Below are 125122 nucleotides of genomic sequence, written 5' to 3'. Positions count from 1 at the left end.
GCTGGGATTACAGGCATGAGCTAGTGCACCCAGCAAGGGATTTCTTGATGACTAACATCTTTCTGAATCAGGAGTCAAGAAGAGTTGGAAAAGGCAGACATTGGAGGAGAACCAAGACTATTTGAAAGCACAGCAGCAGATAATGGAAGGAAAGATGAAAGAGGAAACGGGAGATGCACCCGGAGAATCACAGCAGGAATTCAGATGATTTGTAGCCAATGAAATATTTATGGCCAACACCCATCCACCTCATTGTGTAATTCATCTGCATAAAACTTCCACAGAGTAGCTGTGGGGGGAAAGGGACACTAGACTTGAGGCATTTCCAGGTCAGTGTCATAGAACAACAAGAGGGAACTGTACATGCTGTAAAGACTTGAAGGACTGACAAAAATTATAATAAAGAGAATGGTTCATATAAACTTGCATGTCAGAAAAGTAGGAATGTATATAAATGGTCTAAAATCCTATGAGAATAGAAAACCACGCAGGAAAAAAGCTACAGAGGTCTGAACAGGACTCTCCACTGAATGCCAAGTTGTGAATACCCAGGATGAAACTTCACAGGACTGAGCACAGGAGGAAAAAAAACCCATGAAATTATGAACTTTTAACAGTTCTCAGAGCTTTTTTAAAAATGTTCAAGAGATGACCAGCTAGAAAAGAGCCACTTTGAGCATTCAATAGAGGCACCAAAGGGGCAATGCCTTAGTGATTGAACTAAATCTCTCTATTTTAAAAGACTATTCTGTCTGGGTGCAGTGACACACATCTGAATTCCAGTAACTCAGGAGGCTGAGGGGGGAGGATTAAAGGCCAGCCTAGGAAATTTACGAGACCTTGTTACAATATATATAAAAAGGACCGAGAATATAACTCAGTGGTAAAGCACCCCTGGGTTTAATACGCACTATGACACATGCGCGCGCGCACACACACACACGAAATAAAAGACTATTCTAAGCTTGCCCTATCAAAGTTTAAATACAAGCCTTGAATGAATCAAGCTGAACCACAAATAAATCAGCTGAACATCAGAACAAAGCCTAACATGTTTTAAAAAGAAAAACCAAAGCCAGATGCGATTGCACACACCTGTAATCCCAGCAACTGGGGAGGCTGAAGCAGAAGGATTGCAGTTCCAGGCCAGCCTCCTCAACTTAGAGATCCTGTCTCAAAATAAAAAGTTCAATCCCTAGTATGCAAAGGAAAAAAAAAGAAAACCAAAATCCAAGCATTCAAGCACTCAAAGTAAAATCGACAATGCCCACGATACAATGCCATGAAACAATCATTGCATATGCCAAGAGACCAGAAAAAGTTGACCCACAAGAGAATAATTAGTCAATAAAAGCAGACTCCCTAGCACGTGTGGTGTTGCACACCTATAATCCAGCAACAGAGGAGGCCGAGACAGGAGGACTGCAAATTTGAGGCTGGTCTCAGCAACTTAGTGGGGCCCAAGGAGCATAGAGTCTGTCTCAAAAATAAAATAAAAAGGCTGGGGATTCATCTCAGTGGTAAAGTGCCCCTGGTTCAATCCCCAGTACCAATGCAGCCATTATGGAAAATAGTATGAAGTTCCCTCCAAAAAAATATAAACAGGGCTACCTTATGATCAGGCAAATCTACTTCTGTATATATATTCAAAGGAAATGAAATCAGCATCTCAAAGATGTATCGTTGTCACATTATTTGTAATAGTTAAGATATGGCCATCAGTAAGGGGTTGGGATAGCCCCAACCCTTCTCTCAGGGCCTTCTCAGAGCTCGTCCCAAGACGGGGTGAAAGCAAACTTCTAACTGATCAGCAATAAAAATGGAAGGAGGCTTAGCCCTCAGTGCTTGAATCTCTTTCACTATCTTTTCTTCCCATCCCAAGACTAAGTTTGGTGGGCTAGCTTGGAAAGAGCTTGAAAACTTCTGAGAGCAAGTGCTCAGCCTCTGACCAGCCTCCTCTGACTGTTTAACAAATTATGCATCCCCACAAAAACATATGCTCTGAATGGCCTCCCACCCCTGCTTAGTCCCTTCTAGGTGGGCCTCACCTGGTCTCTGAGCCGAGTGGGAAGCTTCCTGGAAACCACTGCCCTATTGCACCTCTCCCTCACTGCAGCTGCCCCAGAGCCTGGGCCTGGACCACAGAGGTTAGGAGAAAAGAAGGCATTAGAGGAAAAGAGAAGGAAAAAACCAGATTCAGCTTAGAGATGTCCAACCACAAAAGAAATTAGACACATATATACCTTCTGCAGTGTGTGGTAGAGACTTTTCATTTTATTTTTCCAAAGAAAAATGGAGAAACTGTCCCTCTTCCCCCCATTTTTGGGATCCAGGGCCTCATTTACTAGGCAAGTGTTCTACCACTGAGCTACAATCCCCTCAAGAAGTTCACTGAATGGAAAAAAAAATTAGCAGGTAAGATGTGGAAACAACCCAAGGGTCCATTGACAGATGAGAGGGTAAAGAATTATATATTTATATATATATTATTTATTACATAATTATACATATATTATAATGAAAGCCTTTAAAAAAGGAAAGTATCATGCCATTTACAAAACATGAATGAACCTAGAAGACGTTATGCTGCATAAAATAGATTGTGCATTATTTTTATGCACAATCTCACTTATATATGGAATTTTAGTCATTTACAAAAGCAGGGAGTAGAATGGCGGCTACCAGGGTGGAGGGGAAGGGAAGATGTACATCAAGGACCCAGAGTTCCAGTTATGCAGGATGAATTGGTTCTAAGACCTTAACATAGTTTAGGGACACCAATATTACTGATTTTATGCTTGGAATTTACTCAGACTTCAAAGTGTCCCCACCACAAAAATAAAAATGGTAACCCTGTACAGAGATGGATGTTAATTTGTTGATTGTAGTAATCAGTTCACTATGTGTGAATTAAAACATTAAATTACATATAAAGTGTAGAGCTTACATTTTTAAGTGGTACAAAAGAAAATTTTAAAGAATCAGATCTTTTTTACCTGTGAAATACTACTAAGTGGGCAATTACATCTCAATCATGATGAAAAAGGACTTATCATTTTCCAAATGAAAAGTATAAACTCACAGATCTTAGAACCATATTGAGACTCAAACATTGAGTTTTTGAAAACTAGCAAACAAAAAATTTTTAGAGCAAAGAATAAATACATGTTAGATGAAAATGAAATGATGAGCAAGGTGTCATGGCACATGCCTGTAATACCAGTGGCTCAGGAGGCTAAGACAGGAGGATCGTGAGTTTAAAGCCAGCTTCAGCAAAAGCAACTGAGTGCTAAGCAACTCAGTGAGACCCAGAATCTAAATAAAACACAAAATAGGGCTGGGGATGTGGCTCAGTGGTTGAGTGTCCCCAAGTTCAATCCCCTGTACCCAATAATAATAATAATACTGAAGACTTTTTATAAGAAATTATGCAGACCAGAAGACAATGGAATTATAGAGGGGGTAATTACAGATCCTTACAGATCTAAGGACGATGACTCAACATAGAATTTTATGCCCCAAAAAATCTTTGTCAAGTAAATTTAAAATTAAAAAAACACTATCATCTGGTGAGCAGATCAGAATTTATCACCATTTATTATAAGAAAAGCTAAAGTTCTTCACAGAGAAGAAAAACAATGCCAGAGAGAAACTTACAAATATTGAGCACTGGAAATAGGAAATATGTAGGTAAATGTGAACATTTTTTCATCTTTAATTTCTTTAGAGACCATTTCTAAAACAAAAATTATGACCTGATGTGGTGAAGTTTATAACAAAGGTAGAAGATATAACAGCTGCATTAAGGGCAAGAGGATGAGGGAAGATGTTGTAGGGTTATTATATGTGATGTGGTCCAATATTCTTTAATGGTTGTTTGTGGAAGGTTGAAGGGATCTATCGTAAACCCCAGAACAACAACAGGGGAAAAAAAAGTCTGTATCTAATAAGTCAACAGTGGATATAATAGGAAGTCCTAAAAAATCCAGGAAAAAAGTAGAGGAGAAATAAAAAACATCAAGGAGGGTTTAACACAATGACATAAATAATGGTATTAAAAATAAGTCTTGTAAAAACTTCTATTAAAGGGCAGAGGTTGCTATGCTGGAGTTAAAAGGGAACTGTGAACTATTAGTTGTATATAAGAAATTCATTTAATATAAATATATCAAGAACAAGTTAACATTCATGCAAAAAATGAAATTTGGTACCTCAAAAACCAAGGATTTGGGCAATCCTATGATGTAGTGACAAAATTTGGTACTTGAATGACTCACATTTGGTCTCCTCAGCAAGAAATATGTCAAATTGTCATGCTACATGGAGTCACAGGCTAAGGACTTAGGTTGAAAAGCTCTTATGAAAATTCCCCATATTTAGGCAATAAAGAGGCAAAGTACTATAAGTCTTTTTTGTAGACTCCGTAACTATCCATGTCTAGGCACATGAGCAAACTGGAGAAAGAGCAACCTCTATAAATTCCACAAACAAGCTCTGACCAAGTTTGGTAGTATCCCAAAGATGATCAATTTGCACACCCATCTGCCTGACCAGAAAAGTGAAATCATAAAGCAATCAAGTTTAATATAATTTAAAATTTATAATGTATCAAAGATTCAATAAATATGACTTATAATTCATTTAACAGTAAACATCTATAGATTTACTTCAGTTTTCTATCTCCATTGTGTGGACCAAGAGTGAGATACAGATCTTCCAAGAATTTGGGGCCCTGTCAGATTGTTGGTCTAGTAGTGCCCTGAGAGACTGGCAGAGACATTTGCATTGGTTTTGGTTTGTTCTATCCAAGCAGCTTCTCCAGCAGAACACCAGAAAATCTGAGAGGGACAGAACTCTCCTTTTTTTCTGAATCTAGACATTCAAATAATTCTTACGACAGAGAAAACTGAAGATAAGTTTCAATGATCACACACAAAAGGAATAAAATAGAACTATTTGAAAAATTCACACATGGAAGACTCTAACCAGCAATCCCTGAGGAGTAGGGCCATCAGATTTCTAGAATCACAGTTCTATAATACTCTGAATGTCCAGTTCTAAAAAAGAAACAAAGAAACAAATGTATAATCTAATAAAAACAAAGAACTTGATAGAAACATCACTTCTACATTTAAAAAAAGCACTCCTAAGGATGCTCTGACATTGCAATTAATAGTAAAAGATATTAACTCAACTATGCTGAATGAGTAAAGAAAACTGTAGAACAAAACAAGAATCTCAGTAAACAAAGTACAGAAAGGAAACAATCCTGGAGCTGAAAAGTACAAAAACTGAAGTGGAAAGTTTACTAGAGATATTCAAAAGCAAGGCCATTGAAATTACCCCATCTGAAAGAAGAAAACGAACAGGTTGAGGAGCCTGTGGAACACCATCATGCATATCAACTAATGCACCACAGACATTCCAAAAGGGAGAGAAAGACGGAAGAATAGAGCAAGGCTGCAAGTTCACTTACTCCATGACTCAGGATTCAAGTAGTGGGAGCACTGCTTTCTCAGTGAGGTAAGTGAAAGAGGGAATTCACCGAAATTCAATATCGGACCATCAGAAGCTCTTAGAGACTCAGAAATTTGGGTGCAGTGAACAATCAAGAAAGTACACTGGAGCCGAGCCAGTTGTCACAGTGGCACTTGTTCACTGCAGTGAGGAAGGATAACAAAGGACAGATTTGTTGTGGAAAACCTGTAGAACAGAGAAGCAACCTGAAGTCCCCTGATTCAGAGGCTGCACTGTGAACTGGTATTTAAAGACTGTTCTTTGTTTCTCAACTGGCAAGGGGACAGCTGAGGTCCATCATCTAGAGAAGACTATACTGACGCTTGGTGCTGTGGGATCCCAGCAGACCACAAAACATTGCCATACTGTCCCAGCAAGCAACTACTGTGCAGCCTAGTGTGTACCTAGGAGAACATGATTGAAACAGAGAAGACTGTACCGAGGAGGGTTAAATCAGAGTCAAGAAGAAGAGTGCAACTTACTTTCCCTTCGTGTGTCACATGACCAGCTGCAGAAGTTTCAGGAACCAGGTGGGTATGAACAACTCATGGACTAAACCTGTCAAGGCTGTATTCATCGCCAGCAGAGAGAGACCTGTGGAGGACTGGCCCCCCCTGCTCTGAGTACAATTCTTAGGAGGATACTGAGATCCAGACTCCCAATGGAGATGGGCATCCACCTGGCCCTGGGGCATGTTGATCTAATCTCTCTAAAGCAGATACCACACAATGAAGTCCCAAAGGCCCAATTAGAGTCAAGCTCCAGCTACCAAACTCCCCATGTAGCACTCTGCATCAGCCTCACCCAGGAATGCACTGATCAGGTCTAAACAGAACTGCAGGCAACAGTACTTCTCATCTGTCCTCACTTCACTGAGGAGAGGGGAAGTTGAAAGTTATTTTGACCAGCTTCAGTTTTAGGCCACTCCAGCTAGTGGCTCAGCGAGAAGGAGGGGGATGGAGAAGAGGACCTAGGAGGCAGAGGAGGAGCAGGAGGACACCGAGGAATGTAACAGCCCCAGTCCTGCTCTAAGGAATACACAGTCCAAGAAGAAATGAAAAGGCAGTCAACGATAGGTAGGGATCATCTGTCCTCATCCTCAGTTTTTCTTCCCCAATGTGCCTTTAATTAGTTTATTTATATGCGGTGCTGAGAATTGAACCCAGTGGAGATAGACACGTGCTAGGGGAGTGGTGTACCACTGAGCCACAGCCCCAGTGCTCAACAGTGTTGGCCACCTCAGTGGAGACAAGTTTTTCGTTTTTCATTAAGAGCATGTTCTTGCTGTGCTGATTGGTCTGTGGCTGTATATATACATATTTCTTTTCCCCCTCATTTTTAGCATTTTTTAATGGAAATTTTTGTTTTGTCTTTTAAGGGTTAGAGTTTTCATGTTCATTTATTTTTGCTCATTTTTCTTGTTTTCTTCCTCTAATAGCCAAATTCACCTGTTCTCTTTTCCTTCCTTTTCTTCTTTATAGCCATCACTTGCTACATCTCTTCTGCCTCCACTGTTCACATCTTTGCAGACTCCAAGCTTTCTTTTACCATCCCATCACATTTTCTTTTCTTTTAGTGAACCCTTTGGTTTATATAACTACTTGCCCCACCATTCATGTTGTTGCAGCTGTTGTACCATGGTGGCACAATTGACTCTTGCTGTTTACTTTAATGCAAGATCTAGTTCACAGCTAGTTATTGTTTGTGCTGCTGGCATTGCTGACCCCCCCCATTTCTGTCTTTGTGGTAATTAGTGTTGTAGATGTCCTACTAGGCACCAGGTATTTAATGCTGTAGATCATTTGCTTCTGATATTGCTATTCTTTGTTTCCCCCTTTTTCTGTAAGGTGTCAGGAACCTACTGGGACAATACAAGTTAAGAGAGTAGAGAATGCTGCCAAGCTAAACCCCGCCAAAAGACGGCATATCTTGCTCCACAAACTAACCATGCTCAAACAGCAATGATATTTCAATACAAAGAACAGAAAAAACAAAACCCCCAAAATAATGACCAGGCCCTGAGTAGGAATGTCTAGCAGGGACCCTCAGGTCCCACTCATGGACATCCACAATTACACAAAAAAACAAAGTTTGTGGATACCACACTTACAATGGGTCTCAGTCTAGATCATTCACATATCACTTTAGAATATACAGCTGTTAAGTGAAGAGCAATCAGAGGGTGTATACCCCACACCCTGATGTATACAACACCATAGCCAGACCTACAGAAGGACTGCACTCTTGAGACCTACAAGGAAAGCGGAATCCTCAACCTCTGACACAATACACTATCAAAATACACTAATCTTCACCAAAAAAACAAGCTGGGAAATTATACTATAAAACCTACTTGGAAATATATTGAGGGCTGAGGTTGTGGCTCAGGAGTAGAGCACTTGCCTAGCACGAGTGAGGCACTGGGCTCAGTCCCCAGCACCACATAAAAATTAACAAAGGTATTGTGACCATCTACAACTAAAAATATTTTTTTAAAAAATAAGTATATAGAAAAATTCACCACAACTTCATATCCCAGAATACTTTGACAAGAAAATGTTGTGCCCTAAAAAGACCTGCACATAAAAATAGAAAAGAATCCACCTCAACAGATTTATAAAACCTGACACAGGGGTCCACTTCTCTATCTACCAGGAAGGACGTTGGTGTGGAGGACACTAACTGCTACGGCTTCCAGGGCTTTGGCGAAACCTCAGAGGCGGGGTCTTCTGGCCAAGTGGCTGTGGTTTCATATTGTTGGAGCAGTCACTTTTGCCTGGAGGTTGCAGCTCTCTAATTTTGGTGTGGCCGAGTCAAGAAAGAAGGCATATGCAGATTTCTACAGAAATTATGATTCCATGAAAGATTTTGAGGAGATGAGGAGGGCTGGAATCTTTCAGAGTGCAAAGTGATTTTGGAATAAAAAGAATTTCTTTGGATTGAGGTCCTTAGAAGTTTGTACTGACTTGTGCTCCTGAACTATAAAACATGAAAGGCTAACAAATAATCTTTCTTGGAAAATAAACAATTAACAAATACTCTAAAAAGCAAAACAAAACCTGACCCAGGTTTACAAGAACTGTAAAAAAAAAAAAAAAAAAAGGTAACATGACACCTCCAAAAGCTTATAATTCACTGGAAACTGACTCCAAAGATATAGAAGTCAATGAAATATTAGATAGAGAATTTTAAATTATTGTAAAATGGTCAAGAAACTAGAGAATTTGAACAACTGGATGAATTAAGGAAATCAGTATAGGATATGAGTGAGAGATTCAATAGGAGATAGAGATATTGAAAAAGAACCAAAACTCTTGAAAATGAAATACAATAAATCAAAATGTTCTGTTGAACGCCTCTTTAGTAGAGTAGACCATGCTGAGGACAGAATCTTGAGCTGGAAGACCAAGTAGCCAGCTGTGAACATCCAGACAGCATTAAAGGAAATGATTAACCATGACCAGAATATACAAGAACTGTGGGACAACATTAAGAGTTCAAATTTAAGAATCCCTCGAATCAAAGAACATTGTGAGATGCAGACTAATGGCATCGATAAATTCTTCAGTGAAATAAGACAATTTTCCAAACCTTGAAAATGGGTTGGACATAAAACATGGGATTCATTCAGAACCCCAAATAGACAAGATAAAAAAGAAGTCTCTGTGAATGTTATAATTACAATGTCTAATGCACAGAACAAAGATAGAATTTTTTTAAAACTTCAAGAGAAGATTTGGGCTGGGGAGGTGGCTCAAGTGGTAGTGCGCTCACCTGGCATGCGTGCAGCCCGGGTTGGATCCTCAGCACCACATACAAAGATGTTGTGTCTGCCAAAAACTAAAAGTAAATATTAAAATTCTCTTTCTCTCTTTAAAAAAAAAAAAGAGAAGATTTCATTGTGACCTTTATGAAGGTCACTTTTAGAAATAAGCCAATCAATAACTCCTGCCTTCTTAGCACAATCCAGGAGGGCTTGGAATACTATGTTCCAAGCCCCATAAGAAAATCAACCAAGATTACTATATCCAGCAAAGCTACCCTTCAGAATCAAAGGGGAAATAATATCCTTATAAGATAAACAGAAACTAAAAGAATTAATGATTTCTAAGCTGGAACTAGAGAAAAATATTTAAATACAACAAAAATTTTTAAAAAAGAACTCCAGAGACAACAAATGTACAAATATCATTTTGAAGAGCAGATAATCAAATGAGAAACCGAACCACATTAAACATTAGAAATTAATCAAGTCTGGCATGGTGGTGCACACCTGTAATCCCAGTGGCCCAGGAGACTGAGGCAGGAGAATCTCGAGTTCAAAGCCAGCCTCAGCAAAAGTGAAGCATTAAGCAACTCAGTAAGACCCTGTCTCTAAATAAAATGCAGAGTACAGCTGGGGATGTGACTCGGTAGTCAAGTGCCCCCGAGTTCAATTCCTAGTAATAAAAAAAAGAATATAATAAAAAATGGTAGGAATTAAACATCTCTTTATAACAACATTGAATGTAAATGGTCTCAAATCTCCAATTAAAAGACATAGGCTGTCAAAATGGATTAAATATAACACCCAACTAAATGTTGTTTGCAAGAAACTCACCTTATAGGCAAAGACAGTCACAGGCAAAAAGTGAAAGAATGGAAATTGTTGTATCATGTAAATGGAACCTGAAAACAAGCCAGAGTAGCTACTCTAATATTCAACAAAGCAGACTTCAAGCCAAAAATCAGGCAAAGGATGTCAGTTCATGCTGATAAAGACATCAATCCAACAAGAAGTTCTGATAGTAAATACTTATGCCCCAAACATCAGTGCACCTAATTACATAAAACAGACACTACTCAACTTGCAGACTCAGACAGACCCCAGTACAATAATACTGGGTGATTTCAACATACCTTTCTCAACGAGAGGTCATCCAGACAAATTCAGTGAAGACCCTCTATAACTTATAAATCAAATGAGTGTAGACATCTATACACTATTTCATCCAACAGCCAAATTTTTTTTCCTCAGCCCTTCATAAAACCTTCTCCAAAGCAGACCATGTTTTAGGCCACAAAGCAACTCTTAGCAAATACAAATTTTTAAAGTGATATAATTTCTTGCATCTTATCTGACTGTAATGAAATGAAATTAGAAATCAACACCCCTCCCCCCCAAAAAACCTATAGAAACTCTAAAGACATGGAGATTGAACAGTATACTTTTGAATAATGAAAGGGTGATAGAGGAAATTGGGGGAAATTTAAAAATTCTTAAAATTAAATGAGAATTGATACACAAAATTCCAGAACCTCAGAGAGTGAGTGAGAGTGTGTGGGGGGGCATTTGGCTTGTTGTTGTCGGTGACTTCCCTCTCCCCTCCACCCCTCCCCCTCCCTGTCGCGCCCCTGGGCTGTAGGAAAGGAGCGATAAGGATGATATCCAGGTGGAGAGCAACGCTGACAAACGGGCTCATCATAATGCACTGGAACAAAAACGCAAGGACCCCATCAAAGACAGCTTTCACAGTTCGCAGGACTCAGTCCCATCACTCCAAGGACAGAAGGCATCCCGGGCCCAGATCCTAGACAAAGCCACAGAGTATATCCAGTATATGCGAAGGAAAAACCACACACACCAGCAAGATACTGATGACCTCGAGCGGCAGAATGCTCTTCTGGAGCAGCAAGTCCGTGCACTGCAGAAGGCGAGGTCGAGTGCCCAACTGCAGACCAACTACCCCTGCTCAGACAACAGCCTCTACACCAACCCCAAGGGCAGCACCATCTCTGCCTTCGATGGGGGCTCTGACTCCGGCTCAGAGTGAGAGCCTGAAGAGCCCCCAAACAGGAAGAAACTCCGGATGGAGGCCCCCTAAGCCACACAGGGCAGGCCAGCAATAAAAACTGTCCATCTCCTGTGTCCTCTCATCCTCCTCTCAGTTCATCATTAGAACGCTCAGAACCATTTAAAAGACTCTTTATTTTTTTTTTAATTTTTATTTGTACGTAGAAGCTCTTGGACAACAACTCTCCTTCTTCTTCCCTGTTTCCACTATTTTTTAAAAATGTATTCCCTTCAGGGATTCCCTGTCCCCACCAGACGTTTTTAAACCAAAACACCCCAACTTGGCAGCTTTTTCTGTGGAGGACAAATGGCTGGCCGGACCTCTGAGCACATGGCGTCCTGCCCACTCCACCAGCTCCTCCAGCCCCGTGGGGCACGTGCCTGGAGTTCGCCTGTCCTGCCGGGCCTCTCCTCCCAGTCCCCTCGCCTTTGTTTGATAGACTTTGTTAATCTGAACTGCTCTACTTTGAGAAGATGACCAGTTTGGAGTAATCAGAATCACCCCCTCTCCTTCATAAGTTTTTTTTTTTCCCTATAAAGCTATTTAACCCTCGTTGAAAGACCAGACCTTGAATTTTGTGGTATAAAAGGAAAATGGGGACAGATTTGCAGAGTTCTTGGCACGTTTTGCTCCCGCTTCTCTCAGCCAGCTGTGTAAGCCTGCAGTGCCAGCCGCACGGAGGGTCGAGTGACACTTGTGGTATGTACTGGAGATGGCAGCAGAGAAGCCGCAGCCACCAGGGAGGGGTAAGGGGTGGTTGGGGGTGGGACAGGGAGGGATCATTGGGTGGGGTACAGGTTTTGTATTGAGGGCCAGTGATGATGTTTTGATATTTCCTGCTACTGAAATTTGAATCTGAATGAATTGTCCCTATTTCTGATGATGTCAGTTATTGCAAAGCCACAGATTCATAAAGTAATGATCAGGGATGGGGATGTGGCTCAAGCGGTAGCGCGCTTGCCTGGCATGCGTGCGGCCCGGGTTGGATCCTCAGCACCACATACCAACAAAGATGTTGTGTCCGCCGAGAACTAAAAAATAAATATTAAAAAAATTTTTTTAAAAAAAGTAATGATCAATTCTTCCTTTCTTTTCGTGTGTATTTCTAAGAAATAGAGCCAACTGATTTTGTAATATAAATTCCAAGAGCGATTTACCTGGTACTAAACCCTCACCCCAGTGTGGCCCCTTTCCCCACCCTCACCCCACTTCCTCCTGTTCCAGAACCTCTCTCCATTATGTGATCCAGCCCTGGTTCTGGCTGTGGTCAACAGATCCCAGTGAAGGGTTGTGTGTGTTTGGGCCTCATTTCTTTGTCTTTTTCCCCATTCTGTTCCTGGCATTTGCTGATCTCTGGTGTATACTCTGTAGTCTTGGTCTGTGTTTGATTCCATTCCATGGAAATAAAAAGTATGTTGTACATACTGCGGAAGAATTGTCTTGCAAGTTAAGGCTTCCCTCTTTACTATAAGACTATAAATAAAAACTAATTTTATCCTTAAAAAAAAAATACCAGAACCTCTGGGACACTATGAAGATGGTTCTGAGAGGAACATGTATAGCTATGAAAGCCTACATAGGAAAATCCCAGCCAAACTAATGATGCATCCCAAGGCCCTTAAAAAACAAGGAACAAATAAATTTCAAAACCAGTAGAAGGAAGGAAATAATTCAGAGCAGAGAAAAAAATTACAAAGGGTCAGTGAAGAGATGGTTCTTTAAAAAGAAACAAGATTGGTATTTTCTTAGCAAAACTAACCAGAAGAAAGAGGAAAACCCAAATAAACATTAGAGATGAAGAAGGAAATTTTGCCACAGCCATCTCAGAAATCCAGAGGATCATTAGGGACTATTTCGAAAACTTCTACTCAAGTAAATTTGAAAACCTAGAAGAAAGTGACATTTCTAGATACATATGTCCTGCCAAAATTGAATCAAAAGGACACAGGAAAACAGACAAATAACTAGCAATGAGATAGAAGCCATAATGAAAAGTCTTCCAGCAAAGTAAAAAACCCACAACCAAATGGATTCTCAGCTGGATTCTACCAAACTTTTAAATAACTAATGCCAGTGCTCCTCAAATTATTTCATGAAACAGAAAGGGGGAAACAATTCCAAATTCATTCTATAAAGCCAGTATCATCCTGATATTAAACCAAAGAAGGACACTTTAAGAAAACTACAGACCAATATTCCTAATGAATGTAGATGCAAAAATCCTTTATAAAATGTTAGCAAATCATATTTGACAACATATTAGAAAGATTGTACATAATGACAACCAAGCTGTTTTTACACCAGGGGTTATGAGGATGGTTTAACATATGCAAATCAAATAGATATAAAGGACCAAAATATCATAGTCATCTCAGTATAGAGAGGGGCTTTGACAAAATTCAGCCCCCATTCGTGATTTAACAACAACAACAAAAAAAAAACACTGAAGAAACTGGGGTTAGAAGGAACTTACCTCATCATCATGAGGGAGATATACAACAAACCCAAAGCCAACTTCACAACAAATGGGGAAAATCTGAAAGCATTTCTGAAAAATCCAGAGGAAGACAAGATGTCTTCTTATCTTTCCTATTCAATACATACTAAAACTTCTAACAGAGCAATTAAGCAAGAGAAGGAAATAGAAGGGATTAAAATTAGGAAAGGAAGAAATCAAACCACTACTCTTTGCAGATGATTTAATCCTATACTCAGGAGATCCAAAAGGCCTGTAACCCCAGTAACTCAGGAGGCTGAGACAGGAGGATCACAGATTCAAGGCCCCTGGGTTCAATTCCCAGTACGACGACGACGACAACAACAACAACAACAAAAAAAACAATAGGTTTCCTATACACCAATAATGCATCCACTGCAATCAGAAAAACAATCCCGTTCATGATAGCCTTAAACCACACAGTAAATCTAACCAAGGAGGCGAGAGACCTGTAAAATGAAAACTACAAAACAATGAAGAAAAAATATTGAAGACATAAGAATGGAAAGGCCTCCTATGTTCATGAATAGGAAGGATTAATATTGTTAAAATGATCATACTATCAATAGCAACATATAGATTCAATGTAATCCCCATCAAAACACCAGTGACATTCCCCACAGAACTAGGGGGGAAAGTGTCCTAATATTCATTTGGAAGAAGACCTAGAATAGCCAAAGCAATTCTGAGCCACAAAAAAAGCAATGCTGGAGACATCCTAATACCCAGCTTCAAATCACTACAGAGCTTCAGTGACAAAAACTGAATGGTACTGCCACAAACACAGACACAGAAATCAATGGTGCAGCCAAGGAACTGAGCGAGACGAGAAACAGGACGCAGAGGACCCGAAGCTATGGAAAGCTAAGGATGTTTATGTTTATATGTCTCTTGTGTTAATCTTTACAGTTCAGCAAGCCTTTTGAGGTTAGCATAAGATACCAAGAATAACATTAAAATAATGCAGTGTTCATAAGCCATTTCCTTAGTCTCTTAGATCTAAGCCCAATGAGTAAGCACAATTCAAGGGGAACAAATTAACAAGAATATCCCCCAAATAATGTTAATCACGGGAAACGCATGAAGCTAGTCTCAGTCTCAAGAGGAACTTATGGCAAGTCTGACATGTCAGCAGAGTGTGTCCTGAGAACAGTGTGCTGTTCTTACTCGCTCCGGTGTGCCAAGAGCTCGGAGGACATTAACCCCGAGACAGCTGCAGGGCTTCCACAGGCCTCAAGACTTAAACCACTCCATCAGCGCAGAACAGAAGCACATACAGCTATAGTCACCTGATCTTCAGAAGGTGCCCAAAACAGACACTGGAGAAAATACAGCCTTTAAAACTGGTGTTGGGGAAACTGGCTATCCATATGTAGAAGAAACAAACCAGACCCCTTTTCCTTGTTTTTTTGTGCATGCATGTGTGTGCGTGTGTGCACACACACACGCACACACACCCGCACACACACCCGAAACTATGCAACTCCCAGAAGAAAATTTTAGGGTCAACACTCCAATATATAGGTACCGGCAACAGCTTTCTCAATGGAACCCCTAAAGCTCAAGAAATAATGCCAAGAGTTAATAAAGGGAATAGATCAAATTAAAAAGCTTCTGCCCAACAAAGGAAACACTTAGGAATGTGAAGAGAGAACCTATGGAATGGGAGAAAATTTTGCTAGCTACTCTTCTGACAGAGGTAGATATCTAGAATATATAAAGAACTCAAACTTAACACCCAAAAAAGAACCCAATTAATAAATTGTCAAATGAACTAAACAGACACTTCTCAAAAGAATACAATTGTGTGCATGTACAAATATGTAACAAATCCCATCAGTAATGTACAACTATAATGCACCAATAAAAACTGTGAAGGGCTGCAGTTGTGCCTCAGTGGCAGAGCACTTGCCTAGCACATGTGAGGCACTGGGTTTGATCCCCAGCACCACATAAAATAAATAAAATGTTGTGTCCATCTACAACTAAATAAAATTTTAAATTGTGGGGGGAAAATGCAAATGGCTAAAAAATATATGAAAAAATGTTCAGCATAATTATCAATTAGGGAAATGCAAATCAAAACTACACTCAGATTTCCTCTGACTCTAGTTAGAATGGTAGCCATCAAGAACAGACAATAAATGCTAGAAAAGATATGGAGAAAAAGCAACACTTTTAGAATATCCATAGGACTGTAAATTAGTACAATCACTATGGAACTCAGTATGGAGTTTCCTCAAAAGACTAGGAATGGGGGCTGGGGATGTGGCTCAAGCGGTAACGCACTCACCTGGCATGCGTGCGGCTCTGGGTTCGATCCTCAGCACCACATACAAATAAAATAAAGATGTTGTGCCCACCGAAAACTGAAAAGTAAATATTAAAAACTCTCTCTCTTCTCTTTCTCTCTTAAAAAGAAAAAAAGGACTAGGAATGGAACCACCATATGGCCCAGCCATACTACTCCCAGGTATTTATCTAAAGAAGTCAAGTCCACATACCATAGCAACACAAGCATACCCATATTATAGCAGCATGGTTCACAATAGCCAATCTACAGAACCAGCCTAGGCATCCGTCAGTGGACGAATGGATAAAGAAAATTGTGGTATATATACCCATGGAGTTTTATTCAACCATAACGAGAAATTCTGTCATTGGCAGGAAAATGGATGGAACTTGAGAACACTATGTTAAGCAAAATAAGCCAAACTCAAAAATCAAGTTCCATACACTTTCTCTCATGTGGAGGCTAGAGAGCAAAAAGGTAAGGAATGGTGTGTGAGAGAGGAATCTCATGAAAATCCCAGGGAGATCAGTAGAGAAGAGGAAAGGACTAGGGTGAGGTGGAGGGGAGGGAAAGGAGGAATATTTGCCAAATTATATTGCTATATTGTATAACATAACCATTATGTATGTTACAATGTTATATTACAATACGCCAATTAAAATATGGTTAAAAAATAAAATGCCTTCATTTGCACAGACATGAAAGCTGGGGGTGTTCATTACCAGGGAACCTGCCTTCTAAGAAATGCTAAAACAAGTCCTTCGGGTGGACATGAAAGGTTACTAGACAAACTTGAAGCTGATTGAAGAAATAAAGAACAATAGCAAAGTTTATCGTAAATACAAAGTCCAGTATCACTGTACTTTTGTAATTCCTTTTTTCTTATGCAATTTAGGACAAATGTGAAAATCAATTGTAACTCTTCGTGAATGAGTGTTTAGTGTAAGATGTAACCTGTGAGAACAGCAATATATAACAAGAATGGAGATGCAGAAGGGCATAGATCTGTGCACTATTACAAAGTCAGTGTTTGAACTCTAATAACCAATGGGTCAAAGAAATCAAAGAAATTAGAAAAGAACTTGAGATGAATCAAAATAAAAAACATACCAAAATGTACGTGTTGCCGAGAAAGCATTACGAGAGGAAAATGTATAGCTACCAATGCTCACATTAACAAGAACAAAGATCAGGCCAATAACCTAAATTTACACCTTAAGTATTGGAAAAGGAGCAGAAAACTCAATCAAAAGTTCCCATACAGAAGGAAATAATGGTTAGAGATGAAAGAGAAAACACAATAGAGAACTTCTTGGAAAAGACCAGCAAAACTGCCAAATCTGGCCAGGCGTGGTGGCATACACCTGTAACCCTAGTCAGTTGGAAGGCTGAGGCAGGAAGATCCCAAGATCAAGTCCAGCCTCAGTAACTTGGAGAGACCCCGTCTCCAAATGAACAGGGCTGGGGATTTGGCTCATTGTTTAACCAGGGATTAAACCTGGTGGGGCGGGGGGGGGGCCGCTTAAACACACACAATATTTGACTCCCTAGTTGACAAAGAAGTGTTAAATGTCCAATACTCTGTCTGGAGGGACTTTTTTCCTTGAATAGTTGAATGACTCCTAAATACATTCATATGCCAATAGCATAATTAAAGCAGTGACAAGGTAATTGAGTAGGAGGAGCTATAGAATATCTTTTCTAGCACCGTTTCAAGATGCGTCCTGGGTGCTTACTACACACTAGACACTATTCTAGCCCTGGGGATTCCACGAGAACAAGAAGGGTAAAATTCTGTGCCTTTGTGCATCTTACACATTTTACTGGGAAACAGGTGACAGAACAAGTCAATTTTAGATGGTGGTGACAGCAATGGAGAGAAAAAAAGTCAACCAAAAGGGATCAGGAGTATTGAGGTGGGGCACAAGTTCAAATGGTGGTCAGGGACACCTTCACCGAGAAGGTGACAGCTGAGCAGAGGCCTGAGGGAGCCAGGATATCCCAGGGGAAGAGAGAGCCAAACAGAGTAGAAGCCACTGAGCAAGGAAGAGAAGCGAAGGTGGTGTCACATTGGGACTCTAGTCCACTCAAGAGAATGTGGATTTTATTCATAGTGACAGGAAACCACTGGTGCTACAGCAGAAAGGGACAGCCTGCAATTCGCATTTCAAGAAGAGAATGATTTAGCTGGGCAGGTGGAGGGCAGAGCCGGGTTAGCACCACTGCAATAGCCCCGGGAAGAGGCGCATGTGTTCCGGATCAGGGTGTTTGCATTTGTGATGAAGCCACAAGGATCTGCTGACAGATCAGATGTGACACATGGAAGACATAGAAGTCCATCAAAGATGACTGTAAAATTTTTGCACTGAGTGACAGGAAAAATACAGATACCGTTAACCAAGGATGAGGAAGCCTACAGGATAAGGTTTGGCAAGGAATATCAGCAGCTCAGTTTTGGATGCTAGAAGTTTGAGAGTCCAGTAGATGTCGGAGTGTAGAATCCAGGGGAGAGGTTTGCCCTGGACATAGAAGTTTGGAACTCACGGTGCACACAGGCATCTGTGCCCAGATTCCCCTCCAGTGTGAGATTGGCTGTCCAGCTACTCCAAGGTCTGTCTGCAGACAGCTTCCTCCTCACCCCACCTCAGCTGCAGAGAGCCACCCTGCCCAAATGTGAGTCCTTCTGGGGACCCCTCACAAAATATTAATGGAGCTAGGAAGATAAGCCCCAGCAGGAGAGGGCAAAGATGACAATGGCAATCAGCTATTGTCACGCTCCATTTGTGCTTCTGTAACAGAATACCTGAGACAGTAATTTTTATTTTTAAATAACATAATTATTCATATTTATGGGGCATGCTGAGAAGTTGATACATGACTATATTGTGTCAGTTAAGTATCAGAATGCTTAACTTATTCATCATCTCATATAATTTTGTTGTCGTGAGAACATTCAAAAATCTTTTCTATTTTGAAATATAAAATATTGTTAATGCTGGAGATGGGGTTGTGGCTCAGTGGTAGAGCACTCGCCTAGTGAAGGTGAGGCACTGGGTTTGATCCTCAGCACCACATAGAAATAAATAAATAAAAATAAAGGCATTGGGCTGGGGATGTGGCTCAAGCGGTAGTGCGCTCGCCTGGCATGCGTGCGGCCTGGGGTTCGATCCTCAGCACCACATACAAAAATGTTGTGTCCACCGATAACTAAAAAATAAATATTAAAAAATTCTCTAAAAAAATAAAGGCATTGTATCCACCCACAATTTAAAAATAAACATTAAAAAAAAGAAATCATGAAGTATTTGTGAGAGTGGGTAATTTTGAAAGAACAGACATTTATTCCCCCAGAGCTCTGGAGGCTGATAACCCAAGATCAAGGCACTGGTGGGTTCAGTGTCTAGAAAAGATCTAGGATCTGTTTCCAAAATGGCACGCCAGTGGAGGAGGAAAGCTGTGCCTCACAGAGCAGGGGTGGAGGCCCCATGCCCTGAACACCTCTCGAAAATTTACCAACACTATTGTATTTGGGAGATGAACTTTCCAACTAATGAATTCAGGGGCACACGTAGACTATAGCAGCTACCTGTGTTCCAGAGCTCTTGTGGGATTGAGCAAGGCCACTGTTAATGGCCCAAATGTTCCTTCCATCCAAACTGGGTTCCTCCCTTGCCCTTCCATGGATGTCAAATCCTATTATTTTGTATGTCAAACCACATCTCAGAGTCCGCTTCCCCAGAACTCAAATTCTAACAAGACCCATCAGCATATAGATGGTTATATAAAGTCTTGAAGTTGTATTTAACACATATACAATCCCTAAAGTATTTCAGGAGTATTTCTTGGGAACAGATCAATCTGTATCCTAAGCCAATATCCTGACCTGGGGAGTCCAGAGGAAGAGAGAAAATAGCTGCCATAAGTATTTCCTAGTGGCCACAATAGGAAAGGCCAAAGATACCTGATCTCATTTGTACCTAGGAAATTCTAATTAACCTTCAGCTGTATATCATTTTGCACCCAGCCATGAAAAACCTGAAAGTCTTCATTTAATCCATGTAATGAAACAAGAATCTACTCTTCCATACTGATCCAAATGAATTGAAGAGAAAGGAAAGCTCTTCCTTTTATAGATTTTTAAATGTACAAGAAAAAAAAGGAATTAGAAAATTTACCATTAGGCAAATGCACAGTAATAACGGTGGCAGAAAACTCCACTAATGGATGCCAAGATTAGTGTGCCAAAGTTTGAGGAGAAACAATATTTCAAGGGATATCTCCCAAGATATGCATTCATTACAAAGGGGAAAGAAGTATCTTTTCAGTGGAGAGGTGCAGAAGACAGCCCCTTAACCAAGTGATCAAGGTCATTGGGAGGAACCAAAAGTATTGACAAGTCCAAACTGAAGAACATTCTATAAGACACCTGATCAATACCACTCCAGTGCCACGGTCATTGAATAAAATATAAAGGAACTGTTCTAGTCTATAGGAGACTTGAGAACTAAAAGTCATGTGGGATCCTGCAATAATAAAAGTTTGTATCAGAAGTGCCAAGTTTAAAATAAGGTTGGTAGTTTTGAAGTGGCACCCCCTTTCTCCACAGAAAAGCCCTTTTAGCCTTGGCTGATTTTAGGACCGTCAGCAAAAGAGTCTCTGTGAAAGGTTCCAATATAGATAAACTTCAGATTTTCGTGTCGCCCTGTTTTACTTGGCCACTGGCCGGGAAGATGCCAGCACTCCAGGTGCTGGACACCCCCTGACTGGTTTTTCACAAACATATCCAGTAGAGTACTTTGTAGAAAAGTGCAAACAAGGCCTCTGACCTTGGGCTGGGCTTCACAGAGATGTCTACGTTTTTAAGATAAGTTACAAATGGGCTCCATGGTAACCGCTGGCAAGGGAGGAAAGAAAGGGGAGAAGCAGCTCTCCCCTTCTCAGGTGCTGTCCTTGAAGAGTTAACTTGCCCAGAACAGTGAAAGAAAAAGCTGCTTTTATGTGAACTTCTGCAGATGTGAACTTCTGAGCCCCTCCCCTGACATGCTGGGTATAAAATTCTGAAACTCCCTGAACTCAGGGTTCAGGGGGATTAATTGATTACAGCAAAGTCTGTGCCCTCTGAACCTGGCTGCAGCCAAATAAAACTGTGTCCTGCTATCTTTGGTGCCTTGCCTCCTTTGTCCCTACAACAGTTTATTAACCACATGGTACCAGTGTTCATTTCCAGGTTCTGATCAGTAGGCTGAAGTTAGGAGAAGCAGAATGAGGGATATTCAGGACCTCTCCACATTCTATCTGCAACTTCTGTAAGTCTAAAGTTATCTAGTTGAGGCTTCCACCTCTTGCTGTTTTGGTTCACTTGCCTCGGGGTCGGGTGTGGGGAGCCCTACAACCACGTGGAGAGGGCTGTGGAGAGGGCTGTGTGGCCTCCTGCCAACAACCACATGGGGGACCCTCCAGGTCCATTCAAGGCCTCTGATGACTGGAGCCCTGGCCAAAGTCTTCAATTCAGAACAATCCACATAAGCCACTTGTGTATACCCAGTAGACAAAATGTGAATATGATAATAACTGCTTTGAGTCGCTAGATTTTCTATTTTAAATCGAGAAAATTGCTGTTTTGCTCAATGGCCGCCAGATGGCGTCTGGATTCCTAGGCTACAGGCAAAAGAGGCTGCCAACATTGGCGGGGCGGGGCCGGGCGGGGCAGGGCGGGGTGTGTGTGCAGTGGGCAGGTACTGGGGACTGAATCCAGGGTTGCTCTACCCCTGAGCTACACTGCCAGCCCTTTTCATTTGGGCAGACTGGGTCTAATTGCCGAGGCTGGTCTGGAACTTCTGATCCTCCTGCCTCAGCCGCCCAAGTCGCTGGGATTCCAGATGCGTGCCACTGCACCCAGGGAGGCCATCAACGTCTTAAAAGAAGTTAATTGCTGAGATAGTTTACAAAATTTATTGCCAGGCCAATAAAAATATAAGTTTTTTTCCCCTAGAACTAAACAACTTGATTATAAGGTTCATTTGAAATAATAGGCAAATATAGAGGGAACCAAACCAGTGCCCCCACCGTGGCCAAGAAAATGGGTAGCCCTACCCCATAAGTAAAAACACAAATTGTCAGTGAATGACTAAGAAGATCACGGAAGGATGAGAAAACCCAGGAGCACACACAACTGCTTATGGAAATTTAACATGATCATATGATAGTTTTTAATTTAGGAAAGGATTTTAGGGAAATTGTTTTGTTGTTGTTCAGGGGTGTTTGGGGTTTTGCCTGGTGATGGGGATGGAACCCAGAGCCTGGCACATGCTAGGCAAGTGCTGTACCCCTGAGCTACATCCCCAGCCCCTGAGGAAATTTTTTTATTTAATAATGTTGGAGCAGCTAGCTAACCATGGCCAGTAGGGTGCTGATCCACTCCTGATGCAGCATGCCAGATTAAATCTTAAACGTGCTTGAGATCTACAAGAAAAAAATACAACCCTCAAGTAAGACACTGGTGAATTCCCTTATGAATCAGGGGCTGATACATTTTCTAGTAAGAGACCCTTGTTAAATGACGAAAAGTGAAAAACTTTTGCACATCCAGAAAATAAACACACCACACACAATCAAAAACTACGAGACAAAATGAGAAAAATATTTACAGATTATAACACAACGTAAATGTTCCCCCAACATAAAGAGCTTCTAAAAGGAGAAAAAGACCAAGAACCTTTTGAAAGTGGGCAAGATATATGTGAACAGAAAGATCACATCAAGAAATGCAAATGATAGCCGAACACAGTGTCCACACACCCGTGATCCCAGGTGGAGGCAGAAGAATTCCAAGTTCAAAGTCAGCCTCAGCAACTTAGTGAGGCCCTGCTTCAAACTTTAAAATAAAAAGGGCTGGGAAGGCCGGGGTTAGCACTTGCCGAGCATGTGTGTGGGCCTGGGTTCAATCCAGCACGCATATAAACAAACAAAATAAAGGTATTGTGTCCATATACAACTAAAAAAATTTAAAGAAAAGGGGGCGCTGGGATGTAGCTCAGTGGTAAAGCACGCCTGGGTTCAGTCCCTGGTACCAAAAAGGAAAAAAAAAAATGCAAATGTCTTCTGAACATATGAAAATATACTTGACCTTGCTTACAATAAAAAAAAAAATTGAGACTACACTCGGATCACATTTCTCACCTATTTCATTAGCAAAAAAAAAAAAAATCCTCATATTTGCCAAAACTGCTGGCAATGCTGTGGGGAAACAGGCTCTTTCACACTGCTGGTGGAATATAGGGTACAGTTTCCTTGGAGGCAGATGACATGGGTCCGAGGTGCCCACTATGCTGGTTATCCCGATCTGCTCCTAACATTATGCACAGGTGTTGAAATGCCAGGATGAGGCTGGGGCTGAGCCCAGTGGCTGAGCATTTGCTGAGCCTGTGGGGGGCCCTGGACTCCATCCCCAGCACCACAAAAGTAAATGCTACACTGTACCCCATAAATATGTACAGTTACTGTGTGTCAGTTGAAATATACATACGGAGAATCTGGCAATATCAAGGTAAATTTGGCTTTTAACCCAGCAATCCTGCTTCTACAATGTTATCCCAATGACACATAGAAATAGAACTATGTGGATGTGCCTTTTCACCGAGGTCCTATGTGACATAGCAAAAAAACTAGAAGCTCTTGACATGGCTGTAGCAAGGGTTTGGGTTAAAAAAAAAAAAATCCAGGGCTGGGGATGTGGCTCAAGCGGTAGCGTGCTTGCCTGGCATGCGTGCGGCCTGGGTTCGATCCTCAGCACCACATACCAACAAAGATGTTGTGTCCGCCGAGAACTAGAAAATAAATATTAAAAATTCTCTCTCTCTCTCTCTCTCTCCTCTCTTAAAAAAAAAAAATCCCACCACATCCACATAAATAGAGCACCATGCAGAGTACATGCACTGTGGAGTGTGTGTGTTGTGTAGTGACCTCCAAGACCCAATGAAGTGAATAAACCTGTGCTAGGCCACCACCTTTTGTGCAATAAGGAGGAAAATGATTACACATGTTCATTTGCTCATATTTTCAAAAAAAGTGAAATTTTAAAAAATTCCAGCCATAAAATATGAATTAAAAGGGGCATATCAAGAACTTCTGTGGACTAGCAGCTTTGGAGGCTGAGGCAAGAGGATCACAAGTTCAAGGCCAGCCTCAAGCAATTTTTTAAGGCCCTGGGCAACTCGATGAGACACTGTCTCAAAAAAAATAAAACGATTAGGAATGTGACTAAGTGGCTAAGCACCGCTAGATTCAATTCCTGGTACAAAAAAAAAGAAAGAAAGAAAAGAAAAGAAAAAAAAAAAGAAGATTTCCACAGAGGGTTTCTATCCTATTTGGTACTTGGGATTGAACCCAGGGCACTTTATCACTGAGCTATAGCCCCAAACTTTGTTTTTATTTTGAGACGGGGTCTGACCTAGTTGCTTAGAGTAGCTTTGAACTTGAAATCTTCCTGCCTCAGCCTTCCCAGTCACTGGGATTTGAGGCATGTTCTACCATGCCTAGCAAAAAAAAATTAAGTTTTTGCAGTGCTGGGGCTTGAACACTGGGGCTTGAACACTCAGTGCTTCATCACTGAGCTACATCCTCAGTCTTTTTTATTTTTATTTTGAGAACAGAGTCTAAGTTGACCAGGCTGGCCTCAAATTTGTGATTCCCTGCATCAGCCTCCTGAGTCTCTGGGATTACGGATGTGCACCACCATGCCCAGCAATGTTTTTAAATTTTTCAAAATAAACCCAGACACTGAGAAGTGAGCTTCCTGCACAAAGCCTCCTCCTCAGGTAGAAAGGAAGGAAAGAAAAGCCCCCATGCTCAAGGCTCCCAGTTGAGATCAGGAAATTCAAAGGCGGAGATGTCCTCATACCATGATTAGTGTGGCCAGAACTGAACACTTACCCTCCACAGAGCTGAGACAGTCAGGGACCACCACAGAGACAAAGGGCAAATGCCCTCTTGGGCCTTGGCTCATAGCTTAACAGCCATGGAAAGATCCCACCTTCACTCAGTTTGTCGGATTCCAAATTTGCCTCCTTTATCCACCCAGGTGCATCCATCTAACTCATCCTCATCACTGGGCAAGGGTGATGGAGTGCAAGTCCCTGCCTGTGGTGCACGCCTCTAATCCCAGTGGTGGGGGAGGCCGAGGCAAGAGGATGGGAAGTTAAAGATCAGCCTCAACAACTTTGCAAGACCTTGTCTCTATCTAAAAATAGAAAAATAAAAGAGGTGGTGGTAGCTCAGTGGTTCAGTCACCAGTACCCCTGCCCTCTCTCCAAATGGAAAGAAATTCAATTTGTGCTTATTTTTAAAACTCCAGAGGAAGGTAATCTAGGAACTTTTAGTGGCCCAGGTGAGTCTGAACATCAGGCCCGCCCTGCCCAGGCAGCAAAACCCAGACTGTGGGCAACACTTCATGGTCTCTCAACAGCTAAATGAAAGTAAAAAAAGAAATGAAGGCGCTGCCCATAGATAAACTACACTTAAGAACTGAAGAAAAGGGCTGGGGTTGTGCCTCAGTGGTAGGGCGCTCATCTAGCACATGCGAGGCCCTGGGTTCGATCCTCAGCGCACCGTAAATAAAATAAAGGTATTGTTTCCAACTACTTCCAAAAAATAAAAAATGCTTAAAAGAAAAAAAAAAAGAACTGAAGAAAGTTTTTGTAATGATTGCCTAAGGCTTCATGGGCGTTTCCTTAAGTTGAGTGAGAGATAGGAAAACAACTTTATAGTCTTCAACACCCCACCCAGCAACAAGATTGAAACTCTTTTATCTAAATCACAAAACCTGGACAGTCCTGCTTCTAAACTAACTCCAGGCCAAAGACGACATTCCAGCCTTGGACAAAGAATACTAACTGGAGCCCCCAGCATCTAGAGAGGCTGAGGCAGGAGGATCTCGAGTTCAAGCTCAGCCTGGGAAACTTAGTGAGACCTTGTCTCAAAATAAAAAAGGCTAGGGATGGAGCTCAGTGGTAGAGAGCCCTGGGTTCAATCCCCAGTGAAACAAGACAACCTAACTGTAGCCAAAAGAAATAAAGATTGCATTAATCAAGACAAAAAGGCTCTCCTGGGCAGCAGGTGTGGTTCCAGAGCAGGGCAAACAAATAATCCTAAGAATAGAAATGGTAGTAAATTGGAGTCTTTCTGGAATTAATTCTGAGGACTTCATCAACTAAAAAAATTATACTTGTCACACAGAAACCCAGTTAGTTATTTGTTAATTCTTTATATCCTGACAGCTTAATATTGAAACAGTTCTTCAACTTCCTGACAGTGAGAATAAAATCTTCCTCAAACTGAAGACAGATGCCAAGGAAATTAAGACTGGCATATTCCCGGGCTAGGCACAGCCTAGCTGAAGCTCCGTGTGTCTACCACCTGGCTTTCTGTTCTGTACATTGTAACCACTCTGTAGCCTGGGGGAGGCCGTCTACTGCTTCTCCCCAGTTTGACCAAAGTGCATAAAATTCCTTTTTCCTTTTTCCATCAGTTGCCGGTTTCTTATGCTGGCGGGTGGACCACCAAATTCCACCACCCAGGACCCCTGGGCTAGGCGCAGGTAATAAGAAGAAATAGAAAGCCAGCGGAAGTTGTTTTTAATTTCAAAGGGACCATTTCAATCTCCTGGAGTCCCAGGTCCGGTTCTCCTGAATTCCCTGGGTGCCATTGTGTCCTCAACACGGCACCTAACACTTCTAGGGCACATCCCTTGAGCAACCTTCTACAGGGATTCCTTTAACACGGCATAATGGACCTGGTGACCTGAGATGCAGGTCCACCCTCAAATTCTGCCCAGTTCACCCTCCTGGACTACAGAAGCTGGAAAGTGATGTTTAAAACAATAACTTCCCACTGTCACCAAAATCACTAATGTTTAACTGCTAAATGACTTTCAATTCCTGCCTTAAAACATATTAACAAAAAATTTGATGGAGAGTAAAGCCGATAGATCAGCAGATACCCACCGTCCAAAAGACAGTTTGTTACTCACAGTTCCCAAGAGGAGGGAGTGTGTCGTGCAGCTGGGGCGCTCGGGAAACTCGGGCGCAGAGGGATCAGCGGGCCAGAACCTTTATTGAAAGGTCCACGGGAAGGAACAGGTGCCTTAAGTTTAGGATTGGCGAGTTTGAACAATTTCATCCAGCTCAGGGTGTGGGGGCTGCAGCTAATTGTCTGGGACCTCGCCCTGGGGTGATTAGGAGGAGGAGGTTTGGGGCTTAGCCTCAGGAAACTTTGAAAAGCAAAGTTGCAGGCTAATTGTTTACTATCTCTATGAATTGACTCACCTTAAGAGGGGCTGGTATGAGAGTCCAGGGCCAGCAAACCCCCAGCTGTCAAAGCATCAGAATGCAGAAAATAAACCAAGCAATTAATCCATCAACTTGGCTTTTCTGCTGCATTTGATCTCCGTTGTAGCTCACTTGCTGCAAATTTTTAACACCTGTGGGTCTTCTCCCAGCTCCCTGCCCATCTCTTCTTGGTCTTTCCTAGTCTCTAAGCCTGTGCCATCTGGTTAGGGAGCCTTCTCATGCTGCTTGGTCACCTGACTATGAGGACCCACAGTTATAGCTGGTCATTCCCAAATCTCTCCGCACCTCTCTCCTGACCTCAAGATCCTATAGCCAAATTCCCCTGGGTGTCTGTACCTGGGTATCTCTTTTGGAACCTTATCAAATCCTAAAGCACATTGAACATCTCTGTCGCCAGATGCCCCCCCCCCCACCTTCTCTTCCTCCTCCTCCTCCTCCTCACTGGTATTTTGTGAGCCAGTACCACCATCCATCTGGGACCCAGGCCAGGAACCTGGGAGTCATCCAGTCTGTTTTCAAAAAGTAATAAAGACTTTTAAAATATTTTCCATCTGTCACCTCTTTACCATCCCCACTCCCTTAAAGAATTGATTAAATAAATAATGAATGGATTATCCATTACTGGTCTTCCTCTCTAACTTGTATTTTGTAATTTTTTTAGTTGTTGATGGACCCTCATTTTATTCATTTATTTATATGTAGTGCTGATATTCGAACCTAGAGCCTTACACATATGAGACAAGCACTCTACCATGAAGCCACAACCCCAGCCCCTCTAACTTGTATTTTTGCAGTAATTTCTAGATCAACCAGAATCCAGTCAGGAGACAGAAAACACACCGAGTATTTTATTTTTTTTTAATATTTTTTAGTTGTAGTTGGACACACTACCTTTATTTTATTTATTTATTTGTAATGTGGTGCTGAGGATCGAACCCAGGGCCTCCCTCGTACTAGGTGAGCGCTCTACCGCTGAGCCACAACCTCAGCCCCCACACCAGGTATTTTAACAGAGAATTTAACATGTGGAACTTAATATCAGGAATTGCCATGGGTGCCATGGCACACTCCTATAATCCCAGTGGCTTAGGAGGCTGAGGCAGGAGGATCACTAGTTCAAGCCCATCCTCAGAAACTTAATAAGGCTCTCAGCAACTTATCGAGACCCTGTCTCAAAATAAAAAAAAAAAATACAAAGGATTGAGGATGTGGTTCAGTGGCAAAGGACCTCCCGGTTCAATCCCCAGTACCAAGAAGGAGGAGGAGGAGGAGGAGAAGTTGTTACTTAGATAATTGAAAGGGCCACCAGAGAGCGCCAAGCAATGGGTTCTCCAACTTCAGTAGAATCACCCCAGGGCTTGTTAAAATGCAGACTGCGCAGCCCCATTCCCACAGTGTTGGGGGCGGGGGGTGGCAAACACTTTTGTTTCTAACAAGTTCCCGGGTGCTGCTTTTCCTGGTGTTCTGTGGACACACTTTAAGAATCACTGCTCTCAATTTTTTTTAGATATAGCAGCTCAGGTAGCAGCTACCTCTCAGAACTGGAGAACAAAGCTGGTGAGGAAGGTGCACTTGCTGGTGGTGACGGCCCTGTTCCTGAAGCAGCTGCTTTTGCAAGTTGGAAAACTACTAAGTGGATTCAGCGGCTACTGCCAGAATACAAAAGCGTTGCTGGGGTAGTGCTCAGAACCACAGGCAGACAGGGAGAAGCAAAGCCCTTGCTTGGGGTGACCAGCAGTCCTGGAAGGGGATCCCAGATGTGGAACTTTCAGTGCTAAAAGTGGGAAAGTTCTGGGCAGACTGGGATGAACTGATTACCTATTTCTTCAGTCTTCTAGCTCACCCTCTTGCCAGAGCCTAATACAGACCATGAGGCAGCTGGCCAAGACAAACGGGCTTCCAGCCCTGGAATCACAATACAGAGCACAGGAGGGTGGGTGTAGAGCTGAGAGACAATAACTAACTTCATGATTGATACTGACTCTTTGTGATCTTCCTGGTCCTCTCAGTCCCAACCCCCGGGCTGCCATCAAGAGAAGCTTTATAAATGGATAAAACAGGTTATTTCAGGCGACCAAAAATCTTTTAATAACTGTCTACCAACCAATCAAGAAGAAATTTTAGCCGGGCTCGGTGGTGCATGCCTGTAATCCCAGCAGATCGGGAGGCTGACGGCAGCAGGCTCTCAAGTTCAAAACCAGCCTCAGCAACTTAGCAAGGCCCCTAGCAACTTAGCAAGCCCCTGTCTCTAAATAAAATATTTAAAATTTGGGGATATGGTTCAGTGGTTAAGCACCCCTGGGTTCAATCCCCTATACAAAAAAAAAAAAGTGAAATTTCATCTTTTTATACAACATAAGAGGCTCTTCAAAGTCACCTTCGCTTACAGCCTAGACTTCTCTCCTCTCCTGAACTTTAGTTTCCAGAAATATATAAATCCTTGGATTTCCTAAAGGAAACCACATTGTCAAGTTTCTATGCTTTGGTCACTGCCGCAGTCTCGGCTGGGCACAGAATCACGAGCCACCACACAGCTTTGTAGATTCAAACAGCAAATCTTTATTCCCGAACTCACACCGGCCTCCACACATGTTCTGGGGCAATCCCAGTTCTGCTGCCACCCAATTCACCTACTCCACGAGGCTATTTCCCAAAATGCCCTCTGAATCTCACGAGAGTTCAACAGGAGCTTAGGCAGCAGGAACGCCCTAATTCCAGCAGCAATAATCCTCAACATCGAACTTCCCTAAAATCCAAGGTCTTAAACTGGGAACGCCTTAAACCGGGAACGCCCTAAACCCAAGGATTGGGATACTTCCTCAAACTGCAGGATACACCCTAATCCTGGATCCACCCTCGTCCTTGGGCAGGGTCACCTAACATGCAATGTCAACAGCGAAATTAACATGGGGTACGCTGGCAAGGAAATTTCCTACTTGGTAATGGCCCTCAGCATCTCCCCCCTTCTGATTAATTAAACAACAAGCAATGTGGCTTAAGGACCGTGCCTGGTAGGTTGTCCAATTCAACATATGGTTCTTACCCGTCATGGGAAAACTGACCTTTAGGCGTCAGCCTCCTGTCTTAGGTTGAATCCACTGCAATCAGATCAACCCGTCACTGACTACCGGTCCAGCATTCAGCCATGCTTGTGGAAAGGCCTATGCACCAGTGGGGGGGTGAGGTTTCTTGCCTCACCTCTGTTGGCCCCCAAATATCCTTGGTGCCAGTGGGGGGTGAGGTTCTTGCCCCACCTCTGTTGGCCCCCAAATTTTAGACCATCACTAGTAGAAGGGAGGAGGATACAGAAATGCCACGACACCAAGCCAATTGACAGCTCCTTTGGAAAAATTGCGTCACTGGTGACACCATCAGCAAAGATATGCCAGCATTACCACAATTAACATGGGGTGAGCTTGGCAAGGAAATTGCATCACTGGTGACACCATCAGCAAAGATATGCCAGCAGTACCACAATTCGCTGCATCAGATGATATTTCACAATGCATGCAACTGATATATAGTCCAGGCAAGTTCTGCAGGCAGTTCAAATCGGAGGAGTCTATCAATATGTCCATTTCCTCCCAAAGTAAATCGAGTCCTTGATTGAGCATAACTTGTTGAGTTATATTCATTGATGCATCAGTTTATACAGTTTACTGTGATAGCTATCATAGAAGCTGTAGTTTGGTTTTATCTTAGTCTTCACCGGCACTGGGACGGAGATGGGAATTCTGGCAATGACGCTAAAGAGACATTATCCTGAACAGAATTATTAAATATAATGAAAAGGAAAGGTGAAAGTAAACAAACAGATCTGTTAAACTCCTTTAAAAACAATCCTTAACAGCTGTTTACCTAATTTAAACTAGTAAGCAAACAGATCTGTTAACCACCTTTAAAAACAATCATTAACAGCTGTTTACCTAAATTAAATTAAACCATTTAAATCACATGAATAAAAAAAAATTCGGATCCATTTTATCATGAGCGCTCCTCATATATGAAATATGGACATACACACATACAGACATACAACACAAAACAGTGCACACATAACATACAACACATAAGACAATAAGGGCCTTGTAGTTTTACCTAGGTGAAATCTCCATTGCAATGTTTAAAAACTCTAGTCAAAAAATAAAACACAGTCAAAAAATAAAACTGATCAGAAAAACATTAACCTAGGTTTGTATGAGCTCAAAAAATAAAATAGAACTTTACGATGTGGGAAAAATGCAATAATAAAATAGATATTGAAAAAAACAACCTTGGTTAATCACTGTTGCAGATGTAAGAATAGCCAAGCTGGAGCTCTGGATATCAGCTGTTATGGATTTGAGTCAAATTATCTTCTTTTTGGTCTGTAGAAATTGCTTTAGTTAGTGTCTCTGGAATCCAAATCGGCTGCTGTTCTCCCTGTGGAAACAAACACAAATGGAACCCCGACTCCAGACAATAACTGGATCAGGACCTTTCCATTGTCCTGTTAGAATATCTTTCCAAAGTACCTTAGGCTTATGTACATTTTTCGGGTACATATGTCTTTCCGCAGCACTAAGTCCTGTTGAATCCAAATTTAGAAAGTTTAGAGTAAAAAGGGTTATTTTATCTTTAGGGGATATATACCCCTATAAGATCCTTTTAAATTTAAGTCATTCAAAAGCATTCTGCCTTAGTTTTTAGAATTACTTTAGTTCTTTTAATTTTTTGATGTGGTTTTAAACCATAGTTGTCTTAGCCTCTTGCATTTTCTATCTGAAATACCTTTACTTGACATTTTCAACCATTTTCTATCTTATTTCTATCTTCTAGTTTTCTTCTAAGGTTTTTATATTTACCCTTAGTTGCTTTTTTCTCTCCTAGTTTTCTTTTGTTTCCTATTTTGTGGGTTTAAAATTCTTGTCTTTCTACATCTTTTTTATCTTCCTATATCTTTTTTATCTTTCTACATCTTCTCTCTTTTTTTACCTTTCTGTACTTCTGTTTTTAAAGTTTTTCACTTCAAATTTTTAATCTTCTTTATCTAAATATCTTTTATCTTATTATCTTCCCATTTTCATGGTTTTTTTTTTCCCATCCATCATGAAGGCATCTTAACCACCTTCAACTTAACCTTTTAAAGCCTTTTGCAACTTATTTAGACATTTTACAACTTTTTACGTTACCACACAAAGATTATCTCATCTAGAAACATTTCTTTTTCCTTTAACCTTTTATATTAAAATATATTTCCACATCTTGAATCTTTTTATCTCTTTTTTAACCATTAACCCTTTATATAAATCAACTGAAACTTCTTATACTCTTTGTATATAAATTACACCTGATAGAATCTTAAGACTTAGTAACCTTGTTTCAGCAAAGACACAGACCAAAGCAATATTAAACTTTTTTCTATTTACCAATTTATGAAAACACACATTGAAAGGCAGAAAATATAAGATCGGAATCTGTGCTTCCCCTTTAGGAATGAAAACTGACTTTCAATTGGTGAAATGTTAGCTGAATTTGAAGGCCAAAGAAAATCTCAAGACAAATGCATTTTTGAATTACACTATATTTACTGTTCTCAAGCTTCTGACACCCGAGAAAAAAGATAAGGATGCTTCCAGTGCTAATGAAATGTGTGAGTTTTTCTTTCCTGTGAAAGATATTTATACTTGAAGTCTTCTTAAGGCTCGAAACAGCTTTAACTGAATTCCATAAACAAAAAGCCACGATAGGTTGGAAACTTAGAGATGATTTATAAAATAATATCAGAGGATAAAGAAATGATTCTGCAGTAGTTTACTAAGCTTTTTATTAAATTCAAAGGCTATCAAGTTTGTATGGTTCTGTAAATAAGAGCGATTGGGCTTTTCTTTGACTGTAATTCCTTTCAGAAATACAATCTAATGCAACTCTGTATTCTTTCTGGATCTTACTGAATCCAGCACGTCCCTCCAGTGGGTGGATTGTAATTGTTTGCTAGACTTTCTTTCCAGTATGCTGAACCTGTCTTTGAGCAGAATTTATGGCTTTTGATGACTTCACATTCTTAGCACAATATCTTTCCTAGTGTATAAGTCTGATTTTCTGTTTTTAAAACAAAATACATGAAGCAGGGTACTTATTAAAAGTCGGTTTAGGATTGGGATTATTGCTCAGTGGTAGAGTGCTTGCCTAGCATGCATGAGGCCCTGGGTTTCAATCCCTAGTCACGTGCACACACATTTATTAGCTCAGCTTTTGGAGGCTGAAGTTCAAGGTCAAGCAGCCCCATATGTTTGGTCTCTGGTGAGGCCCCGTCAGCTGCATCACAACATAGCAGAGCATACATGAGAGGGAGAGACCAATGGTGAGAAAGAAGCCAGAGTGATCCAGGGCTCAGGCTTGATCTTTTTAAGTTTACTCTCACAGGAGCTCACCGGTGAGCTCCTGTGAGACCTACACTAATCTCTTCCAAAGGTGATGCCCCCATGATCTAATTACCTCCCGATAGGCCCCACCTCTTCAAGCTCCTACCACCTCAACACTGCCACCTGGGACCAAGATTTGAGCCCAGAAACCTTGGGAGGACAAATCACATCCAAGCCATAGCACCTAGAGTGTACATGCATTATATGTTTACTATTAGTCATATATTGATTGAATGAATAAATGTGGCAACATTTTTAATAACATTGAGTTCAGATGGACACAGAGGATAGAAGGATGGCTACCAAGGACAGGGAGAAACAAGGACATGTTGGTCCAACTTGCAGTTTTAAGATAAATCGGCTGTGGCTGGGGACGTAACTCAGTGGTAGAGTGCTTTCCTAGAATGTATAAGGCCCTGGGTTCAATCCCCAGCACTGAAAAAATTTTTCAAAATAAAAATTTTAAAAAGATAAATCAGCTGTGCAATCTAATGAGCAACCTGGTGAGTATAGTTAATAAAGATTTTTTATATAGTCAAAATTTGCTAAGGGAGATTCACATGCCACAAAAAGGTAACTGTGAGGTGATGGGTGTGTTAATTAGCTTGTGGAAATCATTTCATGAAGTATATTCATATGAAAACTGACATTGTATATTCCCACTGTTAGGGACGGTGAGAACAGTACCCACCTCATCCACAGCAGTGAGGATTAAGTGAGATGATGAGTATTAAGTCCTGAGCTGTGGGAAGCCATTCTGACACGTGATTGGGTGACTCCCGTTAAGGGCCTGAGGCGCTCTGGCTGTGTCAGAGCTTTCCCGACCCTTTCCTGATGAGAGAGCCCATCCGTGTGGGGGTGTGCCTGACCACTGACCCCGGGGGCCCAATCACTGACCCTGACCTTGGAGTGCAGCCCCCCTCAACCTTCATTGGATGGAATTCTCCCCTGAATCTCTTGTTCCCCAATAAAAGGCTACTCCCAGGCGTGTTCGCTCTCTCTCTCTCTCCTGCTGGCCCTGAGTAATCCTCGCTGCCCTGCTGGGCGCTTAGAGGAGGGAACCAGAGAGGGGAGCCGTCTCGGACCTAGCAATATAAATAAGGTAACTGAGTTTGTGTGTTTTATTTCGATCTCATCTAACTAACTTTATGCCTAGAACCTCATTAATGAAACCACTGTGCAGGCCGCGTGGTGGACTGAGCACAGTGATTGAGACTTTGGGCAGACCTTTAATATTGGCTGTTCAAGTTATTTTCTTTGAAATGTGGTAAGTGGCACTTGCTTCATAGTGTGGCTTTAAGGATGAAAGGTATACTATGTTCAGTGACTAGCAATGATCTGGCACACTGCAAGCACTTGCTTAGTAAATCCCTCACTTCACACTCCCGCTGGCCTCCTTTAGCTGTTTGGGGGCAGTTCAGTTCCCCCAAAACACACCCAGATGACCAGTAAACTCTGCTACTGATTGTGTGTTGCCCAGAAACTAGGATCTTCTCCAAAACAGAAATCAGTGGTTATGGCAGGAACACTAAGCGCCACTCAGCCAGCACCCTCCATCTCTCTGACTTTTGCTGCAAAGTCATTGGAAAACCCACAGTGACATTCCTAGACCTTGGGGCCATACCACATGGGCAGTAGCTAATCAATGGAGCTGAGTGCTGGCCCTGGGCTCCTTAATAGCAAATGCTACTCAGCACATGCAAGGCAAGCCTGCCCCTCTGCTTTGGCAGTCAAATGCTCAGGCCATGCACAGTAATCCTACTTCTCTCATTCCTTTCCCAAAGCATGCAGCTTCAAGAGGATGTGACTCTGCAGGGCCTTCCTCAATAGTTTCTAAATTTTGGATATTATTATAACTTGCATGAGATTTGACCCCAAGGGTTCACATGCTGGAAGCTTGATCCTCAGTATACTGACGTTGGGAGGTTGGTGGGACCCTTAAGAGATGGAGCCTATGTTTAGTGACTAGCAATGACGTCCTTAGGTCACTATGAGCATCACCCTTGGAAGACAGGAGTAGTTCTCATGGGACCCCATTTAGTTCTCAAGGGAGGTTGTTATAAAATAGTGAGCCCCTCCATGAATCTCACTCTGGCTTCCTGTCTCACCATGTGATCTCTGTCTCACACATGCCCCAACATTGTGATGCCATCTGCCATGAGGTCAACAGTAGAATTTGGCCAGTGCCAGTGCCATGCCTGTGAACCTCCAGAACATGAGCAAAATAAACCTATTTTCTTCATAAGTTCCCCATCTTCAGGTATTTTCTTATAACAACAGAAAACAAACTAAAACAATAGTAAAGCACAGATCACCCACCCTCAGTGACCAAGGATTAGCCCAGTCACTGGAGGGAAGCTGAAAACTCTTGGAAATCTAGCACTAACATGGATCACAGTGCCTTGCGGCCAGCTCAATTATTAAAATGACAAGTTTTCTCCTTGGCAAAGACACTGACTAAGGAAAGAGAATTTCCTGGGTGACAGGATAGTCCCCTTGCTACAAACTATTGTTAACAATGGCTGCTGTAACAAAGTGTCACAGACTGAGTGGCTTCAACAACAGAAATGTTTCCTCTCATAGTTCTGGTGGCTGGCCCACAATCAAGATGTCAGCAGGTTATTCCTGAGGGCTACAAGTGCAGGATGTGTCCCAGAACTCTCCCCTTGGCTCACAGATGGCCATATTCACCCCATGTCTGCTCACACTGTCTGTGTCCAAACTTCCTCTTCTTATGAAGACTCCAGGCATTGGATGAGGGCCCACCTAAGGACTTCATTTTACTGACACCTGTAAAGACCCTGTCTCTAAATACTGATTTAAATTCTAGGATACTCAGGGTTAGAATAGCTACACATGAATTTGGGGGAGCAAGCGATGGGGATATGATTCCACCCCTGACAGCCAGTTTGGCTGTTCACAGTAATTAGAGAGGTCAATTTCCTCCATTAACTGAGAGCTCTAGTTCTCCATCCCACATCTTCATTCCTGGACACAGGCTGATGGGCAGTCCCTGAAACACTGCCCATCTCCTGGCAGAGAGAAAGGAGACCTGGGCAACTTCAAGCAGCCTTTTGAAGCACTGGCAGAGAATCAGTGCACCCCACTCGGGTCCACAGCTCATCAGCTACAGCAAGTCAGAGGACCAAGTCTGCTGTCAGTAGAGGATATTTCAGGAGGGACATTAAATATTGTGGACAGCCAGGCACGGTGGTGCACGCCTGTAATCCCAGTGGCTCAGGAGGCTGAGACAGGAGGATTGTGAGTTCAAAGCCAGCCTCAGCAACTTACTGAGGCACTAAGCAACTCAGTGAGACCCTGTCTCTAAATAAAATACAAAATACGCTGGGGATGTGGCTCAGTGGTCGAGTGTCTCTGAGTTCAATCCCTAGTGTACACAAACACACACACACAGCAGTAATACAATGTGCTATATACCTCGACACCCCAAAGCCATTTTCAGGTATTTCTATCATCCCTTCTCCATTCTCTAATTTAAAGAATACCACCCTGACCCTCTGAGGCTATGCCAACCAAGCCCTACTCCTTCCCTTGACAGGCTGCCCTGAAGTCCAGAGCCTCTTCTCCTCAGTCTCCTTAGAAACCTGAGTCATACTTACTTCCTCCCTCTCCCTCACCCCCCATACCAGATTCCTTAGATTGCCCTGGAGGTCCTAAATCTGTCACTTCTCTCTGTCCCCACAGAAGCACCCCTTCCCAAGCCAGCGCCATCCCTTGCCTGAGCTGCCACTACAGTGGCCGCCCAAGTCTCGAGCCTACAACTGACTCGTGGTCCACCCAAACCCAGGGTAGAGCGCTTGCCCCTTTGCCTGGCATCCTTTTCGGCGTCCACCCTCCTTTGAGGAGACTACATATGTAACCTTCCTAAAAAGCTTGGCCCAGCAAGGCCTCTGCTTGCTGTCAGCAAGGCCACTCTGCTGCCCCTGGGCTCCACAGTCCACCACGCGGCCTGCGCAGTGGTTTCATTAATGAGGTTCTAGGCATAAAGTTAGTTAGAAGAGATCGAAATAAAACACACAGACCAGTTACCTTATTTATATTGCTAGGTCCGAGATGGCTCACCTCTCTGGTTCCCACCTCTAGCCGCCCAGCAGGGCAGCGAGGATTACTCAGGGCTAGCAGGAGAGAGAGAGAGCGAACACGCCTGGGAGCAGCCGTTTATTGGGGAACAAGAGATTCAGGGGAGAATTCCATCCAATGAAGGTTGAGGGGGGCTGCACTCCAAGGTCAGGGTCAGTGATTGGGCCCCCGGGGTCAGTGGTCAGGCACACCCCCACACAGATGGGCTCTCTCATCAGGAAAGGGTCGGGAAAGCTTCCACAGAGCCAAAGAGCCTCAGGCCCTTAACGGGAGTCACCCAATCACGTGTTAGAATGGCTTCCCACACCACAGTCCAGCCACACGGAGCTTCTTCAGGTACTCACTTGATTTGGGGCTTTCACGGCACAATTCTGCAACCTCACACCCATCCCCACCCTCCTTTAGCTCCCAACTTCTTCACTGAGGTTTGGGCACCCAGTGAATTCTTTCAGTTCATGTGCATCCACAGCGCCCTCTACTGCCGCTTCTGAAGCACAGCACACGGGGCCCCCCACACTTCAAACTGCAAAGGAGGCCCAGATTGGGGGGTGTTATTTCCTGGACCACGCTGTACCAATATAGCAAAATTAATCGGCAAAGTTTGTATATATATGTCTGATTTATGATGCTGGGGATCAAACCTAGGGCCGCATGCATCCTAAGCATGCATTCAACCACTGACCTATACCCTCATCTCCCAGTATATCTTTTTTTTTTTTTTTTTTTGGTGGGGGGTACTAGGGATTGAACTCTGGGGCACTCAGCCACTGAGTCAATCCCCAGCCCTATTTTGTGTTTAACTATTTAAAGACAGGGTTTCGCTAAGATGCTTAGCGCCTCCCCGTTGCTGAGGCTGGCTTTGAACTTGCAATCCTCCTGTCTCAGCCTCCTGAGCCACTGGGATTACAGGCTTTCGCCACTAAGCACGGCCCCCAGTTTATCTTTTTTTAAAGCTAGATGCAGTGGCCCTTGCCTGTGATCCCAGCAACTTGGGAGGCTGATAAAGGATGATTGCAAGTTCAGTGCCAACCTGGGCAATTTAGCAAGACCCTGTCTCAAAAACTAAAAAGAGCTGGGTAAAGACCCCTGGACTCAATTCTCACTACAAAAAAAAAAAAAAATCGTTTTTTTAAGGAAAATGAATCTATCATGTAAAGACTGGGAGAAGGAAATAATAGCGGCTCATAGATGCCATGATGAATAATTAATAGATAATTAACACTGATTATTAATAAATGTTAAATCAGCTTTCTGGATGTTTTAGTCTGCTTAAGTTGCTATAACAAAATACCTCAGACTGGGTAATTTATAAATAATAGAAATTTATTGCTCACAGTTCTGGAGGCCGGGTAGTCCAAGACCAAGGTTCTCACAGATTTAGTATCTGGCAGGGGTCCTTCCTCATGGATGGCAACTTCTCCATGTCCTGCCACGCTGTAAGGGAAAGTCAGCTCTGGGGGCCTCCTCACCAGAGCACTAAGCCTACCCCCATTCCTCCCTCTAGGCTAAATGGGTGTCTGAAATGACAGCACTGGAGACCATGCTCATCTGCTCAGGACCCTCAAGACTTGAGAACCTCCAGAAGGCCCTACCTTCTAATCCCATCACCTTGGTGACCAGGTGTCAACATAGGAATTTGGGGGACAAAAACCTTCAGAGCATAGGTAGCACTGGTTTACTAAGGAGAGGCAGAGGAGGTTTGCAAGCCAAGACACCTGGCACCACTCCTGGATCACCATTAGTTCTTGCTCATCTGACATCATTCCCTGCCTGCGTTTCCCCTCATGTTTCTGGACCCCACAGTGAGGCTTGCTCGGGGCTGGAGTGGTGGCTCAGCCGCAGAATACCTGCTTAGCATGCGCCAGGACTTGGGTTCAAGCCCCAGCACCACAAGAAAGACAATTAATAGTAATGCTTTGTTCCTGTGCCAATTGGCTGGAGGCAGCTTCAGGTCTGAGTGTTCCTCTCCCTCCGCCCTCCCCAACTCCTGCTGTTCTCACCTCTCCCCCATCGTTCTTCTCCTGCCGCTCCCAGAGTTAGCCCATCCCAGGGCTCCCACACAGCATCTTCCCCCAGGCGTCTGCAAGTCTGGAGCTTTGGTAGGATGCTGTATGTCCCCAGACTCATTCCTGAGTAGAAAGACTGGAAACCCTCAGAAACAAGAGGCCTCAGGGTGCCTCAGTGACGCAACTAGGCTTGGGCTCCTTAAGTCTGTCAGTCACACCAGGATGCACTTTGGGTGTGATGTGGACAGCTTTGGAAAGGTTTCCCCCACCCACCCCTTTGTCACCCCCATTCCTCCCTCTAGGCTAAATTGGTGTCTGAAATGACAGCCCTGGAGACTGTGCTCATGTGCTCAGGCTGCAGTAGCAAAGTTCCACTGGCTGGGTGGCTTCAGCAACAATTCTGAAGTCCAAGATCAAGGCGTTTGGTGTCTGAGGAAGCCCCTCTCCTTGGCTAGCAGATGGCCACTCACAAGGCCTTTTCTCTGTTTGCACACACACACCCCTGGTATCTGTGAATTTAAATTTCCTGTGTGTGTATGTGTGTGTCTGTGTGTCTGTGTGTGTGCACACACACATGTGCACTGGGAATGGAACTGAGAGCCTCGTGCATGCTAGGCAGCTGCTCTACCCTGAGCTATACCCCAACCCCAAATTTCCTCTTTTATAAAGACACCAATCAGATTGGATTAGGGCCCACCCTAACAGCCTTATATTAACTTGATCACCCCTTTGATGGCCCTAGCTCACAGTCATGTTCTAGGGTGCTGGAGGTTAGAACTTCAATGTATAGAGGAGGCACAGAATTCATCTCATGGTAGGAATGCCTTGGATAAGGTATAACCAATCCCTTGGGGTTCTCAGAATATCAGCAAAAACTGTTGCATGGGTAAGTGAATAAGTATGTTGTCCCATGAAAACCAGGGATGTTTAAATGAATAGGTACAATCACTTCAATGTCCACTAGCTTTCTGATTCAATAACAGAGAACAGGTAAAGCTGGAGGGCACAGACACCTGGGTCCTTCCTTTTGGCTGAGCCACTGATGAAGGAGACACAGGATACCTTAAAGAAACCAGAAAGGAAAGAAAGCAAAAGGATTCTAAACTTCAAAAATCATATCTCAAAGCAGCCTCCATCCTTACAGAACTTTTAAGCTTATAACCAATCCTGCCATGTTCTCTGTGTCATAGGAGTTTTGTACGTTTGGGCAGAGGTAGAGCTTGACACTCTCCTGGGCTCACAGTAAGAAGAAAGGAAGTGTGGGCCACAAGTCCAAGGACTGAATATTGGGAAAACCAAAGGAAATACAGTCACGTGTTACTTCGCCATGGGGATATGTTCTGAGAACTGCATCAATCAGCTGTTTTGTTGTACCAACAACATAGCAAGCACTGACACAAAACTAGATGGTATAGCTTACACCACAGGCTCTATGGCAGCCTGTTGCTTCTAAGCCACAAACCGGTATAGCATGTCACTATACGAAACATTGATGGCAATTATAACACAATGATATTTGTGCATCTAAATACATCTAAGGGGCTAGGATTGTGGCTCAGTGGTTGAGCGCTCACCTAGCACAGGCAGGACCCAAGTTCAATCCTCAGCACCACATAAAAATAAAGGCATTGTGTTGTGTCCATCTACACCTAAAAAAATATTTAAAAAATTTGGGAAATGAGTTTAAAATAATAATAATAATAATAATAATAATAATAATAATAATAATAATAAATACATCTAAACATAAAAAAGATACTATAAAGAGTATAAAGGATTTTAAGATGATATACCTGTCTAGGCCCTTACCATGAATAGGAACTTAACCCAGGGGCAATGGGATTTAACCCCAGTAACTCTCCCACCCCAAATCCACTGATGGGGAAAGGGGGTACGAGAATGGCTTGGCATTAACAGATTAAAGCAGAAAATCTATTTGATCACGTCAATCAAAACTTACACAGCATTTAACAAAATTCCACATCATCTTTTAAGAAACACTCTTAGCAAATTAGTAATAGAAGATAATAAATTAGATATAGGACTTCCACTAAAGGTCTACTGGAAACATCCTACTCTCTCTCTTTCTTTCTTTCTTTCTTTCTTTCTTTCTTTTTTTTTTTTTTAGAACTGGAGATTTAATTCGGGGCACTCAACCACTGAGCCACATCCTCAGCCCTACTTTGTATTTTATTTAGAGACAGCGGCTTACTCAGTTGCTTAGTGCCTCACTTTTGCTTAGGCTGGCTTTAAACTTGAGATCCTCCTGTCTCAGCCTCCTGAGCCACTGGGATTACAGGCATACATCCCTGTGCCTGGGGAAACATCCTACTTAATAGGGAAATCTTAGGATCATTCCTACTTAATAGGGAAATCTTAGGATCATTCCTTTAGAAGTCAAAAACAAGACAAGGATTGCCCATTAACACCACTGTCATTGAACACTGTATTAGAAACCAACCCAAAGGGGAGGAGGATGAGAAGTTGCATTACAAGGACTGAAAACACTGAACTGTATTTTTATTTATTCATTTATTTCCAACAAAAGTATCATCGAGCTAGAAAAGTGAGAATTATCTGTGAAGTTATTCTAGAATGAGTGAATTCAACAAAGTAGTCAGATCCTAGATCAACATTTTAAAAAATCAACAGAGCCAGTCACCATAGTACATGCCTGTAAATCACAGTGACTCAGGAGGCTGAGGCAGAAGGGTCACAAGTTCCAAGGCCAGCTTCTGCCACTTAGTGAAATCCTGTCTCAAAATAAAACATAAAAAAGACTGGGGTGTAGCTCAGAATAGAGCATCCCTGGGTTTAATGCCCAGTACTACAAAAATAAATAAATAAATAATCAAAAGCAACAACTGATTAGAAAAATAAAAATAAAATCCAGCCATAAATAAATTAAAACAATAAAGTCCCAGTGAGTGAATTGAAGGAAGCATGTTCAAAATATTTTGAGAAGAAATTATCCAAAGACAACTCAATAGTGCAAAGATAAAAGTCCTCCTTAAATTAATAACTTACTCATTACAACCTCAATCAAAATTCAAAAGGTTTTTCATGAAATTGACAATTTCCATGCCATTCCTCCCCATTCCCATTGCAGGGCCCACCCAGGTTTAGAACTAAGTCCCTTTCTTCACCCAAGTCTAGGCTCCTTCTTGGAGAAAACCTGCTCCATGGCCCACCTGCTTCATTGATGTTACCACCCTTTAAGTAATGAGGTCAGCTGAACCCAAGTTCATTGGTTAATCTGCAATTTTCTCCAGGAAGCTAACATTTTGAAGCAATGGGGGACAGGCAAGCTTTCTCACAGGTAAAGGAAGAGTCTTAGTAATGAAAGACCTTCTTTCATGAGTCCTGCAGAGGTTCAGTGACTTGTTCAAGATCCATAAGCTTGCAAAATTATAAAATGGAGTTTGTAAAATTACAAATCTATGAAAGTGTCTTCACTTAGTGGTTGGTTTATGGCTTTAAAAATGACTACACTTGCCACCATATTATGGCAAATGGCAAAGCTGTAAATGCAGGTGAAGAAACTGCAAGGCTATTTATCCTATATTAAAACAGGAAATTAATTAAGAAGGTTACACCTTGAATCATATTTTGAATTCTGATGCAAACAGTCTCCATCAAGTTAATCTTGCCAGGGCTGGGGTTGTGACTCAGTGGTAGAGCGCTTGCCTAGCACATGTGAGGCACTGGGTACAAGCTTCAGCAGCACATTAAAAAAAATAAAGTTTTTAAAATTACTTTTAAAAATTTACTCTCTCACACCAACATCTGCAAGGAGGCAGCATAAGCCCCTGTCTTTAAGCTGCAAAGTGTTGCTAGAGCAAATGCCTGAGGAAATTAAATTGTACTAGCATTTCTATTAGGATTTCTTGGTTTTGTAGCAAAGTTTATAAAGTTGCTTGTGTTTTGAGCAATCTAACCATTTCCCCCATACGTCTTGTTATTTTTAGTGCACTTTTTTTTTTTTTTTTTTTTTTTTTTGCAGAACTCCAGATTGCTTAAAAAGAAAACAATGTATAGGTCAGGCTATAGAAGAAATAAAAGCCTGTACTCAAAAATGAAGCCAGTCTTCTCTGCCAACTATCATTCCTCACAGGTCCGGAGTTTTCCTGAGAGGTAGCCAGGTAGCCTTCAATTTCATCTGAGTGAAACAACTTTGTGTGAAGCTGTGAGGACAATTCTCTGGAATTTGGGCACCAGAGGCCCTTATAATTCCTTTCTTCTCTCCTCCCTCCTGACCTCCAGGCCATTTAAAATAGGACAACTAAAAAGACCCAGTATTCCGCCCCTTCCAAGCTTACAGAATTTGAACAAGTCACTGGCTTAAAAATCATGGTGGTTATGACAGGGGGTAAATTTTTTAAAACTGCCCTTGATTTTTGTTTTGCCAATTTATGACCTTGGACAAGTGACTTCGCGTCTCTGTGAGTCACCTGTAAAATGGGGCTCTTCGTGAAGATTTAATGATACCACCTGCACAAAGAACTTAGCACAAGATGCACATTTAACCCCCCAAACTGAAACATTATGGGCGGTGGGGGATTCTGGAGAGTTCTGACTACGGAGGCAGAGGAACCCCGAGCTGGGGAAGCAAGCGACGTGGCTGTGGCATTGCCGGGAACAGAAACGCTTGGACCGAGAGGCAGGCCCAGCCACTGATGGGACCCGGGCTTGCTCCCGCCACCATCGGCTCCCCGAAGCCCGCGGTTTGGGGGCCGCCTCCGGCAGCACCCGGGCGCGAAGGCGGACTTCGTTTCCCGGCGTGCAGCTCCAGCCGGGGACCCCTAGGGCCGTCCCTCGTGGGGACTTGTCCGGGCTGCGTTCGGGGACCCGGGCAGTAACCGCCATTCGCTCAGCTCCTATATCGCGCTTCGCTAAGGGAGTCGGTTACCGCGGACCCCAGCCGGGCCGCGGTCCCCACCAGGTGTGTCACAAGCACTGGTCCCCTCCCACGCCCAGCCCACCGGGCCCCAGGGAGGTTCAAAGCCGGGATCATCTCCCGCGGGGTCCCCCCTGGAACCGAGAGCGTCAGCGGGGGCCGGGGCGAGGATGCGCCCCGCGCCCTCGCGGCCCGGGACTACAACTCCCAGGCGGCACCGCGGCGGCGGCGGCACGTCACTCCGGCACCGCCGGCGGCCCCGGGAAGCGGCGCGGGCGGGGGCAGGGGCTGGGGCCGACCGGGAGCCCGGTGCCAAGGATGGGGGCCGCCCGACCGCTCCGCGCGTGAGGAGGCCGAGGGGCGCGCCACCCCGGCCCGGGGCGGCCGCCCCCCGGGCCCCACCACCCCCGCCCGGCCCGGCGGTCGTGGCCCGGGATGCGGAGCCGGGGGCCGCCGGTGGAACTGCGCGGGGTGAGAGGCGCGAGGAGGGGCGGCCGCCTGCTGCCCTCACCCTCGGCCCCCACCGGCGGGCCCCGGCAGGATTTCGGGAGCCGCGCGGCCAGGCCCTCTTAGCGCCCTGACATCCGAGGGGAACAGGTGAACCTGCCGCCCGCTCCCACCCGCTCCGCCCGGACAGCCGAATCAGAGGGGACGACCCTGCCGGTTAAAGAGGTTCCTTCTTGCTCCAGCGGAGGCCCTCCCCCAGCCATGGCCCCCCGGAGCCCCTTCGGACCCGCAGGGACTGCCCCCCATCCCGGCCGCCCGGGCCCGCCCTCTGCATCCCGCGGGCAGCCAGAGTGAAGCGGCCTCCCGCAGCCCCCGCCCCTCCCCCATGGAGGAGGAGGAGGGGGCGGCGGCCAAGGAGTGGGGCACGACCCCCGCGGGGCCCGTCTGGACCGCTGTGTTCGACTACGAGGCGGTGGGCGACGAGGAGCTGACCCTGCGGAGGGGCGACCGCGTCCAGGTGCTTTCCCAGGACTGTGCGGTGTCTGGCGATGAGGGCTGGTGGACCGGGCAGCTGCCCAGCGGCCGTGTGGGCGTCTTCCCCAGCAACTACGTGGCCCCTGCTGCACCCGCCGCGCCCGCGGGCCTCCAGCTGCCCCAGGAGATCCCCTTCCACGAGCTGCAACTGGAGGAGATCATCGGTGTGGGGGGCTTTGGCAAGGTCTATCGGGCCCTGTGGCATGGGGAGGAGGTAGCAGTCAAGGCCGCCCGGCTGGACCCTGAGCGAGACCCGGCAGTGACAGCGGAGCAGGTGCGCCAGGAGGCCCGGCTTTTTGGAGCCCTGCAGCACCCCAACATCATTGCCCTGAGGGGCGCCTGCCTGAGCCCCCCAAATCTCTGCCTGGTGATGGAGTATGCCCGGGGAGGCGCACTGAGTAGGGTGCTGGCAGGTCGTCGGGTGCCCCCTCATGTGCTGGTCAACTGGGCTGTGCAGGTGGCCCGGGGCATGAACTACCTACACAATGATGCCCCGGTGCCCATCATCCACCGGGACCTCAAGTCCATCAACAGTAAGTGGTATCCTCTCCCCAAAACCTACAAAACTTGCAGGTCAAGCCTAGAAGGCAGGAAACAGGGCAAGGGACACCAGATGGCATTGTGCCTGGGGCAGGAAGGAGCAGCAGCAGTATACCTTTAGGGCCAGGTGAGGCAGGCCTTGCCTCTATTGAGGAAGAAAAAAATGTTCAAAAAGGCTGAAAGACTATTCTGCTTCCCAGGTTATGGTCACAGTAGATCAAATAAGTATCCATAAACATGTGGACAGGCCCTTCCTTCCCTGTGGCAACCAGAACAGATGCAGTGCTTGCCCTCTTGGTGCACACCATCCAGTCATGATGCTAGAGTCCACCTGGCAGAAACAAAAAGAACGTACTGTACCTGGAGTCAGGTTTTTTCCAGCCTGGCACTACTGCCATTTGTATCTGGACCATTGCGAGAGCCATTGTGAGGGCCGTCCTGTGCATTTTAGGTTGTTAGCAGTGTCCTTGGTCTCTGCCTACTAGAGACCATCAGCATTCCCCATACCCAGCTATAACAACCCAAAATGTCTACAGACATTGTCGTACATCACCTGTGGGGCAAAATCGCCACTAGGTGAGAACCACTTCCTGGATCCCTGCTAGGTCTCTGGTGTAAACTGGAAAAGATGAGAGAGGAAGAAAATGGATGTGGCTTATATAAAAGCTTCCAGACTGCCAGGCCTAGCACTCAGTCTCCAGTGTTAATGGGTTGGTTGAATCAATAATGGACCCATCTTAAGGTATCAGCAAATATTAGTTGAGCATTTATTACCTTAGGATCTCAAGTGACCATGACAAACTAACAAAATTCATAAACTACACATTCATTTATTCTGTGGATCATTCTGGAATGCTATGTGCCAGATGCTGTTCCAGGGATACAGCAGGGGGAAAACGCCTACCTTCCTAGCTCTTCCATTCTTGTTCTGTCCCATCTACTCCATTTCATATTTTTATTCGTGTCTTCGTTTTTTAATTTGGTATTTTCAAGGCCAGATTGTGTACGAAGCAAAAACGATCCACAGTTAATGAGGCCAGCGTGTTCCCTGCCCTCACATGGCTTAGGCCCAGAAAAGTGAGGGTTCCCTATTTTCCCTCGACATTCCTGCCTCATCCATTCCTGTTAGTTCTACCCCTCCAAATTTGTTTGAATCTCTATCACTATTTTTATGTTTTTTGTCTGTAAGTCCCTAGAATTGAGGGGCTGAGTCATCCTCCCCTCCCAAGCCTGCCACTTGTACACTCAGCAGAGAGCTACCGAGTACCCATAACATGCCCAGGCCATGCCTGGGCTGGGGGACTGAGCTGGTCCCTGTCTTCATGAATGCCTACACTCCACCTCCTCTGGAGCGTTGGTGGCTGGAGTGGAACCATCCTGCATCCCCCTCTTGAAGGTCCTTAGTATGGCCTAAGGTCCTGGCTCCTGTATCCCATCTTCTCTCCCCAACCTCGGCCCTGCCCTTGAGTTTTTCTGTAGTGAATGAACCTGGACAAAGGTGGTGGGGCTTTTAAGGCTGGGGCTTCCTCCAGGGCCAGTAGGACTGCCCCCCTGCTGGAGAAGGAAAGCACAGGGTGGCCATGGCACTGTTCCCTCATGGGGGCTCTTCATCTGGTGTCATTTGTTCATTGATTTAATGATTCTTAAGCACCTACAGTGTGCTTGGCACTGTTGTCAACTCTGGGATTTCAGATGTGAGCAAGGCAAGGTCTGTGCCCCTCCCCAGGATGGTGCTTATATTCTAGTAAACAGGAACAGATGACAGGTAGACACCTGTGGATGGGTGAAAGGACCGTAGATACCCAAGTTTCAAAGAGTCCTAGGAGCTGTCAGGGAAATAAAGCAGATCAGGGTGGGGCAGAGGGAATTCCTTAGATCAGGTGGTCAGAGAAGGCCATGTTTGAGCAGAGACCTGAACAAAAAGGACCCAGCCTTACAGAGATCAGGGAGAATGTCCTGAGATGGGTATGAATTGCCTCAGTGGAGAAATAGCAAGTCCAGAACAGCAGGAGCTGAGGCCGAGGTTGGGGAGAGAAGATTGGATGCAGGAGCCAGGACCTTAGGGCTGTGCTAAGGACCTTGGATTTTTATTCCATGTAACGGAAGTCATTTGAGGGTTTTAAGCAGGGGGTGATGTGGTCAGATATAGATTTTTAAAGAGGACTTATTTAGGGCCAGCCTGAGAGATGCAGAAATAAAGTATAAGCCCAGGAGGAGTTCCCTCATTCATGGGGCTTCACAAACAGGAGAGCAAAGAAGGGAGACCATTTTCTAGCCATATGCTTTTGGCAAAGTGACTTCTCTAAGCCTCAGTTTGCTAGTCAAAAAAACAGGTTGCTTGTGAGTCAGTTCTCATAAAGGACTCAGCCTAGTGCAAGCGGATCCATGACTTATTGTTGTTAGGAATAACCCTAGGTGTGGGTCAGCTGGAACCATTCCACATGCTTGGGGTTGTATCAGTCAGATTTTCTCAATGCTGCTGCATAACAAACCACCCCAAAAACTTGGTGTCTTGAAACAACAACCACCTATTATTGTCCATGCCTTTGCCAGCCAGCTGGAGCGCTCTTGGGTCAGCTGGAGAGGTTTTGCTCCAAGTATCTCCCATCTTCCTGGACCAACAGGCCAGCTGAGGCATGCTGTCACGGTGATGGCAAAAGTGCCAGAGGGCAAGCAGACACCCAAGTCTCTAAGGCCTAGGTTTGGAACTGGCACCCTGCTGTGTCCTCTTTGTTCTTATCAAAAACATATATGACCTTAAGACTGTCCCACAAAGAATAGGAAAACACAGTCTGCCTCATTTGGTAGAAAGAACTGCATAGTCACATAGCGGAGCGTGGACTCAGAAAGGGTGGCATTGAGGACCTATTGTAGGAGACCATATTCCTCTCTTCTGCACATGGTTTGCAGTGCCACTTTCAGTCTGGTTAGAAGTCAAGGTTGGGACCAAAGGGAACCAAGGCTTGGCCTTTGGCATAGTCTGCAAGGAGGGACTGTAGGGGTTGGGGGACCCCAGCCCGACAAGCAGCTGCCACAGAGTGGGGCCTCTGGAGAGAGAAGGGAGAGCCACACCGAGGGCCAGGAGTCTCAGGTCTGCAGCCCCACAGGTCGGGTGACCCAGCTTTCTTCCTGCTCCCCAGTCCTTATCCTGGAGGCCATTGAGAACCACAACCTCGCAGACACGGTGCTCAAGATCACAGACTTCGGCCTCGCCCGGGAGTGGCACAAGACCACCAAAATGAGCGCCGCTGGGACCTACGCCTGGATGGCCCCGGAGGTTATCCGTCTCTCCCTCTTCTCCAAAAGCAGCGATGTCTGGAGGTGCTGAGAGGCGGGCTGGGTGGCATCAGGGAAGTGGTGGTGGGACGGGGGAGGGTGTTGTGGGAGGGACAGTTTCCTGATGAAGCACAGGGCCTGGCACAGGGGCCCTCCTGCCCATTAGTACAGCACCAAACAGGCCAAGCAGTCACCTGCACTGGCAGCAGAGGTGGCCCCTGAGGAGAGACCTTGGATTTTTTTATTCCATGTAACGGAAGTCATTTGAGGGTTTTAAGCAGGGAGCAATGTGGTCAGATGTAGATTTTTAAAGAGGACTTATTTAGGGCCAGCCTGAGAGATGCAGAACACAAACTTCAATAGGCAGAAAGTCAGCCCTGAGAGCCCTCAGACGGCAGCCAGTGCCCGGCCCATTAGACAGGAAATGGAGGACACTGTTCATTCATTGGCTTCGTAGTGGCCAGGGCTCTAGGGACACAGCAGTCAACAAAAGTAGTGTGGCTGCCCTCAGGGCTAGTAACTCTTTCAAAAATACACAAGAAACTAAAAGAATAAAAGCTGTCTTTAAGTTAAGAAAATGATCATCTAAAGGATAGTAAAGAGGAGCGTTAGGGGGCGTGAGCAGCCAGGAGGGAGGCGCTTCGAGAAGGCTTTTCTGAGAACTGCTGCTTTAGCTGAGTTCTCAATGACAAGGAGCCAGCCACACAAAGTCTGGGTGCCACAAGGGAGGTGCTAAGGTGCAAATGAGCATAGTGTGTTCCAGAAACAGGCAGGAACCTGCATGGCCGGAACACAGCATGTGGAAGCCGGGTGGCGGGCAGACTGCCGGGCAGCCTGTGCGGGAGGGACGCCTCGGGTCTGAGTCAGTGCGGAGGAATGCCATCAGGGCGTTTATGAGTGACGTGATCCACCTTAGCACTTGAGCAGCTCCCTGGGCTGCGGGGTGGAGAGAGGGTCTCAGGAACAGTGAGCGTCGGTGGTGGCACAGAAGCTTTTCAACCCAGGCCTTCTACTTAGTTGGAGCCAAACCCAGGGTCCCCTCATTGACTGTCCCCTCAGGGCCCAGCCGAGACTCCAGGTTGCCCAAACAGCAAATTAATGGACTTGGGGAAAACCCAAATCAGACAAGAGGTCTTGGGCCCAGCCTGGAGAGAGCAGCCCTTGGGAGCAGCCCGGCTGGCCTAACCAGGCACCAGACAGCTCCTTCAGCCACAGGGAGGGAACCACAGGAGCGAGGCTGAGGTTCTGGTTCTTATGGGAAGCTCCAGGCTCCTGGGTTGGCTCCTCAGTGTGGCGCAGGTTACTTCTTCCTCGTGTGGTCCTATCCCATACTTTTCAGGACACTAGATATCCACGGCTCCCAGCCACCAAACATCAGTAACGCTCTCCATCTATTGTGACACTCAAAACGACCTCACAGGTTCCCACGTACATGGGAGAGGGGGGATGACACCACCTCCAGGTGGAAACCAGAGATATTTTTCCCCACCTTGGGCGGCCTCCATTCCCAAGTTCACTTCACAGTCCAGAATGGCTGCTCGAGCCCCGGCTTTTATTGTCCACATTCCAACCAGTGAGAAGAAGAAACGAGGGAAGGGCACCCCTTTTCTTTAAGGCCACTTGCTGGAAGCTCACTGCCCGCCACATACCTCATTCCACTGTGCAGCACAGTAGCCCTCTGGACATACTCAGCTATGAAGGGGGACAGGACATGTCTTCAGGCAGCAACACCCAGTTCAAATTCACCAGTGCTGTCAGCTGCAGCAAAGTCTGTCCTGTCCTGGTGCCTAGAACAGTGCCCAGCACACAGTTTCACTTAATAAAAATATTGAGTGAACCTCAGCAACTTATTGTGTAGCCACCAAAGGCACTGTTGTGTCTCAAAATTTAAAAAGGATCTGGGGATGTAGCTCAGTGGTAAAGTGCCCCTTGGCTCCATCCCCAGTATTCAAAAGAAAGAAAGAAATGCATGAGTGGATACCGGGATCCACTCCAAGTTAGAAACTGCACAGAGAAGTGATCAGGATGGAGGAGAATGAACAGTTCACTGAGGAAGACAAACACACAGCCAGTGAGGCCCACTCCGATATTGTGTAGCACCAGAGGCTCTGTTGTGGGCATCAGGTAGACCTGAGTTCATGTGAGGCTCCATCACTTATAGCTGTGTGACCTTGGGCAAGCAGCTTAACCTCTCTGAGACTGTGCCTGCTCATCAGATAAAATAGGGGTCATACCGATGCCTTCTGCCTTACAGGGCTGTTGTGAGGATTACCGAGAGTGCCTAGCACAGTGCCTGGCCTGGAGCAGGTGCTCTATAAGTGTAAAATAGTGTTTCCTTGTTTTTAGAGGTAAGTGCTGTGGGCTCTAGGGGAACATAGAGAGGGACCTCCACCTCACACTGAAGGCTGTGGGATCAAGAAAGGCTTCCTGGCAGAGGGGGCAGCCCAGTTAGCACTTGAAGGACAGTGACACAGAAGGAAGAGCATTCTTGACACAGGGGATGGCGTGTGCGAGGCCAGAGGTGGGAAGAGCAGGTCGTACTCAGGGGTTCCCTGTGGCTGCAAGAGGAAGCTAGGGTTGGAATGGGGTACAAGAGTGTTTAGATGAGTTTGCCCAGCAGGATGGGAGACCCAGAGGTGTCCAGGCAGGCAAGGGACAAGAGGCAGAGCCAAGGGGAGACATCAGAGGACAACCCCGCCGTCTGTCAGAGAAAGGTCCCCGCAGGGTCTGAGCAGGTCCTTGTGGCCCCATCTGCTGGGCTGGATGTTGGGGTGAGGGAGGCCCCCATGGGGTAGGGCTGTGTAGGTGAGGATTGGGTAGGCTGCAGCATAACCCCTCCTCTCCCCCACCTGCAGCTTCGGGGTGCTGCTCTGGGAGCTGCTGACGGGTGAGGTCCCCTACCGGGAAATCGATGCCTTGGCCGTGGCATATGGCGTGGCTATGAACAAGCTGACGCTGCCCATCCCCTCCACCTGCCCCGAGCCCTTTGCCCGCCTACTGGAGGGTGAGCCAGGGCCCCGTGGAGAGGGTAGGCTAAGCTTTGGGTGGCAGGGGCCCTTGAGCCCAGTTCTGTCCCCTTCATACCTGCCCAACACCTGTGGGCCCAGGCGTGAGGGAGAAGGTGCTGGAACACAGGGGCTATGGCTGCAGACATTCCCAGCAGCCCGCTCCTTGCTTCCCTAGACCTTCTGCAGCCCAGAGCCCTTGAGGGCATCCTGTCAGGATCCACTGGCCCTGGGGTTCCTGCCCAATCCCATCCTTAATTCCACCAAGGGCCCCCCATAGGGAACAGGCCTGGCACTCCTCTCCCAGTGTCTGAGATGTGCCGGAAGCTTAGCTTGGAGTCCTTCCCTTTGGCTCCATGGGAGCTGTTTGTCCACAGTCCCCAGAAGCCCTGCCTTCCTCTGAGCAGCCCGGTTCCCCCAGCGTGACTGCTGACAAGCCATCCCCCTCCCACCCCAGAATGCTGGGACCCAGACCCACATGGGCGGCCAGATTTTGGCAGCATCTTGAAGCGGCTGGAAGTCATAGAGCAGTCAGCCCTGTTCCAGATGCCGCTGGAGTCCTTCCACTCCCTGCAGGAGGACTGGAAGCTGGAGATTCAGCACATGTTTGATGACCTTCGCACCAAGGAGAAGGTGAAGAAGAGGGCAAGGTGGGGGGTGGCGCAGGATCCATGAGTTCTGTTGCCTTTGGTGCCTCAGCCCCGATCCCTGAACCCCAGCCTTTGGGTCCATGCAGGGTCTTTTGCATATTAAGAAAAGACAGCCTCTGCTGGTGGATTAGTAAGAAAGAGCCCCCTGTGCTGAGTACCTACAGGTGATATGCATGGTGTCTGGAACTGGCTTTAAATATACAGCAAAACTGCAGAGAGGGCGACTGAGATTGGCAAAGTACAGATGATTGTTGAGGTTGGATGATGGGTAGATGGGGTGCACTATTCTCTGCTTTTGTGGATGTTTGAAATTTTACAAATTGAAGAGTTTAAAAAGAAAGGGGCGGGCACGTGCGGGAGGCAGCCCTTTCTTGATCTAACACGCCCTGCCCTGGCGCCCAGCTTGGCTCGCAAAGTGTGAGTTGGAGTGTGAACCCAGTGTGCCTCACAGCCGGGTGCCCTTGTGCTGAGCACCTCGAAGACCCAGCGGCCCAGCAGCCGGGGGACGCCGCCTGGGGCAGAGTGGCTCAGCCCCTCCGCAGCCTCTGCGTCTCCCTGTCTCCCACAGGAGCTCCGCAGCCGCGAGGAGGAGCTGCTACGTGCCGCGCAGGAGCAGCGCTTCCAGGAGGAGCAGCTTCGCAGGCGGGAGCAGGAGCTGGCGGAGCGTGAGATGGACATCGTGGAACGGGAGCTGCACCTGCTCATGTGCCAGCTGAGCCAGGAGAAGCCCCGGGTCCGCAAACGCAAGGGCAATTTCAAGCGCAGCCGCCTGCTCAAGCTGCGGGAAGGCAGCAGCCACATCAGCCTGCCCTCCGGTACACCCCGTTCCTTGAGCATCCTCCGAGGGGCCTTGGGACTGTCTCTAACTCAGGGTTTAACTCCTCCCTTGATTAATTGATTGATTGATTGATTGATTGCTGTGATTTGGATGGAACCCAGGGCCTCCAGCAAGCCAGGCCAGCACTCTACCGCTGAGCTGCATCCCAGCTCTCTTCTGTTTTTTAACTTTTCCCCAAAGTCTGGCTCCCAGATAATGTGTCCACCCATCAGAAAGCACATAATGCATCATGTCTGGTTGGTTCTCTCTGTGATATTACAAGCCATAGAGTCAACCCTGTAGCAGCAGCAGCCTATGGAAATGTGGCCAAGTGTGTTATCTTAAACTTTCTAGCAGTCACATTAAAAAGTAAAAAGAAACAGGTGATGATCAATAGCTTTAATACATCCATGTAACCAGTACCCCAAAATTGAGATAGCTTACTTTCTCTTTTTTACACTAAATCTTTGAAATACATTGTGTTTTTAATATGTATAGCACATCTCAAGCTGGTTGGTAAATTTTCATTAAAAATTTTAATCTGGGGCTGGCTGCAGTGGCTCACACCTGTAATCCTAGCAGCTGTGTAGACTAAGGCAGGAGGAGTGCAAGGTCAAGGGTAGCCTGGGCAACTTGATGAGAACCTATCTCAAAATAAAAATATAAAAGGGCTCAGGATGTAGCTCAGTAGTAGAGCACCCCTTGGTTAAATCCCTACAACCACACACACAAAAGTATTTTTCATCTGGGGGCTAGAAATGTCACTCAGTGGTAAAGCCCTTGCCTGCAAGACCCTGGGCTCCAGTCCCAGCACCACCCCCCAAAAAATTGTCTGCATTTAGATTTCATAAAATTGAGAATTGGAAAAACTAGATTCACATACCCAGGTTGTTCTAAGCATGCTTTTGTCTCCAATGACCAAATTAAGTGTTTGTTTTTAAATTTAAACTTAATTATAGTTAGATAAATGAAGGTTAAACTCCAGTTCTTTAGTTGCACCAACCATGTTTCAAGTGTCCCTTTGATGGAGCCGATGGCTACCATCTTGGACCCCTGGACCTAGATCCTTAGCCCAACATATGAAGATCTAAGCCTCACCCCCACATTGCTAATCAAGAAAGAGAGGGCGTATTTGCATTTCCAAGAAGCTTTCAGCTGCTGGTGGTACTGCTGGTCTGGCCTGCATGTTAGAACCACTGCAGTAAGGAATGACAGATGTGGTGTTAGGGAATGACAGACAGTGGTGTTCCCATGCTGTCATTCCTACTGTACTTCTACAAGGAAACTTCCCTTCTGTTACCAGAGAACCATTTGCTTAGGAAAGTCTCTTCATTTTGCAGGCTTCGAGCATAAGATCACAGTCCAGGCCTCTCCCACCCTGGACAAGCGGAAAGGATCCGATGGGGCCAGTCCCCCTGCCAGCCCCAGCATCATCCCAAGACTGAGGGCCATTCGCCGTGAGTATCTGCAAGGCCCCGTCAGTCAGCCAGTCAGTCAACAACACCTCTGAGCATAGACCTGGCACCAGGCCAAAGGAATAACAGGCAAGATCCCTTCCCTCATTCTCATCAGGGGGAAACAGACAACCAATCAATAAGCTGAATAATTTCCAGTAGAAATTAGGAAAGAAAATATAAGAGAAGACTCTGGGGCTGGGAGTGTAGCTCAGTGTTAAAGCCCATGCTTAGGATGCACGATTTCCATCCCCAGTACCAAAAAGACAAAAGAGGAGATGTATTAGGGTGCTACAGAGATATGGAATCAATAGGATGTCTTTAGATATATAGATAGAAAATTAGGGATTGTCTCCCAGGATTATGGAGGCTAGGAAGTTCCCTAATCTTCTGTTTGCAAGATGGCTTCCAGGAAAGCTAGTGCTGGGCTTCCAGTCCACATCCAAAGGCCTGCCAATCAAAAGCACCACGTCCAAGGGCAGGAGATGGATGTCCCGGCTCAAGCAGAGAGAGCGCCTTCTTCTGCCTTTCTGTTCAGCCCAGCCCCCCAAGGGATTGGGTGAGGCCCACCTACTTTGGTGAAGGCATCTTTACTCTGTTTACCCACTCAAATGCTAGTGACTTTCCCAGAAACCCTATCAAGGCACACCCAGAAATCACATCTGCAGCTCTCCTGGCAGCTCTTAGCCTGGCCTCGTCAAGTTGACACGTAAAATTAGCCATCAGACAAGGAAAGTCTGTCTGAGGAGGTGAGGTCTGAATAGGCCCTTAATGGAAGAAATGAGACATGCACTAATCTGAGGAAACAGAGGGAACTGCAAACACGAAAAGCTGGAACAAGCCTGGAGTGTTACCAGACCAGAGGCCAACATGGCTGAAGCCTGTCAGGGTGGTGCACACCTGTAATCCCAGCCACTCAGGAGGCTGAGGCAGGAGAGTCGAAAGTTCAAGGCCAGCCTCAGCAACTTAGGGAGGCCCTCGGCAATTTAGCCAAACCCTGTCTCAAAAAATAAAAGGGTTGGGGGTGTAGTTCAGTTCAGGCTCTAGTACTGGAGGGTGGGGGGAGAAGGCCAATTTGGCCCAGATAGAGGGAATGGGAGGGACAGCATTAGTTCAGTGGTCAAGGGGCTCCCAGGGACCAGATCATACAAGGCCTTGAGATCCAAGGTAAAGAATTTGACTTTTTTCCCCAGTGCTAAGGATCAAACCTAGAGTCACACATGCTAAGCACACGCTCCACCTCTAAGCTCTGCTGCCAACCCCAACATCAGGAAGGCCACAGGGGACTGTGAGCAAGGCTTGATGTGATCAGATTGACCTCTTTCCACTAGCTACTGTGAGGAATAAAGGCAGAGAGGCCATTGAGATGACAGGGACTAGACCTGGGTAGGGGACTCAGAAGGAACCGATGTTCACAGTCCAGGTCACATATCAGAGTAGTTGATGAATGCAAAGCTGACTCCTGATTCTGTCCCACCTATGGTGCTCCCCAGCCTTGCCCCAGCCTGCAGTCTCTCTGCATGCCTCTCTTTGGACACCAGATTCATAATCCTGGAAGGTCACGCTAGCAGGGGACACAGAGACAACCATAGTAGTCGCAAATACTAGTGTTGGTACATTCAGAGTGGGATGGACAGGGAAGAGAACAGCCCAGGGTCCAGCGATCTAACCCCTTGAAGATGGTGGAGAGCAGCTGGGTCCCCACAGCAGGGTGGGAGGCCTGCAAAGATCACAGCAGGGAGTGTCGCACTGGGGTGGGAAAGAGCCTCAGGCTCCAGGGGGGAATGGTTTGGAGGTTAGAGGTTGGGACTGAGTTTCTAAGATCCAGTAACCAAGTGGCTTTTCTTGACCCAGTGACTCCTGTGGACTGTGGTGGTGGCAGCAGCAGTGGTGGCAGTGGGACATGGGGCCGCAGTGGGCCCCCAAAGAAGGAAGAACTAGTCGGAGGCAAGAAGAAAGGCCGGACATGGGGACCCAGCTCCACCCTGCAGAAGGAGAGAGCTGGAGGAGAGGAGAGGTACGGGCCTTGCCGGGCTCAGGGCCCCTGTGCCCATCCTGGGCCAGGCAGCCATGGCTGACCGCCCCCATCTCCCCATGCCTGCTGCAGGCTGAAGACTCTGGGGGAAGGGAGCAAACAGTGGTCATCAAGTGCCCCCAACCTGGGAAAATCCCCCAAACACACACCCATCGCCCCTGGTTTTGCCAGCCTCAACGAGATGGGTAAGGGTGTGGGTGCTTGAAGAAGGGGGGGGAGTCCCTGCCAAAGAGGAGAAGGACCAGGGCAAAGGGGGAGGGCAGGGCTCTGGAGCCCGGGTCGGGGGCATTCTTGGAAAGGGGGATGGCTGGTCCCTGGGGTTGGAGGTCACTCCCCTGGCAAGGACCACACTACCCTGAGCCTTTTGGGGGAGAAAGATTCAAAGATGTTGCCTGGGCATCTGGGGTCTTGCTGTTGGAGGGGTCATTGTGGGCCCCTGAGGTCCCTGAGGGCAGCAGAGCCAGGGCCACCCTCACCCCCACCCCAGCTGATTGACGTCCCTCTTTGGTCGCAGAGGAGTTCGCGGAGGCGGATGGAGGCAGCAGCGTGCCCCCTTCCCCCTACACCACCCCGTCCTACCTCACGGTGCCACTGCCCGCTGAGCCCTCCCCAGGGGCGCGGGCGCTGTGGGAATCGCCTCCAGCCGCGCCCCTGGCCCGGCCCGGGCATGGCACGCGGCGGCGCTGCGACCTTGCGCTGTTGGGCTGCGCCACGCTGCTGGGCGCGGTGGGCCTGGGTGCCGATGTGGCCGAGGCGCGCGCGGCCGACGGCGAGGAGCAGCGGCGCTGGCTAGATGGCCTCTTCTTCCCCCGCGCCGGCCGCTTCCCGCGGGGCCTGAGCCCAACCGGGCGACCCCCGGGACGCCGCGACGACTCAGCCCCTGGCCTGGCGCCCTCGGCCACCCTTGTGTCCCTATCGTCCGTGTCCGACTGCAACTCCACGCGTTCTCTGCTGCGCTCCGATAGCGACGAGGCTGCACCGGTCGTGCCCTCCCCACCGCCCTCCCCGCCTGTGCCCTCTCCCAGCAGCAACCCTCTGGTGGACCTGGAGCTGGAGAGTTTCAAGAAGGACCCCCGCCAGTCGCTCACACCCACCCACGTAACGGCCGCGCGCGCCGTGAGCCGTGGACACCGGCGGACGCCGTCCGACGGGGCGCTGGGGCAACGGGGGCCGCTGGAGCCCACCGGCCACGGCCCGGGTGAGTGAGGCACCGTGCAGCCATGGCGCTGAAAACCACTCTTCTGTCCCCGCCATGTCCAGAGTCCGTGCCCAGCCGCTCTCTAAGGCTGCAGCCTCCTACCTAGCGCAGGGGGAAGCCTCTGTGCCCCCATGCACCGCACCGCTGGCAGCATTGTGAGTCCCACCAGGGTGACTGACACTTAAGATGAATTAGGGGTGGCAAACTGCAGCCAGGTGGTTCTAACTGCAGCAGCGCTCAAGCGCTCACGGAGCTAACACTTAAGTAGCTCTACTCCATGGCCAGCCGCAGCAAAGGTGACGGCAGTGGGCGGGAGTTGAGTGCCTGTCAGGGCTGCTGGTTTGGTTTGGTTAGTTACCGTTGCTTTATTCGGCCCTTCCCTAGGTGGTGAGGTGCTGTTTTGATCCCGATTCAGAGACAATGTCATGTCTACTGTCTCTCCCTTATGTCTGTCTACCTGCACCCCGCCCAGTGTAAGAGGGACAGGGCTTTGGCTAGAGGGCCACTAAGAAACCTGTTTCAAAGGGCTAAAGCACATGCCCAGAGTGGCATCATGCCCAGAGTTGAGTGAGCCATGGGAGTGGTGGCGGCCTAGGGCGAGAGCCCAGTGCTTCCGGGCTTCAGACGGCAGTGGCCCTGCTGGACAGTGGGCCCAGCATCTGAGCGTTTCTCAAGGGAAGCCCAAAATTCCACTCCTGCTGTAACTGTTGCTGACTTTGGAAGTCCCCCTTCACCCACCCCACTCACCTCATCTGATCCTCTCTCCCCAGGCCCTCGAGACCCCCTGGACTTCCCCCGCCTGCCTGACCCCCAGGCCCTGTTCCCCACCCGCCGCCGGCCCCCCGAGTTCCCTGGCCGTCCCACCACCCTGACCTTTGCCCCAAGACCCCGGCCGGCTGCCAGCCGTCCCCGTCTGGACCCCTGGAAACTGGTCTCCTTTGGTCGGACACTCACCATCTCGCCTCCAAGCAGGCCAGACACTCCAGAGAGTCCTGGGCCCCCCAGCATGCAGCCTACACTGCTGGACATGGACATGGAGGGGCAGAGCCAGGACAGCACTGTGCCCCTGTGTGAGGCCCACGGCTCCCAATGAGGCCTGCCCGCCACCGCCCGCCTGGGCAGCCATGAATGTAGCGTCCCAGGCCCCGCCCCAGCCTGCCGTGCCCCAAGGCGGGGGAGGCCCTGGGCAGGATACTCACTCTATTTATTGGGGAAGGAGGGAGGGGGGACACTTAATTTATTCTTTGTACCCCAGGGGGTGGAGCCCTGTGCCCACCCTGCAGTGGGGAGGAGGGTGGGCAGGGATACTCAGGGACAGGGCATCATGGGGGATTTGGCACAAATGCAGCATTAAAGGTAACCCCTGCCCCCTACCTTGCTTGGCTGAATGTCTTTTCCCCAGCCCAGGCCCCCTGTGCTGGCTCATCCCCAGTGGGACACTCCCACACCCACACTTCCTCCCTGGGCTTCTCTGGGTTTCTGTGGTCAAGGGATGAGACCCAGGCCCATGTCCCCTCTCTGACCCCACAAGAACAACACATAAAGAGGTCATCAGTGACAAGTGCTTTACCAGCAAATGCAAGAGTCTGGGAAGTTCCATGGTGAGGTGGGGGGTAGGCAGCCCCTCGCCCTCAGCCAACCACATCCCGGGCAGGGGCCCCAGCGCCACTGTCCTCCCGCTGGAGGCTGCAGCGGTTCATCTTCAGCTGGGTCAGCTGGATGTAACGAAGGACGTTGGTGTCTGCAGGGGAGGTTGCAGGGCATTATCTGGCTGTCCCCTGGGTCAGCAGGTGACATCCATGCCACCTCAGCTTGTACCCATTGTCCCCCATTTCCAGGGGCTCCCCAACATCCCATATTGCCAGAGCCGTTACCCAGAAGCCCAGCTGCAACCAGCAGCCAGGAACATTTCACACCTCCCTGCTCACGCAGCTGCTGCACCCTCTGCCAGGAATGCCTCTTCAGAGGCTCCTGCCACACTTCCACCCATCCCCAGTGACATCTGCGAGGAGTCTGCTCTCCAAACCACTTAACAGGGAAGTTAATCTTGCTTCTGCTCCAGCTCTGCACCAGGCACCCCCGGTCAGCCCTCTTCTCTCCTGACTCTTGATACAAAATCAAGTGTCTGTATGCTCGTGGGGACATGCATACACCTGGCCATTACCTCCAGAACGCTAGGGAACAAGCCTGGAGTTCTGCCACCCCTCAGCCCTGTCCCTCCACACACTAGTTTCCTGGCACCACCTGCACTGGGTGGATAAGTAGGTGAATGAGCGAATGGTTAGTGAACAAGTGAAGGATAAGTGTATTTGGGGTGGGAAAGTATGGAGACAGGATATCTGTGTGGATAGGGAAGTGGCTGAGTAGGTGAACGGGAGGTATCAGGATAGCTCAGTGACAGACTAGATGAGGAGTGACCAAGTAGATGGCAAAGGAATGGTGGGGGAGCGGATGTTTGGTGGAGGGTGGGTGAATGGATGGACGGAGTGAGTGGGTGGGCGCAAGGAGTAGGTGGATGGGGAGACAATGTCCAGTGGGGGGTGCAGCACTCCTTCCGGGCAGCTCTGGAACGGGGGGGGGGGGGACTCTGTTTTGCCCTGATTATCCCGACCGGTTCCCTCTAAGCCCTTTCCCAGCCGGGGGCCCAGCCATCACCTCTTTCCCGCCCTGCCCCTCACCTGTGGGCTCCCGACTGCGGGCCTCCTGAAGGTATCTCAGCGCACGTGCGTAGTCGCCCAGGTGGTAGAAGGCAATGCCGGCGCGGTAGGTGGCCTTGAAGTTGCCCTGCTGCTTCTCCAGCACCTTGAGGCAGTACTCACGCACGCGCTCATAGTTCACCAGCTCCGACTGCAGAAGGCAAGCTGCAGGGGCGCCGGGCGTGTACTCTTAAGTCTAGTGGCAAATCTAGAACCCACGTGACTTCGAGGAGTCTGGTCTCCCACCTACAGGGAACCTGGGTCCTACCCCATCGCCCAAGGGGGCTAAGGCCACCAGGAGGCGCCAATCTGCTGTCCCATCAGAATAGGCTCAATCTGCGCCGCCGCTAGAGGGCGCGAAAGACAGATATGCTCCGGTGATTAGCAAGGTTTCGGTAGACAAGAGTGTTAAGGGTCGCCGCAGAGGCGGGGGACTAGGCATAGAATGGCTAACCCTTCTCATCTTAGGGTCACTATTGGCCGGGGGCAGAAGGAATGACAGGGTAAGTGGGATTCTGAAGACCCAGATCAAAGCCCATTTCCTGCATCTCAGCTCCCTCCATTCAGAGACCAGAGCTTTGATCATCTGCCCTCAACTCCTTGCCTTGATCAAGTTTCTGAGGTCTCTCTCAACAGACCATGCATGGCTGTGGCCCCTTCAGCCTCCAGCCCCCGCCCGCGGTCCCCAAGACCTCCTGATGGTCCCTCACTTCCCGCTTCTCTCACACATGCCCCTCTGCGTGTCCCCCGATGGCCCCGTACCCGTGAGAGAGTCATAACATTCCACCTCCGTGTTCTCCACCAGGCGCCGCTGCTCCTCGCTGAGGCGGGCGGGCCCGGGGCTGGTGGCGGGCCCGGGGGCGGGGGCGGGCAGGCCTCCAGGGCGGGCCCCCTGCGCCGCCTTCAGCTGCAGCAGAGCCCGGTGGTACTTGCCGATGGCTTCCCGGAACTTCTTCTCTCGATAGCAACGCTGGCCCTCCGCCTTGAATGCCACGGCGGCCCGCAGGCTGCTGTCGAGCGCCGCAGCCAGCGCCCCCGACGGCTCTGGGGCAGGACCCGGTCGAGCCGAGCCATGGCGGGGGCCTGGGCCAGGGCCCGGCGGGGAGAGGGCGGGAGGCGGGCGCGGCGGAGGCTCCGGGGCAGCGCTGAGCATCAGCACCGGGGACAGCGCGCCGCGCTGCATTGTGGGAAACTCCTGCGGCCGCCGCTGCAGCTACCGCATCGCCCCCCGCCGGGCCGGTCCCCACCCTTTCTCCGCCCCCGCACCTCCGGCTGCCGTTTCCGGCTGCCCCCTATGGGTCTAGAGAAGCCCCTCAAGACTTTCCCTTCCTATCTTCAAACCAGCCCCAGTCATTCTCCTCTCCCTTATTCAACACTTCTCTCACCCGCCCGCCCTCTGTCTGCTCTCCTCCCCCGTGTCCAAAGCTCCCGAAGATTTTCAGCAGGAAAAGATGGGCCCAAGGGGAGGACCTGAAGATATCAACCTCGCAAAAAGCTGGTTTTCAGCCCACTAAACATTTGGTGTATTGGATATAAACACGGAATAGGGATTCAAGCTGTCTACATCAAATTCCCTTTATTTTCTCGCTAGTTGTATCTCACTTAAATTACCTGGAACTCGGAATCCAGTCACGTGGGTTAATAATATCCACCTTGGAATTCATTCACTTATTTATGCAACAAACAACTATTCACTTTATCTTCTCTGTGCCTGGCTCTGTTCTGGATGATTCTGGGATGCACTAAAGCCCGAGGATTTCAGACCTTACCCTCACCAGGCCCCCCAGGCCAGAAGAGAGGCAGACCTGTGACCAACAGTGACAGCCCACAATGGACTAGCTAGAAAGCGCAAGGAAAGGGTTCAGGACTGAGATGGTGGAGGCATAACAGACGGCGAGGGCTCAGAGGAGGCACCTGCCCTTGGCAGAGGTGGCGAGTGAGGGCTTCCTGGAGGAGGGGATAACTCTATAACCGAGAGAGATCGGCCTCTTGTGCTCAGCGAGCTCACCTTCTGTGAGAAAGCAGACACGTCCCCGAGAAGTCCCCGAGAGAGCGGCACACTAATGAAAGAATATGCAGGGAAGGAGATGTGGGAGGTTCCCAAAAGCAAAACGGGATGAAGGGGATGATTGCCCTGCAGCCCTCCTTAGCCCCCCCACTCAGCTGTGTGACCTCTGCCAAGTTCTCGGATCTTCCACTTTGACTTCCTTCTGTGACACGAGAATGACAAGTGAGTTTACCTTAGGTGAGGACTGAATTCTATCATGCAGGCAAAGCACTCAGCACAGGGCCTTGGTACAGTCATGGGTGATTTCTTACCATTTTATCCTCAGGTATTTAGCCACAAATACCTGACTTGGCCTCAGCATTGGTATGTACTTGTTTTTTAAATTTTTACTGAATTATGGTTGCACATAATGGCAGGATTTGTTTTACATATTTGTACATAATGGAACAATAATTTGGCCATAGCTTTCCCCAGCATTTCCCCTTTCCCTCCCCCTGTACTGATCTCCCTTCCATTTTCATGAGACTCCCCTCCCACTGCCACACCTTTTCTTTCCTTTCCCCTCTAGCTTCCAAATAGGAGAGAAAATGTGGCCCTTGACTTTCTGAGTTTGGCTTATTTCACTAACAAGGTTCTCAAGTTCCATTCATTTTCCTGCAAATGATAATTTCATTTTTATGACTAAAACTCCATTATGTATGTGTGGATGTATATGTGATACATGTATAGATGTATAAACATACATAGACGTACATATGCATATATATCACATTTTCTTCTCCCAGTCATTCATTGATGACACCTAGGATGGTCCCACAGTTTGACTATTGTGAATTGTGCTGCTATAAACATAAAATGCAAATGTCATTAGACTATGCTGATAAATACTGAGGAGTGGTATGGATGGGTCATATGATGGCTTTATGTCTAGTCTTTTGAGGAACCTCCATACCAATTTCCATAGAAGTTGTACTAATTGACAATCCCACCAACAGTGTAAAAGTGTTCCTTTTTCTTCATATTCTAACATTAACATTTATATCTAGTTGTCGAATTAGTAGTGAATGATTTTATGTATCTCTACTGTCCCCACTGCCACCTTAGGGGCACATCCTCTCCCTGGCAGAGTTCCAAAATTCCACAGCTGGCCCCACCCAATAGCCAAAACCTGAAATCAATACCTCCCATCCCAATGGCTGCAGCTGACTCTGTTATTGTAATTTTTGTAAATTTCTTTTACTGAGTAAGTCCCTCCCCCATTCCTGGGGTCCAACTTGAACTCCCCAGGCATAGAAATATCTTCCTCTCTGCACCTCCAAACCCACAAGTGTGAATCTCAAACATCACACTAACCTTTCTGCACCTCAGGGGTGTATGTGGGTGTGTACTTTTTTTTAATGGAAAACATGGAAATCCATTGATTTGTAACTAATGTTTTCTGACCTATTAACTAGCTAGGTGCTAGGGCACAGTGGTAAATGGGGGTGGTTGTACCTCACTCCCAGTCATACTAGGATACAATGCAAACACTTTTTCTTCTATTGTCCCCCTTGCCCTAAAGCTTTGCATACATATTAACTCACATACCACACCACTGTGAGGTTGCTGCTGTAGATACTGACATGTGGCACTTTCGGGGTTAAGTAAATCAAACTCCATTTATTGATTTCTCTCAAGGACTCTAACCAACTGATGACCTTCACAGGCCAGTATAGGTGATGTGTTGGGCTTGTACAGCCATTAAAAAGGACTAAATGATGCCAGGAATGGTGACTACCATAAGTATAATTGCAGCTGCTCAGGAGGCTGAGGCAGAAGGATTGTAAGTTCAAAGTCAGCCCCAGCAATTTAGTGAGGTCCTTAGCAACTTAGCGAGACCCTATCTATCTCAAAAAAATAAAAAGGGCTGGGGATGTCTCTCAGTGGATAAGAGCTCTTAAGTTCAATCCCCAGTGCAAAATAGAGAAAAATAAATTAGAGTTTGTTGAGAACATAAGGCAGAGATGTTTATGGAATTGCAGATTTTGAGATTCACTTGAGTGAAATCTGAGAAGCTGGCACCATGAAGGTAGACTTCTTCAGGACTGGGGCGGGCATCTCGGTTTTGCAGTTCCTGTGTTCCCAGCCCTGAGGCCCCCAGTTTTCCTAGCTGAGGCTCCGGGGAAGTCCTCCAGTGCCCCCTGGCGGAGGAGTTGAGAATTTGCATTTTCTCTCTCCTCAACTAAGGACTGGGTAAGAATATCCAATCAGAGGGAGGAGAGGCTAGGGAAGCGACCAATCAAAAGCGAGAAGGGGACAGAATTGGATCAAGTAGGACCGAGAGCGCTCAGAATAAAAGACACTTTTATTAAAGTGGGGACGAACACACAGTGAGAGTTTGCGTTTGTTTTCTGGGTGGGTCGTGGCGCTCAAGGAGGCCCAGGCTGGGGGCGCCGGAGCAGGAGGGCTGCGGCGAGGCTGGTGCCCTGGCGCTGGGGCCGCGCGTACTTGAGGAAGACCGCGGCGCGGCCAGGTGCCGGGCCCCGCAGAGAGGCGCGGACCATGCACCGCTCGAGGGGGTCCAGCTCCGCGGAGCTGCAGTGGAGAGATGGGGAGACTGAGGCAGGGAAGGGGCGGGGAGAGCCTATCCCTAGGCCAAAGGCTCGAAGCTGAAAAGATGTTTGACACGGGCCTCGAGGTCGTGATGGGGGCACCGAATGCGGCCAGAGGGAACTCAGAGATCCCATCTCCCCCAGAGGCAGGCCGAAGGGCCCCCCAGCCTGCACACACCCCTATCCTCTCACATCCCCAGAGAAAGGCAGACCCTTCGGGGCGGAAGACATGACATCCTCTCCCCCACCCAGAGACATCGAGTCTAAGTTGCTCCCCGTCCCAAATTGTCTCATCCTGACATGGGAAAGACGGCGACCCAGAAGGGAGGCTATCTGAAGCAACGGAGACCTACCACCGCCCTCTGCCAAGGCCACACCTGTAAAGCATTGGCTTGGGCCTGGAGCCCGCTCCGTCGAGCATGCGATGCGCCAGGTTCAGCGCCGCAGCTGCGCGACGACCAGGCTCCCATCCCGCAGCCTCAGCCTCCAGTAAGGACAGCTCCAGGAAATAGGTGGCCAGCAGCATCACCTGCCAGAGAGGCTGGGTGAACCTCAGGCTCTGGCTGGCCACGCTGCTCCCTCGCACAGGCCACGCCCTTACCCATGCGCACCTGGGGGCCACTCCCGGCCAGCGCGGTGAGCAGCTCCAGGCACAGCAAGGGCCCGGGATAGTGCAGTCGGAAATCCAAGCGGCTCAGGATGCGGCGCTCTGCGCGCAGCAGCTCCGCCCTCGAGAAGGAACCGGCACTCAGAAGGCAGAGGGAGGCAGGCTGAGGATTGCGGGGAAAGATGTGAGGTAGCCTTGGACTCCCAGCCCTGGAGCACCTGGGGTCACTTCAGTCCAAGTTTCAGACCTCAGTTTCCTGGTCTGTAAAACGGGGCCATTGACTTGTGTCTGAAAGTCGTGGATATCACGGGCATCAGAGTTATAATGACCGGGTTCAATGCACCATTTATCCACTATGTGACATGGGACATTCATTTACGCTTTCCATTTCTTCTTCACCCTTAAAACAGAGATGATACTCCCTACTTCATGACACAGCTTTGAGTTTATGCATGTTAACACTCGAGAGGGACTATGACTACTGTATTCAAGATGGAATCCAAGTTTCGGCTGTTTAAATTCCGGGCAAGTGTTCCCTTATGGTCCGTTTCCTCCTCCTGTTAAAGGGACACATTAGCAGCCCCGTGCCTCATACAGGCAGATTCGTTAGGATTCCAAGAGTACACGAAGAGTGTGGCGCACAGTGGGCATTTAATCAGTGACTACAGCAAAGGCTCCACCCTCCCAAGCCCCAGCCCCGCGAATACCTCGGGAAGCACGCACTCTTCCATCTTGCACGCCAGGAACAGGCAGGCCATGCCCAGCAGCTGCAGGCGGTGTAGGCGCACTCTGCCGGCGCGCAGGTAGGAATCGAGCAGGTGCACCGCCAGGTAAAGTGTGTCCCCTGCCAGGCACAAGTACTCCTGGGGAGGGGCACAGGTAACCATCAGGGTCTCAGGTAGTGATAGGGAACCAGCCTCGCCCCCTCTCCACTTACGTACGTGCACCTGGACCAGCCAGTCCACCACTAGCGCACGCATCTCTGGAGTCACGGGGCGGGGCAGGGGGCTCCGGGGCAGCGTGTGGCACACCTGGGGATGGGCAAGACAGGCCTCATTCTCCACACCTGGGCCTCTGTCGCTCTTGAGCTCCAGCCCGGGGTGCAATAACCTCCTCCTGCAAAGTTGGGTGTAGCAGGAGTGCCACACCGTAACCTGCCTCAGCTGCACCTCTTCCATGACCCCATCTGGAATCCTGGACTTCACTGTAGATACCTCCCTATCCACCTGTCCACTGTGGAGCCCCCATGGCCACACAGCTTCCTGGGCATCTTCCCCTGTCTGGGTTTTCAAATTCCATTCTTGGCCACCAATCCTCAAATCCATCCCCCTCAGAGCACCCAGAAGGGTTCATCCAAAGACAGATCTGACCAAGGAACCTCAGACCCTTAGGAGAAAATCCTAATTCCTGTCAGACTCTCAGACCCTGCCCCCAACCGATGTCACCTCTTCCCTCACAACCAACATTTCGGCTACACCAGCCTTCTCTTGTTTCAGACTACATCAAGCTTATTCCTACCCCAGGGCCTTGGTGCTTACCTTGCCTCTGCCTGTAATTGTCTTTCCCTTACTCTTTGCATTACCTTCTCAGTCTTCAAGTCTCAGATAAAATTTCCCTTTCTCCATACTCCTCCCTCCATCCCACCCCTCATTATCTCATTACTCTTTTTTCCTTAGTATTTTCATTAAAGATAGCCATTGTTTCCCTGTGTGTGTTGTCTGCTGGCCCTGCTAGGCTGCCAGCACCACAAATGCCCTGAGCTACATACCCCCAGCTCTTTTTGAGACAGGGTCTGTTAGGTTGCCCAGGCTGGCTTTAAACTTGTGATCCTCCTGCCTCAGCCTCCGGAGTTTCTGGGATTATAGGCATGTGCCACCATGCCCAGCTCTTTGGCCCATTCATGAGGCTCGGTCTCTCTGGTCTGGTCAGCTCTCAAAGACTTCAACCCCTAATACCTTCCTACCGGAAATGTGGGTTCAACCTAAGAATTTGGGAACATAGCATTCAGCCTCCAGCAAAGGCTGAGCCCTGCTTTCCAATCACAGGTGCATCCCAGCTCCTGACAGAAAACCTGGGCCCTGGGGAGAGACTGGCGGGTGTTGGCTAAGCTCGCTCCAGCACCTCTTCAGGCAGTGGCATCTCGTGGAGACGGACGCCTGCCACGACCTGTGTGCTGGCCTTTGTGGCCTTCTGTAATTATCAAGTATATTTGCTAGCTGTCTCCCCAGAACGAGGACAGACTGTGGCTCATCGCCGCAGCTCCGGTGCCTAGGACATGCTCAAAAGCGCGATAATAAAGGGTTAAGTGTTTGTTAAGCGAACTCAGGAGGCACAAATAGGGTAGCCACGGGCTTTCGAAGGAAGGGCTGCCAACAGCCAGGGACCGCGGGAAGGGGTTTCGGTAACTGTGCGAGGGGAAAAAAAGAACCGCCTAGAACTTGAGATCTGGGGTGGGGTGCAGGTTTGGACGCCCCGCGAAGCGGCGAGCGGAGAGCCCTCCAGGCCCAGCGCCATCCAACCCGAACCCCGGCTGCGCGCCAGGAGTGGGACGGCGCCGGCGTCGCCCGCTCACCATGACTTCAGCGAAGATGTCCCCAGCGTACTCGCGTTCCCCCTCCAGCCCCAGCGAGCTCAAGGCCTCCTCCAGCCCCGGCGGCGCGCACAGCCTCTCGGGGCGTCCCGGGGAGACACTGGTGTCCCCGTCCGGGACAGGGGCGCTCGGAAGCTCTGAATCGAGGGAGGCATTAGGACCCTGAAAGGAAGAGGGGCTGGCGTCAGTCCCTGGAGAGAGGCCCACGCGGGAGCTGGGCCCTGTCCGCGGTCCCTGCCCCTCACCAGCATCCTAGGGCCGAGGTAGCGCGCCAAGCCGAGCCGGCGCTTTCAGCTGGAGGGCGGGACCCGCGCCGGGCGCTTTAAATTGGTCCGGGCGCATGCGCAGTGGGCTCCCTTCACCTGGGCAGGTGCAAATGCAAAGACAAGGGTGGGTAGGCAGGCTCTGCCTCCTCCAGAGGCCTAAGGTCAGGGGCTAGTGACAAATGCTCATCCTGCTGCCCAGAAGCCGCCGCCCTGCGCCTCGTTTTCCTTAACCATAACACAGGGATTGCAGGCAACAGGGCTGTCCTACGGATTTCCTAGGACTGTGCAGGGATCAGCACGGAGCCTGCTACCTGCTACCGGAAAAGCTGAAGGCTTGGGAGTGTCAAGGAACCGCTCTGTGCGATTCAGTGATTGAATCACCTGTGGGTCCTGCCTTGCAGCTGCTCTCCCTGGGTCCATGCCCCACACTTTGTGCCCAACATGCAGCCAGAGGGATCCTGTGCACACCTAATGCAAATCACACCCTCCGTCTGTTCAGAGCTTCACCAGGGCTCCCTTCTCCCTCAAGTTGAAGGCCCAGCTCACCTATGTCTTCTGCTTCCATCCCCCACAGAAGCCTCTGAGCTCATCTGTTCATCCCCCTCACTCAGTCCCCCCAGCCACCCACACTGGCCTCAGCCTCTTCCTCATACCTGAGGCCTTTGCGCTGAGTGGTCCCTCTGCCAGAAATGCTTTTCCCTCAGACTGTTTCCCTCCCAAACTTCCTTTAAGGTATTTATTTAGATGTCACCTTCTCCATGAAAAGTGCCAGTCCAAGCACTTCCCATCCCATATTCTCTGCACTTATTCTCTCCTTAACACTTATTGCTTTCTAACCAATCAATGTTTGTGAGCCCCATGATGGCAGGGCTTCTTGTCTACCATTCTCTTATTGCTGTATCCCCAGTACCCAAAACAGTGCCTGGCACATAGTGCCCAATAAACATTTGTTGAATGAATGAGTGAACAGGCTAGATAGTGGCCCAGCATGCCTTTCTGAGGTGGGAAAATGGAGCTGAAACCTGAAGGAGGAGAAAGATCCAGAATGTAAAGAGAGGGCAGAATATTCCAAGAGGTGGGACCAGCATGAGCAAAGGCCCTGAGGCAGGAAACAGCTTGCTAGTTTCAGGCACCACGTCAACAACACTGGGGAAAGTGAACAGGAGAGAGAATTGGATATTGGATCAGTGGCTTCCAGTCACACAGTGAAACCCGTTTGCCCATTGTTACATGTGTCACCTCATTTCCTTCTTTTCCCCCACCTCCACTTGAGAAACCCTGGCCTCTTTATGACCCCCAGATGGTGAAGAGACTCGAGAGATACTACCCTAACCAAGAGATCAGAGTCATCCCCAGTTAAGGGACAAACTGTCATCCTGTGCCTCATCATAGTGTGCTCTCAGGAAGGCATGTCACTTCTGGAAATTCTGTCCCAAATAGTTGGAATTTAACCCTGGGGAAACGTCAGGCAATAAGCTCTGATTGAGAACAGTCTGCAGTATACTTACCCTGTGAGCTTCCAACCTGACGATGCAGCGCGGGAACCTGGTGGATGCATTAGCCAGGGCTTTTTATAACTATGAGGACATTACACGTGACTATTGGTAAAATTTGATTAAGGTCTGTTGACAAGAACGTTGTGGCAACATTAACTTTTTGTCCTTGATAATTGGACCCTGGCTATGTGAGAAAATACCCTTGTTTCATTACAGATACCTAAATATGAACAGCAGGAAGAGAGAAGGCCAAATAAATGTGATAAAGTGCTACACAATGCAGTTTTTGTCAATTAAGAAAGTACTACGAGAAACATGGGCGAAGGATGTATTTTGTTTTTCAGCCTTTTTTTTTTTTCCTTTTCAGTGCTGGGGATTGAACAGGGGGGCACTCTACCACTGAGCTACACCCCCAGCCCACCCCACTTTCTGAGACAGAGTCTCACTAATTTGCCCAGACTGACCTCAAATTTCCAACCCTCCCGTGTCAGAGATGATGGGATCACAAGCATGTGCCACTATGTCTGGCTATTTTATGCACCTACGTAAAATTTTTGAGACTTACAGAAAGCTGCAAATACAGTCCCCATCATCCCCACACCGTTTCCCCATTAACATCCTGGTGTGGCACATTTGTCACAGTTAACAAACTGATACTGATGTCATTCACTGAATCTATGCTTTATCCGGTCTTCCTGAGCTTTTCCCTCAACCTTTTTTTTTTTTTTTTCCTGTCCCAAGATCCCATCCTGGGAACTAGCCCAGTCAACACTTAGGCCCCTACTGGCTCTGCCACATTCTTAAGAATTTCTTCTAAATATCTTGACAATGTTAACAATTTTTTTTAGTTGTAGGTGGACATAACAATACAATCTCTTTATTTTTATGTTGTGCTGAGGATTGAACCCAGTGCCTCACACACATGCAAGGCAAGGGCTCTACCACTGAGTGACAGCTCCAGCCCTGGGTGACAGTTTTGAGGGCAGGTCAGCTATTTTGTTATGTCTCCCAACTGGGCTTTGCTTGATCAGCTTTATGTTGGTTCGACTGGAGTTTGTGTTTGGGGAAGCCCAGAGGCGGCCAAGCGTCACTCTAGTGACACTCTAGCACCAGAACACGATGGCTGAGGGCAACCTTGACCGCCTGGCAGGCAGAGTTTGTCCAGTCTTTTCTGAAAAATCACTTTCTTCCCGTCCTCTGTCCTGTGCCCTTGGAGTCTAGGGCTGGGGATATAGCTTGCCTTGCATGCACAAGGCCCTTGATTCCATCCCCAGTACCACAAACCAATCAAAACAAAACAAAAAACCAAAAAAACTAATTTTTTGACAGTCTAAGTTCCCCAGGCTGGTTTCTGACTTGGAATCTTCCTGCCAGAATTACAGGTGTGCACCACTGCATCTGGCCATGATCCCCTTTTGAAATCTATGTGACTCATATTAAAATCCAGGAACGCAGACCACAGATATTAAAACACAAATGCAGTTAAGATGTACAGTAAGCTTCATTGCAGCACGCTGGTAGCAAAAAAACAACAACAAAAAAAACCAAAACACAACCAACCAAAAAAACCTGAAAGCCAAGTAAATTCCTATCAAAAGGGGAGACAGGCCCACTTGGGATACATCTGCAAAGTGTCGGCAGGGATGTGCACCAGAAGTCCCTCCAAAGGTGGATGTGTGAGTTAAAGGAACCTCATTCTGGGCTGGGGATGTGGCTCAAGTGGTAGCGCGCTCGCCTGGAATGCGTGCGGCCCAGGTTCGATCCTCAGCACCACATACAAACAAAGATGTTGTGCCCACCGATAACTAAAAAATAAATATTAAAAATTCTCTCTTAAAAAAAAAGGAACCTCATTCTTACCCATCACCTGATATGCAATATGAATACACACCTTGGTAGGGGTAGGGGCAAGATGTGGCAGACATGCCCCAGGGGTGTGGTGGCAGCTGAAAGGAAAGGGCTGTGCCTTTTTATGTCCTTCTGTCCACTTGCAGAGAAGTGTATGCACTCAAGACTCCAGGACATGGGGTGATAGTCACTTTCTTCCTTATACTTTTGTTTTATTTATACAGACACGAAAAAACTTGTTTAAAATGGACAATGCAGAAGATGGATTAATCTACTTAAAATTTAATTTGCAAAATTTGAAACTCTTCATCCTCAAACTAAGAAGCACCAGTTATCTCAGGGTCACTCCAGTTATCTAAGGGTGTTTCAGCCAAGGGACACAGTTGACCAGCAGTGGTTCCTCTGGTGGATCAAGGATGTACCACCAGACCCAGAGGCAGACGGGATGCACCCACTGCAGGGCCAGCCACGGTGCCTGAAGAACTGCACTCACCTTACCAAGGGCTGCGACTAGAGTGAAAAGGAAAGGCTTTTCTTTATAAGTTCCCGATTATCTTAATGCCACAGTGACATACTTTTGTAATTAAAAAGGCAATAAGGTCCATATAAAGTCAGAAAACCCAAGGAAAGCCAGCTCTACCTCTGAGCCACATTCCCAGCTCTTATTTAAATTTTGAGACAGAGTCTTGCTAAGTTGCCCAGGCCTCCTGCTTCAGCCTTCTCAATCACTGGGATTACAGGAGTGCCCCACTGGTGAAGATTTGTAATCAGGACCAGACCTTCCCATAAGGCTCACTTAAAAATCACAAAGCTTCCCTGTGTGATGCCCTCCTCCCTGCAAAATCTGAAATGAATTCACCTGTGCCAGGCTTGGGAGAGGGAACAGTCCAGCCCAGCCTGTAAAGGCCAGTGACAAGCTGGGGACGGAGGGCAGGTCCAGCCCCCAGCCAGGATAAAAGGCTCCGGGAGTTGGAAAAGTGACTCTAGGAGCTGCAAGAGGCTGTAACCAGGTGCTCTGCTACTCCCAGCTGATGGCAACCGCAAATGCCATCAATGCAGATTCTGCTCTGGCATTTGGGGGCCTCAAGCTGCGTGATTTAATATAAATGAGCAAAGAAACTGTGGCAGCGTGTACCTCTCCAGGGCTCAATGACCACATGAAATGAGCCAGCCCCTCCCACTCAGTTCCAGGGCAGTGACACCACACACAGCTTGTTTAGAATCCCTCCCCTCTCGTGCCCTGCCCTTGAGTCCAGCCTCCTCTGGCTGGAGCAGTCTGTCTGCTCCACCCCAGCCTGCTCTGCAGCTTCACCCAGCATCCTCCCCTCTGGCTTGGGCTCCCATGTTCATTCCCACTGCCACCTGCTTGACAGGGACCTCAAACAGCAGTGGAGCAGGAGGTGGATGGTACCCAGGGGCTGGACTCCATAACCAAGCAAGGCTGGGGGTGGCAGCTGGCAAAGTGCAGGTGGGGCCCTGGTCTGAAATGAGTGTCTTTATTGCTTGTACCGTACAAACACAAGGGGTAAGAAGGGCCAGTGGGGACGGGGAGAGCTGTCAGATAAACATCATACACACACGAGAAGGGAAAGAGCCCCCGTACCCTCCCCACAATGCCTTTCTATGGACTGCCCAGTAGGGAGGATGGGGAGGTCGAACCACAAAAAACAAACTGCACACACCCAGAGACGCCGGGGGCAGGGGGAGCGAGGACATGGGTGGGGAAGCAAGTGGACCCCAGGTACCCGCTCCCCACACACGATGGAGCGCTGGGCAGGTGGGGCCCAAGCACACATACACCACGCACACTCGAGGGCCCAGACACACTGCCCTCTCACACACACAAACACAGCCATGCACACCTGCATCCCAGCAGCTCAGGGACGCCCACGGACACAGTCCACAGCACACACACGTGTGCTTACAGCACTGACACGTTCTCTCCATTACGTTCACCTTAAGGCTGCAGAATTTGGGGCCCTGGAGATGGGAAGGGGTGAGGTGGCCTGGGAGCCTCCCTTCTCAGAGGCCCTTAACCCCAGTATGTACCGAAGATGCCCTCCCCTGCCCCTTCTCTCCCCAAGTCCACGGGGCCCAATACTGTCTCGGTGAGATGTGTAACAGCCGAGGCTAGTGCCCTTCTGCCTCAGGCAGAAAGAAGTGGACAGTCCTGGCCCCTGTCCTCAAAAGGAGCCAAGGCCAGACCCAGGGTCCAGTGGGAGGTAAGGCCAGCTGGAAGGAAGCCCTGGTAAGGCACAGGGTTGGGGGGCAGGCAGGCTGGCCCCCCCATTGTTCCTTCTGCCTCACCCACAGAGTTAGCAGAACAACTTGGGGTGGGAAAGGGAAAGGAAGGGCCAGAAGGCAGTGACCCTCTCCTGGTTCCCCATGACACAGGGATCTGGCTCCATTCACAAGGAGCCCTAACCCCCGATCCCACGGGTCCCTGGACATTATTGCTTTTCGGACCCCAGTACGGGGGTGGCAGGTGGACCTCCTCTCGCCAGACCCCTGGGGCCTCGGCGACAGGCTGTGGAAGGTGGCACGGGTGCTGTCCGCTAGGCGGCCGTCCCACCAGAGGCAGCTTCATCCAGAAGCAGCAGTGTAGCCAGGCTGCCTGCGTGATGCCCAGCCAGAAATTCAGGCAGGACCCGGGGATCCATGCTTCACCCTCACTGGGGCCTGTTTTTGATTAAAAACCTGAATCCATCCTCCCAGCAGCCCATGCTGGGGTGGGAGGTGGACAGTCCCTCCACACAAAGGGGAGGTTAGAGGCCAAGGCTACGGGGACCACTGAGGTGAATTTGGGGGAGAACTGAAGAAGGAACTGGAAATGGGGGTGAGAGAGTGAGGGATGGGGACACAAACCAAAAAGGCAAAATAAAAAGTCTTTTTAAAAGCCACCCAGTTGGTGGATGGCGGCCATGCAGGTGTCCTGTGGTGGCAATGGGCTGCTCACTCCCGGATGCTGGCTGAGTAGGAGAACTGAGGGAAGTGCGTCCGCTGGTCCAGCTCCAGAGAACCCAGGCTGTCATCTGTGGGTCAGGAGGAAGCGTATTTGGGGTACTGGCCTGCAGAGGGCCAGATGCACCCACAGACTCCCTCAGGATACACCCAGAGGAAGGATTGCAATGGGGTCACAGAATGAGCCCAGCAGGGAGTTCCAGCAAGACTGGAAGGGATGGCTCAGAGGCACCTTCCTGACAGAGCCCCCGCAGCCATGTCCCTCCCCCAGGCCCTGGGTAGTCTTGTGTGGGGAAACTCCACAGGCCCATCACCCTGACCCTGTGTCCTCTCAAGTGTCCTCCTCCCATTCTCTACCCATGCCATCACCAAGGTCCAATCCAGACGCCTCAGGCCCAGTCCCCTGCCCTGGCTTGCTTCAATCTACCCTCCACGTGCAGCCAGGGGATTGCACAGAACCCTCCCATGGCTCCCACATGAAGGTTCTCACCCCGTGTTCCTGGGATGCTCCCACTCTGACCCCCATGCCTCCTGCCTCTTCCCTGAGCCCACGGCTACCCTGCCTGCAGCCTGTCCCTTTGACTGCAAAACTCTCTGCACTACTGGAACCAACATGCCACTCTTGCCAGAAAGCACAGGCCAGGTGAGGCACTTCCTCCATGAGACCCCAGTCCCTGGGCTTCTACACCAGGCTGACTGCTCTGGGCTGTCACAAAACCTAGACTGGGAGCTCTCCAACAGCAGGGCCCAGGGATGGCTGGGTCACTGCTGTGAGGCTTTGAAGTAAAAACACAAATAGCTTAAGAGTCAATGAACTAAAAAAAAAAAAAAAAAAAAACAGTCAATGAATTAATCCAGCCCAAAGACCCCAGCCACCTCCTGACCAGTGCTTTCCCCTGCAGCTCTGGACTGCGCTGTAACCAATGGCTCCTGGTGACCCTCACCAGACCAAAAAGAACCCAGCAGCAAAAGGCCTGCAAGCAGATGTTAGGGAAAACTGCCCAGAGGCAGACCCCACCTCTCCTCCACCCAGGCAGGCACTGTGATGGCCAACGGGGCCCCCAGACACTCACAGCGGTCCGGGGGTGTGATTGTGATGGACTGGGCGGTGAACTCGTCATCAAAGTACCTTGTGTCAACCTCAGATGTGACCTGAGGCTTGAAGGGTGGCAGGAGCTATGGAAGAGAATAGCCCAGACTCAGGGACCCTGAGGACAGGCCTTGACCTAGGTCACCCACAAATGGAACAGGCCCCCAGGAGTTGCTGGAGGCGCACAGGTGGCACTCACCTTCTTTTGCACCACATCCTGCCAGTTGATGCTGAGGAAGAACCTGTGCTCCATGACCTCCTTGGCATCGCTGGGCCCCCCACCGAGCCTGGGCAGAGACGGCCATCAGCACCCATCTCCCAGAGCAGCTGGGTCTGGGAGATGGGCTTCAATGCAAGCAGGCCAGAGCCTGCAGCGGGAAGTATCTGCACAGCCTTTCGCGATTCTGTCCCAGCCACAAACCACCACTTCACAGAGGGGGAAGCCAAGGCTCAGAAAGGGGTGCTTATGACCACCTGGTCTCACAGCCTGCCTCACCGAGTCCAGCAAGAGTGGGCGGGAGGGCTTGGCCACAAGACTGCCCAGTCCTCAAAATCCCCAAACCCCATGGAAGGGCAGGGAGGGCCAAGCATGGGCCCGGCCAAGGGGAAGCCCTTCAGGTGCTAGCTGTGTCTACCACAGGCTGCATGGGGGATGACATACTGCAGGCCCATAGCAAGTGCACCTGTAGACACTGCTCTCTCTAGGGCAGCGGCAGCAGGTAGCACTGGGATGGGCAGGCAGATGCCAGCCCTCACCTCTGCTTAGGGTCCTTTTTCAGCAGCCCAGCCAGCAGGGACTTGGCCTCGGGACCAAGCGTGCGTGGGAAGCGGATCTCCTCCATGAGGATGAGCTCAAAGAGGCGCTCATGGTCCTGGTTGTAGAAGGGCAGGCGGCCGCACATCATCTCGTACATGACCACGCCCAGCCCCCACCAGTCCACCGCCCGGCCGTAGTCATTGTCCTCCAGCACCTGGGGAGGGAGGGGCAATAAGCGGCCAAGCCACAGTCCAGGGCCAGGCAGGGGAGAGAGGAGTCAGTTTTGCCCTCAGCGTCTAAGCCAGGTAGGCACACAGGCCCGGGGGCCCTCCACCCTTGGCCTACGTGTTCCTGGGCCCCCAGCTCCAGACACCTCAGGTGCCAGGTACTCCGGGGTCCCACAGAAGGTTTTCATGGTGGCACCGTCACTGATGCCCTCTTTGCAGAGGCCAAAGTCGGTGATCTTGATGTGGCCATCTTTGTCCAGCATGAGGTTTTCCAGCTGCAGGAAAAGTCAGTAGATGAGGGGAACATCCTCCTGGATTCTGTCACCAGCCTTCCCCTCCAAGGGGCAACGGGCTGGGGTGGTAACTGTCCAGCCAGCAGCTCCTCAGCACCGACTCCTGGGGCCAGCATGAGCCCAGTGCATGGCCACACAGGCTGAGGCGCAGAGGGAGGCCAGGCCCAATGACTCCCTTCCTCTAGCCACACCAGGCAAGCTGAAGGAGCCAGGCCCTGCTCCAGCTGCTGCCTCCACTGTGGGCTGCAGTTACTTAAGATCCAATTGGAACTGAGGGCACTATCCTTCTTCTATTTTTTATTAAACTTTTTTTCTTTTAATTATGATGCACACACCACAAAAGAAACAGAAAACACAAATGAAAGAGGTAGTAGAACCTCTGTGCAAACTGTGAGGTCAAGAAATAACATCAGCAGCCCTCTGGAACCCTAATGTGCCCCTTCCCAGGTATTAACTATCTCCCACCCCAACCCCCACCCCCACAGTGAAAAGCAACTTTTTTTTTTAGGTACCAGAGATTGAGCCCAGGGGCACCTAACCACTGAAGTACATCCCCAGTCCTTTTTATATTTTATTTTGAGACAGGGTTTTGCTAAGTTACTTAGGACCTCATTAAATTGCTGGGGCTGGCCCTGAACTCATGATCCTCCATCTTGCCTTACTTAGCCTCTGAAGTTGCTGGGATTAGGCATGTGCTACTGTGCCCAGTGAGAAATCACTTTTTTAATTCCTTGCTTTTCTCTATAGTTTTGTTTTCTTTTGTGGAGCTGGATATGGAACTCGGGGCCTTGTGAATGCCTGCCACTGAAATACCTCAGCCCTTTCCTCACTGGTTTTGACATCTACGTGTACACCTGTGAGCAGTGCTGGACATGTCCCACCTACTCTGGCCTTTCCCCCGACTCCAGCCTATGAGCTGCATCAGCACCCCTGGGCAGCTGGGCTGCTCTCTCTGCTGCAATCCTGCCGTGGAGACACCACAGTGCACCGTGCCTGTTCCACAGCAGCAGGCATTCTGAGCTAGTGACAGTGCTGCTCTGAGTACACGCACACTTTCTGGGGTGAGCACGTGTCCCTGTTTCCGCAGTGCACACAGCAGGGCAGGTGGCGAGTGTTCAGCTTTGGTGGAGGCTGCTACTTTCTAGAGTTTGTACCAACTGACACCCTCACCTGAAGCCCTGGAGCCACACAGCGACTGGGAAAGGCCTTCACAGTGGAACCACCTGGGCCCACCTCCCTGTGTGAGTGCCATGCGCATGCCAGGAGCCAGCCTGGCCTGCTGCGGGCACACCCTCAATCCCAGCCACCTGCTCACCTTGATGTCACGGTACACCACGTCCCGTGAGTGCAAGTACTCGAGAGCTGAGACGATCTCTGCACCATAAAACCGGGCCCGCTCCTCTGTGAAGACACGCTCCCGGGATAAGTGGAAGAACAGCTGCAGGGGACAGGGGAAGGTTAGACCCCAGCCTCAGGAAGGAAGGATGGCTCAGCACCCAGCCCCATGACAGAGTGACACCTGCTCCCTGAACAGGAAGGACATCAAGAGGCACCAAGTGAGGGGTGGTGAAATAACAGCTCACACAAAGAGAAAAACCAAGCAAGGGATGAAAAATAAGGGGCAGTCAGCAGGTGCCCACAGAAAGATAAGGAACAGGTGAAGGAATCGGTGACAGCAGGGAGACAGGCATGTCACAAGCAAGTGACAGAACATGCTGAGCAAGACCAAGTCAGACAGATATGACCACATCCCGGTCAGTCACATGTGTGTCCAGAGGGTAAGAGGAGCAGCAGGGGACAAGAGCAAGCATGAGCCACTCAGTGACAGAGTGGCTGGATCAGTCTGCACAGGGAGGACATGGGGTCAGAGGGCTGGTGCATCTTTACCTCCCTAACAACATCCTTCCTCTCACTGTCGGCTGACCGCCCCACAACCTCTCCCCATCCCTCTGCACCTGGGTTTGGATTCTGCCCTGAAAACTCTCTCAACAGCTGTGTGAACTTGGGCAAGCCATTTAACCTCTCTTGAGTCTCAGTTCCCCACCTGCAAAATGGAGATGATGCCACCTGGCTCAAAGGAGCAGGGGTACGGGGTGAGGGCGGAACCCAGTGATAGGAAGCCTCCATCTGTCCCTTCCATCTCACCCAGATCCTTTCTGCCTGCCCCCATACTCTGGAAGGAGACCCCCACAAGCAAGGCCGGTCGCTGGGGCTCACCTCACCCCCGTTGGCATACTCCATGACGAAGCACAGGCGGTCGTGGGTCTGGAAGGCGTACTTCAGCGCCTGAGGGAGGAGGGTACAAGGGCCACTGGGGTCAGAGGGGGGAAGAGGGCTCTGCCTAGTCCAGGAGGAGAAAGCAGTTTATTCTACCTGTACACACCCGCCCTGGCCTGGGCTGCTGTCAGGCAGGTGAGTTCAAATCCCAGGCACCGCTGGGGGAGAAAGTGTGTTCTAGGCAAGCAGGACTTGTCTTCCTTCTTGTTTTAACAGTAAGTGTGTTAATAGCTCTCGCTCTCTCTCTCTCTCTCTCTCTCTCTCACACACACACACACACACACACACACACACACACACACGATGCACACTGGGGCTACGCACAGCAGTGACTTTAAAGCCAAGTCTAAAGACAGGGTGAACAAACTGTCAGCCAACCAACAGGTCCCAAGCTGTATGTAAGGAGCCCTCCAGGAGGTTCCTCAGGTCACCTTGGACACCTCTCTGCTCGAAACAATTCTGCAGTTCTGTCTTCCACACTGAGGCACCTCCTAAGATGACATGAACAACACTACGGCTTCACAGGCTACCTGCACAACTAAGCAAGAATCAGCACAGAAACCACCCTCCATCTAGTTCTCCTAACTGATGCCCAATGGCCTTGGTGGAGACTGCAGCCCTAAGACACCTCCCTCCCCCAAAGAGGGGTCCACTGGGCCAAGGCAACAGGCAACATAATGACCACACATCTGCTTCCATGATACCTCAAAACCAAAATCAAAATCAAAAGTCTTTCCATTTGGACCAGGCAGGTTGGTTCTGCCCATCCACAAAGACAGCTCTGTGCTCTCCCAGGGCTGTCCCACATCATGAACCGCCACCTCTGAGGAAAGTGCCACCCTGCAGCAGGGCCTTGATTCACACAATCTGGGGAGCACACTGATGCTGTGCTCTGTAGTGGGAGGTTTGGGACTCTCCATGAACTCTGCCCAAATGGGCTGGCCTAGAGCCCCACCACCCACTGCCATCTGAGAAGGGGGGTAACTCACAGTGAGGAAGGGGTGCCTGGTGTTCTGGAGGACCCGGCTCTCCGTGACGGTGTGAGCGACTTCATCCTGCAGACAGAGAGTGTGGGTGAGCAGTTGTGACCACACACACCCCAACCTGAGGCCTGGGGGAGCAGCACCTGAGTAAGACCAATTCCATTCTTTGCCATCAAAAAAAAAAAAAAAAAAAAAAAAGGACCCAGATATGGACAGTCAGCAGCTCTAAAAAAACTACAAGAAGAGTTGATTGATATTCTACAATAGGAGGGGCTAGGATCTTACAAAGGCTGGGCTCAACCCTCAGTCAGTCTCTCTCTCTCTCACACACACATTCTCACACGGGAAGCCGCTGCTCTGGACTGAGCTCCTGCACTAGGCTCTAGTAGAGTCACTCATACCAAATGTCACATGATCAAATGGAATGTTAAGAAAGCAGCTACATTCCAAAACAGACCATTATTCCTAAAAACGGGAGATTCCAGTCTACCTGAATCAACATGAAAAGAAAGTCCTCTCTGCTTTTAACCCCTACAAAAGGAAGTATGAGGTAATTTGATGTTACCGGGTCTACTTTTTTTTAATGGTGTTTCCTTGTTCCCTGACAACACTCACTGCTCTGCCGTTGCCCAGTGGGACTTCTCCCTCTATTTCACAGAACGGAGGTGGCCTCAGTTAGCAGATCACAAATAAAAGCCAGTAAGACCTCAAACTACGTGAGCTGTTATTTTGTCTCCTGACACCCCCAAGGAAGCCAGTGCACGGCCGCGAGGATCCACCTTGGCAATGATGACCTCCTTCCGCAGGATCTTCATGGCGTAGTAGCGGCCAGTAGCCTTCTCCCGCACAAGGATGACTTTGCCAAAAGTGCCCTTGCCGAGGAGTTTGAGATAGTCGAAGTCATTCATGGTCTGACGGGAGGGAAAAAGCAGGGGCAGTCAAGGACCTGGCAATCGGTCATGGAAGGAAATCCTTCAATAAGGAAAGGGGAAAGACACCACTGCAGGAGCAGGGAGGGAGCTCTGGGCAGCAGCTCTGTTCTGAAGGGGCTATGGCCAGGCACTCCCAGGCACAAGCTATGCGGGGCAGGCGTGGAGCTCCGAATGGGGCCGCCTGGTCTTTACAACCCCCCAGGACGAGTCTGTGGCAGCTCTGTCCATGGCTGCCCCTCACCCCAGGGCCAGAGCAGCCCTGTACCATCCATAACTTGGAACCACCCCATCTTGCACAGCATCTGTGAAGTCTCTCCAGAGACCCCTGCACATCTGCATGAAAACCAAGGGAGGCTGGGGTTGGTCAGCCCGCCCCAGGCCACCTGCCCCCAGCGCGTACCACTTTGGCCCTTGCTTTGCTGACAGCTACTTCCATCTCCTCGGCTGTGGAAGAGTCACTGGGGGAACCACACTTGTAGTCCATGGGGTCCTCGCCAGGGCCCCGCTGCTTGAGGCTGTTGGCGACCATTTGGATGGCCCGCATCCACTCCTCCCTGTGTGGGAACACACAAGTCTTGGACCGTGACTGGGAAAGCAGACGGCTACCTCCCAGCCCAGCCTCCAATGCGTGAGCAGATGGGCAAACCTCTTTGGGGGCTTTGGAGAGATCTATCTAAGACAGGCTGAGCTGACAGGATCTGACTGAAACTTCACAGACCTCTGATTGTGGCAGGTGGGAGAGTCAAGAGTGGAATAAAAGAGAGGTCACCCATCGCCCAGGAGTGGCCTGGCCTGAGGGTCCTGTGCAGACAGGCAGCACTGAAATGATCAAAGTGGGCTGACTACATTTGTTCACAGCCCCTTGAAAAGAAGCCACCAACTTGAACCCTGAATGAGGGAGCCCGTGCTCCTGAGCTGCTCAGAACACATGAGCAGCGCAGGTTTACACGTCACAACTGTTTTGTGAAGCAAAACCAAGAGTAAATTAAGCACTCAAGCACCAAAGCAGCTAAAGAGTTCACAGGGAGAGCTGCAGCAGAACTCCCTGGAGGGACTGGCTGCTGAGGTGGAGTGTGGGGGCTGCAAGGCAGGGACAGAAAGAGATGGAGGAGAAGTGGTCTCAGCAGAAAGGACCTGGTTTGAAAACAATAAATTGGCTTTGTCACTCATGATTTAGTTGTTGGGAGCAAATTTTCTTTTGATACTTGCAAAATGTTCTTTGTCTAATTAGTGGAAATGACCACAGACCAAAAAGAAAAAAATATTAGGCTGAATGACACTCCATTGTTCACATCCCCCCATTTCTGACTCACCACACAGCAATTTCTAGTGGTTCAACCTAACATATTTTGAACCCCCATGTATTACGCTTATGTCTAGAAATCAGCCACGTGACCAGCGGGAAATAGAAAATGTTCACTAAGAATGAGACAATTCAGAGAGTAAGCAGGCAGCCTCCCAAATTCTGAAAACTGAAAGAAGCCACAGTGTGTGCAGCCAGTGCTGACAGAAAGCCACCAAGAACCAAGAGCGGCCGAGTTCTTCATGCACACACATCCTCTAGCTGCCCTCCACCAGCCTCTGTCCCACGGCATCAAGCAGGGCCACTTCCATACCTATCAGCCCAGCAATGCATTTCCCACATTTTGACACTGCTGGAACACAGAAGTGTCTTACAGTGGCAGCCTCTCTCCACTAAATTGGGCACTGCTATTTTTTGGTGTTATGAACACTCAGAGAGCACTCACTGTTATTCACCACCCTCTCCTCCTGTCTTTCAAAGGAGGAAACTGAGGCACAGATTAAAAAATCAAAAGTAAGAAAAACATGGCAGCTGCTCCAAGCCTGGCCGCTGGACTCCCACTGGACTTGAGGCCCTCCCCAGGGCCAATGGGCAAGACAGTTCTTGCCCAGATCTGTGGCTTGCTGAAGCAAGCTGGAACTGAGCTCAGAGATGCCCGTTAGCGCACAGGAGGCTCTTCCTCCTTAAACTGGCTTCACTCCCCTGAGACCATGCTTTGTAAGATGAAGGTGAGTATCCACCATATCATGTTTTGAAACAGATACACAAACATCAAGTGTTGGCACATGGCCCCTTCCCACCCAAGAAAAGTCTGGGGTCCCCATAACCCATATATGTCAACCCCATGAGGAGCTTTGAGTGTGGTATGCCTCCTGTACCTATACAGGTGTTCAGTAGGTATCTAAGTAATGAACAAGCAAGGCAGCCAAAGTCTGAGTGGCCCCAGGGCCTATGCACAGCAAGGCCACTGCACAGCCAGGCAGAGTGGGGTTGGCCTCTTCCCTCCCTGACCCAGCACTTCTAGCCAGAATTTCTCAACTGGTTTTAACCCATGCTCCCTTTGGAACAAGTCACAGCCTAAAGCCCAATGCCTATATTAATTTCCCTGTTTTCCAAAAAAAAAAAAAGGGGAAAGAGTAGGGACACATCCTATGATATGCCTTGTCAATCACAGCTGTCATAGAAATTTTTAAATGGTAGATAAAAAACAAAGTCACACAGGCAGGCACAGTGGGGCACACCTGTAATTCCAGTGACTCAAGAGACTGAGACAGGAGGATCACAAGTTCAAACCAGCCTTGGCAACTCAGTGAGACCCTGTCTCAAAATAAAAATAAAAAAGGCTGGGAAGGTGGCTCATTGGTACAGAACCCTAGGTTCAACCCCAGACTGCAGAAAGAAAATCACAGATCTCCTAAAGGATACAAACAGTGTAATCATACATACAACTTCATGGAGAGAAATTTTGAGATTGTGAAAAAAGTTGGCTACAGATTAAGACCCACAGTGTGATATCAGCTTTCTGACAAAGAGAGGGATGGAGTGAACACAGCACCCCAGAAGCAACTCTGAGCCTGGCAGATCAGCTGTACGGGTGTCCCATCCTTTCCAGCCTCATCCCCGCCTCAGCATGGCAACTGCTGAAGCAGGGCGGACTGCCGTGTGGAGAGCAGCAGGCCCAGGGCCTGGTCCAGGAAGCACCAGCCTCAGGGAAGGTGTGAAGGCAAGGCGTGGGGCCAAACCGATCCACCAAGGATGAAGGAGGTGGATGTGGGTAACTGAGGCCCTCCCCAACGCTGACCAGCTGCCGGTCCAGTTCCAACTGGACTGAGGTTACAAGCTTGCAGCACTCAGAATTCCAGAGAAAAAGTAAGAGCCTCTGTCCAGGACACTCCTCAAAGGTTTCAACACAGTGTCTGGGGCAGAGGAGAGCTTCTACCCAAAGCTGGGGCTAAAAGGAGACCTCTTAAGGAAACCAACCCCCTCCCTGGTTAAGATCACAACTAGGAAAATAACAGCAGTGAGTGTGCAGCTCCACAGCCACAACCTCAAGAGCATGGGAAGGAAGGGTTCTGACATGGAGATGGAGGCACAGAGAGGTAGATCACCTGTGGAGGTTACACAGCTGGAGACAGCAGAGCTGGGACTCAGTGCCAGGCAACCCATTCTTCCCTAGTCCCCACTGCCTTTCCCTGTGCTGGGGGTCTGAGTGTCAGACTTGAGAGAAGTTGAGGAAAGCTCCAGCCTTACATCCTAGAAGAGGTCCAGGAGAATCAAGCAAAGATACTCTCGGGCAGGTCCACGGACCAAGGGACATCATACCAAGGGACCTCGAAGCCAAGCAAACTGATGCCTCCCCTTGGAAGCTGTGAGGTGGACCACATTCCAGGAGGCCTCTCCCACTGGACACCACCCCCAGACACCCTCCACACAGGCAGCCACCATGGTGCTGTGAGAAGTAACACCTTTAACCCTCCCAATGACCAAGGCAGCAGAAACTGTGATCCACGTCATGCTACAAATAGGGAAACTGAGGCACAGGGAGGCTGATGTTTGCCCACTTACACAGCCAGTAAGCAGAGGCCTGGGAATACCAACCCAGGCATTCCTTCTTCACCCAGGAGCACTTCTCCCATCAGGGGTATCTTCCAGAACCTTCTCATCCTCACTTGGGTTTCAGGGCCAGGAATATATGGGGAGCTACATTTGCCCAAGCGGCACTAGGGAGGGCGTCCCGTGTACAGCATAGGAGCAGCACTGGGCAGCTGGAAGCCAAGCCTTGAACCCATGTGGCCCTCACTGGCCCAACCTCTCCAGTTGTTGTCTGCCTCCCACATAAAGCATGGGTCACACAGTAGCTAAGAGTAGACTCTAGTGCTGACAGCCTGGGTTCAAACCAGCTCTGCCTCTTCCTTCAGGAGATGCTGGTCAGGTCATCTAACATTCATCAGCGAGCTGATCTGTAAAGCAAGCACTAGTGGTTCACACAGGGGAGATGTGAGCTGCTGGACACGAAGCACAGAGGAAGTGACTCAATGAATTGTTGTGAGGATTCACCTCGCCAGCCAGTCAATGTTTACCAAATGCCTCCTACAAGCCAGGCCTTGTTTGGGTGCTGAGGATGCAGCAGGAAACAGCTCACTAGAGTTCCTAGTCTAACGGGGGAAGACAACTGTGTAAAAATACAGCAGTTTGGCTGGGGTTATGGCTCAGTGGTACAGCATTTGCCAAACATGTATAAGGAACTGGGTTTGATTCTCAATACCACATATGAATAAATGAATAAAATAAAGGTCCATCAACATCTTAAATTAAATTGCACATTCTTCTGCTGGGTGTGATAGTGCATGCCTGTAATTCAAGTGGCTTGGGAGGCTGACACAGGAGGATTGTGAGTTCAAAGCCAGCCTCAGCAATGGCTAGGCACTAAGCAACTCAATGAGAACCTGTCTCTAAACAAAACACAAAATAGGGCTGGGGATGTGGCTTAGGGATCAAGTGCCCCTGAGTTCAATCTCCAGTACAAAAAAAAAAAAAAAAAATTGCATGTTCTTCTGAGTATTGTGATGAACTCTCAGGTTATATCCCACCTAGCAGGACATGAATCATCTCTGTCCAATGTATCCATGCTGTATATGCTACCCACTGGTATGTCACTTAGTAGCCTCTTGGCTACTACAGATCAAATGTAGCAGTACCAAAGTATTTGTGTTCAAGTAAGCCTTCTGGAGTGCTCTAACACAACACCACAATGCCTAGGTCAGTCATTTCATTTTATTTCATCATGTAGGCACTGGGTCATCCTCCAATATCATCATGAGAAGAAGGGTGAGTACAATAGTACAATAAGATATTTTGATTGGGCTGGGATTGTGGCTCAGCAGTAGAGCGCTCGCCTAGCATGGGCAAGACCTGGGTTCGATCCTCAGCACCACATAAAAATAAAGGCGTTGTGTTATGTCCATCTACACCTAAAAGATAAATATTTTTTTAAAAAAAAGATATTTTGAGAGAGAGACCATATTCACATAACTTAATTTTGGCACAACAGATTGAACCCAGGGGTACTTAACCACTGAGCCACACCCCCAGCCCTTTTATTTTGAGACAGTACCTCGCTAAGTTGCTTAGCAGCCTCCCTAAGTTACTAAGGCTGCCTCTGAACTTGCTATCCTCCTGCCTCAGCCTCCTGAGCTGCTGGGATTACAGGCATGTGCTACCACACTTTTATAACATAATGTAACTTTTATGATAGAATATACGTTCAATGTTACTATTGTTGTTAATCTCTTAAAATTTATCATAGGCATTAATGTATAGAAAAAAAATACACAGAGAGAGTAGGAGGGTTGGTATCAATCACTATTTCAGGCATCTACTGGAAGAGTCTTGGAACATATCCCCTCAGGTAAGAGGGGACTACTGTAGCAAGACAGGAATCAGAGAGAGCCCTTTCTTAAAGGGTAGCCAGGAAGGCCTCTCTGAAGAGGTGATACTTAAACCAGGACCTAAAGGCTATTACGAGAATATGAGCCATCCCCAGTGCCCACAACAGGCACCTGGCACATAGCTGTGAAATCAATGACACCACATGGATAGTGGGAGGGAAGGGAATCCAGGCGAAGGGAGAAGTGGGCAAAGGCCCAGGGAGAAGGAGCCTGGGGTGTCTATAGAAGGCACAGCAGATGCAAGAGTGGCTGGAGCCAACAGAGGGAGTGAAAGAAGGACAAGCCCAGACCACTCTGAACTGTGTGTGCCACTAGGTTAGGGATCCATCATGGGAAGTGGCTGACAGCTCCAATTTCAGTGTTAGGCCAAGAACTGCTATGTGGGCTACAGACCAGGGGCAGTGGACACAGCATTGTCCAGGCAGGAGGAGCCAGTGGCAGGAGGTATAGGAGGGAAGGGACAGCTCTACTGCCCAAAGACTCTACTATGCATGGGTCCTACCAGTGCTTCCACACACACTTCCTCCTTTGTCCCCAGGACAACCAGGGACCTGAGCCCCAAGGAGAAAGGAATACAGCAGTTGCCCTGCCCTGGGTTGCCCTGCTGAGCAGGACCCAACGTGCCCCAGAGGGAAGCTCAAAGAGGCAGAGGTGGCTGGGCTGTCCTTCCTACTTCAGGAGTAAGAGCTAACTGTTGGTCTGAGAGTGGACCTCTGCCCTTCACCCTATGCATGGCCTCCTCTATCCCCAAGGGACATTTTATGGCTGAACAGTATTGGGTTCCCTCCCTTCTCATAGACAACATCACCTGGGAGGACAAAGTTGATATGTACAGTCCTTACAACAGGATCTGGCTCAAGAGAATTAGTTTTAATTATTCTTGTATTCATCCAACAAACATTTACTGAATACCTATTTATATGCTGGGCACAAATAAATAAATATAAAATGCCACACTTAGTAGACAGGTTCTATAAAGAAAAATAAAGCTGGGTAAGGGAAACATTCACGAGGAGGCAGGATAGGATACTCTGAGAAGGTGGCATTTGAATAGAGAACTTGTGAAGTTAAAAAAAATAGCCACGATATCTGGGCAAGGGGGTCCTAGGCAAGGCAGCAGCAGGTGCTAAGGCACCCACCCAAGAGTGTATTTTGCAAGTTTAAGGAACAGCAAGCAGACCAGCATGATTGAGTGTGGGCTCCAGTGGCAAGAAATAAGTCTGGAGAGGGGCAGGGCCTTGTAGAACATGGCACAAACCCTGGAATTCACTCCAAGAAGGACTAATAGCCATTCAGATTCCTGAGCAGAGAAATTACATCAAAAAGATCACACAGGGGCTGAGGTTGTAGCTCAGTGGTAGAGCACTTGTGTAGCACGTGTGAGGCACTGGGTTTGATCCTCAGCGCTAAATACAAAAATAAATAAAGTTATAAAAATATATTTTAAAAAAAGAGTCCAGGGGCTGGGGCTGGGGTTGTGGCTCAGTGGTTGTGTGCTTGCCTAGCATAGGTAAGGTACTGGGTTCAATCCTCAGCACCATGTAAAAATAAATAAAGGCATTGTGTCCACCTACAACTAAAAACTTTTTTTTTTATATAAGAAAAAAAAAGTGTATTGGATATACACTATTAAGCACTCCTGTCAAGGCTAAGGGTCTGCAAACATTCTGTAGAGCCAAGTAGCAAATCTCCAGGCTCTGCAGGCCACCAGCTCTGACACAACTATTAAACTGTGCCACAGCAGGGCAAAAGCAGCCATAGAGCAGCCATATACAAATGCACATGGCCATGTTCCAACAGAACCTTCCTTACCAACAGGAGGCAGGGCTATAGTGGGCCAACCCTACTGTGGACCTAACTTCTACTTTATAGGAAATACACCCACACGGAACAAAGCAAACAATGTCAAAAGGCAGTAAGGGACACATTCGGCCTTTCTACAACAAGACAGTCAGCCTGGCTTGTCAAGGCTATCAGTTCTTGGAGGGCAGGGGGACAGAGGGCTAAAGTAGATTAAAAGAGGCCAAAGAGACAGCAGGAACCTAAAGGAATCCTTGTTGAAGAAACATTTTTGGAGGTAACTGGGGAAATTCAAGTATGGCACAGATAAGGAGAGGGGAGCAGTAAACACACGTTACAGGTGAGCATCCCTCATTCAAACGCTTTATATCTAACCTTGGAATTTTTTTTGGATTTGGGGACTTTTGCATAGCCCTTATGAGCATTTCTGACAGGAAAATAAAAAATGTTCCAAAATCTGAAACTCTGAGCATCATATTGGTAGATAAAGTTTCCAATGATGGAGCATTTCGGATTTCAGATTTCCAGATCAAGAGGCTCAACCTGTATACTCATCTCAGGTGTGAGGATATCATGATCTTGTGAGGGAAAGTCCTTATTCGTGGCAGATGCCTGTCTTCAGTGGTAAGGAACAGTGTCATGAAGTACAAACAGAAGCACAAAATAATCAGGAAAATAACAAAAGATTCAGTAAAAATAGCCTGATGAGGTAAATACAGCAGAAATACTGCACCCAGGTGCAGGTACCTGCAGGTTCACACAGTGATACTATTCTTTCAACTTTTCTCCATCTGAAACAAGCTGCCAGCAGGGCGGGGTGCGAGGAGGGTCCCCAGCTTCCTGGGGAAGGCAGGAGAGGCAACCAGGTTCCCAGTAAGGAAGGTGCTGCAGTGTCCAAGCCATGTTCAGCCACCGGCGTGCTTCCTGTCTCCCCTGCCACCCCATCTCTCTCCAGACTCGGGGCAACCAGTGACCTCAGGCCTATGTGGGGCAGAGCAGCAAGGAAAGCATGGCCAGCCATAAGCAGAACAGAGTGGCCTCCCTCTTGCTGGGTTTCTGGCTCACAATGCCCCCAGGGCTAAGGGCAGGAATCTGAGGTTTGTTCTCTCTGGATCCAACCCAGCGGTTCTCTCTCCAAAGGCAGCAGAAGTTCCTAAGAAAAGGAAAAATGCTCCATCCAGCTCCCACAGTCTTAGTAATGGGAGTCATACCACACTGAAGGGTGTGTCACCTTGTGAGAATGGAAACTAGATCATCTCTCTTGCCTACTAAACCACTGCTGGCTCCCTGCTGCTCCTTTTCCAGGCTTGCAAGTTGTGTGCCAGGTACTGCTGAATCAAGAGCTTCCTGTTTATCATCCCCTGAATCTCGTAACAACCCTGTGACAAACCCCAATTTATTAAATGCCTGCCAAGCTCTGCAGGGATCTCCATCTAGGGGCCAAGGCCCTGGCTGGGCCCTCCAGCTTCAAGCGCCTCCACTTCCCCTCTTCCAAGACTTCCACTGGTGGATTCCCTGGTGACACAGAACTCTCTGTGGTCCCTGGGACACACAAGCTGTTTCACTTCCAGGCCTCAGTATATGCTGATCAGTCCTTTTCCTGGACCTTTCTAATTCCCACCTCCTATCCATCCTTCAAAACTCAGCCCCCCTCCTACCAAAAAAAAGAGAAACATAACAAACAAACAAACAAACAAGCAAAAAACAACTCAGCCCAACACCCAGGTCCTAAGCATCTATTTGTCAGATTCGCTCTCACTGACAGCCTATATTTTGGTCCCGTTTTCAACTGAGTAACAACTAAGCTGGCCTAAAATGGTAATTCTGTTCCCCTTGGTGGGGTAAGTATATTTTTAACCTTAGGGAGATATGCAACAATAATTACAGAATAGACTGTGGTAACATCTTGTGATATTATTTTGTGCAGGCTCTAGAACTGCACTGTCCAAGAGGGTACCACTAGCCATGAGTGGCTACTGGAATTGATTAATGGCAATTAAGATCAAATTTCCACTCTTCAGTTGTCACACTTAACATTTCCATCACAGCAGGAAGCTCTCTTGCATGGCCCTGTTTAGGCTTCTCCGGAGGGTCAGCAGAAGCCCTACCCCACAGGCAAGCTAGACGTGTTTCTCAAAGTGATGTCCAAAAGGATGAAGTGGGAGGAAGAACTTTGCCACTCGTTATAAAAGGAATAAGTTTTCTAATATACAAAGAACCTTCAGATATAAATAAGAAAAACACCAACTACTCAATAGAAAAAAGATATAAACAGATAGTTCAGAAAAGGAAATTCACATGGCCCTTGAGGCTCAAACTCAACCAGAGAGAGAGAAACCCTGAAGTGCTATTTCCCACTACTCAGACTGATAAAAACCCAAATGTTTGAAAACCCAAGGCCATGAAGACACTCAGACATCACCTCATAGAACTACTTCTGAAAACAACACTTGCAAGCTGAACACAGTGACTCAAGAGGCGATCACAGATTCAAGGCCAGCCTCCACAACTTGCAAGCTGCTGAAAAGGGCTGGGAATGTGGCTCAATGGTAGAGTGACTCAAGTTCAATTCCAAGTACCATTAAAAAAAAAAAAAAAAAAAAAAAAAAGACAAGTATACATTCTTGTGACCCAGCAATCCTACTCTAAGAATTCCTCATACAGGCTGACCTGCACACATGAGAAATGAGACAGCACACATTTCACTGTGGCATTGCTTATAGTGAGCCAAAGGCTGGACACAACCCTAGTCACCATTAACAAAGAACTGCTAGTTAAACAGGGATGCACGTGTCCAGCTGTTAAAAAGAGAAGCAAAAAAACACTGTGGTGGGGCAGCAGCTCTCTATACGAGACGAGACGGAAAGAGTCCACAAGATACTCAGTGAAGTGCAAAAGGCAAGTTCAGAACAGCATGGGTGCAGTGCTGCCTTCTAGGGCCCAGGCGCCAAGGCCTCCATCTGCTCTTCAAGAACACAGAAGACAAGTAGTTATCTGGGGGATGGAGAACGGAGGGAAGGGGAACGGTAACAGTGAAACTTTCACCAGACACCTCCTCATTCCATATGGCAAGGACGGGGGAAGGCAGTTTGTTTGTTTGTTTGTGGTGTTGTTGTAGAGTTGAAGATGGAACCCAGGACCTCGAGAATGCTAGCTAGGCAAACATTCTAGCTCTGAGCTAAGCCCCAGCTTGCCTTTATTTCTTCTTCCTCTTTTTGGTACTGGGATTGAACCCAGGGTACTGGGATTGGTTTACCCTAGCTCTTTTTATTTTTTATTTTGAGACAAAAACTTGCTAAATTGCTGAAGTTGGCCTTGAACTTGCAATCCTCCTGCCTCACCTTCCTGAGTTGTTGGGATTATAGATATGTGCCTTGGTTCCCCACTCTCAGCCTGACTTTTGAACCAGATGAATCTACATAACTTCTTCTGATTATTAAATTGAACTTTTAAAGTGACTTTCTAGACCTACTTTGGAATCAACAAAGATGCTCACTAGGAACAGTCTGCTGACCCTCCATAGTGGTCAGGCCTAAAGTCTGTCATTAACAAGCTCTTTCTAACAAGTCACTGTCATCAGTGACTCTGATGTGCCTACAAGTCCAAGGACAGAGTGAAATTTTCACACCAAAACTTCCAGTTCTTCTCAGTTCCAGGTAGAAGACTTCACACCAGAAGTGTGGAAAACTGGAAATTCCTCAGCTGGGCCCAGGGGAATCTGTCCATTGTGCCTCTTCCCCTCGCACCACGCTTGACCATTCTCAAAGGGCAGCCACATGGAGGCTCAGACTCACCTCTCATCTGGAGAGTCCACATGGAAGGTCCTCTCGATGACAGTGGTCCACTGCAGACAGCGAATGACGAAGGTGTTGGGCCTTGGCCTCTCGGTCTTCATCAGCTGACATTCTGCAGGCAGGGGAGGAGGATTGGGACAGTGAGGGGATGACCCTGCTGGCCTGCAGCCCATATTCCCTGAGCCACCTTTGTGTCAAGTCCCATGTCAGATGGTGCTGGGGACCCATCAGAAATCAAGACAGCTCTGGCCTTGCCCTCAGGGCAGACCACCAGATGGTAACAACTTAGCAGTCGGGTTGGGATAGAGACAGCCAGAGGCAGCATCCAACCCAGCTACAGCATCCAACCCTGAGGAAGGGGCATCTCTGACCTGAGGCCTGAAGGCAAAGAAAACTGAGTCAGCGGGGATGTCATGTACAGAGAAGCCCAGCGGTTAAGAGGCGCCCAACATACTCAGGGATGCCAACTCTGCTCCAAGTGTTAGACAGGGGAAAGAGAGCAGCCACTTAGGAAAGGTGGGCCAGAGTCAGCTGGACAGGGCTTTGGAGGCCATGGTAAGGAATATCAACTTTGTCTTCAGGGCAGCAGGGAGCCATGGAAAGGACATGGACAGACTGAGACAGATCCCCTGGCTGCCATGGAGGATGAGACTGGAGGCCAGAAGCCAGGGAAGAGACTGTGGCAGGACCCAGATGGAGGGGATGAGCTGCAGCAGAGTGGGGCAGGCAGGGGAGGAAAGGGAGCAGGTTGAAGCAGGAGGGAGAGGCATTTGGGACCAACACCAGGCACAACAGAGCTGTCCCAAGGAGACTAAGAAGATGACAAGTTTGAGAGAGGGAAGGAGAAGGGAGGTGGGAAGGTCAGTTTGAAACATGGTGAGTATGAGGAACCTGGAGAATACCTGGGGAGAAATGTCCAGGAAGCTGCTGGGGAAAGGCTGGGAGTACAAGCAAGAAGTCGAGGCAGAAGCCACCAGCATATGGAGAAAGCAGCCAGGAAAAAGGCTTCCTACAGACAGTGGAGGGCTGGGTTGCAGGAGAGCCTCCAGGGAGGAGTCGGGCTGGGGAGGAAGCTGTAGGAGAGACCTGAGAGGATGGTGCCGAGGAGACTGGGCTGCCTATGAAATATTCTTAGCAGGTACAACAAGGACACAGTACAAATCACGTCAGCAGGGAAGGAAGGAGGTGGGGGTTGGGGGAGTCCCCTGTTCCACAAGAACAAGGCAAGGAAACTGGTTTGCAAAGCTGACTCTGTAGCACCATTTCAGGTGCTACAGAGGGAACCAAGGACATGAGGTCAGCCCTGATCAGCTGAGTGGGAAGCCATGACCCTTCTAGGTGAGAGGGATGAAGGGAGGAGGCTGTTACCAGAGCAGGACAGCACTCCAGCTAAAACCATAGGGCCAGGTGGAGCTGGAGCTGGGGCCTAGGGAAGGGTGTGTATGAATGCCCTGCTTACGCCCTCTTCTCATTCTCCACCTCCCATAGGATGACCCCACAGCACCCAGCTGACAAGGAGGGACAGCAGGAGAAGGATGGGAAATGGATCTGAGGGCAAACAAGCCCAGACAGTCTTCTGGCTCAAGAATGACCAAGACCCATGTGCCCCCAAGAACTGCCAGCCATTCTCTGAGTTCTGCAACGCTGGCCTACTTGCCCTGAGACTCACCTGCTACAGAGAAGTTGTTTAAGGGGGGTGAAGTCTGGTCAGGAGCCTCTGGCCTCTCCTTATACCCAATGAAGGAGCCATCGCTCTTCAGAAGGAAGTACCGCGGCCTCCATGTCTTGATGTATTCACCTGAAAGAGGCGGGAGAGGAGAGAGGTCAGGACAAGGTTGAACAGTATCCCAGGCGGTCAGGCAGACGGGCAGGCAGGCAGCCCAGTGTGAGGGTGACTCACAAGGGGCACCACAGTGGGAGGAGGGTGGACGAGTGTGCCTCTCCCAGGGAAGCCCTCAAGGTGGCCCCTGCTGACGCAGGCTGGGGCACTGGGCTGGTCCTGAGTGATCCACAGGGTCATGCCTGGCAGGAAGGCGCCTGTAACAGTGCCCCAGAACACCAGCTGCCTCAGCATGTGGCCAGCAGCAAGCTATCCCTGCCAGATGGTCCCATCCTAAGGGAGGCCCAGGCCTCTAAACACACATGCCCTGTGACCCTGTTAAGGCCAAATGCCATGGGCTTGAATTCACCAGCATGGCCACGTAGGTGAATCAAATGTCCAAATACTTTTGTGCCAGGTGGGCTATAGCTGCTTCCACACCCTTCGAGCACTTGCAATCCCTTCCACTTTTCTGGAAGCTGGGAGCCAGGAGGAGGCTGAGGCAGGACCCACATGCACTTGCCTGAACACTTTCTACAAGGACCCGCTCCTTTGAGGGCTTCCAAGCGTGAAATGAGATGGTGAAACAAATGTCCACATAAAAACCCACACATGAGCATCCATAGCAGCAGCACTCATAGCAGCCCCAAAGTGGAAACAGCCCAAATATTTATCAACCAATGAGTGGTTTATCAACAGAACTTGGTGGATCCAAATGGAAAACTTGTAGGCCATAAAAAGAAATGAAGTTCTAATACATGCTATGAAGTGGATGAACCATACTTAGGCTAAGTGAAAGAAGTCGATCACAAAGGACCACAAATTCCAGACAGTGTTTTACAATGGTTCAACTTTATGACAGCATGAGGCCAACATGCCTTCAGTACATAGCACACTTCAATGGGAGATTCTGAACTTTTCCCAAGCTACCTATACACAGTATACCTATACACAGTATATGATACTGGGCTCCTGGTCAGCCACATGATCACAAAGGTGCTCAACCAACACTACCATCCCTTACTGCTAAGCTACAGTGCTCTGTAAGTTAGGTGCATTAAATGTATTTTTAACTTATGATAGGTTTACTGTGATGTAATCCTGCCATGTTGAGGAGTATCTATATGAGTCCACTTGGGATGCAGAGCCTAGGGGAAGACTGGAAAGTGATGGCCAATAGGGACAGAATCTTTTGGTGTGTAAAAAAAATCTTCTACAATTGACTGTAGTGTTGGTTGCACAACTCTGAATACTGAACTGTTCCCTTCAGAAGGCTAAATTGTAAGGCATGTCCATTATATCTCAATGATGAGACAGCAACCATGAAACACCCAGCTCAAGAGCCCAGCACACTGCATACACTCAATGAATGCTCTTCATTATCAGTCCACTGTGCACGAAGTGTGTGCCAGGCACTTGACTTCCATGGCACATGAAGAGGCAGGACACAGTGGACTGAGGTATATCTGCTGGATGTAAGTAAATCACTTCCCTTTTCTGAACTGTTTCCTCTTCTGGGGCCATCCACTAACTGAGGAGGAAGATAGCAATGAATAATAATGATACCACAGTGCTCTTTGTGTCAAGCACTGTCTTAAGTATCTCATGAGTGGGTTTTAACTTATAAAATTCTCTCAAATGTAGATATAAATTACTCCATTTATATAAAGTACAAACTCTAGCAAAATCCTAAATTCAACAGCATATTAAAAAGATGCCTGGTGTGGTGGTGAAGACCGAGAGCCCCAGCTACTCAGAAGACTAAGGCAAGAGTTCAAGGCCAGCCTGGCCAATAAAGTGAATCTGTTTTAAAATATATATACGTACATTTATATCCCATGACCAAGTGAAATGTATCCCAGGAATGAAAAGATGGTTCAATGTAGGTTGAAATAATGACGTGATCGTCCCAAGCGACACAGGAAAAGCATCTGACAATCCAACTCCCTTTCAGGATAAAAATACTCAGCAAGCTATGAACAGAAGGAGCTTCCGTAATGTGATAAAAGGCATCTATGAAAAGCCCATGGCTGACGACTGACGTCACACTCAATAAGGAAAGACTGAAAGCTTCTCCCTAAGGTCAGGATCAGGACAAGGATGCCCGTCTTTACCACTGCTGTGCAAAATGGAATAAAAGGTACTAAAGGGAAAAGGAAAGAAGAAAATTACCTTTACTTTGTTGATAATGTGATCCTATGTAGAGAAAAAGCACAAAGACTCTACAGAATAGCCAGGCGTAGTGGCTTGGACCTAAAGTCTCAGCTACTCAGGAGGCTGACACCAAAGGATCATTTGAGCCCAGGAGCTCAAGGCTGACCTGGGCAAAATATTGAGACCCCAATTAAAAAAAAACAAAAACAAAAAAAAAAAACCCGGACTGGGATTGTGGCTCAGTGGTAGAGTGTTTGCCTAGTGCATGTTAAATCACTGGGTTTCATCCTTAGCACCATACAAAAATAAATAAATAAAATAAAGGTATTGTGTCCAAAGTAACCTCTAGAGTTAATAAGTTTAGCATAATCAATGCACAAAAATCAGGTGCATGGTGGGGGGGCCTGGGGTTGAGGCTCAGAGGTAGAGCGCTTAACTACCATGTGTGGGACACTGAGTTCAATAAAGATATTATGTCCACCTATGACTAAAAAATAAATGTTTAAAAAAAATCAGTTACGTTTCTATATACCAACAACCAATAGCCCAAAAAGGAAATTTAAAAAAAAATTCATTTACTATAGTTCCCAAAAGAATAAAATACTTAGGAATATTGTAACCATGGAGATAAAAGGTTTTCATACTATAAAACATTAATTTAAAAAAATGATCTAATAAATGCAAGGACATCCCTTGTTACTGGATTGGAAGATTTAACATTGTCAGGCTGACAATATTCAGAGTGACCAGGTGTGACAAAATCTCTCTCAAAATTCCAACAGCCCTTTTAGAGAAATGGAAAAGTCAATCTTCAAATTTATATGGAATTGCAAGGCGTTCCAAACATCCAAGACAACATTAAAAATTTTTAGCCAAGTTAAGACTCCATATTTCCCAATTCCAAAACCGACTACACAAAGCTACAATAACCAAAACAGTGTGGTAAAAGGATAAATATACAGACCAATGAAACAGAATCAAGAAGTTAAATGACAAACCCAAACACTAAGGTCAAATGACTTTCAACAAGGGGTGCCAGAGCACTCACTAGAATAATTCAGCAAATAGTGCTGGCACACCTGGAAGTCCACATGCAAAAGAGTGAAGTCAGACCTCTACCTCACATTATCCACCACATACAAAAACGCATTAAAAATCTATTAATCTAAGAGCTGAAACTGTAGAACTCTAACTAGAATACAAAGGATTAAATCTTCACTATCGTGGATTTGGCACTCTTAGATGACACCAAAAAGCAAAAAAAAAAGTGAACTTATCAAAATGAAAAACTTTTGTGCATGAAAGAACACTATCAAGAAAGTAAAAAGGCAGCCTATCAACTTAGCAAGACTCTGTTTCACAACAAAAATAAAAAGGGTTGGGGCTGAGTATGCTGGCGCACTCCTATAATTCCAGTGGCTTGGGAGGCTGAGGCAGAAGGATCATGAGTCCAGAGTTCAGCAACTTAGCAAGGTACTAAGCAGCTCAGCAAGACCATGTCTCTAAGTAAAATATAAAAAGGGCTGGAAACAGGGTTCAGTGGTTAAGCTCCCCTGGGTTCAATCATCAATACCAAAAATAAATAATAAATTAATAAATAGGGCTGGGAATGTAGATCAGTGATAGAGCTTGTCTAGCACATGTGAGGCCCTGGTAAAATAAAGGGAAAAGAAGGAGGGAAGAAGGGAAAGAGGGAGGGAGACAGGAAGGGAAGGGAAAGAAGGAATGAAAAGGAAGGAAGCAGGGAGGGAAAGAAGGGAGGGATGAATGGACAAAGACAAAAATAACCTACAGAACAGGAAAAAATGCTTGCAACTCATATGACAAGAGTCTAGTATCTGGAAAATATAAAGAACTCTTACAACTCAACAACAAAAAGACAAACAGCTTATTAAAAAGGGGGTAAAGGACTTGAACAGACATTCCTCCAAAGATTATACAAATGGCCAACAAGCCATGAAAAAATTCTTAATAACACAGTTGTTAGGAAAAAAAAATCAAAATCATGATGAGACACTACTTCACACGCACTGAGATGAGTGTAATAATAATAATAATCTTTTTTTGGCGGCGGGGGGTGGGGGTGGGGAGGGCAGCGGTCAGTGATTGAATTCAGGGGCACTTAACCACTGAGTCACATCCCCAGCCTTAGTTCATATTTTATTCAGAGACAGGGTTCTCACTGAGTTGCTTGGTGCCTTGCTGTTGCTGAGGCTGGCTTTAAACTCCGGATCCTCCTGCCTCTTCCCAACCTCCCAAGCCGCTGGGCTTACAGGCGTGTACCACTCTGCCCAGGAATAATGATAATCTTAAAAACACAAACAAAAGGGGCTGGAGTTAACCTCAGTAGTAGAGCACTTGCCTCACATGTGTGAGACACTGGGTTTGATTCTAAGTACCACACATAAGTAAATGAATAAAATAAAGGTCCATCAACATCTAAAAAAATATTAAAAAAAAAAAAAAAAAACACAAACAAAACTGAGCACGGTATTACACATCTGTAATTCCAGTGGCTCGTGAGGCTGAGGCAGGAGGATTGCAAGTTCAAAGCCAGTCTCAGCAATTTATAGAGACCCTGTCAAAATAAAAAATAAACTGCCGGGCTCAGTGGAGCATGCCTGTTAATACCAGCGGTTCAGGAGGCTGAGGCAGGAGGATCACAGAATTCAAAGCCAGCCTCAGCAAAAGCCAGATGCTAAGCAACTCAGTGAGACCCTGTCTCTAAATAAGATACAAACTAGGGGTGGGATGTGGCTCAGTGGTTGAGTGCCCCTGAGTTCAACCCCTAGTACTAAACACACACAAACACACACACACACACACACACACACACACACACACACAAGGACTGTTTAGTAAGGAGATGAAGAAACTAAATCCCCGTGCATTTTTGGAATGTAAATGGTACAAGACACTGTAGAAAAATCTGGTGCTTCCTCAAAAAGTTAAATACAGAATATACTATAAATTATAAATATAGGAAATATGACTCAGATTATATAATTACACACATTTACATATTATGTATATTAGATATTAGATTATAAATGCAAATTACAAATACAGACTACATGATCCAGCAACTGTCCTAGGTAATGCACATGAAAGAACTGAATACAGGTATTCAAACAAATACTGTACATTTTGTTCAAAACAGTACTATTCACAATAGTGAAAAGGGAGAAACAACTCCAATATATATCTAGAGATGGATGGATAAACAAAATATGATATGTCCATAAAGTTGATTATTTGGCCATTAAAAAGGAATGAAGTACTGATACATGCTGTAACACAGAGGAACCTCAAAAACATTATGCTAAGTGAAAGAAGCTCGTCACAAAAGAGCATATATTGTACAATTCTATTTATACGAAGGGTCTAGAGTAGGTAAATCCACAAAAGCAGAAAGCAAACTGATAGCTGCCAGACACTGGGAGGAAGGGGGTACAGAGACTGACTGCTTAATGGATATAAAGTTTTCTTTGGAGATGATGAAAACATTTTGGAACTAGTTAGAGGTAACAGTTAATACAACATCATGAATGTACTAAAAGGCCACTGAATTGTATAATTTAAGATGGTTATTTTAATATTATGTAAATTTCACCTTTTTTTTTAAAAAAAAAAAGAAGACAAAAATAGAAAACTGCAAGCTTGGGAAGGGCGCAGAGGCTTCTGCAGATTGTTTTGTTTTCTTTCCGTTTTTTTTTTTTTTTTTTTTTTTGGGGGGGGGACTAGGGATTGAACCAGAGGGACTTTACCACTGAGCCGCATTGCCGGCCCTTTTTATTTTTTGAGACAGGGTCTTACTAAGTTGCCTGGGCCCTTGCTAAATTACTGAGGCTGGTCTCAAACTTGCAATCCTCCTGCCTCAGTCTTCCAAGTTACTGGGATTATAGGCATGTGACACTGTACTCAGCTCTATTTCTTTATTGCACGCACGCTGGCACAGGGGTGAGGTAATGATCCAGAACTTGTCTTGGATATCAAGAAACCTAGAAATAAAGAAAAAAGGAGTCTTGTGATCTTATCCCCCATTTTGTATGGGGAACCTGAGGCACAGGCAGCCTTGTCAAGGTTCACAGCTGTCCTATAAGAGCTAGCTAGCACTCCTGACCACTAAGTTGGCCTTGTACGGAGCCTGGCAGAGGGTGGGCACTCTGCTAATGATGGTGGTGGTGTACTAAGGCCGTGCCACAAGCAGGACCCACACGTAGCACAAGGGACTCCACATTCTTAGACCTTGCTGAACAAGAGGCAGCACATAGACTAGACTTTGAGGACATTCATTCATTCAGCAGCCAGGAGGCCTGAATTCAACCTCACATTCTGCACTAAAACTCTGGGTGATCACTCTTGCTGCTAGTAAGATGGTAGCCACCTTACAGGGCATCTATGAAAATTCAACACTGGGGCCGGACACAGTGGTGCATGCCTGTAATCCCAGTGGCTTAGGAGGCTAAGAAGGAGGATTGCAAGTTCAAAGCCAGCCTCAGCAAAAGCCAGGTGCTAAGCCACTCAGTGAGACCCTGTCTCTAAATAAAATACAAAAAAGGGCTGAGGGTGTAGCTCAGTGGATGAGTGCCCCTGAGTTTAATCCCCAGGAAACCTCCTCCCCGCCACACCGAAAAAAATCAACACTGGGCTTATCTGGGGCAAAGTCCAGAGCCTGGCAGGGTGGGCACTCCAAAAAACAGTACAGCAATTATTTTAGCCAGCAAGGGTTGGAGCAGAGATGCTAAGACAACAGCTGCCTCAATGACAGGCACCAGGGAGGCCTGGAAGTACACGAGCACAGTGTGCACACGTGTGTTGTGCTAACTCAAGACAGGTATGTCCAAGTTGGGCCAACTCAGCAGACAGGGACAGGACTGTGGACCACTCATCTGGTCTCACAGCATGAATGGGGACAGTGATGCCCTAACAGGGACTGAGACCCACTTAATGCCATCAGCTAAGTCCCCAGGTCAGAGATAAACTCCCCAGCCTTTGACAGTTCTCCAATTACCTCCAGGATTCCTGGCACTTGAACCCAGTGAGCCATGGGCCTCAGGAAGCTTGAGTTGAGGGACAGACCTAAGACCCTTGCACACTCTAGCACATTCGCACCACACACAATTCCAGTTGTTCATCCAACTATCATTTATTGAGTGCCTACTGTATGACAAGCACTTTTTGAGGTGATGAGGACACGTCAGTGAACAAGTCACGTGGAAATCCCTGCCCTCATGGTCACAGAGGCCTGGGCTGTTAACCTAAGATACAGATGTAAAATGAAGGCTCAGTCAAATGACACAGCTTGCCCACCATCACCATCTGTCAAATTTTGCAAAGTTCCACTAACAGACCCAAATTCAGGGTTGTCTGTAGGGGCTGGGCTGAGGTGCCATGAATGCTGCCCCTGCCTGGACAGGGCAGCAGGAAATGGGTCCTTCTGCTCATTCTGATGGGGAGTCCTTGCCTGGTAGTGGCCTCTGTCTCGCATCACTGTCTGGTGTCTGTGGACTGGGACAGGGCAGAATGGTTCTCTTCTCCTGGTCCACAGGGTCAATCCCATCAATCACCTGCTCACCCACCTCAGGACTCGCTGGCCATCCCCTCTGTCCATGTGCCCCTGACCCAGTGAGCTGTGGTGCCCTCTTCTGCCTCCCCCAGGTCTTTTTTTCCCTGGTTACTGTGAATTGAGCCCCGGGGTACCCTGCCACTGAGCTACATCCCTACCTCTTTTTCTTTTTCACTTTGAGACAGGGTCTTGCTAAATTGCCCAGGCTGACCTCAGCCACCCAAACAGTTAGAGTTACAGGTGTGCACCACCAAGTCTGGCTCCTTCAGGTCTTCGTTTAGACATCCTCTTCTTAGTGAAGGCCTCCTCCTAACCACTGAAATTAAGATGGGTCTCCAAGTTCCTGCCCACCTCACACCCCATCCTTCTCTCATTGTCTGGTTCTACTCCACAGCATGTACCACGACAGCATACTCACATCAGCCTGGGTGCTACCTGCCTCCTACCCAGAATGTAAGATATCATCACAAATACGGGATTTTGCTATAACCCTGGCACCCGAACCACAGGGACTGATCCACAGGGACTGTACCTGAACCACCGGGACTGATCCATCAATAAATGCTTGCTGAATGGATGAAAGTGCAAGTAGAGGGAGGGGCTAAGGAGATAGCTCAGTGGTAAAGTGTTTGCCCGACATGCATGAGGCTCTAGGTTCAAATCCCAGCACCACCACCACATACACACACACACCAAAAAAAAAAAAAAAAAAAAAAAAAGAAGAAGAAAAAGAAAAAGAAAGTGAAGTGCAAGTAGAACAGCTACTAAAAATTCAGCTATAGACAAAGCCATTTCATAGCATGTGCTTCTTCCTGCCTGCATCCCAGGGTCACCTGGTGGCTGGCCCAGGGAACAGGCAACTTTGGGAGTCTTAAGGTCTAGTCTCTTCCCCACCCATGACTTCACTAGCGCCTCAACTTCCCATCAGTACACTGCATCAGGTCACACCATGGGTCACAATACTCAGGGCTTCCTACTGCCCAGAGTTAAAGCCAAGGTCCCTTCTGTGGCCTACAGGGCCCAACATGGTGGGAGCTATGTCACTCCTCTCTCCTCCACTTCACCCTGCTCACTGCGCTCCAGTCATGCTTTTCCTAGAAAACAATGGGCATGGGCTGGCTGTATGGCACCTTAAGAGAGAGTACCTGCCTATGTGCATAAGGCTTTGGGTCCATCCCCAGCACTGCAAAAACACAACGCAATAGGCATCACCTCCATGTTAGAGCCCTGACCTTGCTGTCCCTCCCCCTGGGACGCCCCTGCTCAGCTATCTGTGTAGCTTACTCCTGCACCTTCTCCAGGGTTCCTCAAAGCAGCCTCCTTTGCCTTGCCCATCTCCCTGGCCCCTTGCTCCTCAGAGTTTCTACGTTTTTCTCATAACAGCACTTATCACTATCACATGTCTACTCATTTGTTGTTTGTCCCCATTCCCTACTGGAATGTGAATTCTATGAGGATGCCACTGTGTCCCAAAGCCTGAGACAATGTCAACGAATATTTGCTGAATGAATGTTGAATACTGCCCTCAATTAAGTGACTTCCTTTCTCTGCCTCTTTCCACACCTATTAAATGAGCAGTGGTGCATTCAGGTAATCCCAGCAAATCAGGAGGCTGAGGCAGGAGAACTACAAGTTCAAGGCCAGCCTCAACAATTATGTGAGACCTTCAGCAACTTAACAAGACCCTGTCTCAAAATTTATAAATAAATAAGTAAGTAAATAAATAAACAAAAAGGGGTTATGAACAAGATCGCTGATGCAAGGCAGAGCCTGAGGCCTGGTCTGTGGCTCGTCCAGGGTGTCCAGCTAGGTCTGGACACTCAGCCCCAGTAGATCCTCAGCTCCCTCCCCAGGGACCCTGAAGGATTCCATGAAGTGGTATGCACGTAGCTAGTGGCATGGAGGCTACAAACACTAACTCCTTGGGTCAGTAATCACCCTACGCTTCCACCTCTCAGGGTGCCAGATGCCAAAAGAGTCAAGATAGGAGGGGAAGACACATGATCAAATGGGCAAAAGCCACCCCTTACCACGTTTGTGCAGCCAGCCTTCTTTGATGACAGACACTTCATTCATGGTGGCAGCGTGACACGCTGTCACCTAGCTTGGGACAGCTCAGGGCAGCAGGACATGCAGGAGGTGCTGTGGATATAGTCTGGAAGACAAGAAGGAGCATGTCAGAGTGGGAGACATTCCGCCCCAGCCCCTTCCCTCAGGACACTCAAGACTCTGAGGCCCTCTGGCAACTTGGCCTGCTGTGCACCAGGTATAGCCAGTGAAGATGGGGGACAGCCCTGCCCTTGAGGGCCCAGACTTAGCAGAGACATAACCAGGTCTCCGGAGACCCCAATTCTATGTGTGGTCAGGCCTCTGCACTCAGGCCCCTCCTGCTACCCTTCCTGCTGGCTGGGCGGTCACTGAGGTAGCTATGGCCCTGCCCGGTGCATCACTCCCATGCCCCAGTACTGAGGTAACCCAGAGTGAATCACACAGCCCTGGGCACCAAGTGGAGGGTGTGCTCACAGCTATCAGCATCTGCCTGTCCCACAACACATATATCCACACACATACTCTTTCTCTCTCATTCCCATTCTCTCTTTTCCAAACCAGAGAACCACCAACCTATCACCTTCAGCAAAATAAATGTCCATCCACCCCATGCTGGACTACCCCAAGCCCCTCTCTCAGCCTCAGTTCCCTCCCTGCTCCCACCAAGAGGACTAAGAAAAGACAAGCGTGGCATTCTGGGGTCCTGAACAAGCAACCTACTGTGTATGCGCCTGTCTGGGCCTAGGAGTCAGTTGTGGTCCCTTCCCCAAGACCTCTGCTTCTGCCCTCAGGGACCAGCAGCCGACAGACTGATGGACGCCGAGGCTGCTGCCTCATCTCAGGTTCCCAAAGCGGAGTGCAGAAGGGTGCAAGGAGCTGCCAGCTGGGCCCTACCTGGAGCCAGGGGCCTGGACTAGAGCCACGAAGCTCAAGGCGCCTTTTGCCTTTCCTGGCCTGAGGTTATTTGCGGACAGCAGGTCAGGAGCTACGGTGGCCCCCAGAGAAGTGTCAGCTGGCTCTAGGGACACCATGGGCATCAGCTTTCTCTCGTGCCCCAGGGGAGCTGGTGGGCCGGATACGCTACTGCCTGGCATGTGACGGTGGCAGGCTGCCCAGGCCCTGGGCAGAAGGAAGGGAGGTAAGTGGGAGGAAGCGGGAGGAAAGGCAAGATGGACAGCGACAGGGACATAAACAGGACGGTGAAAATCACATTTTGGACTCCTAAGATGCAAAGGCAACGATTCTGGGCTGGGAATAGCAATAAGGGCCTCCTTGTAAGCAGGCATGGCACCTCAGACCCTGAATACAGGCCAGCTAGAACCCTCCACTCTCTCCCCACAATGTCAATCTGCAATGTGACTGCCTGGCCCCATGCCTCCCGTTCCCTTCCCAGTTTATGGCCTGGCTAATGGGATCACGCTCCACCTCCTCCCTGGACACCCCCTGCATCCTATCCCCTGTTCAGCAGCTAAAGGACTCTCAAATTTGACTCTGTTCTTTCCCTGCTCAGAATCCTTCTGTGGCCCTTCATTGTCCTTGGCAAAAAAGTCAAACTCCTCAGCTTGATATCCAAAGCCTTTCAGGACCCGCTCTGCCGCCCTTCATCCCTGCTGCCTCCTGCGCACTCACCCTGCACGCCTCCAGCCCCAGCACCGGCCCAGTCCCCACAGCCCCCTCCTCCAGCCCTGGCCTCCTCCCTGGGCTCACAGCCTCTGCTCTCATCCCTACAGCTCCATTTTAAATGGACCTTGTCCCTCTCCTCACTCAAAACCCTTCCACAGCTCCCCAATGTGCTCAGAACAAGAACAAAGTCCGTGCTGTACTGAGGAGGCCCCGTGGGAGCTGAGACACACAACCAGAAAGCAAAGGCTAAGACAATGGCAATGGTCATTAACATGCCTCGCTACCCCCCCCAAAAAAAATCAGGCATCTGTCACCTAGACTACATCCCCTATGCCTTCTCCCTCCACCGTGAGGTCTCAGTCAAAAAGTGACTCCTCCAGGAAGCCTCCCAGTGCTCTGTGCACCCACCTCTGGCAATTCTCCCCACCCCTGTCAAAGCTGATTCAGTGTCCAGCATAGCACCAATACCAGCTGAACATGATAAATGAATCACGGCTCCCAAGGCAGCAGCCCAAATCAGAGATCACTGCAGAAACCTCTGCATTCTACTCATTCCACCAGTCTTTCTGAGTGTATCCTAAAGCTTCAGACACTGTCCTGGGTGCTAGATAGAGCATCACTAAGATACAGCCCTTGCCCTGTCTTATGAAGCTCACATTCTGGGGAGAAGGCAGAACCACGCACATTCAGAACCATGTCAGCTTTGGCAAAAAGGCACTGAGAGGGAAAACAAAGTAAAGAGAAAGACAGGCAGGGAGTGGGGTGCTGTGTGAGCCGCACAGCGTAGAGGACCCACGAGCAGACACCTTGAGGGACCAAGGAGTGAGGAGTGCAGAGGTACAGGGAAAAGCATTTCAGGCAGAGGAATAGTGAATGCAAAGTCCCCAAGGCAGGAAGGAGCTGGTGCGGGCAAAGCCAGGAGAAAACACTCGAGGTATTCCGAGGTGTGGTGGGGAGCTGAGGTGGACACCACACTTCCCCCTGCTGAGTTCACTTCCCAAAGAGCTGAGATGGAGAACTCAGCTGAGGAAGAAAGAGAACAGGGGTCCCAGGTCCAGCCTCAGCTCCTCTTGGCGGCCCAACAACATCACCTCTCGGAGCCTCTGCAACCCAGTAGCACAAGGCTCCAAAGCAGCACTCAGGCACCTACTGTGGGAAGAGGGTTCAACCCATTATCTGGACCTGGTAAAGCCAAATACATGGCTGCCATTATTCAAAAGCTAAGTGAAGGCAGTCAGGTGTGACCGAGAGTGGTCAGGGTTCCAGAGTCCACGAGCCATCCCCAGCTGGGTGGCCTTGGGCAGGGTGCCAGCACTCCTGTAGAGCCTCTCCTGAGTGCTCGTAACACCCCACCAGAGGGGCCGTAACTGTGCCCAGGCAAGGACAGAGGCTCAGAGGGGAAGCCATTTACCTCGAGTCTCCCAGCTGAGTGGTGGAGGCCTGGCAGCGGCTCAGCACGCCACAGTCACGTTTTATGGTCTTGTTTCAGCAACTAAAAAGCCAGCGGCAGCTCAGGCGAGAACAGGGGGAGGAATTGGAAGATCCCCTGTGTCCCGCCTGGATCCTGCCCCGTCCTCCCACTGAGGGTGGCGCCTCGGCTGAGGTGTCTGTGACGCAGTCCTGTGGTGATGAAACACCAGGCGGCATGGCCAAGAGGACAGCCTGCTCACCAGGGAGTGCAGGCCTAGGACGCAGGCAGGAGGGAACCCAGGCAGCATGCAGGGCTCTGCGCTGGCCACTCGGCAGGCAGCACCCCCTCTGCAGGGAGCCTGTATGGCTCTTCCCCACTCACTACTTCCTAGGATGCCCATGCATGAGTGTGCTGAGGGTTCTGGCCAGGGCTACAGCTGTTGACCAGAGGTGAGCCACCTGGGAAGCAAGGCAAAAAGAGAAAGGGCAACTCACAGGACACCCAGATGAATAGGGAACAGGCACAACCTCATTAGTTATGGGGACATAAAGATTAAAACCACCTGTATGGGATGCTGAAATTAAAAAAACTGACAACACCAAGCATCAGCAGGGATATGAGGAATCACGATTCTATGCACTACTGGAGGAGTACAAAATGGCCCAACCACTGTGGAAAAGTGTTTGGCAGTAAGAATTAAAATCTCACCAGGTATGGTGGGATGCACCTATCGTCTCAGCACTCAGGAGCCTGAAGCAGGAGGACCCCTTGGTGTGGGAGACTAGCCTGGGCAACACAGTGAGACCCCATCTCAAAACAACAACAAAATACACACACACGCCTACCCCATAACCCAGCAATTCCAGTCTCCCAGAAGAAATTAATACATTTGTTCACCAAAAAACACATAGAAGAAGGTTCACAGGAGCAATATTCCTAGTGATTGCCAGGATTCCACCCACAAGAGATTGGATAAATCAACGAGTGAATTAATATTTACAGAAGAACACCACTCACACCACAGGGAGGAGGCATAACAGAATTAGATGGAGTGGAAGAAATCAGACACAAAGTAACACAGCCAGTGAGAGTCCATTCACAGCTAGATGGAAACAGGACAGGCCATGCTGTTTGCTGTTTAAGAACGTCTTTCTCCTCTGCAAAAAAATCAAGGAGAAACAAATGTCAACAAATGCCACAAAGGCAGGGTCTTAGGGAAACTCTGGGAGGTGACAATGTTCCCCTGTGGTCACACTGGGACCTGCTTTACAACCACTGGTTCCACTGCACTGTAGAAAGTATCTTCCATGTATTTTTCTGCATTTTATGACAAAAGAAGTAACCATACAGAGGAACCCTGGTTTGGAAGTTCAGATGACATGAAGCCCAAATTGGGCCTCCTCCTATATCCCAAAGCAGGGCTCTTCCCCCTTCCCCCTCAAGAAGGCCTGGCCATCTGTGCACAAGGATGCCTCTGAGTCCCAAGGAACTGAGTTTCAGCCTCAGGCTGTATCTTGGCCATGTGACCACAGGCAAGTGACACCCCTGGTGCTCCCATGTGTACACTGATCCCACTGGAGTGGTGGCCTGACCCCTCACAAGGAAGCTGGAGGCAACTTCTTGACCTATGCATAGAAATGAAATCATCACACACAGTGTGACCACACAGTGGTCAGTCTAGATGGGGAAGGAGGGGAGGCAACTGGAAAGGAGATGGGAGGCAACCCAACAAGGCTCTGACTGTGCTGGTGATGTTTTATTTAGTTATTAAACATTTATTTTTTTCTTTTTAAAATTGTATTTATTTTTATGTAGTGCTGAGAATTGAACCTAGTACCTCACACATGCAAGGCAAGCGCTCTACCCCTGAGCTACATACAGCCCCAGCCCTGGTTGTATTAATTTTTTTAAGAGCTGCTGATTACATGGGTATCATTGACTAATTTATCTCTATGCTGCAAACGCTCTATAATAAATTACTTTAAATTTTCTTTAAAACATTTTTATTTCCATCTGTCTGGCTCAGGGGACTATTTCTCAATGGTTTCTAAACTGAAGCCCCTCAGAGGCTACATCCTTGAGATTCAAACGATGCCACAAGGGCCCAGGATTCCAGGCAGAGGTGAGCATAAAGGGTCCCTCAGATGACCACCTTGTCCTAGCTGGGCAGCTAGAAGGGGCCAGGTCCTCCAGAACCTCACTTGTTCACCTATAAAGCTAGGGTCATTATGGTTCCTGCCTCTTTAGAGTGACCCAGGGCAAAAGCCAAAGTCCTGACAGGAGCCCCAGGACACTATGGGGTCTGCCCTGTCCCCAACTGATTTTCCAAAGGCATCCATTCCAGCTACCATAGCTCCTGAGCCACCCCAGGACACCACCCCAGGGCCGCTGTGTGCCCCGCTCCCTCAGGGGACTGACCCAGTCTCTACTAAAATAGTCTAATGTTTCTTAAGCTCCTATCCCTGCCTCCCCTTATCTTCTTCTTTTTTTTTTTTTTCTGTATCACTGCAGACTTATATCCTATATATATTTACTTGTTTATCAGTTTATTGTCTCTCTGCTCTAGAATGTCAACACAGCGAGGGCACGAACTTTTGCTTATCTTGGTCACCGCTGAACTCCCACAGCCTTGCAGTGCTGGGCACACAGTGGGCACTTAACTAAAAACCTGAGGAATGAGTGTCTGTAGAGGGCCCTGTGCACAGCAGTAGCTCAAAAAACATTCCTTCCCTGCCACTAGCTACGTCCCCCCCCTTCCACGCCCCCTCGCCCCCCTCACTGACCTGGTTTAGATGCCAGGCAGCACATATGGGTTCGGGGCGGCAGGGAAATCAGGGATCTGCATCTCCTGGAGCTGGTGGCAGTGGGCCAGGGACTCCTTCCTTGCTGTGCCTTACTGAAGTGGTGGCAGTGAGGCCCTCAGGAGCCTCTGTCACCTGTCCTCTTATCTGGGCCTTCCTATAGCTCCCCAGGACCTGCTCAAGAGGTAAAATTCAAAGGAAACTATCATGGTAGAGAGCGTTTGCTTATGGGAATAGAGGGCAGAGTGCAGGGAAGTAACACTCTTACCTGCTACTCGCCACTCTGGAAACTGGCCCATGGATTGTGAAGGCATTTCAGCAAAACTAATGAGCTAAAGAACATGCGAGTACTAGGAGGAGTCTTTCCTACATAAGACTGTGCCAGGGCTGAGTTGTTTTGTTGTTGTTGTTTTTTTGTTTGTTTAGTTGTAGATGAACACAATACCTTTATTTTTTTATTTTTATGTGGTGCTGAGGATTGAACCCAGTACCCCACACGTGCTAGGAAAGTGCTCTATCACAAGCTACAACCCCAGCTAACCAGGGCGGAGTTCCAAGGCAGGACTCTCAACTTGGCATTAGTGACATTGGGGGCCAGGTAATTCCTATTGTGGGGGATTCTGTGTACTTCAGGAGGTTCAGCAGCATCCCTGGTCTCTAGTCACTAAGCCAATAACACTCTCCCCTGGTTGTGGTCAGCAAAAATGTCTTCAGACATCACCACTTGTCCCCTTGGGAGCAAAGCCATCTCAGCTGAGAAACAGAGTTCTCCCTTCCAAGCACCAAGCAGGCCTGACCTGCTTAGCTTCTGAGATGAGATGAGAAACACAGTAATAGTAAAAATCTGGAAGCAACCTAAATGCCCTTGACAGGGGTCTGGTACTACAGTAATGCTTAACATGACAACTCCACTAAGTTCAGCAAATGCTTAGGTAGCATTCACCAGGTAGCATTCACTTAGGTAGCATTCACCCACACAGCAGCACTACAAAGTAGACTTTTTACCACCTCCCCTTTAATAAGGAAATTGAAGAACGCAAGTGAAACGACTGGCCCCACAACCCAAAAAGGAAAGAACAGAACTGAGATGTGACCCGGGGCAGCCGGGCTTCACCTCACACCGTACCCGATGGCCTTTCAAGTTAGGGGGACTGAATTCAGGTCCCTGCTCCCCCACTTTATAACCTTCCCAAGCTTCAGTTCCCTTTGCTGTGAAACAGAGACATCAGCAGTTCCTCCACCACAGGCTCACACAGGGAGAACTCAACACAGTCCTCCCAGCCCAAGGAGTGGGTGCCGCTATTCAGCAACATTCTCTGTGGTACCAATCCTGAACACAAATACCAGCCTGGCAGTACCAGCACCGAGACCTTTAGCACTCAGCAAAAGGCTTGATGCTTGGCAGAACTTATAATGTCACCCCTTTTTCTGAAACACAAACAGGTATCCACCACATTGTCTCCATTCTGATGTTACTGAGGGTGTAAGCAGCTCATGACCCATGCATACAATTCACCTATAGCATCCTTTCAGAAAACCAATGAGTTACAGATCAACAACGAGACTTACAGGGCACAGTGTCCTGGGCATCAGGGCAGGGAAAAACAGATCAGAGGGGCTCTACTAACAGAGGCAGACTGCAGGATGTGGGAGTTAAGGCAGGCTCATAAACCAAACATCAGACTCTGAACCCCACTCTGCCGTTTGCCTTGGGACCTTGGGCAAGTTACCGTCCCTTTCCTCATCTTATCCATATACTAGAGATAATAAGAGTGTAGGCCTCCAAGGCTGTGGCAGGATTAGATGAGCTAATCCTCCCAACAGAGCCGACACAGCAGATGTTACGATCTCCTCTGGTAGGTGGAGACATGGGAACTTCACTTCCTACACTGTATATTTCTGAACATGTGAATTTTTACCTATTCTACCTCCTTGGTGAGAAGGTGGCGTCAAAGAGACTTTTCTCTTCATCACCCTCCCTACCCTGCCACCTACCCCATCTGTCTACTTGGAGCAGGTGGAAATGGGGACAGGAGGAGGACGTGGGCAGGCTGCAAAAGAAACCAGAACTAGAATAAGCACTAGAACAGCTTTCCTCGTCTTCTCTGCCTCCCCCGCCACATGCACCTTCCCCATACTGCCACTCAGAGCCTTACGAACCCACAGAAACTATGTCAAATTATTTTGAGTCTCTCTGGTCATGGTGCCTGGCCATGGGCTCCAAACAAACAGAGCACCAGGCCATAGCCAGCAGGGTCCTCCAAGAACAACTCTGACGCTACTCAAGCCCTCTCCTAGGTGCACATCTAAGGCCAACTTGGAGACTGCCAGGGCCATCTGCCTCAGTCCCTCCTCCACTCTTCAGCCTCTTAGGTCAGCAGCTCTAACACACACAACTCCCCCTTCTCCTGGTCCCTTGAAGACTTCGCTTTCTCACTCCAGAGCCTTTGCACATGCTGTTGCCCTGACCAACATGCTATTTACCCATTTTCATTTGCTTACTGCTTATTTCCTCGGGAGAGCAGACCTCAGAGCTTGGCCTTCTCTCCCCTTCACCACACTTACCTCTAATGCCCAGCCACCTGGACGATTATCTGGGTAATGTGGCCTCCCCTGCTGGACTGGGAGCTCCACATGGCAGGAACAGAGTCTGCCCTGGTCCTCACTGTGTTCCCAGCCACACCCAGTACGGGCCAGGCCTAGAGCTTTAATTCATTCTAGGAGCGGGTGGCAAACAGAATCACAATTTCATGCTCAGAGTTCTGCCACGTGAAGGTGAAACAAAAAAATCCTCCATTCACTCACTCCACAAACATGGCAATAACTGTATCAGCACTGTCTTGGCCACCAAGGATGCAGCACTGACCCAAACAGAACCCCTACCATTAAGGAATGTGGGGATAGGCAGTAAAATAAACTCAGGAGCGAATTATACAATATATCCAAGATTGACAAATGTTATAGGAAAAGCAGCCTATGGAGATAAGATGTAAAGGAAGGTTAAGGGATTCCAACTTTATACAGAGTGATCAGAGAGAGGCTCATGGAGACAGTGACGTCTGAGCCAAAACATGAGAGCCACATGGAGTCCTGAAGAAGAACACTCCAGGGGCTGGGGATGTGGCTCAAGCGGTAGCGCGCTCGCCTGGCATGCGTGCGGCCCAGGTTCGATCCTCAGCACCACATACAAACAAAGATGTTGTGTCCACCGAAAACTGAAAAATAAATATAAAAAAAAAAATTCTCTCTCTCTCTTTAAAAAAAAAAAAAAAGAAGAAGATTCCATGCAAGGAGAAGACAAGCAAGGCCAAGAAGTGAGGAGCATGAGGCTCCACCAGGAGGTGGAGAGAGAGTAGAAAAGAGAGGGACAGGAAATATGGTACAGATAAGCCTGGTTGGGCAGTACTGTGGATGCCCCTGCAAGGGCTGTGCTCTCCATAGGAGTAAGATGGAGACCTGCTGGCCTGAGGTGGGCAGAGGGAGGGGGCAGCACATGGAACCATCGACATCAGTACAGGGTGCTGGTCTTCAATAGGCAGGGCTGTGTCGCAGTCTTCCTTTCTAGGAGCTGTACCCAGAATAAGCCCTGTGCACTAGCCTGACACTTCCATCACATGTCCCATGTGGGGACCAAAGAACCTGCATTTGACAGATAAAGAAATCAAGGATGAGATTGATTCCCCACAGACAGAGGGCCAGGACACAGTCAAGTAGACTGGGCTCCTACTGTCAGACCCTGAGTCCTGTGTCTACCTCTCTCTGCCTCCGCTCAAAAGATAAAGCCAAAGCTACTCTCTTGTTGTCTATGTCTCTGACCCCTGGGCAGCCCTCTCTTACTTACCACTCCAGTCATTCTGCAGAACTAAGCTGTCCCCAATACACACACAAATACCTGTGTCCATTCACACACACAACAGGATCCCTCCAGACAGGCTGAATGGGCACCTCCCGCACACATGCTGTTCTGTGTCATCACCATCTGCCTCCCCACCCCCAGGGACCTCTGAATCTGAAGCAGGGCCTGGTGGCCTGAGTTCCTACCTGACCTCTAGGACACCTAAAAGCAAACAGGCAGGGAGTGACCAGGGCCAATATTTAGTAAGTGCTCACAAAGTGCCAGGCACACACTACTGTTGAATCCTCCCCACAATTCTGAGAGGTAGACAGTACAACATCCCTGTTATACAGATGAGGAGACTAAGGCTCAGAGAGAGCCACATGCACAAAACCACAGTGAGCCCATGAGGGGATGGGCTGAGCCTAGGGTGGAGGCACCCAACAGAACAGAGATGTGGTTACTGAGAGTCTGAACTGCAGCCTCGGCAAAAGAATTATGTTTTTATTTTTATTTAATTTTAATTAATTAAAACTCACACCTGGAGTCTGAGGTAGGAGGAGGAACAGGCCAGTCACCCCGCCTGGATAAGAGAAGCTCCCATGCTACAATCCCTCTCCAACACCCCAACCAGCTCACCTCAGAGAACTGGAGCAGGACTCGGAGGCCCAAACTCACACCTCCAGTTGACTCCAATCCTGACTCTACCACCTCCAGGCTTCACAGATTGCTTCTCTGAACCTTAGCTCCCTCATCTGTAAAATGGGATTTAATACCATCAGACAGAGCATATATTTATGTTACCTCAAAATTTTTTGGGACAACCCCGTGTTGTCATGGGAACCCACTGAGATGTGCCTTATGCACAGCTAGGGATAAGACCAGTGCCTGGGGAAAGCAGCAGCAATTACACAAAGGTGAATCTGAAATCAAGGGCCATCTTGAGCCTCAGTCAGGGTCAGGGAAGTAAGAAGGAATCATCCAGATGACTTTCATCATGCCTACATTAGCTTGTTGAAAATATCATCTAAATGAAAATACAGATAAAAAAAAAAAAGTAGACATTAAAAGGCCCCTGGATGCCAGCATGAGAAGCTGGGGGAGGGACCCTCCTGCCTCCAAAGCAGAACATGGCCTACTTCTTTGCCCTCGCCCATCTTCTGAGCCACCACTTAAATCCAGCCAGCTCCCTCTCACACAGTGCCTCCCCACCTACCTGTCTGTCCCTCCTCTTGGGGTCCAAGTCATGGTTCCTCACTATTGTCTGGTTCCCGGGCCCTCTCATCCTCCCATCTCCTGATACATTGATCAACTCTATGTCACCACCATACCCAGGTCTCTCTCACCTCAGGGCTCTACCTGTGCCGACTCTGCCAGCCCACCCCTTGGGGCTTCCTGCCGTGGCCTGCACGCTCCCTCCTCAGGGGAATTTCCAAACCCAGTTCTATATGTTCCCATCCTCCGTACCCTCTGATAGGCTAGGTACCATTCCCGGGCACCCAAAAGTACACACGGCAGAATAGGGACTCAATAAATATTTGGTGGTAGACTGGAATACACAAATGACCAAAACCAGCCATGGGCTAGCTCCTGTGGCCATTCAGGAATCAGACGTCAAGGCAGGGGAGGGATGTGCCTCCCAGTCTCCTCTCTTCTCCCAGCCCCTAGGGGTCTCTAGGGAAAGGATGTGCCAAGATCAGAGTTGCACAGGCAGTAGGGGTTAGAAAGAAGCAGTCACACCCCAACGCTCAAGCTGGCATCCAAAGGAGGCCTTTCCAGGATGACTGATGCCTACTCTGTGCCAACTGCCTAGGAGAAGAGAAAGCAAGAAAGAATTCATTACAACTGTGATGACCCCAGGAACATTAACACAATATCTGTCAAAAGAAGATCTGGTCTTATAAAGGCAGGTGGAGCCAGATGTGATGGCACACACCTGTAATCCCAGCTGCTCAGAAGGCTGAATGAAGCAGGAGGATCCCAAGTTTGAGGCCAGCCTGGGTAACTTAGCAAGGCTCTGTCTCAAAGTAAAAAATAAAAAAAGCCGGGAGATATAGCTCAGTGGTATAGTGCCCCTGCTGGGTTCATGCCTCATACCAAAAAGTGGGGGAGGACAGTTGTACGGTAGATGGAACTGGGTCCAAATTTTCGGTCACTGACACTGACTGATCTAATGTGTCCCTGTACCTCTATCTCCTCCCCTGTAAAATGGGGAGATAATAGTTGCACTGAGTTCCCAGGCTGTGGGACAACTAATGAAGGGAGACACATTCAGCTTCGGAGCCATGTCCAGCATAGAGAGGCCACTCAACTAACAATTCTCAATAACAACACAGATAGGCTATGTAGCTTTCAGTTCCGCAGTTTCCCATCTACAAAATGGGGTGACAACACTGTCCACCCCCAAGGCTGCCGTACAGGTTGTAAACTAATTGGCTAACTGGCATGGGGTACTTATCGCAGCTCAGGGTGGGCCCTCCCAGGTGAGCGCCTCAACTAACAGATCCCCCACTCTTCCAAGGCTCCAACTATGAACCCACCCTGCCAACAGACAAGTGCAAGCTGGCTGTCCCCAGAGCCCTTCTCTACTCTCAGATGCCCATCAATCCCAGCCTCCCTTCCCAGAATCAGCAACTCAAGTAAGTCAAGCACTTTCTCAAGAGGCTGACGCTTTCCAAGGCTGGACTCGAACTTTTGATCCTCCTGCCTCAGCCTCCCACATATGGGGTCAATGCTCCCTAACACCTTAGCTCCCTAAGCCCTCCCACACCCCGGCTGGGCAGGCCCTTCAGAAGTAAACCAAGGTCCCCAGGGTTCCATGGTAACTAAGGGGTGTCAGAAGCAGAGCTCTCTGCCATTAGTTGTCCTCAGCCTGGATTATTAGGCAGTCCAGGCGAGGTGAGGGCAGGCCAATAACCCACCAGTCAGTGAGGAGCCTGAGAGCAAGCCAATAAGGGGAACAAGGCAGTGGCAGCAGCCCCAGTCCATTAGGAAAGGGCGCACAGGGTGGCAAGCAGAGGAAGGCTTGGATTTCTGGCCTCACCCTTAGAAGCAACATCTGTAGACAAGCTTCCCAGGCAGGGCGGCTGGGCTCGAGGAACTTCCTGCAGGAACCTCTGACATGGAGTCTCTCCTTGGCTGGCCCTGGCGTGCTGTCCCTGCTCAGTGCACTCAAGAGCACCCAGGCCCTACTGTGGGTGCTAAGCTGGCAGTGGGTCCTGTCCCAATGGGGCCAGGCCAAGATCCCCACTCTGTCCCCTCCCATACTCGCTCCCTCCCTCCCTCCTGGTCCTGCTGTGGAGCTGTCTCCCCAGCTGGGCCTCTCGCTGCTTGGCTGGCTGTCCAAAAGAGCCTGCCACGGAACCACCCCACCACGCAGCCCAGAGGCCTGATGGCTGAAGGCCTTGCTCTGAGAGCTCAGGAAAGCTGGAGAGGCCCAGACAGGGGTGTTCCTGGTCCTTCCGAAGCCTGAGCAACTGCAGAAGACACTCCTTCCCATTCCCACTTCCCAGGGGATTTCTGGAACCCCAGGAGGTTTCATCTGAGGGAGGCTCTGTTCCATCCAGGATGATACTCCAGATCAAGCCTCAGAAAACATCAGGGGTCAAGCCCACCTAGGGTTACTGAGCCTCTTCATGTGCTGGAGAGACCCCCCCCCCGGGGGCCAGACCACCCAAATTCAGCACCTGGAACCAGCACTTCCAGTTGGGAGACCCAGAGCAAATTAGAGGGTCTCACTGCTGTCAGGTGGGAAGTGGAACTGATTCCTTAAGTCTGCAGGGTCTTCACCTAGGTCATGCTATGGCCCCTTCCACAGCACTCCATCACTGCCACGGGGAGGCCACCCTTGACTGTCCAGCTAAAGCGGAGTTAACATTCCCACCCTTCCTTCCCCTGATGCCCCCTTATCTTGCCTTTATAACACCAACCACAACCTGATGTGGCACTGCAGATCCACAGGCTGGGCACCTGTCTTCACTGGAGGGTGCCCCAGGAGGCCTGGTCTTTCCAACTCTCCAGCAGCACTGAGCATATCACAGGTCCACAAGCTGAGCAGAGGGCACAATCTGCAGCAAGACTGTTTCTATCAATGTCTGCAGTTCTGCATTATTTGCCATCCACCCAGCTGGCTGTGTTAGGGAGGGGTGGGTGGAAAAGCCAGCCCATCGCCCCTCGCCTTGCTCCCCAAAGGTAACAGCCATGGGCCCTAGGGAACACAGTGTGAAAACCACAGAAAAGGGAGGTGACCATTGGGCCTCTGCCAGTCGTAAGGCAGTGATTCCGCTCAAGGGGGAAGTGGGAGGCATGTGAAACTCCCTGCCCAGCTCAGTCAATGTACCCGCCTCCAGGGAGAAGCCTGAGAACCTCTCATGGTGGAAGTCACCTTCTAACTAAAATTTGCCCAGGCTGCTCCAAACTCCTCTTCTGGCAGTCTACCAGGATCTGAGGGAGCTAGGCCCTGCCTGCCCTAGCCCCTGACTCCCCTCATGGGCTCCGCCCAGTCACACAGGCCCCTGTGCAGTCCATTCCTACACCTCATCCAGTCGTCCTCCCTTTGGACCTAACCACTATGGGTGCCCCCACCTGGAAGGCTGTTCCTTCACTGATTCCACAGGACCACCTGCCTGTCTGATATCAGCTCCCAGGTCCTCCCTGCCACCATGTATAAGGGAGCTCCCCATAAGTCTCCATCATCTAATCTGAATTTGCTGCCTGGCATCTAAACTATTCCATGCTTAGTCACCTATTTTACACTGTTCTCCCTCAGCTCCACGAGGTTAGGAATTTTGATGAGTGTACCCCCATAACCCAGTACCTAATGCAAGGCCAGGCAGAGTAGAGGCTCAATAAATGGTGGTGGATGAATGAAATACTTTCCCAGCTCAAGGACCTCAGGATAAAATCCATACCTCTCACCTGGGTCCCAAAGGCTCTTCCAGGACTCTCCCTACCAACTCCCACCCTTGGTGTCACTCTAGGAGCTATGGTGGAGAGCTAGGCATAGTGGCACAAGCCTATAATTTCAGTGACTTGGGAGGCAGAGGCAGGAGGATCACAAGTTTGAGGCCAGCCTCAGTAACTAGGTGAGACCCTGTCTCAAAATAGAAAATAAAAAGGGGGCTGGGGATGTGGCTCAAGCGGCAGCGCGCTTGCCTGGCATGTGTGCGGCCCGGGTTCGATCCACAGCACCACATACCAACAAAGATGTTGTGTCCGCGGAGAACTAAAAAATAAATATTAAAAAAAAATTCTCTCTCTCTCTCTCTCTCTCCTCTCTCACTCTCTCTTTAAAAAAAAAAAAAAGGGCTAGGATATAGCTCAGTGGTTGAGTGCCCTGGGTTGAATTCCTAATGCTACCATTAAAAAAAGAAAGAAAGAAAAGCACGTGGAGAAGGGTAAGCACACAGCCTGACATCTAGAAAGATCTAGAATGTTTATCTAGGAAGGGCTCAGGGCAACAGCTATAGGTAAGAGAGAAGGGGCCTGGGAGCTGCGTTTGTCAGCTTTTACTTGATTGTGTGTCCACCACACACCATTTCTGATCTGGAAAATGGAGATGCTGATGCTGGCCCTACCCTCTTCCTAATGTTTTCTGACATGGTCCCGTGAACTAGCAAGGGCCTTCAACGACCTAGCAGGAATGATAAAAACTAGAACTGCTGGCATACCTGGGGGTGCATCTGTCTCTGTCATGTGTCCTAAGTAGAGAGAAGAGGAAGCAGTTACTGCAGGCTTACTGTTCTGCCCACAGAGTTTTAAATGCTTTCCAGAAATGAACCCACTTAGCCGTCCCAATAACCCTATCGGGTGAGACTCATGTCATTCCCATGACATGAATGATGAAACACTCTCCAAATGGTAGAGGATCCTGCTCAAGGCCACACAATGAAAAGGTGATAGGGCTGTTGTGAACTCTGCTTAGAATCGCTTCATTGCAGCTCTTCAGAGGCTGGCAACCAGGTTATCAAATGCCTGGATCCTGGCTAGGGCAAGCTTGGGCCTGGATCCTGGGACGCCGCAGGGGATGCAGGGTGGAGGGTGGGCAATGCAGGATGCCTGAGTCCTGCACATAGTAACACAATCGAGGTCACCAACTGGGACATCCACAGATCCAGGTACCACGGTAGGCACTTCTCAGGGATTAACTCACCAAATCCTCACAACAGACTGAGGTGGGGGCCTTTCTGAGTCCACTGCCTGGAAATGTGTGCTGTATCCTAGGTAACTGCCCAAAAGTGACACTGCCAGAACACACGCCCATGCCCATGTCCCCACCATTCCTCTAACAGGTCCCCAGTAGTTGTGTCACCACCTGCATAGTTCTCTTGCTGAATCCTGCTCCTAGCACACATCTGCCTGGGCTAAAAGAAGCCCTAGTTCAACTCCAGGAAGACACCAAGTTTCCCCAGCAAACCCAGAAATGCTGGACTCCATGAAGGATTGCCTTCATGGCAATCCAGGCTTAGGAGTAAAGGGAAAAAAATGCCTAGGGCAGGGGCCAAGGGGACAGAGACCCACTTCAGCATGCAACCTGCTGAGCAATGATGTGTGTGCAGCACCAGGGTATAACTACCTGGGGTTCCAACCCCAGCCCAGCCTCCCAGGGTCTGGTAAGACCTGGGGGAAGGCAATTCCTCCTCCAAGCCTTCTACACACAACACACACAAACACCAGATAAAGCCCCAAGCCCAGTGCCAGGCAGGGTATCCACTCACAAAAGCCACTACCCGTGGACATGGTGGCACACACCTGAATTCCAGCTACCAGGAAGGCTGAGGCAGTAGGATTACAAGTTTGAAGCCAGCTGGAGGAGAAACTCTGTGAGACCCTGTCTCAAGTTAAAAAAATGTTTTTTTAAAAAAGGACTGGTGATGTAGTTCGGATATAGAGCACTCCTGGGTTCAATCCTCAGTATGGCCAAAAAAAAAAAAAAAAAAAGCACAAAAGCACTGCCCAGTTACCAATTACTCATTGACAAAAGGACCACTGTGGGGCGAACATGAGCCGAGAGTTTACATCCCAACTACACCATTTCCAGACCTTAGGGAAGTGGTTTCACTTCACAGTGAGTGCCTCATTTCCTTGTCTGTAAAATGGGCATCACCCTACCTTATTCATAGAACTCTATAAAGTAGGTATAACAATAGATAAATTTTGAAACTTAAATGAAGTCTCTTAAATAAAGTTGCATGACCATATGTGCAAAACACCTGTCACATGTCCAGCATGGAGGCGAATGCTCAATAAACACTAATTATCCACTCACTCTGGAAATGGTGCCTCTCTGTACCTCAGTTTCCTCATCTAAAAGTGCCTGTCACTCTAGAACACTAGTGTTCAGCAAGTTAACCTACGTGAACTGTCCTTAACATAATGTGGCACAGAGAATTCACTCATTTAATGTCAGGCATCAATTTCAGGTTATTTTTTTTATTGCTGTTAACCCCATCCAGTGAACCCTCTAAAAGTTAGGAGGAGGAGAAGACTAGAGGAACAAACCCTGAGTGTAGAATAACCCTAGAGAGCACTGCTTCACATGACTCGGGGACCTTTCTCTCCAGGAACCATGACCCATGGAGGCTAGTCAGCTTGGAAGCCACCGGCTATAGACCACAGGCAGCCATCTGCCCCCTTGACCATTCATCAGCCCAGTCAGCAGGATCAATCAGGGACTTCAGCCAGTCCAACCAGAAATCCAGACCCAGGGCAAAGGTTATAGGGCAAGTCAAGGTCACAAGTTGGCCTAGGGAGCAGTGGCTACACACTTTTGAGCTGTCTGCTCCAAACACCCATCCAGTGACTACATAGAGAAACCAAATCTATGAAGGATCTGACTGTCCCAAACCTTTCAGAGCAGCATTTCTCCCTGAGCTCTGGGCCGGGGCACCCCCCATCCAGGTCCCCTTGGCCTATGCAGAGAGGAACAGCTGGGAAAACAGCTCTCAGCCTCACCGTGAGGCCAACTGTTATCACAGAACTGGTATGGAGCGTAAACATGACTGGCAGCTGGGCTGGTAACCAGGAGACATAAACACCAAGGTGGTGCCAGGATGGAGGAGCTTGCAGTGGTGCCCACCAAGGATGAACTCAGGCAGGACGAACTCTGGCTGCTTCTCTGGGAAGGGAAGAGTGAACAAGGTTGAAAAGGAACCCAATCAGAGGTCCTAAGTGCTCCAGTCCAGGCTTCTGCTAAGCCCCAATCAATACGTCTTCAAATAAGAGAAAAAGAGTCTTAGAATCCTAAGGATGGAGATGTCCCCTGCTACCCTCCCTAGGGGAGAGTATTCCTCCAAACACTCCTTTCTCCCAAGTCTTAACAAGCAGGTCCTGGGGCAGCTCCTCAAATATAAGCCCAACACCCTTTCCCCTCCCTAATAAGGAACCTAAGGCTCAGAAAACTTACGTGATTTCTAAGACCTATTACCCCCACTCCCCGGAAGGAAAAAATTTGCCAAAGGATGTCCCACACACCTTAAAAAGAAATAATCTGAGCAGATTCTGGAGTCCAGAGCAAACAACACCGTGGTTCAAAGGACCGCAGTAACCATCAGTTCTCCCCAAAATCATTAATAAAAGTTCAATCAAGAGTGAGTTCCACGTAAAAGCCCACCACTACACATTAAATACGGAAAGCAGAAGCTCCTTCTCTCCACTCGGTATCACAGCTCTATCAAAATACACCCCTAAACACCCACCTGGCCCGTCCTGCCCCCTGTTCCTCGTCCCCCCTCCCTCCCTGACCCAGCTCTCCACCAGGCCTCGGTGGTAGGATCCAGACGGCCCCACCACTGACACACTTGGTACAGGCCCCTCTCCAGAAGCCCCACTCCTCTAAATGCACTATAGGAACGGCTCTTAAGCCCCCAAATAACACAGTCCTCGACACTAGACTCCGTGAGCCCCCTCAAGGGTTCGGTCCACTCCGGTTCAGCCCTCAGCCCCTCAGGGGTTCGGCCCTTGCAGGCCTGGCGAGCTCCCCCAGCCGCCACAGCGGCGCAGCTCGCCACCCCCGCCCCCAGCCCCTCTGGGCTAGTCCCCCCGCCCCCGCGCAGCCACCCCCACTCAGTTCCGGAAGGGGGGGCTCGAGGACTCGGTCCCCGCCCGGCGGGCAAGGGTGGTACGGCCCAGCGCGGCACCGCGGGGGGCCCGGACGCGACCATCGCGGGGGGGTGCGCTCGGGGACACGCGCTGGCGCACTCACCTGTCACCGGCGGCCGCCCAGCCTCTCCGGCGGGGCTCTACCCCCGCCCATCGCCACGCTGCGCTAGCTACAGCTCCTTGTGTTTTCTGGCGGCGGCAGCAGCAGCGGCGACGCCTTCCCAGAGCCAGGCCCAACGGCTCGCGCGGCGCGGCCCCCCCGCCCCCTCCCCCCAGCCCCCGCTTGCCGCCCCCTCCCACCCCCTAGCCGGAAATACCGCCTTCTCCCGCCACAAACAGGAACTGACGTATAAAGAACGAGGGATGGCCTTGGACTGGGCCACGGCGCAAGCGCAGGGAAGGGAAGGAAGCCGGCCCACAGCCGGGCGCCTGCGCTCGTTGGGCAGTTTGGGTCGGTGTATCTAAGAAAAGGGCTTGGCTTGGGCGGAATGGAAAGGAGAGGTAGGGCAGCGCAGGCGCCGTGGGACTCGGACGCCTGCTTTCTCTAGAGGCCAGCCACAGAGAAAATTTCCCGGCAGCCCACGGTCCTTATTTGCATACGCTTTGATCTGCTCCGCTCTCGCCTGTACTCCTCGTTCCGAGGCTTTTAAAGAGCCCAGGAACCGGAGTTGGAAGGTTCTTGTTTTTCAGCGTGCCAGTCATGGTTGAGCTCAGGCTCTGAAGCCACACAACCCCAAAATTTGAGTTTCCACTTTTTCAGTGACTGTGGGCAGACGGTTTTCTGTGTCTCAGTTTCCACATCTGCAAAATGGAAACAATCACAGTAGCATCAGTGGGCTGTTGAATTACTTTATGTAAACAGAACGATTTTTATCAATATGACAATCTCTCATTCCAAAATCTATATCCAAATAAATATGGGCTGTATATCTTTTTTTGTGGATC

At 48.5% G+C, this 125122-nt stretch overlaps 4 protein-coding genes and 1 pseudogene across 11 annotated transcripts; 2 read left to right on the top strand and 3 right to left on the bottom strand.

Moving 5' to 3' along the window:
- The first annotated feature begins 5931 nt into the window (after positions 1-5931).
- On the top strand, positions 5932-11381 carry LOC308637845 (protein max-like; annotated as a pseudogene). Its single transcript has 2 exons — positions 5932-5952; positions 10923-11381. The product of its transcript is annotated as a protein max-like (transcript).
- Positions 11382-45134: 33753 nt separating this feature from the next.
- On the top strand, positions 45135-60223 carry MAP3K10 (mitogen-activated protein kinase kinase kinase 10). The gene is made up of 10 exons (XM_081273993.1): positions 45135-46408; positions 49556-49736; positions 52547-52695; positions 53154-53329; positions 53915-54161; positions 55504-55620; positions 57472-57634; positions 57725-57837; positions 58167-58850; positions 59621-60223. The coding sequence occupies exons 1-10, from the start codon at positions 45727-45729 to the stop codon at positions 59941-59943; spliced, it is 2835 nt and encodes a 944-aa protein (XP_081130119.1). The 5' UTR covers positions 45135-45726; the 3' UTR covers positions 59944-60223.
- A 258-nt stretch (positions 60224-60481) lies between these two features.
- Positions 60482-62928, bottom strand: TTC9B (tetratricopeptide repeat domain 9B; the record flags this gene model as incomplete). The annotated part of the gene is made up of 3 exons (XM_081275117.1): positions 62309-62928; positions 61529-61711; positions 60482-60591 (listed from the first exon to the last, which is right to left on the bottom strand). Exons 1-3 carry the CDS (start codon positions 62727-62729, stop codon positions 60482-60484), a joined length of 714 nt encoding a protein of 237 aa, XP_081131243.1. The 5' UTR covers positions 62730-62928.
- Positions 62929-65916: 2988 nt separating this feature from the next.
- CCNP (cyclin P) lies at positions 65917-71109 on the bottom strand. 2 transcript variants are annotated; one of them, XM_081275479.1, is made up of 8 exons: positions 70631-71109; positions 69588-69704; positions 69325-69504; positions 67694-67783; positions 67460-67615; positions 66757-66915; positions 66523-66674; positions 65917-66128 (listed from the first exon to the last, which is right to left on the bottom strand). In XM_081275479.1, exons 2-8 carry the CDS (start codon positions 69591-69593, stop codon positions 65963-65965), a joined length of 909 nt encoding a protein of 302 aa, XP_081131605.1. In that variant the 5' UTR covers positions 69594-69704; positions 70631-71109; the 3' UTR covers positions 65917-65962. The 2 variants fall into 2 exon arrangements, with proteins under 2 accessions (XP_081131605.1, XP_081131604.1); XM_081275478.1 differs by having other exon boundaries at positions 69588-71109.
- Positions 71110-74432: 3323 nt separating this feature from the next.
- AKT2 (AKT serine/threonine kinase 2) lies at positions 74433-124464 on the bottom strand. 6 transcript variants are annotated; one of them, XM_081275466.1, is made up of 15 exons: positions 124281-124464; positions 115718-115833; positions 105390-105514; positions 95487-95615; positions 93818-93929; positions 82873-83026; positions 82320-82451; positions 81547-81612; positions 80498-80566; positions 79596-79718; positions 78134-78262; positions 77760-77974; positions 77203-77290; positions 76987-77089; positions 74433-75984 (listed from the first exon to the last, which is right to left on the bottom strand). In XM_081275466.1, the coding sequence occupies exons 3-15, from the start codon at positions 105433-105435 to the stop codon at positions 75905-75907; spliced, it is 1446 nt and encodes a 481-aa protein (XP_081131592.1). In that variant the 5' UTR covers positions 105436-105514; positions 115718-115833; positions 124281-124464; the 3' UTR covers positions 74433-75904. The 6 variants fall into 6 exon arrangements, with proteins under 6 accessions (XP_081131592.1, XP_081131591.1, XP_081131593.1 ...); XM_081275465.1 differs by lacking the exon at positions 115718-115833 and having other exon boundaries at positions 124281-124463; XM_081275467.1 differs by lacking the exons at positions 115718-115833; positions 124281-124464 and adding an exon at positions 108443-108523.
- Positions 124465-125122: the final 658 nt, after the last annotated feature.

Source organism: Spermophilus citellus, assembly GCF_964194105.1.
Source record: "Spermophilus citellus genome assembly, chromosome: 18".
Classification (NCBI taxonomy): domain Eukaryota; kingdom Metazoa; phylum Chordata; class Mammalia; order Rodentia; family Sciuridae; genus Spermophilus; species Spermophilus citellus.
Note: the sequence above shows the minus strand (reverse complement) of the source record. Positions and strands in the feature narration are given on the sequence as shown.

Excerpts from the sequence above, each read along its gene's own strand:
- AKT2 (XM_081275466.1), bottom strand. The coding sequence starts at position 105,435 with ATGAATGAAGTGTCTGTCATCAAAGAAGGCTGGCTGCACAAACGTG. Across the intron at positions 83,027-93,817 it reads GTGGACTCTCCAGATGAGAG|GGAGGAGTGGATGCGGGCCA; the intron begins GTGAGTCTGAGC and ends GTTCCCACACAG. Across the intron at positions 77,975-78,133 it reads CGGAGTACCTGGCACCTGAG|GTGCTGGAGGACAATGACTA; the intron begins GTGTCTGGAGCT and ends CTCCCTCCCCAG.
- MAP3K10 (XM_081273993.1), top strand. The coding sequence starts at position 45,727 with ATGGAGGAGGAGGAGGGGGCGGCGGCCAAGGAGTGGGGCACGACCCCC. Across the intron at positions 52,696-53,153 it reads CTTTGCCCGCCTACTGGAGG|AATGCTGGGACCCAGACCCA; the intron begins GTGAGCCAGGGC and ends CTCCCACCCCAG. Across the intron at positions 58,851-59,620 it reads GCCCACCGGCCACGGCCCGG|GCCCTCGAGACCCCCTGGAC; the intron begins GTGAGTGAGGCA and ends CTCTCTCCCCAG.
- CCNP (XM_081275478.1), bottom strand. Across the intron at positions 66,916-67,459 it reads AAGAGTGCGTGCTTCCCGAG|CCTGCCTCCCTCTGCCTTCT; the intron begins GTATTCGCGGGG and ends CGCAATCCTCAG. Across the intron at positions 66,129-66,522 it reads CCCAAGCCAATGCTTTACAG|CTCCGCGGAGCTGGACCCCC; the intron begins GTGTGGCCTTGG and ends TCTCCACTGCAG.